This window comes from Sinohyriopsis cumingii, chromosome 1, assembly GCF_028554795.1.
Source record: "Sinohyriopsis cumingii isolate HCF-2022 chromosome 1, ASM2855479v2, whole genome shotgun sequence".
Taxonomy (NCBI): Eukaryota; Metazoa; Mollusca; class Bivalvia; order Unionida; family Unionidae; genus Sinohyriopsis; species Sinohyriopsis cumingii.
In genome coordinates, this window is record NC_142961.1 from 175,107,236 (window position 1) to 175,251,414 (window position 144,179).

Consider the following 144,179-nt stretch of genomic DNA (forward strand, 5'->3'; position numbering starts at 1 on the left):
ACGTCTCTCTTCCTCAAGGGACTGGACAACGCAATAAGGTGTTATTGGTGAACGAACTTCGCAGTACCAAAAAGAGCCGCGTCCAAATTCACAACCCTCAAGACCAGATGTGTTTAGCCCGTGCCATCGTGGTGGGACGAACCTATGCCAACAAGAACGACACGGTAGAATGGAAAAGAACCTGGAAAACTATTCAACAATCCGACCGAGCCAAACAACGAAACGAAGCAGAACTCCTGTTGCAACAAGCTGGCCTGTCCAAAGACACACCCTGTGGCATTCCTGAAATGCGAAAATTGCAAGATGTCCTAGCTCCACGCTACACCTTGAAAGTGCACCCTCAAGAAGTGCGCGGACCTCTGTTGTTTCGAGGCCAAGATTTTAAGGATGGAAAATACATTCACCTTTATCATCACGATGAACATTTCGATACCATTACCAGTATCACTGGATTCCTGGGATATGTTTATTATTGTGAGAAATGTGACCATGGTTATCGAGAGCAACATAAGCATTGTGGATCGAAATGCCCAGGATGTTTGGCCTCTTCACCCTGTCTGAGCGAAGAACCAGTGCCTTGTTCAACTTGTCTGCGCACGTTTGTCAGCCCTACCTGTTACCAACAACATTTGAAGACGCAAGGTTCACAGAAGAAATGTGCTTGTCAACTCCTGAGATTGTGCCCTACGTGTGAACAAGTCATACGTACCAATAATACCAAGACACACGTATGTTCAGGAAAGAAAAAATGTCACATTTGTCACCACATCGTGGACTTGGAACACCAATGTTACATGCAAAAATACCAACCCCCACCAGAGAAAGAGGACGGTCACAAGAAGAAAGGCAATTTCATCTTTTTCGATTTCGAATGCATGCAAGAGACTGGCATTCACATTCCTAATTTCTGCGTGGCTCATCGAGCGTGCGAGAAGTGTATTCAAGAACCTATCTTCAGTCATTGCCCTCATTGCAGCAAGATTCCTGGAGGGCGTGAAAAAATCTTTCGGGGACCGAACACGTTAGCCGATTTTGCCCAATGGGTCTTAGACCCCGTCGACAAGACGTGGAACAAAGAGGACATCGAACGTTACCGAGATTGTCATCGCCATGCCACGGTGATGGCTCACAATTTCTCCGGATACGATGGACAGTTTCTTTTGAGGTACTATACGGAACAAGGCACCGAGTGTCCTAAAGTGACTTTGAACGGAGCCAAAATCATTTTCATGCAAGTGGGACAAGTACAGTTTAAAGATTCGATGAGTTACTTGGCCATGCCTTTGAGTCGAATGCCTAAAACGTTTGGAATGACAGAAATGGCTAAAGGGTACTTTCCACACTTTTTCAATACGGAAGCCAACCAACATGCTGTTCTACCCCATTTACCCGAGGCTCACTATTACGACCCCGACAGCATGCGTACCGAACAACGAGAAGCTTTCTACGCTTGGCACCAGGCTCACGCCTCGGACCCCTTCAACTTTCAGGAAGAAATGCTAAAGTATTGTCGTTCCGACGTGGACATTTTACGGCGTTGCTGTGGAAAATTTCGAGAACTGTTCATGGAACACGGAGGGGTCGATCCTTTGAAAGAAGCTTGCACCATTGCCAAAGCGTGTTCCTTAGTGTACCGCCAACGATTCATGCCTGAAAAGACCGTGGCTGTCATCAGTCCTCAAACGACCCACTATGTCAAACGTCAATACTCGGTCAAAGCCCTACGTTGGTTACATTACTTGTGCGACAAGGAAGACAAGTGGATTCAGCATGCCCGCAACGGAGGGGGCGAAAAGACCATCGGAACGTATTCGGTCGATGGCTGGGACTTAGAAAACCCCAAGATCGTGTACGAGTTTAACGGTTGCTTATTTCACGGATGTCACGTCTGTTACCCTGACCGTGACACTAAAAATCAGTTTTTACAACGGACCATGGAAGACTTGTACCAGGACACTTGTCAACGACACTTGAAGTTAGAACAGCAAGGATACCAAGTGGTGGAAATGTGGGAACACGAATACGATCACCGTATGAAAACCGATCCCGAGTTTAAACGTGCCGTGGAAAGTTACAAGCTGATGGACCCCCTAAACCCGAGGGATAGTTTGTACGGAGGAAGGACCAATGCCACCTGTTTGCTGTACCAAGCCGACGAAGAGAAAGGAGAAGAAATCAAATACTTGGACGTGTGTTCGCTCTATCCCTACGTGTGCAAATATTGTCGCTTTCCTGTAGGGCACCCGCAATTGCTGACGGAACACATCGACCTGAAAAACATTCGACAATACGAAGGCTTGATCAAGTGTAAAGTTTTGCCTCCCACGAACCTATACCATCCCGTCTTACCTCACCATTGTCAAGGCAAACTGATGTTTCCATTGTACCGTACTTGTGCCGAAACGTGCAACCAGGACCAACCTTGCCATCACAGCCAGGAAGAACGGGCTTTGACGGGAACCTGGGTCAGCGTAGAATTGTTCAAAGCTCTGGACATGGGATACCAACTGTTAGAAGTGTACGAAATTTGCCACTTTCCCAAGACACAACAATACCGCAAAGGTGACCCTACTCAGAAAGGCATTTTCGCTGACTACGTGGATGCCTTTTTGAAACTGAAACAAGAAGCCAGCGGCTATCCGTCCTGGTGTCACACTCCCGAAGACCAAATACAATTCAAAGAGAAATACTATGAACAAGAAGGCATCTCTTTAGACCACATCGAGAAAAACGAAGGCAGGCGATCGTTTGCCAAAGTGATGTTAAATTGCTTGTGGGGTAAAATGGCACAACGACCGTGTTTACCCAAGACGGAATATTTGACAGAACCTTCCCGCTACTTCCAGATGATTCACGACAAAACCAAATACATGATCTTGGTCAATTACGAAGAAGATCTGGACTTTGTACAAGACGACCCTTTTGGAAATGTCATCATTGCGGCTTACGTGACAGCCCATGCTCGCTTAAAATTGTACGAAGCTTTAGAACTGTTAGGGGAACGCGTCCTGTACTTTGACACGGACAGTTGCATTTACATCCATCACCCGAGTCAACAGCACCCTGACATCGAAGGAGACCGTTTAGGAGCCTGGACAGACGAGCATCCCGACGACAAGATTCTAAGTTTCGTCAGTGGCGGTCCCAAAAATTACGGCTACGAATACCGGGACAAACAAGGAGAAGTGCACACGACGTGCAAAGTGAAAGGACTGACTTTGAATCATCGTACCAGTCGTGTGGTCAACTTTGACGTATTGAAAGAAGCCTTGCAATCGGGAGAGGATGGAAACTTTAAAGTGACCACTCACCAACCGAACAAGATTGTACGTTTACCCACTCACCACATCGTCAGTCGACCTTTGGAAAAAGTTTATCAAATCGTGTACCAGAAGCGAGTTCGACTTCCCAATCATTTTACCTTACCGTATGGACACGTTGGTATAAAACATTGGTTGTAAGAGGATAGTCACCCACCAGAAAGATGACTTCGCCACAGCAAGAATCGAGTGAGAAACCCGATGAGAACTCCAAGTTCAAACCCTACCATTTTCCAGTCTTCTTACCTGACTATTGTGATTGTGCCCGTCGATTGGACACGTTTCAGAAATGGCCTACGGATAGGGAAGGATTACCTTCTTCGCATGTTTTAGCTAGAACAGGATTTGTCTACTTGGGACCTGAGTCAGGATTGGGATACAAGGTACAGTGTTTCGCTTGCGGACTGAAGTTACGAATGGATCTATGTATCTATAAAGATTCAGCTATTCTGGAACATACTCGATGGTCTCCGCACTGCCCTTACCTTTCTATGGCCTTTCCACACATCACACTACGGTACAATGTTGACGGTACCTTAGAGACGGTACCTTCCAGAACGGGACATAAAAAACGTAAAAAAGGAAAGATGTACAAGCTGGAGACTGCATTGCGACTAGTATAAAAAGGGGGCGATGGTCAAGATCGATAGTTCATTGTGACTACCAAGACCGAACGAGCAAGATGAGTACTTTCAGAGAAACACAGAACAAGTTGTTTAGAAGGGCACAATTCAAGTGTGAGGCTTCGGAAGTGGAATGCGATTGTGAGCCTTGCGATGGGTACGATGCTGTACGTTGTGATCTGAGCGATGCCGTAAAGCATCATGGGAACTTTAGTGTCCCTACACCTATCATGGAAAGTGATGCTGTGCGTGTCAAACCTGTGGGATGCGAAAGTGATGCCGCTCGTCCTCTTGGACATTTTACTGGGTTTCGTTTTAAAGGGGAATGTTCACCTTCACGTCTACCCCCCTACGGATGTCATCCAGCCCTGAGCAAACTCCTACCCATGTCACTCAACCCTCATCGAAACGAACCTGTGAAAGACGAATATTCGTTCCCTGTGCGTTTGTCGGAATACTGCGACTTTGAAAATCGTCTTCAATCGTTCAAAGGAAAATGGCCAAAGTATCTGGGAGGACCGACCCCCGAAGAATTAGCCAGAGCCGGATTTTTCTACTTGGGCGAAGGAGATAAAGTCAAGTGCTTCAGTTGCGGTGTGTCACTTCACCACTGGGAACCGCAAGATTCGGCCTACGTAGAACATGCTCGATGGTCACCGAATTGTCATTACTTACCCTTAGTGGGACCGAGACATTGAAGTAACTTACCATGTCGTTGACGAAGAAGAAACCAGATTGGCTAGGAGTCAAATGTTGGACATCACCGAGACCAGTATTTAAACTTCATTTCAAAAACGATATTGAATCATTACCTAAAGAACTACAAGAGAAGATTTACAAGGAAGTTTGGCAGTGGTTTGCCAGAGTGAAATCTCAATGGGTCACTGTAGAACTTTTGTGTCGAGAAATTCATAAGAGGAAAGTGAAAAAAGTCAACCAGTGTGTTAGATTTCTTTGGGTCAAGGGTGCATTCCTCCTATTGTATCGCTTTAGACCGTTTGCATCAAAAGAGTTCAGTGACTTTCTTGGACGTTACCCTGAATGGCAGTGGTCAGAAATTACTCACTATGTGGATTACTTTTGTGAATTGTACGGACTGATATTCATGAATACTTTACAAGAGAACATTCGTGCTTTGCCTGTAGAGTTGAGAGAAAGGATTTACCGAGAGCTGGTCAAAATACAAGTGAAACGTAAAGAACAATTGCATCCGTTACGTCACCGGTGTTTGAACCACTGGTACCTGAAGGCTATACAAGGATTGATTCAATTGAAAGTGTTCCATCGGACAGACATTGATCAACGATCCTCTAGTTTTAAAAAGGATTGGTTTGGTATGGACGATTCTACCTACATCATTGTAAACGTACTGCATCGAATTCCAGAGGAAGAGTTAACGAATTACCAACATCTTGAACACAATGTCAACTTGGTGAAAGAGGAAACTTCTGAACGAATTGTAATGTGTAGATTAGTGACTCAACGATTTAAATTCGACACTGAAGTAAAACCATGTTTGTGCAAACAGTACGTTTCTTGTGTCAGACCAAAGAGGATTTAGTATGACCTATTCATGGATACTTTGCTAGAGAACATTCGTGCTTTGCCTGTGGAGTTGAGAGAACGCATTTACCGAGAGCTGGTGAAAATACAAGTGAAACGTAAAGAACAACTGCATCCGTTACGTCACCAGATCTTTAACCACTGGTACCTGAATGGTATAAGAGAACTGATTCGTCAGAAATTGTTTCAGTGGTCAGACCTTGTTCAATACTTCCAGGCCCCCGATGATTCACGTGTTGATCATTTTGGTTACTTCGAGATTCACCTAGAGCAACCCATTGAGGAAGACAAGGTAAAGGATTACCAACATTTGTTACGTGGAATCTACTTAGCGGAAGAGGAAACACCTAAACGAACTCTGACGTTTCGGTTACAGTATGCAAGATTTACATTCCCAACTGGAAAACGAAGATCTCTGGCTAGAAAGTATGTGTATTCTTTTCGAAACAAAGAGACTATAAAAACAGGCTGTTATGCCACGACTTATGTCGTATGTAATCCAACAGATTCCGTGGAAGGAACTCAATGACCATATTCAAACCGTGGATCATTATCATCAATTATTACAAGAATTTTATCCATTCAATTTGGGACAAGTGGTGTGTGTCTTAGTGACTTGTTTTTTGGGGTTTCGTTTACCAGCCGATTCTTTGTGGACTCTTTACGATCAGTACTTACCACCTCAATGGCCTTAAATGGTCACGAAAAACTCCTTTTGCTCAAAGCCTTGCGTTTTCATCTGGATACTTCTCGACCTCAACAGGAAAAAAAGATTCGTCAACTTTTAGCTACCCAAGACGTGTATGACGATGTGTGTGTAGCTTGTGACTTACATCCCCATTGGACAGATGTCCGTGCTTGGAAAGAATGGGGTTTTGAGGCTTGGACCCAAGAAGTGGCCCAGTATGCACGAGAGTTGTTCAAGGAAAAAAGTTACTTTTCAACCCGTGTTAGTGACGGTGCCAGAAGAACCCGTCACCCAGGACAGGACTGTCGTGGACAGGCCTGAAAGACCCTTTCGGGAGGACACTTGTGTGACCTTACCCCCTACTATAGAACTGGTTAGAACATTACCCAAAACATGTCGTACAGACACTTGTGTTTATTCCACGTTCATCGTTATCATGTGCCTTTTATTGTTGTACTTAAGCCTTTGGCTTTTATGTATTTTTGTCTTTCGTATTCATGTTTGAAAAAAAACATTCAATAAACGTGTTCTGAAAAAGTATATAAACTCTTGTCTTGTTTGTTTTTCGTGTCACAAGTGACATTTCTCACACCATGACTACCTCTACTGTCTCTGCTCCCTCTTCCTTCACTGTCAAAGTCATCGACGAACACTTAGATCGTGCCAGTTGGGAGGCTTAGTATCTTCGCCATCCCTTTAACATGCTCATTGCTGGACCTAGCGGTTCAGGCAAAACCGAATTCGTCAAACGTTTGATCGAACATAAACATCATTTGATCGATCGACCCCCTCAACGGATCGTGTGGTGTTACAAAGAGTGGCAATCGGCGTACAGCCTCTTGCGAGAAAGTCAAGGCGATTCCATCGTGTTTGTGGAAGGCATTCCTAAAGAAGACGACGGCATCGTCTCTGACTCCCGTCAAACCCATTTGGTCATTTTCGACGACATGTTAGGAGAAGACGAAGAAGAAATTAAATTGTGGTTCACGCGCAAAGGGCATCACCGTAATGCCAGTGTCGTTTACATCACTCAAAATTTGTTTCAACAAAGTAAAGCCCATCGCACCATCAGTCTCAATGCGCATTACGTGGTCTTGTTTAAAAGCCCTCGAGATAAATCGCAAGTGCAAGTCTTAGCCAAACAGTTAGGAACGCCTTGGCTGACTCAGGCGTACGACGATGCCACTCAAACGCCACACGCCTATTTACTCGTCGATTTGAAACCTACGACCCCCGAGGATTTGCGATTTCGTACCCACTTGTTTCACCACTGGTGCCAAGATGGAGGGCCTGTCCTGTACACGTCTCCGTCCTCGACTTCATTTCACTCCCCATGAAAAAATCTATAAAAACCTCAGACCCTTTTTCGTCTGTCTCACACAGTGTGAACATGACGTCCCTTCAGTCGCATCTTCCCGTCAAATTGATTCGTGCCTTGTATGGCATCAGTCGAGAAAAAAATCCACAAACACGAGCTCGTGTCTTAGAAGCTAGTCTCAAAGAAGTCTTACGATGGTTCACGGTGACGGCACGTCAAATACTCCAAGGAATCATTCAGATTCCTCATCAAACCCAACGCTTTTTCGATCGAAACAAAGTCGCTTTGGTCCAACTGGCCGATCCCCGCATCGACACTCAAACCAAAAAACAAATCATTTTGAAACCTGGAGGGAGCGGTACTCTAGGAGGGGTCATCATTCGCTCACTCTTAAGATGGGATGCTAATGCCCCCAAAGTTGTCCCCAAGACAAAAGTCCAACGAAGCCCCAAGAAGAAAAAGAAAAAGACCAGGTCCCCAAAGAGAAGAACTTCTCTAGTGGCGGGACCCTCCTCTTACCAGACACCACCCCGGAAAAAGAAAAGAAGCCCCCAGAAAAAGAAAAGTCCACAGAAGAAAACTAGTCGCAAGAGAGGCACTTCGGCCAGGACGCAACCTTACACTCGCAAACCACGACCTGCCACAGCGGTGACTGCGTCTCCGGCAGCCTCACGTTTATCCACTTCTCCGTTGATGTCACCAGGAACTGAAGAGTACTTGGAGACGTTGATCACACCAAGAACTTCTCCGTTGATGACCCCCAAAAGAACTTCCCCAGTGGCAGGACCTTCCAATTTAGCGGCAGTGGCTGCTGCTCACAAAGTACCTTCTCCCAAAATCAAAGTCCATGAAAGATCGGGCATGTTACAAAGTTTACTGGATTTGTCCAAGCAAGAACTGGCTCGATTTAGTCCGTTACGTACCCCTGCACGACGTGTCATGCCTGTCCTCAAACTAATACGACGTAAAGACAATCAGTGGCGACGCGTTTCAGTATAAAAAAGGCCTGTGACGAAGTCGGGTATCAGTGTTTTTTGGTGCTCCTGAAGACTCAAAGATGTCGCCCTCCAGAAAACCCCAAGGAAAGAAAAGGAAAGGACTGCCACCACGTTTAGCCAAACATGGGGACATGTTATCTCTCCTGTCCAAAGCTTCTCCACCCCTACGAAAAAAACTCATTCAAACAGCCTCCAAAGAGGTCATCGATACCGTGTGCGAATGTTGTTTGAACGTTTTGAAAGGCACGATCCCTTTGTCCAAACACCAGAAACAATGCTTAGGCAAACATCGTCACGTTCTTCGCCAAATGGTTCAAAAGAAAATTCCCATTCGTCAAAAAAAGAAGATGTTAGTGCAACGTGGAGGTATTTTACCTCTCTTGTTAGGCCCCATACTGAAAGGAGTCTTGGAAACCATGTTGGGAGGACTGGTGGGAGCAAGATAAAAAGGCCTCGGAAGTTCCAAGATCTCAGAATCGACCCCTGACAACCCCATGGAAGGACGAAAACTAGCTTTAGTGCCTTACAAACGATGGATGGAATACCATCGGTGGCAAGAACAACACACCCCGCATTTACCTCCCAATCCCCATTTGAGCGAGATGTCCCAGTTACAACACGAATTGCAGTCCTTGATGGATCGCCAAGATTTGTCCGAAACAGAAAAATCGCAAAAGTACGGTCAACTCTTGCAACGACTGCAACTCTTTCACCAGAAAGCTTTAGACGAAACAGCTCTACCCACTCTGAAAGATTTTAAGACCTTGATGAAAAGTCCAGCACCAGTACCAGTACCGGTACCGGTACCAGTGGTCAAGACAGAAAAAGGAAAAGAAGAAGAAGAAGAAGGGTTTCAAACTCCACCAGAAAAAGTACGCAAGTTAACAACACCACCTACCTCCAGAATTGGATGGATTAGAAAGATGATGGCCACCCCTTCTTCCTCACAAGAGAAAAAGAAAGTGAAGACAGAAGTGAAGACAGAAGTGAAACAAGAACCGATATCCCCCGCTCAGACATCCTTCTCCTCTTCGACACCTATTGCTGGCCGCACACGCAAAGCATTCCAATCCAAGAAAGTACCCCAAGAGAAAAAGAGTAGCATCCTCCAAGAGTGGGTGTCTTATTAACACACCAACCAACACAAAAAAAATGGAAAAAGTCTTAGCCAGCATTTACTACGATCCCTCCCATCCTGCAGGTTACGCAGGAGTTCAAAAATTGTATCGTGCTGCCAAAACGCGACTGAAAAGTCTCCGTTTACCTCAAGTGCAACGATGGTTACAAGAACAAGCTACCTACACTTTACACAAACCCATTCGACGCAAGTTTGCCAGAAGTCGCACCCGAGTGGAAGGCATCGATCATCAATGGCAAGCCGATTTAGCCGATGTCTCTCATTTGGCCAGCTACAATCGTGGCTACAAATATTTGTTTTGTGTCATCGACGTCTTTTCCAAATTTGCTTGGGTCGTGTCCTTGACTTCCAAATCGAGCAGCGAGTTAGTGCGAGCCCTGCAACGGGTGTTGTAACAAAGCGGTCGTCACCCTCTTCGATGGCAAACGGACAAAGGCACCGAATTTCTGAACCAAGCTTTCCAAAAAGAATTAAAGAAACGTGACATTCATTTTTTTACCACCGAGAATCCCGAAACCAAAGCCAGCATCGTGGAACGTTTTCAACGTACTTTGAAAGAACGCATGTGGAAATATTTTACGCATCACCACACTCTGAAGTACATCGACATCTTACCGCACCTGGTGCAAGCGTACAACCAATCTTACCATCGAAGCATCGGACGTGCTCCGCAAGACGTGACTCCCGACAACGAAGTGCTGGTGTTCGAGCGCCTGTTCGGTACGTCCCCGACGAGGGCTGTCCCCAAGAAAAGTGGAGAGTTGGCCGTAGGAGATTGGGTGCGCATTGGCAAAACCAAACGCACTTTCGACAAAGGTTACTTACCTAACTGGACGACCGAATTGTTTCGCGTCACTGGACGAGTACATGGCCGTCATCCTGCCGTCTATAAATTGGAAGACATGAACGGAGAAGTGCTCAAAGGAACGTTTTATTTACCCGAGTTACAACGTGTCACCAAAAAAGAAGACGACGTATACGACATCGAAAGCATTCTCGAACGCAGAACCCGTAAAGTGGGCAAACGACGTGTCAAAGAAGTCAAAGTACGTTGGAAAGGATATCCACCCAGTTTCGATTCTTGGATCGACGCTTCGCAAGTCATCGACTATAAAAAGAAGAAGTGACCATCATGCCCTTTCACACAGCAGCAGACGCAGCTACGTCGACCAGTCCTTCTTCCCCTAGTTCTTCTGTGCAAGATTTACAAAAACAACCCTTGTGGGTGTGGTGTGGAGAACGTGTGCCTAAAACGCAAATCGTCTTTTTCTGCCAAATCTTCGTGGTGTATTGTGTCATCGGGGCAGCCATCGCCAATCTGAGTTTGCAACAAGGAGACAAACAATTGTGGACCATTTTATTGAGCAGTTGCATCGGTTACCTGCTTCCCAATCCCTCCCTGAAATTCTCCTCGAACGGGAACCTTGTGTCCAGTGCCAGTGCCAGTCACCACTCCAACAACATCAACCACAACCAGAACCCCATTTTGGGCGGAGACACGCCTCTGACGTCCACTAACCCCGCGGACAGCCACAGAACTCTGGAATTATGAGTCACCAAAACCAATTTTACTTAACCTTACCCAGTGACAGTTCCATGGAGGTGTTTCCCAACAACACGTTGTGCTGTTACACGGCCAAATTACCTCAAGCCATCCCCTTAGATCACGAAGCCCATTGGGAAGTGGCTTTAGTGGAAATGTTTCACCCGACCCAAGTCCGCAATGTCATTCCCCAGCAAAATTGTTTTACGGTGGAAGTTCATGACTCACATTTGCAACAAGAGCTGGATAAGACTAGTAGCACATATACCAATAAAACCTATAATGACAAAACTAAAACGTACACCTACAACTTGGTGATTCCCCCAGGCTATTATTTCAGTGGTCAACATTTGGTCAACACCATAGCTACCAAGTTTAATGGTGTGTTTGGGGAAGCTTTTAAGAGTTCCAATGTCAATGTCAAGAACAAAAGTGTCACCATGGAGTACCACAAAGTAGCTCGTCGCTTCTTGATGAAATTTGAACGGCCTAAAATCGTCTCCATTGTATTTTGTCGTGGATTGTTTGACATGTTGGGCGGTGACATGGAGATGAGGGAGAAAGTACAAAAAGAAAAAAACGAATTACCAATCATTTACGACAACACGACTTTTGCCCAGTATTTTCATACCCCGGTAGAACTGAACCAAGGACTGAATTTGATCTTCGTGTACTCCGATGTGGTGGAATACAACGTGGTGGGACACACCTCCGTACCATTACTGCGTGTCATTCCTTTCAAAGTGGATTCTGCCACGAACGCTGACGAGGAAGGTGCAAACACTTATCACGTCCACCGCGAATTTGTCCATCCTCACTATTTGCCAGTCAGCAAGTCGTATTTGGACACGGTCAACATTACTATAAAAGGAGATTTGGGACAAGATATTCCATTCACCAAAGGAAAAGTCACGGTGAAACTCCATTTTCGAAAACGGTTCTCTCACGACTCTTAAGTCATGTATCCAGTGTACCGAGGGGTTGCTCGACAGCGAGGACACGGTTTAGGAGACATGTTAAAATCGGCCTTTCGTTCGGTGGCCCCGGTGTTGAAACCGATGGTGACACGCGGATTGCACGCCTTGAAAGATGCGGCACTGACGCAAGGCAAAGAATTTCTCCAAAATGTCATCATCGACAAACAAAACCCTAAAGAAGCCTTCATGAGGGCTGGCAAAAATGTCTTGTTACAAACGGGCAAAGACATTTTAGGCCGACGAGACACACCTATAAATGCCCTTCACGCTACCGAGTCAGGCATTCAGCAAGGACAAGGCAGAAAGAGACGACGAAGAAGAAAACACCCTTTCACCAGACTTCAAGCGAGAAAGACCAAGAAAAGAAGAACCGTTCGAGACTTAGACGTTTTCGATTATTGAGAGAGAACAGAACAAAAATGATGCACCGAGAGTCTTGCGCTTGTTCCAAGACGGAACTGGATCTGTTTGCCATGCCCCCTACCATGATGACGATGCAAGAATCTCAGTGGGTGGAATTTCATCCCGTCTCCTCTTTGACGGAATCAGCTCCCATCGAGTTTGAAATCAAAGGACAGCCCGAAGATTACATCGATCTGAATAGCAGTTACTTGTACTTGAAAGTCCAAGTTCTAGAAAAAGATGATAGTGGAGTAGAAGACACTGACGAAATAGCTCCCGTCAACAATTTCATGCATTCCTTGTTCAGCTCATTGGATTTGTACTTGAATAACAAACTAGTCAGCAGCAGCATGGATACTTACCCTTACCGTGCCTACCTGGAAAATCTCTTGACGTACGGAACAGATGCCAAGGATAGTCATCTCAATGCCTGTGTGCTGTGGGTAGCTGACACAGCGGGCAAGTTCGACACAACAGATGGAAGCAATTCCGGCTTTGAGGCAAGAGAAGACAAAATCTTAAACAAGAAAAGTTTAGAACTGATGGATCGTTTGCATTTGGACATGTGGTTGCAAGAGAAATATTTGCTGAACGCAGTCAATGTCCGCTTGAGACTGAATCGCAGCAGTACCGCTTTCCATTTGCAGGCTGCTGATCCTGCTAAGGCTCCTAAAAGCATAATCCATGAGGCCAAACTCTACGTACGACGCGTAGAAGTGTTACCCAAAGTGGGTAACGACATCAGTCAGACGTTGAGCAGAACGACCGCCAAGTATCCCATCCGCCGTGTGGAAGTGAAAACGTTCACCATTCCTGCTGGACAGCATTCCATGATCGAAGATCATCTGTTTCAAGGACAGTTACCCAAGCGTTTAATCCTTGGTATGGTCCTGAATTCAGCCTTCAACGGAGCCTTCAAAGAAAATCCTTTCAACTTTCAACACTTCAACGTGAAGAAAATCGAAGTCAGTCGTGATGGCAAGACCTTGTGTACCCGACCTTTCGAACCTGACTTTGATCCCAAAAAAATGAATTACTTGAGATCGTACTTGTCCCTGTACGAAGCCACCGGCCAGTTAGGAACCAACACCAGTCACGGCATTGAGTACGAGGATTATGCAGGAGGCTATGCTTTGTGGGCTTTCGATTTCACTCCAGACCAAGGCAGCGACGAGGGACATTTCCACCCTATAAAATCCGGCCAGATTCGTGTGGAACTTCAGTTTGCAAAAGAACTACCAGCAACAGTGAACGTCATCCTGTATGCCGAATTCGATAATACCATAGAAATCAACAGTTTGAGAGAAGTCATTCTAGATTATTAGAAAGCCATGGAAGACTGTTATCCCTCTTTACCTAGTGGAGAAACTTTGGAGATGGAATGTGAGAAGACCGTAGAAAAAGAAGAAGAAGTGATCATGATGAAATCGAGATGGCCAGAACAAGAAGCCCATTTAGTCTCCTGTTTTGCCAAACACTTGGTCGACAAAATGACGGAATTGATCAAGAAAAATTGCTATGGATGTCAAAACGATCATCCCAGTCAAATTCAACACGATAAATGCCTGATGTTAAGTCAAGAAGAAAAATTGGACGAGTATCTGGACGAAGCTTGGAGTCTCATCTCGAACAAAGACGTGTTGCACCAGTGGTATAAAGACTTGCGTGAACATTCTTGTCCACCATTAACCACTCAAGAGATCCATCGTATCGAAGCTCTCCTGAATCAGAGTGAGGAAACAGAACGAATAACCGTTTATTCGTCAGACATTTTCAAGCAAAAAGTCAGGATCGAATTGACGACTTATTATTACCTGTGAAGAAGAAAAAACCACACAAATGGATACCTGGGAACTTTATTACCTTTTGAACCACAGTTCGTATACGGCTTCTTGGAATCCTGTCGTCTGTGCTAAAGATGAATTCCCTCATCGCAAACCTAAAGACCATCAAGCTTACGTGATCAACACGGACGACAGTCATCTCCCAGGAACCCACTGGGTAGCCGTCTACTTTCCTCAAGAAGGATGTGTGGAATATTTCGATTCGTACGGATTGCCCCCTTTGGAAGACGATATCATCGACTTTATGAGAAGAAATGCTCAAACCACCCGATTCAATAATGTGAAATTACAAGGCACAGATTCCTTGGTGTGTGGACAGTACTGTGTGTATTTTCTGCATCATCGCAGCCTGGGCTATTCCTTAGAACATTTAGTGACTCATTTCGATCCTCGTTCTTCTGCTAGAAACGATGTGAAAGTAGATCGATGGTTTTGTGACCATTATGCTTATCTTTTGTCTCAAGCTAGGAAACGTAGTGTCCATCAATGGCCTAATGATTTCCAACAGTGGAAATCACAATTTCATTCACAACGTTGTCAACCCTGTTCAAAGTAGACTGTCTATTGAGAAAAAATGTTTGTGATTTGAAAAAAAATTGTTTGATGTTATAGTGTTGGATTATTGTTAAAAAATGTTAGAGTTGTTGTTTAGTGTTAAGTGATTTTTGAATAAAAAATGTTGTGTTTTGAAAAAATGTCTTTGTCTTTTGTTTAGCTAGAAGAATGTTGGATTGATGCTCTTTGATTTCTTACTATCCCTCTCATGACACTCACTAAACGTTGCGGCTCGAAAACCGTGTGGGGGATGTTTTCCTTCACGTCCGCGCTTTGACTTTAAGAACCGGGGTTGTTTCCAGTCTAACCATCCATTGTCGACTCATCCTCCTACGAAGATGTGTTCCAAACTAGCTAAGCTCAACGAAGCCTACGTGAATTTGCATAGGGTCAGACACAGTCTGATACCGAAGCCAGAAGAAATAGAGAATGTGAGAATGTTAAAAATCACTGAAGACCTGATAGAAGAGCTCTTCAGAGAAGAAATGAACAGGGAAAAAGAAGAATGGACAGAGAAGTACAGACTTCAGAGACAGCAGCAACAGCAGCAACAACAGCAACAGCAGCAGCAGCAGCAACCTGAACCTGACAGAGGCTTTGTCGATTGTCGTATCGACACCAAAGAGTTCTTCTTCTCTTTCCGAAGAAGCAGATCTATCGCCAGAAAGTCTATCCTCAGAGGACATCGCATTCTTAGAAACTAAAAAAAGAATGCCATAGCAAAACAAAAAAACAGCCCTTTTGAGGGCTACCCAATACTCTAGAAAAGAAATAACGATCGATTTGCCAATGTGTGTAGGTAGAGTAGTGTGAAAATAAACACTAACTCTTTATTAAAAAAATGTGAGGGTATGTGTTTGTGTGTTTGTGTTTGTAAGTGATAAAGTAGGTTGGTGTGGATAGTAGATTAAAATGATGTTTTTTTTTTTTGGGGCTGTTTGAGGTGTATATTTGAGGTTAGATTGGATTGCTTTGCGTATGTGGATAGTCTATTGAAGTGATTTATAAAAAAATTTTAAAATAGTGATGGGTAGCATAAAAAGTGAGTGAGTGTTTCTTTTAGGTCCGCGCGTTGTTGTTGTTGTTTTTTGGTCACGATCTAGGTAAGATCAATTTTATGTTATTAGGGGGATGTTTTCCATCACGTCCGCGCTTTCACTATAAATTGAAACTCGCTTGGCAGTCTAGCTACCCTTGTTGATTGATCAACACAGCCAGAAGAATGAATAGCAGAATAGTGAAACTGTTAGAACTCCAGATGCACCTGGAATATGCCAGGCGCATAGTAAACGAACTATCAGCGGAGGCTATAGTAGAAGAAGCAAGAGTAAAGAAGGAAGAGGAGGAGAGAAGAGAGAGGGAAGAAGAGGAAAAGAAAAGAGAAGAGAGGATGTCGTTCAATATTCCCGAGACAGAGGATTGGGGTGTTGAAGCGAATCATCCTCCCTCTGCGCTCCCCAGAAGAAAGGTGAAAGAAGACTGGGGAAGAAGATGCGTGTGTGGCGCCAGGCCAGGAAGGTGCAACCATTAGATAGGTGCATCAGGAGTTCAAAAAAACAGCCCTTTTCAGGGCTACCCAATACTCTAGAAAAGAAATAACTATTAATTTGCCAATGCGTGTAGGTAAAGTAGTGTGAATATAAACACTAACTCTTTTTTAAAAAATTGTGAGGGTATGTGTTAGTGTGTTTGTGTTTGTAAGAGTAAAGGTATGTTTGTGAGAATAGTAGATTATGGGTTTCTTTATTGTTTCTTAGCAAATGTGGAGAGTATAGTTTGGGTTATATTATATGAAATGAAAAAAGTTGGGGGATGTTTTCCTTCACGTCCGCGCGTTGTTTGGTCATGATCTAGGTAAGATAGATTTTATGTTTTTTAGGGGGATGTTTTCCTTCACGTACGCGCTTTAAGTATAAGAACCGACAGTATTCGTCGTTCAAACCATTCTACATAGAAGATGGCTTCAAACCACCTGGATAAATTTCAATCATTGCAAGACGTCCTTGACAATTTGGGCATGATAGAACAAATGCTCGTACGACTCGTTGAAGACCACTATTCTTATAGTCCGCATAGAGTAAAAAATGGAAATTAACAACTTAAGAAAAGCAAAGGACATGATCAGTGGTGTGATGAAGGAAATAAAGGAGGAGAAGGAGGATGAAGAGGAAAAGATAAGAATAAGAACATGGAACGAAAAAGTTGAAAAAGAAGAAGAAAATTAGAAGAGGAAGAAAGAAGAGGAGGAAGAGAAGAAAGAAGAGGAGGAGAAAAAAAAGAAGAGAAAGAGTGTTGGAGATAAAATAAGAAGTTGGTGGAGGAAAAGAAGAACTTAGAAGCAGAAGAAGAAAACCCAAAGGCCCTTTTCAGGGCCAGCCATATATCTCGAAAAGAGATAGCCTTTCAATTGCCTACCCCTTTTTTTTTAAAAAAAAAAAAAATCCCATGTTCAATTTCCCTTGACGCTAAACCGACCCACGATTTTTTCCCCATGTTAATTTCCCTTGACGCTAATCCTACCCACGATTTTTCTCCATTTTAAATTTCCCTTGACGCTAAAGTGACCCAAGGGTGTTTTTAATGCTAATTCCCATTGACGCTAATCCTACCCCCCTTACTACTCACAGCCAACATGAACTCGTGGTGACTTAAGTGTAAAACCAGAACGGAGAGTGTCGATTCCGTCGAGGTAGTCACGAAGAATCATCGATTCATGATCAAATCGAGGTGTGCCGTATGTGGTTTTAAAAAAATCACACATCGTCACATGTAAAGCGACGCCAACAGCATCGATGTCACCTGCGGAGACCACAAAAATGTAGACTATGTGCAACTATGCTGCCGACAGCAGAGTTGTGTGCGACTTAGTATCATGGCTCTTTACACAAAAAAATGTACCATGGTATGAACTGTGAGATCGACACGAGTTGCGATGACTTTCGCGTGGAAAAAAAATCTGTGTGTGGGAGACTGTAAACTCTGCGGAGAGAAACAAATTCTTAGTGGCACCGTGAACGTGCATGCTCTGTTCGGAAAACTCCCAAGACGTCGAGGCGGATGGATGTTGCCTGGACCGTGGAATCCCTTAGAATAGCAACTGGATAAAAACGATCGGCCGTTTCCCGGTCAAGAGCCCTACAATACCGCGGATGCCATCGCGATGCAACACGATATATGTTACAGAGATCATCCCGACGAATAAGCGGGACGCGATTGAATCATGCTGAGGAACTTAAAATCACTCAAAGCTAATAAAATTCAGAGAACGGTTAGACCGATTTCATATGTGTGTCATCATGGGCAACAAATATAAGCTGGGCATCGGAATTCCAGGTAAAATGAAAACGTCAGCCGTGGTAGAAGATCTTTCGATGCTCGAAGATGAACTGCATAAACCTGCATTCAATCATTTTTCACGACAAAGTCATCGTGGTCGCGGCAGACGATATATGGTCGGCAGATCTCGTCGACATGAAAGATGACAGCTGGTACAGTTTCTGAATATTTGTCGATAAGCTTCAGGGGCTAACTCATAATCCCTTAGGATGCATTCTTTAACCACATCATAGTTACCACTTGGGTGAACTGACAGTGAATTGTAATTATCACTAGCCTTACGATTGAGTACACATTGTAATAACTGAGTCCAATGCTTCCTTGTCCACTTCAAATTTTCACCAACTTTTTCAAAACAAGTAAATTATTTTTCTCTGAAAGGGGTTAATAACCTAATATTTTTTGCAAGGTCAAAACTTAAATTTGTAATTGAAGTATGAATGTGCTTTTCACTTGCCAGTTCCAATTATTTCATTTTACATTGACATTCTCTCTCTCTCTCTCTTTCTCTCTTTCTTCCATATCTATTTGTTTTTCTTGTAACAGCATTTGCATATATTTTTCCTGTGACTGCATTTGTATCTGTTTTTCTTTCTCTCTTTCCTGTCTCTTTCTCCTCTTTCTCAAATTGTAACTTTACTTGTTCTTTTTGTAATAACATTTGTTCTTTTCTTTTCCAATTGCAACTGCATTTGCATTTGTTTTTCTCTTTCTTCTTTCTGAAGCTCCAGCTTCTTCAACTCCAATTCCATCTAGTATTTTAATCCTAATTCCTTCATTTTTATGTCAGAGTCTGTTACAGACTTACTGATCGAAACCAAAGCACTTTTATCCAAAACATAATTTTCTACCAAATACTGAACCAAAATATTTCTTATTTCCTGTTTCGTTAATGAAGCCTTTACCTCAGAAAGATCGTCTTTTTTGACAAGTTGAATCAATTAATCTTTTTTGAAAAGACCTCATTGTTCCTTGGTAGGATTTGAATGAAAGATTCCCACTTTTGATGACATTTTAGAAAAAGACTGCAGATTTCAATTTTTTCTTCTAAAAAACTAGGAGAATTCAAATTTCTAAAAAAAAAACAAAATTTTCTGAAATATTCTAGCCAAAATTGTAAATTACCTCGGTCGAGCCTCCAATTCTTATGTTACGTGTTTAAGCAGTAACACAACAAAGAGTGATAACAACAAGCTTGGAAAATACAATAATTTATGTCCCTGGAAAAATTGTGTAAAAATGAAAAAAATATGAACTTACGGGTTTTAAGAATCAAATCCAAAAATAATCCAAGAATAATCCACGAATACAATTTTAGTAGTCCTAATAATAGTATGTTTTAATGATTTCAAGTTCGAGTCCCGACGACGAATCCAAGATGGAAGGCGATGACGTATGCTGTAATCTTTATTGTTGTAGTCTACAGTTCCTTGTAAAAAAAAAAAAAAGAAATTTCACTCCGGTTTTGGAAATCTGAATAAATTTTTTAAAGAGCTGTCTTTGTTCAAGAATCTCACATGAGCACACATATTTTCCAGGGAAACGTTTTAATCCTTTTGAATCCATGTTATTTGAAATAACTCCAAACGACACAACAACTTCCTGAGTAAAGAAAATACCCAACTGTGTTTACTTCTCTAATACTATGGCTTAAAACTTGAATTTTACGCCCCGGATAAGGGTCACGTGGTCATGTTTACATATTTTTAAAAAAAATCACGTATCCCATTGTATGTCCTACAGAAGACCCAATCATTTTACGCTAAAATATAAAATTTTTAAAAAAAATTGTTTTCATCTTAAATTAATAGTCCCATCATGACCTCGACAACAACCAATCATTTTAAAATAAAAATAGAACTGATTTACGTGGTTGCTACTAATTTTGAATAAAAGTCAGGATCTAGGTCAACACCTAGTGTTTACTAAAACGAGTCAAAGTCAAACTATTTTCGGGAAAAAGTATCATCTACTGCGGATAAATTTACATTACAATAGCATGTAATGAAAAACTGAAAAACAATTAAATTGAAATAAATATATATTAAATTAGATATAATTAAATCAAATATACATAACACAATTCTGAGTTTTTTTTAATTGTAATTCATGGATACGTGTATTTATTAACTTATTCAAAATGTCATTGAGAATTAAATTGAAATAATGGTGTGATAAGTTCTTTGCTTTGTTTGTTTCAAGAAAACACAAAAATTAATAAAATAATTGTCTATAATGTCAATTTGATATCATCCTTTATAATGTAATACAATCTGCAGACAGTGTGGTTGAAACGACCCGGTACGAATCCACTCCGTAAAAATAGAAGACCGAAACGATCCTGTCCGAAATAACTCGGGCCCGAATCGCCTCAAGTCCCAAACTATTCCGGGCAGAATCGATCCGTTCACGTTTCTTTGGTGGAGCTCATCAGCTTCGTATTTTGCATAGAGTTTTAAAGAAAAAGAATTTTCCCGGGTGTCCACACTGGTTGTACTAGCTATTCGGAGAAAAACATTGTCTGTCTTAGGTGTTGTTTATAAAACCTTTCATTCCCTTTGTTTTGGTGTATGATTGATGGTGTAATATGGGTTCTAGAGTATGTAGCTTGGCCTTACTCCTCAAGTGCATTTATTTTTTTTTAAACTGCTAGCTCCACTGGGTCATTTTCACTTCCTGGACATTAGAGGCAAATTGTTTAAAAAAATAAATAAAAAAAATAAAAAAGAGCCTGACAATTTTTTTTTACATGTTATGTATTTGGTAATTCATCCATTGCAATTTCATAAGCTGGTATTGTCTTTAGCTGGGCAAAATTAATTTTCCCTAATTTAATAGGTGCAAGATATATTGTACTTTAGACTTATTCTGATTTATATTTTTAGCACAAGGGAGAAGTCATTATAGTTAGCTACTTACTTAGCTCATATACAATTTCCATAAGTACATTATTCAAAAGAAATGTCAGCCACATTACATCTAAGTAGTATAGCGGTATGCCAAAATTCTCTCCATTGTGCATTTTTCAAATGCAACAACTTCACCTTACATACCTTATAATCTCAAAAAGTACATAATAACTGGTGAGCGCCCACTATATGCGTTCCGGGAACCAGGCTACTTTAAGTCTGTTACCCACAACAGCAGAAATTATATCAACAGCCAGAAAAAGAGTTATTGACACAGATAATAGTTTGTAGAATTTTACTTTATTTAAGTTTAGCGGGTTATATCTGGAACTTGGTTGTGCTGTAATTAAAAAGCAAGCTTGTACCATTGTTTACAATTGGCCAGCAAGTCCTGCATGTGTAAGCAACGGTACACAGGGGTTCGATATAGTCCTACATGTAAGATATAACACATGTTGATTTTGTTTAGGTGACACCCAAAACGTAAATATCATTGTCAGATCTTACATGTAGGACAAGGGTTCATTACAAAGAAAATTTGGAGTATCCGTCTATGAATCAAGGGATTGGGCTTCTAACCTGTAACAATATAACAGGTTAGAACCCTCATCCCTTGATTCATGAACGGATACTCCAGATTTTCTTTGTAACGAACCCCTGTGAACGGTACGAGTCCCTGTGGTCAGAATGTCGGCAGGCTTTTCGCACCACAGGTGCTAATCCTACAACGTAAGACACATTGCCCGTTATTTTTGTTCCGGGGGGAGATAGTACTAAATCAAAAACAGCATGTGCTATGTCTTACATTGTTGGACTACACAGGCACTCAACTCCCCAAAAAACCGACACTGAAAGAAACTGTGTACTGTTTTTATTTAGCTTTGTTTTTTTGTGTTGTTCGTCATAAGTAATACACATGTGCAAAGAAACGCTGTGATGTGACGTACACATCCATATGCCTAGTATGTATTGCTTATGCGGAGTAAAAACATTGACGTATTGGTCATTGACATGAAGATGTATAAACGTATTGTGTTTGGTTTTCCACAGTGAGTTCAGTATGTTACTAAACTGAAAATTGGATCCAACAAAATCATAAACAAGAGAGAAAGCACACTGATTGCTTCAAGACACCAGTAATTCATGCATGACACGGTGTATAATGAAAAATAAGTATTAATATATTAGGTGAACAATATTTCCAAAATATATATATAAATATATATATATTCACTCTAAATGACAATATTTTTCTACCTTTCACTGCCAGCATATTCGTAAAGACAATCTTATGTATGCTATTGTATCTGCAGACATAAATAATGTTTGTACCAATTATGATAACAAGGTGGCATTAATTACTTGGGTGGTGGCTAAACATACATGGCAGAGAGAGTTTAAATCTTTGTTTCAGTTTGCACTATCACATACAAACATTTTATTTACAAAGCAAGCCAACCCTCGAAAAGCCGACTTGGCATTCTTTTAAGGATGCGCTGGCAGTTAAATTAGGAAATATTTATTGGGAACAAGATCTGGCTAATGAAAAAGGCAGATATAAATCAAATCAAAATTTGTACTGCATCAGACATAGTGTACAGCAAAGGCACAGAATGTAATACAAATTCAAATTGTTCAGACTAGCTCAAAATGGAAGTAATATATACTACTTGTAAACACCCAAGGGTAGATAACATTGATGGACACTTCAGTCTGTGGCAAGTAATTTTTAATTTAATATTTTATATTATTATAATCCAACAAACATAGATATTAGTATCATATAATGAGTAATATTATAAAACAAATAAATGCAGTGCATACCAAAGTCTGTATGCAATTCATGATGAGAATTGTGGCATGATAATGTAAAATTATATGAATTTAAAGTTTGTACTTAGGAAGAAAGGTGTGAAACATATCTACTGGTTTTGACTTTTTTTTTATAAATAAAATTTAAGTTTGAGAGTATTTTTGTACAGTCAAGTATAGAATGATTTCATTTTTAGATACTACATTTGATACACTTATTAATCATTTTACCATATCAGCATCAGTGTTGTCACTGGAAAGGTGACCCAAAACTTACGACTCAAAAACAAAGATTTGTCCCAGAACAAATGGCACAACAAAATACTTCAGAAATTACTTTATGTCGTCTCAGTATATATGGTAAATACCTGGAAAGAGTGTGCTTGTGCAGGAAAAGTTAAGTAGCCACTTGAATATGATACTACTTCCCTTTATATTGGTAATAAATGAATAATTATTTATCATTTACCAAGTAATATATATATACAACTGGGCATCAGCATTACATTCATTTGAACATTGTAAAACCCAAGCTGCCAAAGAGGTATTTTATGACCTTTGCTCAGAAGAGGGTGTGTAAATATCTGTGAGTAAAATAATGTTTTGAAGAATCTGGAGAAGTATATATTGTCCACCTTGGATGCGGGAGGTTGTGGGTTCGAATCCCTGCTGAGTCATACCAAATACTAACAAAAGTGGTACTAAAAGCTGCCTTGCTAGGTGTTCGGCATTAAGAGGCTAGTGTTAAGGCCTGGTTGGCCAGGTATCAGGATCGTGTGACATGGTTGGACATGGTGCTAGATTACTGGCATGATGCCTCAGTACTGGACATCACCATAAACTGTCACACTGTAGAATCACACACGATATTGTGTATTAGACTGCTGGCTTACTGAAATTTATTGTATGATAAACCAGATACAGAATTCTATTCATCTCTTGGCTCTGCAATGCAAAATTTGGATTTTGTTTATACTGTATACATTTCCCCAAGGGTAAATAGAGAAGTTCTCAAACAGCAGCTGCAAGTCGTTCTCTTAAATAGTGCAAATTTATATTTATCATCGGTTTCAGTAAAAGCCACTAACCAACTTTTACAAGCAAGCATCATTGCAAAGACCAACTACATAAACCCATGCAGGAATGTTGGTCATTGACCAGAGTCCACTCATTCATACATAGAGACCTCCAATTTTTCCCCACCCACCATGTTATTCAGTGCAACAAATGGTAATTATGTGCATATAGCATAGAGATTTGGAATCATTCTCCCCTGAATTACAAGTGTTGTGATGTAGGTATAGGTATTGAGGTGTAGGTATCGGTATTGGAATGCAGGTATAGGTATTAGGATATAGGTATCTGTATTGGGATGTAGGTGTTACCTTTTCACTGGTGAAGGAAGCTTCAGCATCAAGATTGTAGCAAGTTTTTGCAAGTTGTCTATAATAACGTTTTCAGGAGAGCCATATTATTCCATAGAACTTGTCTTTCATGTACCAGTGCTATGTAGACTTTTGGCTCTGAAAGTTGAAAGCCCTGCACACTTTCCCTTTATCTTCTAACACAGCTTGAATATGATGGGAATATTTTTGTTCATTTGATTACCTTTCTTACTACAAGTGCTTTATTTTTACGACCTGTTGTTTAATATATAAAAATAAAATTCAATGTCCAAGAAAACTAAGGGTTGGGGTTAGTTGTTGGGGGTCTGTATGATGTACAGTCTTTGAACATAGGTATCTAAACCAACATTTAAAGGTCGAGAATGGACAAGAAATACTTTCAGAGAGCTCTTATGTACAGGTCCATGCAAGCCCCACAATTATTATTATTGAATAAAGTTTTATTATCATACAAACCTATACAGGAAACAGATGCAGGTGTGAGGATCATAATGGATCAAGAAAAGAAACCAGCACAAGAAGAAGGAGAGGGGAACAGCAGTTCATCCAGTAATGAGGCAGGAGCTGTTGGAACTAATGTAGAAGAAAAGACCAAGGCAAGTTCCAGAAGAAAGCATTAAGGCTTCCAGAAGTTATATTCTGTTGTCTCTCTCACCCCTTCTCCTCTCCTACTATCCATCCATGAATACTGTTTAGAACTGAGATAGTTTGACTGCAATTGGAGTGATATGTATGGCAAATATTCACCATAAATGAAAGTTTAACCTGCCTGACATTGAGCAGTTACCTGCAGTGATCACTGTTAAGGACAGAATTTTAATGATTATGAATTTGTTTTGGATATTATGGACTTTCATGAAGACAATAATATCTGCCAAAGTTTTGTTCCCATTAATACATTATGAACAAAGCCATATATTGCACTCATAGCTAATGAGCAAAGTTGAAAAAATATATGCCAAAAAAATTAAATCCTGTCCAGATGTGATCCAGTCATTGTTCTTATTATACAATAAAAATCAGTCTATAGGATTACTATTGAATATAATCGTTAACAAAAATATACCCATGGCAAGAAAATATTTCACTGAGAAAGAAGATAAGGCCTATTTGGGACAGTTCAAGCCAACTTTTGTTTATTCTTATTTTGGTTAGTATTTAAATACGACAATGGATAGCATGATTTGTGGAATGTCCATTTGTAATTTTTTGAGCCTTGGATATTGCAATGGATAGCATGATTTGTGGAATGTTCAGTTATAATGGTTTGAGCCTTGGATATTGTCAGTGTTTAAGCACATCTGAATATTTACATTTATGAAGAAAAAAGAAAGAAATGCGCAAGCCACATTATTTTGGCCAAACAGTGTGAGCCCTGACTCTTGTTCAGAGTATTGTACGTCATCAATACTGCTTTTTAATTTGCTTTGAAATTTAGTGCTTCCAACAAATGACAAGAAAAAATAAAATAGGTAATTGCTGTTCTTTGGGTGCTTATTCTTGATTCTTTAAAAAAATATGCACTGCTTTTTCACTGATAAATGTTTGAGAAATATTTGTTGTTTGATCATAAGGTGAGACTTTCTTTTTATCTTCCCTGATTAACATTACAAGATAAGGTAAGATAAGTTGGTTATTTTTGTTTATGAAAAGTTTAGTTTATGACAAAATGAGAAATAACTCGTGACTTTTAATTTTCTTGTAGCCCCAGTCCAGTGAAACACATTCCAATCAATCAACATGTAAGTGCACAATCAGAAAGCAACATTTTACGATGAAAATAAAATTTAGACTAATTCAGGTCAAACCACAAACAACACAAATTTACTGTTCTGGCAGATCTAGGTATATGCAGTATGTTAGGAGTAATCAGTAGGACAAACAACATGGACCATGATCTGTCAGTGCATTTTGTCTGTGTTGTTTGCAGTTTGACCCCATATATAAAGTAAATGCATGCAGTACATTTGGACCCTAATGATGTCTGTACAGACTGTAAACTGACAAGACCTAAATATGCCTTTGTATAATATTCTGACAGATCTGAGTAAGCACAGTTTGTCAGGTGCAATCAGTTTAACAAACAGGATAGACTCTGATCTGCAGGTGCATTGTACAATAGCAGATCAAACTGTGCCGTTGAATTCACCTTATAAGCTAGGATATATAGTACATTTGGACTGATGATGTCTGAACCATGCTTAACAAAGTATCAAGAACTTGTCAGCATTACAACTCTACCACTGTGTGATCTCTATTTCTGTGTCATTGTAAATGTTTTTCACATCAGTTAAGGTCTGGCAGTAATACTGGTGAAATGTTTCAACTGCTGTCCTGGAATTTTGAAGAGGGGGGAGACATTACTATGCAGACAGACAGGATTTAAAAAATAAGTTCTTAATTTTTGTGTGAAAATAAAGGAATATTTAATATATTATTTTCAAGATGTAATAAGATAAAACATCCGATTTGCATATCTTGGCTAACTTCATGTATTGAATAGAAGCTAATCCATGATTCGCCATACAACTACGATTTTGCTTTGAAATACAAATTTAGGATATTTTGCTTTATCACTTTATTTTCTCATTTACTGACTCGTTTATTCTTCATGATTTCAGCTGAATGGCTTGCAGAGTACATGGCACATTCTATGGGTATCTCAAAACCTCCAGAGAAAGTACTGGAAGAATTTACACTAGAAGGCATTGTGAAATACATCAAGAGTGAAAAGTGTCATAACATCATCACAATGGCAGGAGCTGGCATTTCCACATGTATGTCATAGTCATACAGATGATAAATTAGTAGAAAGGCAGATTGCTGTGTACAATTTATTTGCATGTTCATTTTGTATTATTAAGCTTTTAAATATGAAATTGAGTCCATTTTAGATTGCCTCACTGTAAGCTAATTTCTAAAAATTGATCAAATTTGGACCAATAGCTTACAGGATATTGGAATTAGAAATTATTTATTAAATTAGAAACCACTGAATTGTACTTACTGTTCTGCCTGATGTTCATTAGCTTTAGTGGAGCCAATTATTGATCCCATTTTTTGATTGGTTAATTGCTGGTTTATATGAGTGGGTACAGATCAGAAAAGTCATTTGCATAGCAGTCACCTTATTAAATTAAAAGTCACAAATGAAATGTTGTCATTTTCAAAAAGTTTTCACAGGCATCACATTTTCACAACTAAAACAACTTTTAAAATAAATATTACAATAAAACATGATTTCAGTGAACTCTGCACCCACCTGTTATTTAACACCCCAGATATTCCTTCACAGAATGATTTTGCCTTATAACTGCATTGTTCTGAGTGACCAGCTTCTGCATGTGACAGTGAACCATAATATTTGGCAAAATTTGTGTTTGAGCTTTGCTAAGAACAACCATTTATCAAAACCATATGTTACGGACCTCTGTTTAATAGTTTGTAACTGATTCCTGAGCCCACAGGTGTAGTGCTTATCTGAACTAAGATCTAAAAAATGATGGAAAATATAAAGTCTGAGGAATGGGTTTCTTCAGTCTTGAACATAAAGTTTTATGCTTCAGACTTGAGTACATCTAACATTGATTAAGTTATCTAAATCCTTGTTACAATAAATCATAGATTGTTTGAAGGAAGAAATGATGGATACACATAGCCTGTTTAAACATTCATATTTGTTGGTTTAATAGTTGTGAAAATCTGCACTACACTGACAATTGTGCCCAGCATTTTTGGGGGTTGTCCAGTAAATTACTGCATTTACCCCAAAGATTCCCATAATCAAAGTTATTCAACAACTTTTGACATATATAGTTAGTTCTGATTGCACACTGTTCTGGTAAATCGCCATAAATCCTGTTGATGGAAAAGTATCATAAGTTTATACACTTGTTTAATACATTTAAGGGGGCCCCGAGTGGCTGAGTGGTCTAAAGCGCTCTCTGTTATAAATCACTGCCATCTCACCTCTGTCTGTGTGGGTTCAAGTCTCGGATTCGGCTAATGTGGGTATGTGAGAAAGTTTGCCAGTAGCTTCTCGTGGGTCAGTGGTTCTTTCCGGGGTTTTCCCGGGTTCTTCCTCCACCATTAATACTGGCCGCCATTATAGCCTATTGTGTGCTGAAAAATGGCGTTAAACCCTACAACAACAACAACAACAATACATTTAAGATCATCTAATGAAAGATGATCAAAAAATTTCTTTTTTTGACTCAGTATCATTGTCTGTCAGCTTTCTACAAGTTGGCCACTGTTGATCACAACCTTAACCATGCTTTATCTTTATCTGATTCATTTCATTGTTAATCTGAGTCTAGTAACAATTCTTTATCTAAAAAATGTCAGAGACTGTAAATGATCCACATCTGACTTTTGTTTAGCCATGACCCAGGAAGGTAATATAATGTGCGGCAACATTAGGATGCAGATTCAGGATTGTCTTTAGAATTTCTAGTGGAGAAAGAGTTGTAAGAAAAAGTTCCTTTTCTCAGTACAGGAGAATTTAATCTTAGGTCATGTTTTTTTTTTTTTTTTGTTGGATGTTTCTTTTGCACAACCATGACAATTGAAACCCAAATTCACAATATCTATTAAAATTAATTATTGTTAGAATATTTCTAGTCTTGCCAATTTACACCCAAATGCAAACTGCATATACCCAGACATAGCATGAGATAATACAATATTATAGTTGCTTTGTTGCTTTAGATCAAACAGGGAAGACCCTGCCTGTAGATTAGATGTATAGTGGTCTGTTTATATTTGGCTGTAATTCATCATTGAGATAATATTGGCTGTAATTCATCATTGAGATAATATTGGCTGTAATTCATCATTGAGATAATATTGGCTGTAATTCATCATTGAGATAATATTGACTGTAATTCATCATTGAGATAACATTGGCTGTAATTCATCATTGAGATACTATTGGCTGTAATTCATCATTGAGATAATATTGGCTGTAATTCATCATTGAGATAATATTGGCTGTTATTCATCATTGAGATAATATTGACTGTACTTTTCATTGAGATAATATTAAATATAATTCATGTTTTAGATAATAAGTTAATGAGATTCACAGCATTCTGACTATATATTATTCCAGCTTCATATATCAGTACATTAAAACTCATAAAATATAGCATGATAATTCCAATTAATTTCGATGTAATGTATAAAGCTATATGAAGTACATTAAATAATCTAGTCTTTCTTTCTTTCTTTTTTCAGCTGCTGGCATCCCAGACTTTAGATCACCAGGCACTGGGTTATACGACAATCTTCAGGCATACAACTTGCCAAGTCCACAATCTGTCTTTGAAATAAATTATTTTCAGGTATAAGTCTATCAGACATTTTTTAAATCAGAAACAGGAAATTTGAAATTGCCATATCCAAAACTTTTCGTTAGTACCATATTTCAGTCTTTTCACTTGGAGTATTGATGCTTTAAGTATTTAAGTTTGAATAATTTCAGGCCAATGTTATTGTTAAATTCATGCTTTGGTCAAGCTTTTCAAAGTTTATGTTCATTACATTTTGGTGTTTAAGAGTAAGGAAATATTAAAAAAGAAAATAAATTCTCATCATGTCAGAAAGAATTTAATGTTATGGAAACATTTCTGAATGAGGAAAGTTTTTCATGATAATAATCTGTTGATCTTGTCCATCTCAATTTTTGTGCTCATATGTCATTAAAATGCTACATACATATGCACATGTACACCTGCTGATGCAACCACCACCACAGTAGGGATAAATATCTGCTTAAATTTAAAACACTCTTCACAGTTAATTATACATGTATGTATATTTTCATTTATTGAAGGAGCATCCTGAGCCTTTCTTCATGTTAGCCAGAGAATTGTGGCCTGGTCATTTCAAGGTATTTTTCTTACATGCTTCCTTTTCTTTGTAGCTCTACTCTTGTTATGCAGCTTATGGAGTGGTCTGTTGAATGTCATCCCTCTGTCCATTGGCACAAATTTGTTATCATTATAGAATGGTCTGTTGAATGTCATCCCTCTGTCCATTGGCACAAATTTGTTATCATTATAGAATGGTCTGTTGAATGTCATCCCTCTGTCCATTGGCATAAATTTGTTATCATTATAGAATGGTCTGTTGAATGTCATCCCTCTGTCCATTGGCACAAATTTGTTATCACTGCTCCTCCTAAATTACTTGGAGGATTGCCATAAAACTTTACAGACACATTCATCCAGTGGTCAGGTTGGTCCTAAATGAAAATGATGCAAGTCACACACCCAGGACGTTGAAAATGTTGTTATTGCTACTCCTCAGTGAAGGGTCATATCAACATGGGGGTTTCATGAAAAGAATTTTTGTGATGTCTAGTTGATCTTTATTGAAAATGGTGCCGATCTGACATCCACTATGGCCATAGAACTATTCATCTTTAAACATTTTTGTATTGCTACTGGTCCTGAAAGGAAAAACATTGACAGAGGGTATTCACCATGAGTCTTGTGATGTCGTGTTGGTCCTTAATGTAAATGGTGCCAGTCTGTTAGCCAGTATGGCTGCAGCAGTAGCTGTCTTGAAAATCTTATTGCTGCTCATCTTGAACAGAAAGATAAGACTAATTACAATGTCTAGTTCATCCAGAATAACAATGGTACTTTTAAGCTGTTCATTTTGGCCACAACAGTGCCCATTTTGAAAATATTTTTATTGCTACTCCTGAATGGAAAGTCAGATTGTAATTTTGTTTTCACCAGAAGACTTCCTATGATGTCCAGATCATCCTGAAGATGATGCAGATGTGATATTGAGTATGGTGGTTTTCTTGAAGATTTATTTTTGCTTCTGAACGAATGGTGGTACCAATAAGGTTTTCACTAAATGACTTTTTATGATGTCGTGTTGGTCCTGAATGAAAACGGTGCTGATCTGATGGCCAATATGGCCACCACAATGGCCATTTTTATATTTGCATCTGCTGAATTAAAGTAGAATATTGCCACGGAGTTTTCACTAGAAGACTTCTTATGTCTAGTTGGCCCAAGATCTAAATGGTGCTAATCTGATGAACCATTATTGCCACCACAGAAGCAATCTTCAAAATGTTTTTATCACATATCCTTCTGAATGGATGGTCATATCAAAATGGGGTGCTGAAAGTCTTCTTATGTTGTCTAGTTCTTTACCATTCTAATGCTGACTGTGAGAGATTGTTCAGTATTGTTTTCAAAAATAAAACTGAATTCAGATCCAGGCTCTGTAACCCATCACTTAGTGCTCTACTGGTGTGCAAAACATTCATAGTCTCAGCTGGTACAAAGTGTTTTGAAATGCAGTATGAGAGTCTGTTGCTTTTTAAAGCCCAAAGTGTTATATATGAAAACTTGAAGCAGTAATTGATGTTAAAAGTACATATCAGTGACTTTTGCGCAAGGTTTCTCTGTTGCTTTGCTTCTGCTTCCTGTTTGTCATGCAGGGAATAAGCTACAATAATTCCTGATTGATAGTTATTTAACCAGGACTGGAACAGGCAATAACCATAAATGAGATCTGAATGTAACATATTTCACTGTGTGACACACTGGTAGTGTAGCTTTCTAAATCAACCAAATTAGACAAGTTAAAATTCAATGTAGAACTTTGCATAAAAGTGATTATTAAATGATGATTAAAGTACTTCATTATACAAGTAGAACATGTTTGGAATGTATCTCGTATGCTGAACGTGCTGCTGGGTTAAGATAATAAACATGGAATGGGGGGGTCAGATTACGAACCATGTCACTTTGTTTTAATTTGCAGACAGCAAGCGTGTATTCTCAATAGTCTGTTTCATTTTTACTAATAAAAATGCGTGCCTAGTACTGCGAATGCTGTTTCAGATGAATTGTATATTTAAAAGATAACGAGAACTAATAATAATTATTCATGACTACTGAAGACTAAAATAACTTATGGTAAGTATTTTCTTGTGTCAGTTCTCCATCTTTTCTATCGATATGTGCATCGTACAGCAAAAGTATTGATACATCAACATATTGAAGAATTATTTTATCCCTAATGGTCACCATATTGCCTTGTGTCTGGTCCAGACATTGTGAAACATAGTAGTCACAGTGTTTGTTTGTGTCTGGTCTCAACATGGTGAGACATAGTCATTGTAACATTGCCTTGTGTCTGTTCACAACCAGGTGAGACCTAGTGGTCATAGTATTGCCTTGTATCTGGTCTCAACATAGTGGTCATAATATTGTTTTGTGCCTGTCTCATCATGGTGAGACATAGTCATTGTAACATTGCCTTGTATCTGGTCTCAACAAGGTGAGACCAAGTGGTCATAGTATTGCCTTGTGTCTGGTCTCAGCATGGTGAGACAGTGATCATAGTATTGCCTTGTGCATTGTCTCAGCATGGTGAGACATAGTGATCATAACATTGCCTTGTGTCTGGTCTCAACAAGGTACAACATGGTGATTATACCATTTTTGTGTGTCTGGTCTAAACATTTTGAGAAATAGCAGTCACAGTATTGCCTTGTGTCTGGTCTCAACATTTGGAGACATAGTGGTCAAAGCATTGCCTAGTGTCTGTTCAAACATGGTTAGACATATTGGTTATAATAGTGTTTTGGCTTCAGCATTATAAAACTTTGTGGTCACATAATTGTCTTGTGCCAGGTGTCATAATTGTTGGTGAGCTGTTTTTAAATAATTGTATCTGCTGTTCTCAAAATTTGAATGTCATTGTCATGCATTTCTTCTAATAAATACTCATTCCCTAATAAATATCCCTCTCTTTATTTTACACAGCATATATAAAACTGAATACAGTGGGACCTCGCTATAACACGGTAGTTGGGAGCCATAGAATCTGACCGTGTTATGAACCGAACCGTGTTATATGCAACCAAGTCAGTTAGCTGAAGAAAATGTACCCTTCCCCCCAAAAAAAAAATTGTGTGGGGGGGAGTAATAAATGCGGGCGGTAAAATACGTGCTTCGTCGGCACATTTGCTATCTTGAATTAATGCATATTAAATGAGAAAACACCTGTAGTGAAAAGAGAGAAGACATCATATAATAGTTTACTTTATTTAGAGAACCATGAATTGGTACATATACGTGAATACTGTTCATATATAAAATGTCTAATGTATAGCATGATCAGAGTATCAACGCAGTGTACTCACCTGCGAACCTCATCATATACATTGAATCCACAATACAAGTGATTCCATCGAAAATATGCATACACAGCTTTAAAATATTCACTAATTTTGCAACAGGTCATATTGGTCTGAATTCAGTGGAAAAACATAGCACAATCACGTAACGAATGACGAAGCACATTTACTTTGAAGTACGTTCGAAGTCGGTAAAAGTTAGCCGTTGGCATAAACTTTTTCCCTACAAAAGGTAAACTTTCACAGCACAGTTAAAGTGTTCCAGTCACGTTGGAAAATGCAAAAATCCATCAGATTCCATCACTTTTATTTCAGTTTAGTACTGACTTCCTTTGAAGAAAACTTCTTTGCTGTTATTGAAAGATTGTAGTCGGCTTTCTTTGATGAAGGGTGCATGCGCTTTTGAAGTCGCCGCTAAAGAACAGCTTTGGAGAACCAAACCAATGCCCATATCTTACTGTGGCGGCAACATCAAATAATTGTATTGCATGAAAGAGACAGGGAATTTTTCCATTTGCTGAGTGCGTTTTCATAACAGTCGGTGCTTCAAAGGTAATCTGTTTCCTTTGAAATTTCAGCAAACTGTTTTATCTGGATACATTTTTAAAAGGAATTGGCCGTCGTTTAGACTATTCTAGTTACTGTCCCTCCATGCCTGCTGAATAAACCCATTTTTTTAATATTTTTGTTGTTGATACATTTGTGGTAGCAGCGTGATGCTGCCTTCTACGCATGCGTCTGAAAATTAACAAAGGGTCAACGGACGATAGAGACGCAGGTGTTCTGATGACATAGATTATTACAGAAAACGTGAGTGTTCTGAAGGATTTAATTCAGAGTGAAAAGAAAAGGAATTTTACTTACCATCCACACACAAATGCCAGTCTTTGTAAATATATTAATTACTAGCGAGTGGCCGAAAATCCAATGAAAGACAGATTACGATAGAATGCCTCGTCCAGTTGATCTCCATTACCAGAAATGTCAACAACAAAAAAGCGGATATTTCACAACATACAGAACTCATGCTAGATGTCAGGATAAGCGGATTATGATATAACAATGCACTGTTTAGATGGCTTGTCAGTATAGACAAAGACTTTGTTTATGTAACAATAGACAAATTTCAGTACATTTTATATCCAGTTTGCGGCTTCTTTTCAGGGGCATCTGAATTTCTGCACTCCAAAACCAGTGGTTGTATATAAAAGTTTAAACAGCCAACAATATCGCCAACAAATAAAAAAGACACATGGTATGTTTTGCAGCCAGTAAGGAAAAATAATCCAAGTTTGCGACATTGGCGAAGACCTACGCAATCCCGGAATAAACGTTTTATGCATTTTTTTCTTCTTCTTACTTTTAAGAAGAAAGAAAAAGTACCTTTTTGTGTACAAGAAAAATACTTTTTCGTGTACGAGAAAAATACATATAAAATTTCAGGAGCCAAGCCACGATCGTCGTGCATATTTTATTCATACGCGATCTCTGTCCCAAAATGATAAGCAACTTTTTTACGTTTTTTTCGTACTTTTTTAAGAAATTTTTTTGTGCACAAGAAAAATACATGTATATGAAATTTCGGGAGCCACGCCTCAACCACATTATATCCGAATTCGCGTTATAACGGAGCGCGTTATAGCGGGGTCACACTGTATGTGCAGATGTGAGAAAGGCTTATGTGTATTTTCACTGCATTTTTCACAAAGTAAATAAAGCTGAATGAGATAAAGTCATTATGACTGGTCCATTTTCCCATTTGTAGACTGCTGTTGATAAATGGTCTACTGAGTAGAAATGTGGAAAGGGAAGAAAATCATGGGCAAATGAAGCGAGCATACAATTTTGGTGAAATAGAAAGGGCTGTTTTCAAAAAGTTGTAAAAATGAACGTATGTGAAGAAGAGTTCACCTGCAGTTCCTAAGCTTAAGGTCAGTTCAGTTCCAGTATTCTAACTTGATGCCCTTTTAGAAAAATGCAACACCCCCAATATACTTATAAGAAGAAATTACAGGTAATTCATGTTATTGCCAGTAACACAGAACATTCCAAGTGATTAGGATGTTTACGAGTAAAGTTCATGTTCTTCATGCTTTAAACCAATAGGTTATTTTTCATCCTTTCTGCTATTTTTTCTTCTGACCAAAGTCCTAATATTTTCAGAATAATGATGAGCAAAATGGTTTAAAGTGTAAATTTGAGGTGGAATTTTGATGTAATGAGATGGGAGCCAGCATCACATTACTTTGAACCAATACAATGAATCTTTACATGTATATTTCCTTACTCCTTTGTGTTTAACAGGCAATACAGTTATATAGGCATACATTTATTTGGCCATATCAGATATTACAGCCATATTTAAAAGTATATGTACCACCTTGAAGAGAAAAACAAATTTCATATCTTTTTGAATTTCTTTTCTACATGTAACACCTTGCAAAACCTTAAATATGACATCCCATTAATATCCCAGATCTTAGAGGAATATGACTTGATATGAAATGGAAAAAAATATTTAGTACTGTTTGGATGTCTGGTCACATTGGTATTAAGTGTAATGCAAAGAGAAATAATGCAGACAAGCTGCTTTGCAATCACCTATTTCAAAATGGAAGATTGTATATACTTTTATAAAAAATATTTATAAATCACCTTGTTCAGTATACTTGGCAAAATATATGGAATGAAACCTCCACAGACAGTCTTCGTAGCATCAACACCTTAATGGAGAGTGGCATCCCTTGTAAAGAACAAATTGCAGAGATGTGGAGGTTTTGTGTTGATTGCATATAGGGCACACCTGATACATAAGTACCTCCAGTAAGGTGAACTTCAATCGGAGTGCATACTTTGACAGGGAACATATTTTTCTTGAGTGTGTCAGCTTTGACTGTGGGACCAAAGCATTTCATGTGAACTCAATTATGGAACTCTGTAGGACCAAAGCATTTCATGTGAACTCAATTATGGAACATTAGGATGATGTAGCACTAGAGAAAATCAGACTTTTTGAGGGAATGCAGTTTATTTAAGATGTTATTATCCAGTATTTTAAAGATTACATATTGTTTTGCCTTTTTTTGTTTATTTTCTGTACCGTATACAGACTTTTAGTATCAGTTACTTTTATCTTGTACTACTTCATGTTTGCATTTATTTGGAATGGTTTATCTTAAGTTTTTGTGCACTTTTTCATATTAGTGTTTGTATAACTTTACTTTTAATTTGCAGCATATAGCAATTATTGTACTGACATGCCATTAAACTCGAATGCATATATTGTATATATATATATATATATATATATATATATATATATATATATATATATATATACACTGATTATGGTTATTTGCATGTGAAAATGTGTTGAGTCTTTAGTTTCACAATTCATGTACACTGACCAGCTTTAGTTGATTTTAGCACCATCAAGTACATAGAGAATCTTGTGCAGGTGTTCATTTTGATATGAAATCAGGGGGAAAAGTTGAATAATATTGTACAATTACAATGAAGTTTTCTGATCCATTCAACCACTTATTCACTGATGCAAAGTGGAGGTCAAAATGAAGTTTTATGATTTCTTTCAAAAATAACATGACTTTGAGGAGGTCAGTATCAATTTTTTAAATTTCTGTTTTGAATAAACGTGAATTTGAAGAGGTCAGTATAAAGTTTTATGATTTCTATTTCAAATAAATGTGAATTAGAGGAGGTCAGTATCAATTTTTTAAATTTCTGTTTCAAATAAACATGAATTTGAAGAGGTCAGTATAAAGTTTTATGATTTCTATTTCAAATAAATGTGAATTAGAGGAGGTCAGTATCAATTTTTTAAATTTCTGTTTCGAATAAACGTGAATTTGAAGAGGTCAGTATAAAGTTTTATGATTTCTATTTCAAATAAATGTGAATTAGAGGAGGTCAGTATTAATTTTTTAAATTTCTGTTTCGAATAAACGTGAATTTGAAGAGGTCAGTATAAAGTTTTATGATTTCTATTTGAAATAAATGTGAATTAGAGGAGGTCAGTATCAATTTTTTAAATTTCTGTTTCGAATAAACGTGAATTTGAAGAGGTCAGTATAAAGTTTTATGATTTCTGTTTCAAATAAATGTGAATTAGAGGAGGTCAGTATCAATTTTTTAAATTTCTGTTTCGAATAAACGTGAATTTGAAGAGGTCAGTATAAAGTTTTATGATTTCTGTTTCAAATAAATGTGAATTAGAGGAGGTCAGTATGAAGTTTGATGATTTCTGTTTATGATTTCTTTTTGTGATTTCTGTTTCAAATAAAGATGAATTTGAGATTTTATTTATCAAATAATGCTTTGAGCTTTGCATTACCCAATGAAGTTACTTTGTGGCATTGTGTTTTGAACAATTTTTATGATATAAAATTATGATGATAATAAAAATGTTTATTATGTGAGAAGTATTTGTTTGGTTGATTATGTATTAAAAGTTTTATGTCTAACCAAAGTTGTAATGTACTGTATTGCAACATACAGTAACCAAGTCTATGTGTTATATAAGAGTTATATATGGGTCTCTTGTTGCAGAGACGTACAGTAACCAAGTCTGTTTGGTATATAATAGTTACATAAGGTCTCTTGTTGCAGAGACATACAGTAACTGAGTATGTGTGGTATATACTAGTTAGATAAGGTCTCTTGTTGCAGAGACATACAGTAACTGAGTATGTGTGGTATATACTAGTTAGATAAGGTCTCTTGTTGCAGAAACAATCAGTAACCGAGTCTTTGTGACACATGACTACATATATATTTCATATTGCAGTGACATACAGTAACTGAGTCTATTTGGTTCATAATAGTTACATACAGATTTTTTGTTGAGGAGACAAACAGTAACTGAGTCTGTGTGGTATATAATAGTTACATTAGGTCCCAAGTTGCAGAGACATACAGTAACTGTGTGTGGTATATAATAGTTATATATAGGTCTCATTTGCAGAGCCATACAGTGACTGTGTGTGGTATATAATAGTTTTATATAGGTCTCATTTGCAGAGCCATACAGTGACTGTGTGTGGTATATGATAGTTATATATAGGTCTCATTTGCAGAGACATACAGTGACTGTGTGTGTGGTATCATTACATATAGGTCTGATGTTGCATACAGTGTGTGCATTATATAATAGTTACATATAGGTCTGATGGCATACAGTGTGTGCATTATATAATAGTTACATATAGGTCTGATGGCATACAGTGTGTGCATTATATAATAATTACATATAGGTCTGATGGCATACAGTGTGTGCATTATATAATAGTTACATACAGGTCTGATGGCATAATGTAACTGTGTGTGCATTATATAATAGTTACTTATAGGTCTGATGGCATACAGTAACAGTGTGTGCATTATATAATAGTTACATACAGGTCTGATGGCATAATGTAACTGTGTGCATTATATAATAGTTACATACAGGTCTGATGGCATAATGTAACTGTGTGTGCATTATATAATAGTTACTTATAGGTCTGATGGCATACAGTAACTGTGTGTGCATTATATAATAGTTACTTATAGGTCTGATGGCATACAGTGTGTGCATTATATAATAATTACATATAGGTATGATGGCATACAGTGTGTGCATTATATAATAGTTACTTATAGGTCTGATGGCATACAGTGTGTGCATTATATAATAATTACATGTAGGTCTGATGGCATACAGTAACTGTGTGTGCATTATATAATAGTTACTTATAGGTCTGATGGCATACAGTGTGTGCATTATATAATAGTTACTTATAGGTCTGATGGCATACAGTGTGTGCATTATATAATAATTACATGTAGGTCTGATGGCATACATTAACTGTGTGTGCATTATATAATAGTTACTTATAGGTCTGATGGCATACAGTAACTGTGTGTGCATTATATAATAGTTACTTATAGGTCTGATGGCATACAGTGTGTGCATTATATAATAATTACATATAGGTCTGATGGCATACAGTGTGTGCATTATATAATAGTTACTTATAGGTCTGATGACATACAGTGTGTGCATTATATAATAGTTACTTATAGGTCTGATGGCATACAGTGTGTGCATTATATAATAATTACATATAGGTCTGATGGCATACAGTGTGTGCATTATATAATAGTTACTTATAGGTCTGATGGCATACAGTGTGTGCATTATATAATAATTACATGTAGGTCTGATGGCATACAGTAACTGTGTGTGCATTATATAATAGTTACTTATAGGTCTGATGGCATACAGTGTGTGCATTATATAATAATTACATGTAGGTCTGATGGCATACAGTAACTGTGTGTGCATTATATAATAGTTACTTATAGGTCTGATGGCATACAGTGTGTGCATTATATAATAATTACATGTAGGTCTGATGACATACAGTAACTGTGTGTGTGATATAATAGTTACATATAGGTCTGATGGCATACAGTGTGTGCATTATATAATAATTACATGTAGGTCTGATGGCATACAGCAACTGTGTGTGCATTATATAATAATTACATGTAGGTCTGATGGCATACAGTGTGTGCATTATATAATAATTACATGTAGGTCTGATGACATACAGTAACTGTGTGTGTGATATAATAGTTACATATAGGTCTGATGGCATACAGTGTGTGCATTATATAATAATTACATGTAGGTCTGATGGCATACAGTAACTGTGTGTGCATTATATAATAATTACATGTAGGTCTGATGACATACAGTAACTGTGTGTGTGATATAATAGTTACATATAGGTCTGATGGCATACAGTGTGTGCATTATATAATAATTACATGTAGGTCTGATGGCATACAGTAACTGTGTGTGCATTATATAATAATTACATGTAGGTCTGATGGCATACAGTGTGTGCATTATATAATAATTACATGTAGGTCTGATGACATACAGTAACTGTGAGTGTGATATAATAGTTACATATAGGTCTGATGGCATACAGTGTGTGCATTATATAATAATTACATGTAGGTCTGATGGCATAATGTAACTGTGTGTGTGATATAATAGTTACATATAGGTCTGATGGCATACAGTGTGTGCATTATATAATAATTACATGTAGGTCTGATGGCATACTGTGTGTGCATTATATAATAGTTACATACAGGTCTGATGGCATACAGTGTGTGCATTATATAATAATTACATGTAGGTCTGATGGCATACAGTGTGTGCATTATATAATAATTACATGTAGGTCTGATGGCATACAGTAACTGTGTGTGTGATATAATAAAAGTTACATGTAAGTCTTATGTTGCAGAGGCATTCAGTATGTGTGTGTGTGGTATTTAATAGTAACATGTAAGTCTTATGTTGCAGAGGCATTCAGTATTTGTGTGTGTGGTATTTAATAGTAACATGTAGGTCTCTCCTGGCAGACATATATTTCTAATACATATTTTCTTTGTTTCAGCCAACACCAACACATTACTTTATAAAAATGTTGGCAGATAAAGGACTTCTTTTGCGCCATTATACGCAGGTAATCAACAATGTTCCATTTTACTGATTTATGTGATTATTTCCAAGTTGAAATATCTTCCTGTAAAGTACCTAAATAGATCTGGACACCATGTATACAGTTGACTTTTATCTGTTAGTTTTAATTTGCAGTTTCTTTTACACATGCACACACACATTGGATGTATGTTATATATTTTTAAAGTATTCTTTTTTATAATTAAAATGGTTAGTTAGAGAAAATGTTTAAATTATGTTCTGAATTTTGTCAGTGGAATAAATACCTTTGTGATGATTATGGAAATTTAGGTCAGCTTTCCCCCACTTTTTCATTATTTGTTCTTAACTCTACTGGTCATTAATCAGAAGAACTTATGGGATGATGTACACTTTATTGTATTTCCATGGGATGGTGTACTCTCTATTGTATTTCCATGGGATGGTGTACTCTATTGTATTTCCATGGGATGGTGTACTCTCTATTGTATTTCCATGGGATGGCATACTCTCTGTTGTATTTCCATGGGATGGTGTACTCTCTATTGTATTTCCATGGGATGATGTACTCTCTATTGTATTTCCACGGGATGATGTACACTTTATTGTATTTCCATGGGATGGTGTATTCTCTATTGTATTTCCATGGGATGGGGTACTCTCTGTTGTATTTCCATGGGATGGCGTACTCTCTATTTTATTTCCATGGGATGGTGTACTCTCTATTGTATTTCCATGGGATGGTGTACTCTCTATTGTATTTCCATGGGATGGTATACTCTCTGTTGTATTTCTGTGGGATGGTGTGCTCTCTATTGTATTTCTGCGCATTACCTCAAGTTTCACTACTCCTCTTAAACAACTTGAAGTATTGCCATGAAACTTTACACATTCATCACAGGGTCTGGTTGGTCCTAAATGAAATGGTGTTGGATATAAATGAAATGGTGTTGGACCTAATTGAAATGGTGTTGGTCCTAAATGAAATGGTGTTGGACCTAATTGAAATGGTGTTGGACCTAACTGAAATGGTGTTGGTCCTAAATGAAATGGTATTGGACCTAAATGAAATGGTGGTGGACCTAAATGAAATGGTGTTGGTCCTAAATTCAGTGGTGCTGCTGAGATGCCCAGTATGGGTGCTATAGTGGCAGTCTTGAAAATCTTGTTATTGTTACTCTATCTGAAAGGATGGCTATATCAACATAGGGTTTTCACTTAGAGACTTTTGATGCTATCTGATTGGTCCAAAATGAAAATATTGGTGACCTGACATCCGATACGGCCACCATTTTAATTATATTGCTGATGCTGCTATTCCTGAATGGAAAGTCATAGTGTCGTGAGGATTTATCTCAGAAGACTTCTTATAGTGTCTAGTTGAATCTAAATGAAAATTATGATGATCCACCATGATGGCCATCTTGACAGTCTTGTTATTGTTATTCCTCATGAATGGATAGTCATATTGACAAAGAGTTTTCACCAAAAGATTTTTTTAATAATATCTGGTTGGTCCTAAATGAAAAAATCGTGCTGATATTATAGTGAACTTTGCCACCACTATGGGCACATTGAAAATCTTGTTATTATGCAAGAATACCATAGATGATTTCAACACTGAGTAGTTTAATAAAGAAATTGTCTTATTGAGAATTCCTGGATATATATATATATTGGCCTATCTTTTCAAGGTATTCTTGTGTTATTGTTATGTTTACCGTTATATGGCAGACCCAGTGAGCACAAGACACCAACCACCACCCTTCCAGAATGAACGTTCTTTTTTTCTTAAACTTACAATTTCTTTAAACATTTCATAAATGATTTACTGAATAGTGGAGCATGGTGCAATTACTTATCTTGTTATTGTGTTGTTGTGTCAGAAAAGTTAACTCAAATTATAACATCCAATAATTGATATGAACAGAATATATACTTCTAAATCATGCATGCATAAGAATATATGGATTTTTTTGCCAGCGAATAGCAAAACTTGCTTTTCTGTCACTGACAGCAATGTGGCAGTTTCAACTATGTTTGGATCATATGCAGCTGTATTCAGTTAAAACTTTTGTTAGCTTTGTCATTATGTTTCTCATGGGAGACAACTCATTCCATGGAACATTTGTTATGCCTAGTTACTAGGTGCTAAGGGCAGTATCCTTTATGAAACAAAATAATCTTCCAGCCCCAAAGTGTTTCTCTCTATGCCTCCATATGATTAGTCTGTATGGATAATATTTTTGTTTTAAATTGATGTAGTCAAAGATTTTATATTAACATTTCAAATAAATTTTCTAAATAGTTTTCTGCATTTCTGTTGGTCATTACTTTGAGAGGGAGTGGGAGAATCATACATCAAATTTTACAGATTAACATCTTGTCCTTTTTGCAGTGAAAATTATTACAACATAGATGACACCTTGTGTTTATCCTCCTCCCACCATAGTCTCTTCCCATCCAGCAATTCTTGTTCAGTTATGTCTTTGACAATTTTCATTTCTGCTGAATAGCTTTAGAATGATTTCATGGATTGGAACTAAATTTATTATGAGGATTTATGTTAGGAATTTCTAATTAAGATCATGTTTGCAACATTTTCTGACAAAGTTATTGCTCCAATTTAACTTAGAACTTTGCTGTTGCATATTAACCATCTTGTTTTCTCATTGTTTCTTTTTCAGAATATTGATACACTTGAGAGGTTGACTGGGATGGATCCAGACAAGATTGTTGAAGCTCATGGAACGTTTCACACCTCACATTGCTTGAAGTGTCGAGCTGTGTACAGCCTGGAGTGGATGAAGGGTTAGAAATATAAAAAGTGATTGTATTCCAATGTTGCTAGGTCTATATTTTACAGATTGGCTGCCTGTTTAATCTGGGAACAGATTTGATTTACCTCATTAATTAAGACCTGCAATCTGTCCCAATTTATCTGGTAACATCCTGAATTTGCATAGCAAAATAAAATAAAAATAAAAAAAAGTATTTTTCACAGTTTATGTAGATGAGTAATTTTTGATCATTTTCAATCAGATTATGTTTTTTGGTCAAATCCAATATATGTTTTTCATTTCGGTCAAATTTGATATATATTTTTCATTTCGGTCAAATCCAATAGATATTTTTCATTTCAGTCAAATCCGATACATATTTTTCATTTCGGTCAAATCTGATAGATATTTTTTATTTACAGTATCAGCAGCCACCATTGTGAAGTTGATTTGAAACATGTTTGGTTTTCCTCTGTTTTCGGTTATTATAATGGATACATTTTCGAATAAGAAATGCAATTTGGACCAAAAAAAATGTGCCTGAGAAACAGGTGAAACATAAAGGCCCATCACAAAGGAACACACTGAGGAATTTCCATTCATTTGGTCCATTTTCAAAGACAATACCTACATTGTCATTTTCCAACTCAAAACCACCCCCTGAACCCTGTTTCTGATTCAGCTTTCATTTATTTGGCGGATCTTTAATGTAATCTTAGTGAAAGTAAGTAAATTTATATTTTAGATCAGCCCTTGAATTTAGTATGTTAATTTCAGACCATTTTACTATATTGTGTGAATTTACTAGAGTCAGCAACCTGTATAAAAAGACATACAAATATTTTTTTTATCTTTTCAGAACAATTAAAACAATGTTCTTCACTAAAATATGTTTAAATCTGCTGTAGATGACACCTGTGTGCAAAGGATACCAAAATAGTTACGCTTTTTTAATCTAGAACTTTGTATTGGATGCATATTTGATATAGAGAGTCAGAAGAAATCTATTATTTAAGAGCAGTATTACCTGGTAAAAACCAAGAACCTAAAATCTATAGCCTTCTTTGGCTATTTACTTTTTCACTTTCTAGATAGGTAAATGTCCTTAATAAAAGAAAGCATATGAAAATGACAATTAAGCTCATTGCTCTTAATCATGAATGCATAGATGGAAAGTCAACCTCCAAGAACAAAAATAACATAACCTATCTAACTCAGAATTCCATGTTTCTATTACAACATAGATTCTATCCATACCATATGAAAATTGCAGGGTACTGTTGTTTACCTTTCTCAAGGTGGTCAGTGGATGGGTGGGCATATGTGTGTTCATTTTGGTTTAATGAGAATGACTCAAGTTATAATGAACAGATTTCAGTGTAACTGGTAACTATATTCCCTTTATGAATCCAAAGGAAGAAGTCTATTGCTAAAAATAGATTTTGCCTGTGCATTTCATTTCACGATGATGATTTAAATTTTTACAGAATTCAGTGAAATTCAAATAGCTGTTCCTTTTAACCCTGGAAAGAAATGAACTGATTTATGATGAGTAGCTTCATGGATAAGGTTGCTATTGTTAAAAATATATTGGGTCATTGTTTTGTGTATATTTAAATTGTATTGTTTGTTGTCTTTTTTCTCCATGATTATGTGTTATGTATAATTGTATTTTGTACTTGACCTAAGTTCAAAAACAAGTTCACTGTGTACCTGACTAGAGATATTGATTTTTTAAACAACATAATACATAGCTAACATTTTTGTGTGAGTATAGATTAAATATTAGGATCAATATCAATGGAGGTAAACATGTTCATTATAATCTTAGTCTAGGACATATGTATTCCCCCATGGACAACATGGTGTGCCTGATGTTTGCCATGTTCTTCATTATAATTTTAGTAGTAGACCTTGTTGACAACTTAGAATGTTCTAGAAATGATCCTTTGCCCCATACCCTGGTTCTATTTCTGTGTCTTAGCTATTTATATAGTGTTGTTAACTTGAGAAATTACTCATTCTTGCATTAACATCTTGAAGTAGAATCAGTCTGATTGTTGTATTCAGTTTTTCATTGGATGAAATTATTTATTCAAATTATTATTTACTGGAAATACAAAGTGCTTATTAATATTCTTGTTTAGAAACATTAATTTGGAATTATAATGAATTCAGACAAGAACATTTTTGGATTAAATTATCGTGAGATATCAAAAAACTTAGTATATGATCACACTCCAGGCCATTGGCACATTACTACATTCGATACTACAGGCACATCAACACATTCAGTATTGGAATATATTTGCAATACCACTGAAATTCAGTTGGAACTTTCATACATTTGGAATTATGATAAAACATTTATGACTATTTGGGATTTAATTCACAATACTGAAAGTTCTTTTAAATTTTTTGTTTTTGTTTTCTTGGGAAATAAATTATTTGTTGAATTTTACAAAACTTGTTGGTTTTCACTCATTTCTGTTACTTAGTTTATGAGTATAGATTTGTAACACATTGTATTTAATTTCCAAACAATAACTTAGCTCAGTCTACTTAAAGCATTTGTATGAAACATTGTACATATGTTCCTACTCCCCAAGAGACCTTTATTGATTGGGGGTTTTGCACCTTCATGGACAAAATAACTGTTACTAAAAATAGTTTAGCCATTGCATTTTATTCCTGGCTGGAACATAATTTTTCTTAAGGTGATTTCATCAAAACTCAAAATGTGTATTTTATATTCCTCTTTATCTAATAGAAAGTCTTATCGATTTGGGATTGGTTGTTTGAATTTTCACCTCCCAAATGTGTGAAGATGGCTACTTTTGGAGCCATGTCTCAATATGTCTTTTCATTTATACTCAATGCATGCAGTAAAAAATACATTCAGGCAACCCCGATTGGTCAAGTGAACGAAGGTGCTCACCTTTACAGGTCACTTGCATCTTACTGCTGTCTGCTTGAGTTCGAGTTTTTATCTCTGCCAACAGGGGTTAGTGAGAAAGCTTGCCAGTAGCTTCCCATCGGTCAGTGGTTCTTCAGTGGGTGTTCCCTTATTCTGCCTACACCAAATATACTGGCTGCCATGTATAGCCTATTGTGTTCTGAAAAATGGCATGAAACTCAACAACAACTTCAGCTACAAGAGGCCATATATTACTTGGGTGAAAGTCAAAAGTTTTTAGGAACCCTGGAGTGAGTGCCAGCAGTACATAGTTCATGCATCACAAATGAACATGATCATCCAATGATGAAGGTCTAACATGAATAGCATGCCATATGCAGTCCACTTACCTAATTCCTTCCTATACCCATTCACATGTACAATGCACAATTAATCTGATGAGGGGAACTTATCACAATATAAAATGCATCATCATTAACTGGAAAAGATTTCTTTTGAATAAACATATTTATTTTAACTTCAGAGTGCATTGGTCACAAAAGGCTTTTTGAGTTGTATAGGATGTTTATAGGTATGGCATAGATGAATAAGTGTGATCATCCTTAAATCATGATAGTAAAGCATAGAATATAGGTCATGGTGACCTTTTTATTTTTAAAGGCATTGTACTTATAGAGATTCATATAATTATTAAGTTTCAAGACTGGTTGGGTATCCCATATGCTGTACTCTTGTTTCGTATGGGAAATTAACATGCGTTCATCATTTAAGAATAAAAGAAATTAATCACCAACAGTTTTTCTTTTAAGTAACTTCTACGCTGTTAATATGTTGCAAACAGCAATTATGTCCAATCAAAAACATTGTACCAGTAGTCTTTGGCGTGTTAGTCTTAGTTTATTACCATTGGACAGCAATCATGTCCAATCAAAAACATTGTACCAGTAGTCTTTGGGGTGTTAGGCATAGTTTATTACCATTGGACAGCAATCATGTCCAATCAAAAACATTGGACCAGTAGTCTTTGGAGTGTTATCCATACCAGTTTATTACAGTAGTACAGTTTTGCATCTTTCATTTTGACTCATTTTTTGGTGATGACAGTTTTTTCATGGATTAAGTGCATTTTGAAAATGTTTAATTACAAATGCTTTTGGTTAACTTTAAATTCATTTAAGTATTGAAAAATCTAATAAAAAAAATTTGAAATCCTATAATGAATTATGGCAGAATTTTGTTATTGTTACCATAAGGTAAACTTCATTTTCCATTCCTTCTCTGTCTTTCTTTACAGAAATTATACTGTCTCAAAAAAGTTCAATTCCCAAATGTGAGGCAAAAGGCTGTGATGGAATCGTGAAACCAGGTAGATTTCTTTTGTAGCCAGTTTGATTTTGGTATTTTGTTTGTTAGACAGTTCTGGTTGTATATGAAGACTTCATGTTCTGTTTCAGTCTAACAGAAATGCAGAAAACACTTTGAACATTTATTTTCTAAATGACTTCAACACTCATTATCTGATAATTGTTTAAATGATGTGCTGCCAGGGTCAGGATTGCAAACAAATATTGATGGTAAGAAAATTTGCATAATTTGAAACCATTCCTGATGTTGTAGTAACAATTAATGAATTAACTAATACAAGAGAGTCATTTCACAACACTGGATTGAAATTCATTTATCTATTCAGTAATAATTCAGTTAGATTCAATAAATCCAGTGAAAAGGGAATTTTAATGATGAAGAGAATGTGGTCTTGGTTGAGTAGTTGGATAGTGTGTTGAGAATGTGGTCTTGGTTGAGTAGTTGGATAGTGTGTAGATAATGTGGTCTTGGTTGAGTATTTGGATAGTGTGTTGAGAATGTGGTCATGGTTGAGTATTTGGATAGTGTGCAGAGAATGTGGTCTTGGTTGAGTAGTTGGATAGTGTGTTGAGAATGTGGTCTTGGTTGAGTATTTGGATAGTGTGTTGAGAATATGGTCATGGTTGAGTAGTTGGATAGTGTGTTGAGAATGTGGTCATGGTTGAGTAGTTGGATAGTGTGTTGAGAATGTGGTCTTGGTTGAGTATTTGGATAGTGTGTTGAGAATGTGGTCATGGTTGAGTAGTTCGATAGTGTGTTGAGAATGTGGTCATGGTTGAGTATTTGGATAGTGTGTTGAGAATGTGGTCATGGTTGAGTAGTTGGATAGTGTGTTGAGAATGTGGTCATGGTTGAGTAGTTGGATAGTGTGTTGAGAATGTGGTCTTGGTTGAGTATTTGGATAGTGTGTTGAGAATATGGTCATGGTTGAGTATTTGGATAGTGTGTTGAGAATGTGGTCATGGTTGACAAGTTGGATAGTGTGTTGAGAATGTGGTCTTGGTTGAGTAGTTGGATAGTGTGTTGAGAATGTGGTCTTGGTTGAGTAGTTGGATAGTGTGTTGAGAATGTGGTCTTGGTTGAGTATTTGGATAGTGTGTTGAGAATGTGGTCATGGTTGAGTAGTTGGATAGTGTGTTGAGAATGTGGTCATGGTTGAGTAGTTGGATAGTGTGTTGAGAATGTGGTCATGGTTGAGTAGTTGGATAGTGTGTAGATAATGTGGTCTTGGTTGAGTAGTTGGATAGTGTGTTGAGAATGTGGTTATGGTTGAGTAGTTGGATAGTGTGTTGAGAATGTGGTCATGGTTGAGTAGTTGGATAGTGTGTTGAGAATGTGGTCTTGGTTGAGTATTTGGATAGTGTGTTGAGAATATGGTCATGGTTGAGTAGTTGGATAGTGTGTTGAGAATGTGGTCATGGTTGAGTATTTGGATAGTGTGTTGAGAATATGGTCATGGTTGAGTAGTTGGATAGTGTGTTGAGAATGTGGTCTTGGTTGAGTAGTTGGATAGTGTGTTGAGAATGTGGTCTTGGTTGAGTAGTTGGATAGTGTGTTGAGAATGTGGTCTTGGTTGAGTATTTGGATAGTGTGTTGAGAATGTGGTCATGGTTGAGTAGTTCGATAGTGTGTTGAGAATGTGGTTATGGTTGAGTAGTTGGATAGTGTGTAGATAATGTGGTCTTGGTTGAGTAGTTGGATAGTGTGTTGAGAATGTGGTTATGGTTGAGTAGTTGGATAGTGTGTTGAGAATGTGGTCATGGTTGAGTAGTTGGATAGTGTGTTGAGAATGTGGTCATGGTTGAGTATTTGGATAGTGTGTTGAGAATGTGGTCATGGTTGAGTAGTTGGATAGTGTGTTGAGAATGTGGTTATGGTTGAGTATTTGGATAGTGTGTTGAGAATGTGGTCATGGTTGAGTAGTTGGATAGTGTGTTGAGAATGTGGTCATGGTTGAGTAGTTGGATAGTGTGTTGAGAATGTGGTCTTGGTTGAGTATTTGGATAGTGTGTTGAGAATGTGGTCATGGTTGAGTAGTTGGATAGTGTGTTGAGAATGTGGTCATGTTGAGCATTTGGATAGTGTGTTGAGAATGTGGTCATGGTTGAGTAGTTGGATAGTGTGTTGAGAATGTGGTCTTGGTTGAGTATTTGGATAGTGTGTTGAGAATGGTCATGGTTGAGTATTTGGATAGTGTGTTGAGAATGTGGTCATGGTTGGGTAGTTGGATAGTGTGTTGAGAATGTGATCTTGGTTGAGTATTTGGATAGTGTGTTGAGAATATGGTCATGGTTGAGTAGTTGGATAGTGTGTTGAGAATGTGGTCTTGGTTGAGTATTTGGATAGTGTGTTGAGAATGTGGTCATGGTTGAGTAGTTGGATAGTGTGTTGAGAATGTGGTCTTGGTTGAGTATTTGGATAGTGTGTTGAGAATGTGGTCATGGTTGAGTAGTTGGATAGTGTGTTGAGAATGTGGTCTTGGTTGAGTATTTGGATAGTGTGTTGAGAATGTGGTCATGGTTGAGTAGTTGGATTGTGTGTAGATAATGTGGTCTTGGTTGAGTAGTTGGATAGTGTGTTGAGAATGTGGTTATGGTTGAGTAGTTGGATTGTGTGTAGATAATGTGGTCTTGGTTGAGTAGTTGGATAGTGTGTTGAGAATGTGGTTATGGTTGAGTAGTTGGATAGTGTGTTGAGAATGTGGTCATGGTTGAGTAGTTGGATAGTGTGTTGAGAATGTGGTCTTGGTTGAGTATTTGGATAGTGTGTTGAGAATATGGTCATGGTTGAGTAGTTGGATAGTGTGTTGAGAATGTGGTCATGGTTGAGTAGTTGGATAGTGTGTTGAGAATGTGGTCTTGGTTGAGTAGTTGGATAGTGTGTTGAGAATGTGGTCTTGGTTGAGTAGTTGGATAGTGTGTTGAGAATGTGGTCTTGGTTGAGTATTTGGATAGTGTGTTGAGAATGTGGTCATCGTTGAGTAGTTGGATAGTGTGTTGAGAATGTGGTTATGGTTGAGTAGTTGGATAGTGTGTAGATAATATGGTCTTGGTTGAGTAGTTGGATAGTGTGTTGAGAATGTGGTTATGGTTGAGTAGTTGGATAGTGTGTTGAGAATGTGGTCATGGTTGAGTAGTTGGATAGTGTGTTGAGAATGTGGTCATGGTTGAGTATTTGGATAGTGTGTTGAGAATGTGGTCTTGGTTGAGTAGTTAGATAGTGTGTTGAGAATGTGGTCTTGGTTGAGTAGTTAAGTGTGTTGAGAATGTGGTCTTGGTTGAGTAGTTGGATAGTGTGTTGAGAATGTGGTCATGGTTGAGCAGTTGGATAGTGTGTTGAAATCTAAATGTTATCTTGCAAACAACTTTATTGACTCTTGTATTTGTCAGTGTACTGTGATATAAACTTTTGTACATATGTGTAATTGAAAACTCAATAATCATTGGATAATACAAAAACCAACTAAAATGTTAGGCATCTATTTTGTGACATTATATCTTAGGCTGAACTAAGCCAATATTTGTTTAAGAATTTTTATGATGACACAAAGAAACGGACATATTTTGGGCTACTTGATGTCAGAGGGATGCAACTATGGATTTTATATATCAATTAAGACACAAGCACACCACAACTCTGCTTTGCAAATTTCTTCTTTGTGAACATGTTTATTTTAATGTTGAATACAGTTGAACTTTATGTCAGTCAATTCTGATGGGGGAAGGGGATACTAAAAGAACACTCACCATTGTTCATACTATTCAAACATACAATAGTAATAATATGAAACTAAGTTTTCAGTTGATAATTTAAAAAAATAAATATATTCATTCTTTAACTTTTCATTTAAAAGAAAATTTAAGTATTCAGAACATTCAAATTTAGTAGGCTTGCCATAGCTTCAGTTATATGTTTACAGAATCTCTCCTGTAATTATAGGTTACTGCATTTGTGTGGGAAAATATGAACGAGTTTTTCGGATGTAATACTGCACAACCTTGAGGGTGCATTATATCAAGCCGACAAAACTAGTTCATATTTTCCCATACAAGTGCAGTAACCTTTTTTAACATGCTCATTTTCTTATTCTACCTAAGGCTTAATTATATAAACAAAATATACTACAAGAAACAAAGTAAATGAATGTATGCCATATTCCAAACTAAATACAAGAGCGCAGATTCATCATTACACAACAACCACATTATTAATATGCACATAACTCCGCCCAGACAAATTTGAACTTTGTCGCATGCTAGACATCAGTTTCGAAAAAAATGGCGTCTTTGTCTACTTAAAATTGAAATTTGGAGTCATATTGTGAATGAATGTGCACTGCAACAAGTTTTCCATTTGATCTGGAAAGAATAGATTTTGGTATTTTTGTCAATTCTACGTAATTGCGTGATTATGGACTGGATTTATTTGACAATTCCACATGAAATACATCAGATTGAAGAAGCGAGGGATAAGCGTGTTGACATCTGCAAATGTTTTTCGGTTTATGTCATTGAATGTTTGAAATCATAATGTGGGAAAAATATGAAGTCTTTCAATTGCAATTGTCAAAAAGATGCTATGGAATTTAATGCTTATTTCATTTTGAGTACAGTAAGGAGGATGTAATAGAACTTAACAAAATTACAGTACAATTTCAAAATGTGTAATCAAGATTGAGAACCTATGACATGGCTCATGTACTTCAAATTTGCAAAACTAAGAAAGTACACTTTGAGGAAATTAGGATGTAAAACTGTAAGTATATTTTTTTGCCATTCTTACTACCAGCTAAAGAAGACAGTTTATGCCTTGTCAATTGTATGTAAGGACCCTTTCTCTACTGTATAGCTAGCATAAATCCGAAACAATGTGCCAAAGCAGCTGGTATGTGGCAGTCCACAAAACATTCGCTTTACTTCATTCAGAAACAAATTTAATCAACCAAAACATAAAGCACCTACTACGCAAGTGTACATGATATTTTTACAAATCAAAAGTGCTGGCGTCTGCGTCCACTGTTTGTTTACAATAGAAAGTAGTTCCTTTATGCATGTGAATGCAATATGAAGGTGTGCAGTATTGTAAAATAATGAATGATTCTGACAGTGTAAAGATAACGGAGAAAAAAATGAGCATATAATAACTGATATTATTCTTTTTATTTTACTTTATAGTAGTAATAATAATAATAATAATAGAAAACCTTTCAATGATCTTGGATAGAACACTAAACAGAATAATGACAGAAAGCATACTGACATAAAAGCTGTTCAAATGATGCCAGTCTGACATCAAATATGGCCACCGTTATAAAACATAGGAAATGTTAAATGACTTCTCAACAACTGCTGAACAGAATTTTACTAAATTTGACAAGCGTTTTGTCAGGAAGTGCTTTCCAAAATTTGTTCAATATGATGCTATTCCACTATCAAATATTGCTACTATTACTGGTTGCATTGATTTCTTCGCATAAACCACCAAACAAAATTTGACCAAATTTAACACAAAAGCATTGTTGCATAAGGGCTTTCAGTTTTATACAAATGATGACAATCTGACATTAAGTATAGGTAAACTATTAAATGACTTATTCTTAAAACCCATTGAACAGAATTTGTACAATTTTTTTTACAGAAAACATTGTGGCATGAAGAATTTTCAAAGTAATTTGAAAGATTTTAATTAGGCATCAGAAATGGTCACCATTAAAAAACAAAAGCATTAATGACTTCTTAAATGCTGCTAAACAAAATTGGACCAAATGTATAGGAAAGTATTCTGAAATAAAGGGCTTTCAGATTTTACATTATGATGACAAGTCACTATTTCTTAAAATAGAAACTTTATTTGATTTCATCTCAGAGATCACTCAACAGAAAGTAACCAAATCTGATTTAACAGTATCCTGTCATAAAAGACTTTTAGCTTTATCCTGGCATAAAGGACTTTTAGCTTTATCCTGGCATAAAAGACTTTTAGCTTTATTCTATCATTTTCATCCATTGTACAAATAGTTGTCATTACTAAAACTAGACAAACTTTTAAATGACTTTTCACAAATTACAGAACAGAATTTGAGCAGATTTGACAGAAAACATTTTGGCATGGCTTTCGAATTGATACAAATGATTTCAGTTTGCAACCAGATATGGCCACCATTAGAAGGAAAATAGTAAAACTTTAATAAAAGTCACTCAACAGAATTGGACCAAATCTGACAAAGTATTCTGGTGTGAAGGGTCTCATGTTTGTACAAATGATGCTGTCAAATATTGCCACTGTTGCTAAATATAGAAAAACCTTTAAATGACTTCATAAAATAACATTGATGAACAGAATTGGACCAAAAAGTGTCCAGGCTCAAAGATTTTTCACCTTTATGCAAAGATGTCAATCTGCCCATCAAATACAGCTACCATTACTAAAAATAAAAGAAAAAAATTTGGAAAATTGTAATTTTTAAAACAAATACTTCACAGAATTTGATCAAATTTGAAAGAAAACATTCTGTCTTAGGGGCCTTTCAATATCGGAGAAATAATGCTGATATGCCATTAGATAAAGATGAGGATACAGAAATTATAGACATTTCAAAACACTTGTTATCTGAACATATGAAGCTAACAGCAGTGGAAGAAATTTAAACAGAAAGCATCCAACTGACCCAGATATATTAGCCATCTGTTCTTGTTTATGGTGATTAGGCTGATGTATGCCAGGTGAGCAATTTCAGTTTTTATTCTCTTTTAAATTAAAAGTTCAATTTTGTTGTTGTACCAATGAATATTTATGAACAAATCCATTGCACTGACTCCAGTTTAATTATACAGCACTTGTGTAAACTGCATATTTATTAATATTTTACAGATATCGTATTCTTTGGAGAATCACTGCCAGAAAAGTTTTTTAAGTGTGTGACTCAGGTGAGGTCAGGCTATTTACTACAGCCCCAACCCCTTTTTACATGTCATATTGCATACAATCCCAACCCTTTCTTACACACCATATTGCATATAATCCCAACTCCTTCTTACACACCATACTGCATACAATCTCAACCCTTCTTACACACCATATTGCATATAATCCCAACCCCTTCTTATACAACATATTGCATATAATCCCAACTCCTTCTTACACACCATATTGCATACAATCTCAACCCTTTCTTACACACCATATTGCATATAATCCCAACCCCTTCTTATACAACATATTGCATATAATCCCAACTCCTTCTTACACACCATATTGCATACAATCTCAACCCTTTCTTACACACCATATTGCATATAATCCCAACTCCTTATTACACACCATATTGCATATAATCCCAACCCATTCTTACACACCATATTGCATATTGCATACAATCCTATCCCTTTCTTACAGCATATTGCATATAATCCCAACCCTTTCTTACACACCATATTGCATATAATTCCATCCCTTTCTTACACACCATATTGCATACAATCCTATCCCTTTCTTACAGCATATTGCATACAATCCCAACCCTTTCTTACACACCATATTGCATACAATCCCAACCCTTTCTTACAGCTTATTGCATACAATCCCAACCCTGTCTTACACACGATTATTGTATACAATCCCAACCCTTTCTTACACACCATATTTCATACAATCCCAACCCTTTCTTACACACCATATTGCATACAATCCCAACCCTTTCTTACACACGATTATTGCTTACAATCCCATCCCTTTCTTACACACCATATTGCATACAATCCTATCCCATTCTTGCATATTGCATGAAATCCCAACCCTTTCTTACACACCATATTGCATATAATTCCATCCCTTTCTTACACACCATGTTGCATACAATCCTATCCCTTTCTTACAGCATATTGCATACAATCCCAACGCTTTCTTACACATTATTATTGCTTACAATCCCATCCCTTTCTTACACACCATATTGCATATAGTCCCAAACCTTCATACAATCCCATCCCTTTCTTACACACCATATTGTATACAATTCCAACCCTGTCTTACACACCATATTGCATACAATCCCACCCCTTTCTTACATGCCATATTGCATACAATTCCAACCCATTTCTTACATGTCATATTGCATACAATCCCATCCATTTTTACATGCCATATTGCATACAATCCCATCCCTTTCTTACATGTCATATTGCATACAATCTCATCCCTTTCTTACATGCCATATTGCATACATTCCAACCCTTTTTTATGCACGATACATTCCCAACCCTTTCTTACACACCATATTGCATACAATCCCATCCCTTTCTTACATGCCGTATTGCACACAGTCCCAACCCGTTCTTATGTGCCATATTGCATACAATCCCACCCTTTCTTACATGCCAAATTGCATACAATCCCAACCCTTTCTTACACACCATATTGAATACAATCCCAACCTTTTCTTACACACCATATTGCATATAATCCCATCCCTTTCTTACACACCATATTGCATACAATCCTATCCCTTTCTTACAGCATATTGCATACAATCCCAACCCTTTCTTACACACGATTATTGCATACAATCCCATCCCTTTCTTACACACCATACTGCATACAATCTCAACCCTTCATACAATCCCATCTCTTTCTTACACACCATATTGTATACAATTCCAACCCTGTCTTACACACCATATTGCATATAATCCCATCTCTTTTTTACATGCCATATTGCATAATCCCAACCCTTTCTTACATGTCATATTGCATACAATCCCATCCATTTTTACATGCCATATTGCATACAATCCCATCCCTTTCTTACATGTCATATTGCATACAATTCCAACTCTTTCTTACATGCCATATTGCATACAATCCCATCCTTTTTTTTACATGCCATATTGCATACAATCCCATCCCTTTCTTACATGCCATATTGCATACAATTCCAACCCTTTCTTATATACAATATTGCATAAATTCCTAACCCTTTCTTACACACCATATTGCATACAATCCCATCCCAATCTTACACGCCATGTTGCACACAGTCCCAACCCTTTCTTACTTTCTTACATGCCATATTGCATACAATCCCAACCCTTTCTTACTTTCTTACATGCCATATTGCATACAATCCTATTCCTTTCTTACATGCCATATTGCATACAATCCCAACCCTTTCTTATGCTATTTACTACAGTCCCAACCCCTTTTTACATGTCATATTGCATACAGTCCCAACCCTTTCTTACATGCCATATTGCATATAATCACAACCCTTTCTTACAGCATCTTGCATACAATCCCAACCCTTTCTTATATGCCATATTGCACACAGTCCACAGTCCCAACCCTTTCTTACATGCCATATTGCATACAATCCCATCCCTTTTTTACATGCCATATTGCATACAATCCCATCCCTTTCTTACATGCCATATTGCATACAATTCCAACTCTTTCTTACATGCCATATTGCATACAATCCCATCCCTTTCTTAGAAAAAAGCAAAAACAAAAAGGAACACATACTTAATGCTTTAAAAAAAATATATTTCCTATTGCAAGGAAGAATGGGATAGGGGTGGGTCCATTTATCGCAAAATAAATGAAATAACTCAGTCACAAATTCCTGTCAGACAATCTAACATCTGTCTAATGTAGTTAATTTTTACCTTTGTCATTTCTTCTGTATTACCGCTCTGGTGGCCTAGTAGTTAGAGCGTCTGCCTCGGAAGCGGGAGGTCTTGGGTTTGAACCCCGGCCAAGTCATACCAAAGACTTACAAAAACAGTACTAACAGCTGCCTCGCTAGGTGCTCAGCATTAAGAGGTTAGTGTTAGGACTGGTCAGCCTGGTGTCAGGATAATGTGATCAGGTGGGACATCATGCTACAGTTCTGCGGCATGATGCCTAAGTGCTAGACATCAATTTAAACTGCCACACTGCAGACATCGTAGCGATATGACTGAAAAATTGTGAAAGCTACATTAAAAATGCTAATCACACACACTCTTGTGTATCCATTCCAAATAAACTTGTATTTGCATTATTTAACGACACCAGTATGTTTTACACTATGTACACAACAAGGACCCATTCTTTTCTCATTTTATTTTATCATATAATTTGCTCCACAATCATTACCCTAGCCACATCGTAAAGGACAGATCAGTATTTTTAAACCCAGTTCTAAAACTACCACTATCATTTTTCCATGGTTTAAAATCTTCATTGTATACATTAATGAAGGAGATATAGCAAGTAACATACACAGTGGACAGCATTACCTGTTATCTGTTTTTTTAGTGTATTGTTGTATAACCTTCTTTCCTTTATCACAGTTATTCAATCCATTTTTATGACAACATTTATTCAGAGCAGTTAATTTGACATCACATTTATGCAACACCATGAAATGACCAAAGTTACACCACATAATTTATCCAATTTCCATCTTTAAACAATCCACCTTATTACTATCTTGCCTCAAAATTCTCACTTTGTCCAATTCACCACTGCAGCCAAAAGGGTTTGGGTTAGGTTTAGATTGGTATTTTAAAAATATTATTAATAAACCAATCTCAGTTATATTCCATGTTTTACAATCCCAATGTTAATACACCTGTCCCTCGATAACTTGCATACAATGGGGTCCACAAACATAGACCACACTTTAAGCGAGGGCATGAATTACAGAGGGACCTCCAAAAATTGGAAAAAAATCGCTTTGACATCAAGAAGTACGTGGGGGCGAGGTGTTAGGGAACTGGGCTGTTTGATGACTGAATCCTCATTTTACAATCATGTAAATAATAATTTTTAATAACACTCTTTTTCTAATAAAGTTGTTCGTTATTCTGTTTAAATAACATTTATTTTCAAAAATGTCCAACATGTAAAAGATAGTTCCAACTGGTTTCAACAACCATCACGTGTTCACAAAAAATCTGTGTAACACATCACTGCTTTTTGTTTTCTTCATTAGTGTGGTTCCCATAGTAGTGTTTAATAGTATCCTGCCAGATGTGGAGTCCACAGAGCAGGGAACTAGACTAAATGTTGTTACACCACCAAACAAGATTCCTTTTTTTAAAACAAACACAACATTTATTTCATGAGACAGTTGTCTACGTCGAAACTCAGTTATCTGTATTGTTCAATTAGTACAATATTGATGTTCTGATTTCACCAGAAGTAATAATGAAACTTGTTATTCTTGAGGATATCTCTAAGTGCCAGTTCAAGAATTCTCTGAAAATCGTTTGCCCACAGTGGTCTGTATCCGTGAAATCAAGCTCTTTATTTTACGAAGTATTCATTTCGCTAAACTGTCTTGTTATCTTTGACCACAGTTATGAAAGAGTCTGTTAATTTCAGGTAGTTTATGTTACATACACAATAACATTTATAGCAGTGTTTGATTGATTAAATGAAGTGAGTTCACTCGACATACGACTGGGGCAGCTAGATTTTAAGTTTGTAAGATTTTCTTGCCTTTTAACTTTTCTTTTATTCCACCTCCTTTATTTGATTCAATAGACATAATTAACATGATAATATAATGGGATCCTTGCCTGATCCTGCATTATAAGCGGGTTTACGAGTTATCAGGGCATGAGTTATCGAGGGAGTGGTGTAGTTACAGATAAAAAGAAGTCCAAATTCTGCATCTATTTTGAATTTGCACCTAATTTTTTCTTTGTAAAAAAGAGACTATTGCTTGTAAACGTAATGTTGATGTCAACTTAATATAGATAAATAATGTATATAGCAAACATGGAAAAAGCTGGAGATGCTTCAAGTTTCTTGAGTATTGTTAGTCATTCATGCTAATTTACTTTCAGGATTTTGACAAGTGTGACCTTCTCATAATTCTTGGAACATCTCTAGTGGTACAACCATTTGCCTCCTTAACTAGCAGGTATGTTGTCAAGAAAGCGCATTGTACACACTTTTTTTTATATAAAAAAGGTACGGGTTCAAATCCTACCATTGGATAAGCACAGGCTGGCTACTCTTTTATGTCTGGGCTAGATACTGCTCTAATTTCTTCGGCGCAAAATAACTTAACCTGTGTTGCTGTGTCATACAGTAGCAAAACAAACCAAAAGGAAAGATTTGGATCCTTTTGGGAACCTGGTGATGTGGTCTTTGACTCCTTTTTTAGCAGCTGAATTTAATTATTAAAGTTCATTGATTTATTGAAATCTATGCTTTGAAAAATTATCATTCAGAAGCTGCTGAAGTCAAAAAATTTCACAAGAAGAACTTATTGATAGTTACTCAGGGTTGCAAATTTGCATCCTGGCCTGGTTGTTGTGTTAATTGCATAGGCAAGATTAATGCAGTCCAGCCAACTATGAAAACCTTGAATGTGAAATGTTTGATGTTCGGGATTGAGAAATATTATTAATAAGGCTTTCTAAGTAATAATGATATTTGATTCATGATTTTTATTGCAATCATTAGGGTCCCACTTGACAAAGTCAGCAGAGCCTTACAGTAATTACATTGATCTGTAAATCACTCCAGTGGGGTTGATATGTAGAATAAGCCCAGTGTTTCTCCAGCATGTTATAAAAGGCAACTAATGGAAGCACACTTGTTGCCCTGGGTTGGATCACAAGACAGTTCTAGCTGAGGTTTTAGAAATTTAAAAAAAAAAGTATGAGTACATAAATGGTTTTACTTTGAATTTTAAAGACTCTACTCCTTTTTTAGCTGTCCTCCTGATTTTGCTTTCTACAGGATTACTGCTTAACCGGATTTGTTGGTTTACAGCAAAATTTGAGGTATATGGCTCTATATTAACTAAAGCTTGAATATTGGATTTAAACTAAATTTATCATGCACCTTGACATTGATGAGACTTTGAAAAAGTTGGATTGTCAGCATTCTAGGTCATCATTTTGATGAGTTAAGTTCCTTTTTTGCGTTTTCTCCCAACTTTAATATCTCTGCACCAGTTGTTCAGTTTAAGGCCCAGGGAGTAAATTGTAGTGAGTTGGACCCTTTGCATTGCATCTAGTGGTATTAGCTTTTGTTGTAAATTGCAGATTGTAGTGAGTCGGACCATTTGCACTGCATCAAGTGGTCATAGCTCTTTTCAAAATCTTTTCAGAGTTAAATTCTGTTTCCTAAATCCACCTTTGACAACTCTGAGTAAATTTTTAGGACCAATCATTCTCCTATAAGAATATCAAGCAGTAAGCAGTGAAGTTATAATACAGCTATAAAATTTTTAAAATTGATGAAATAAATTCCGAAGATGCAACATGTTTATCATGTATGTCAACAATAAAAGATGAAATTAAACAAAAATTAAATGCAAAAAAGAAACAATAATTAATCACAAACAGTGATGCGTGAATCTCAAAACGATGATAAGGTTTCACTAAAATAATGATAACTGGTTTGATATAAATAATGAGAAGTTTTCAATCAGATAGTAAATACTGATTTCATATAAACAATGACAAATTATCACACAGATAGTGATACACGATTTCATATAATTTGGAACATATATCTTGCGGCATCCAATTCACAACCACAAGGTATTTTCAGCCCCACCACTCTGATGGATGGTCAAAGAGCCAACATGAATGGTCCACCCGTCTTAGTCTGTCTAAGGATCTGTAGAACCCCTTTTGTTCCCTTCAGACCTGTTGGTCCGTAAGCTTTGGTCTGTCACCATGAGATAACCACTATCTTCCTTCTTGCCGACGTCAGCAACGACAGCAGAACACTGGGTATATACCAACCCAAATCAGCACTGTGGCTAAAACAACACCTTCTATATGGTGCAAACACAGCAGAAATACAGCATCGCTCTGTCACTGTCATTCTACTACTCCATCACCCCCTCAGCCCTCCATGATGCCCCAGTGCTAGACATCACTATAAACTACCACACTGCAGACATCATAGCGATATGACTGAAAAATTGTTAAAGCTACGTTAAAAATCCAAATCACACACATCACATCAGCCCTCCACTCCTTCCAGCCCTTCACCCTTATCTGCTCTACAGCTGGAGATAATGCAATGTGAAGTGGATTGCTCACTGACAAGACTTTTCATAACATGAAGTTAGAATCTACCATCAGCCTATAAGTACACTGGCTGTGTTGCAATGCATGGCCTGTGTGTTCAAGGTGCATTAGTTTGTCAGCATTTTGCTTGTGCAGCATGGCATGAACCAAACTCGCTACATTGAATGTGGACGGATTTTAATATCTGATTGTGTCGCTATTGCATGAGGCTGTCTCACAATCTGATACACTTCAACTGTGAGACCTAATAACACAAGTAAATCTGCTTTTCCGGCACATCTTGGTATTTTTATGTTATGTGCATGTGCAGATTGTTTAAGTCGTTCTGCTGTTGATATTACTGTTGTAACCTGCCGTGGTTCAACGAGCCGTGGTTCCTTCACGAGTCCTGATAATGCAAGCATACTAGACTTTTACCCCTTGGAATCCTTATCTTATGCTCTGACACGAGTTGCCCGAGTTCATTCAGAGTGTGCATACTGGTTTATATGTGAAAATCATTGTCTCTGGCTAATTTCATCACTAAAATTTTTTAATATATTTTTTACTTTACCAGGATCAGAAACTGCTTTAATCCTGGCTATTATTTCATTGATTTCTGTATCTTTTTCAATAGTGTCAATTTTATTAGCTTTTTCTGTAATGATGGTTTCATATTTATGTTGGTGAGTCTTTGCCAGTGTGCATGATGATGGTTTCCTATTTATGTTGGCGAGTCTTTGCCAGTGTGCATGATGATGGTTTCATATTTATGTTGGCAAGTCTTTGCCAGTGTGCATGATGATGGTTTCATATTTATGTTGGCAAGTCTTTGCCGGTGTGCATGATGATGGTTTCATATTTATGTTGGCAAGTCTTTGCCGGTGTGCATGATGATGATTTCATATTTATGTTGGCGAGTCTTTGCCAGTGTGCATGATGATGGTTTCATATTTATGTTGGCGAGTCTTTGCCAGTGTACATGATGATGGTTTCATATTTATGTTGGTGAGTCTTTGCCAGTGTGCATGATGATGGTTTCATATTTATGTTGGCGAGTCTTTGCCGGTGTGCATGATGATGGTTTCATATTTATGTTGGCGAGTCTTTGCCAGTGTGCATGATGATGGTTTCATATTTATGTTGGCGAGTCTTTGCCAGTGTACATGATGATGGTTTCATATTTATGTTGGCGAGTCTTTGCCAGTGTGCATGATGATGGTTTCATATTTATGTTGGCGAGTCTTTGCCAGTGTGCATGCTGATGGTTTCATATTTATGTTGGCGAGTCGTTGCCGGTGTGCATGATGATGAACAGATCCACATGGATGACAAAGCTGATTACTCGATTTTCACATTTAAGACAATCTGTCACATAGGCTAACACATATTGCAAATGTGATTTACAGTATTCTTAATGGCATGTTCTGCTGCAGAGTTCATCTTTTCCAAGACATATACCTTTGTATTGATTGCTTTCTTGCGTCATTGAACATCTAAAATATGTGGATTGTATTCTCTAATAAAACAATAATTTATGTTCGTGATTTAAGTTATTTTAATATAGTTATGGCCCAGATTGCATATCTTATTTTAATACGATTATGGCCTAGATTACCCATCTTATTTTAATACGATTATGGCCTAGATTACCGATCTTACTTTAATATGGTTATGGCCTAGATTACCCATCTTATTTTAATAGGATTATGGCCCTGATTACCCATCTTATTCTAATACAATTATCGCCTAGATTACCCATCTTACTTTAACATGATTATGGCCCTGATTACCTATCTTACTTTAATATGGTTATGGCCCAGATTGCATATCTTATTTTAATACGGTTATGGCCTAGATTACCCATCTTACTTTAATATAGTTATGGCCCAGATTGCATATCTTATTTTAATACGATTATGGCCTAGATTTACCATCTTATTTTAATAAGATTATGGCTCTGATTAACCATCTTATTTTAATAAGATTATGGCCCTGATTACCCATCTTATTTTAGTATGATTTTGGCCTAGATTACCCATCATACTTTAATATGGTTATGACCTAGATTACCCATGTTATTTTAATACAGTTATGGCCTAGATTACCCATCTTATTTTAATAGGATTATGGCCTAGATTACCCATCTTATTTTAAGATGGTTATGGCCCTGATTACCCATCTTATTTTAGTACGATTATGGCCTAGATTACCCATCTTACTTTAATATGGTTATGACCTAGATTACCCATCTTATTTTAATACGATTATGGCCTAGATTACCCATCTTACTTTAATATGGTTATGGCCTAGATTACCCATCTTATTTTAATATGATTATGGCCTAGATTATCCATCTTATTTTAATACGGTTATGGCCTAGATTACCCATCTTATTTTAATATGGTTATGGCCTTGATTACCCATCTTACTTTAATACAGTTATGACCTAGATTACCCATCTTATTTTAATACAGTTATGGCCTAGATTACCCATCTTATTTTTAATATAGTTATGGCCTAGATTACAGATCTTACTTTAATAGGATTATGGCCCCAATTGCATGTATGTGACTTCAGACATATCCAATCCATTGTTTCATTGAACAAGAAGGATGTAGAGTATACTTCTCTGGATTAGATTATATGATCATTTGCTGTAAAATACATTTCATCCATTATAATAATCTCCAAACTCTGTGATGTAACTAGTAAACAAACTTTTTCACCATGCTGCAGAAACAGAGGATTACCGTCAAAACTTTTCCTGCTTAAATATAATTTTTTCAAGCCAGCATTTGGCCAAATTACTGCATGCTGGCCAGGATAGAGTAGCATACCAACTTGTAAATGACCGACCTGTGTACAGTCACATCCAGTGATTTCAAATGTTTTGTACTACTTCTGTAATATATGTTTATTTTCTGTATCTCTTCACTTGAATCTCTTTTCATATAACTTTTGACATTCCATGTGCCACTTGTGCTCTGCAGTTTGTAAATATTTTTCATACTTAGATGTAAGTGCGATTGGAGTTTCCATATATTATAATGCTTAAACCATCTCTCTGGTTAATTTTCTCATTTTAATCTTGACTGTCTTCATTGTCGTCACTAGTTATTTCAATGTCATTGCTGTCTTCACTGGTCATTTCAGTGTTTTTGTTGAGTGGTTTAGTCAGTGTCAGTGACTTTAAGTTTTTTTGCACAGTATCATACAATTCTTTTAATGCTTTTTGTCCTAGGCTTCACTGACTTTACACCATAGTTGTTCCAATATAATTCCTAACTCAATTAATTTAACAGGAAGCTCTGGATATGTATTTGAACAATCATGAACATCATAAACATCATAAAAAGCACCTCATGGGAACTTCACTTAGAGGGATGCAACATGGGTTACAGTAACACACACTCATTTGCAAAACTTCTCAATATGGAAAAATAATGGAGGCATTAGAAGGATTTTAGGATTGGGACTGTGATAGGCAGGCTCAGTCCAAAAGACCCATAATGATACTACTGGCCTAGTAGAAACCTAGGAAAAATCTGAATCATCCAATGCAACAAACACAGATGATAGAAAAAAATGAAGAACATATGCAGTTGATACATACTCTGTAGCAAGTATTCTGAAACAGGCATCTGTATTATAACTAAAACATTTGAGCTCAGTATGTAGCAGGAATCATGCACAGAACACATGAGACAAGTTAATTCTTCCTAATGCCAACACATTGCATAGGCAACAGTCACTCAGTATGTAGCAGGAATCATGCACAGAACATATGAGACAAGATAATTCTTCTTAATGCTAAAACATTGAATAGGCAACAGTCACTCAGTATGTAGCAGGAATCATGCATAGAAAACATGAGACAAGTTAATTCTTCCTAATGCCAACACATTGCATGGGCAACACTCATTCAGTATGTAGCAGGAATCATACACAGAACACATGAGACAAGTTAATTCTTCTTAATGCCAAAACATTGCATAGGCAACAGTCACTCAGTATGTAGCAGAAATCATACACAGAACACATGAGACAAGTTAATTCTTCTTAATGCCAACACATTGCATAAGCAACACTCATTCAGCCAAGTGAGTGTAACTTAAGTTTTCTCACTAAGAAAATAGATAATGGGTACTACTGTCCACAGCACCAGGACCCATACATTATTTGCATTAAAATACAATCCATTTGCATGGTGGCCCAGGTGGCAGATTGGTATAAGGCACATTCCTTTACAAATCACTTACATGTCACCCCTGTCTGCTAAGGTTGGTTGGGTACGTGAGAAAAGCTTGCCTGTAGCTTCCTGTGGTTTGGTGGTTCTTCCCGAGTTTCTACTGGGTTCTTCCTCCACCTGATACACTGGCTGCTATGTAAAGCATATCATGTGCTGAAAAATGGCATTAAACCCATAACGATAACACTTCCATGACAGTAAAAACAATGTTATTTATTAAAAAAATCTTTGAGCAAAATCAAAATGAGATAGTCAAGAAAATAAATTTAAATTTTTTTATTTTAAAATCATCCTGACTAGCCTTTGTCCGTAAATTTATAAATTTTATTTTAAATTTATTGTCTTTAAATGTATGAATTCATTTATTTACAGGGTTCCACTTACATGTCCACGTCTTTACATCAATATGGAGAAGACAGGAGCAGAGGTATGACACATTTACATGACCATTTTGTTGAAGATAAAAATGACCCTTTGTGATCTCAGCTTATAATAATAATGGAATTTGGAAATCAGTTATAAGATCTTGAAGTTCATTTTAAATCCAGAAATCTTGTTGTGACTATCACTCATAGGTGTCTCCTTTTTTTCAGCAAATCTTGAAGTCTAATTATGAATTATATAAATATAATATATAAATGAATTATTATAAAGTTGTGTCTCCTTTGTTGCATGAAATCTAGAAGACTAGATATGAATATCACCAATATGACTTCTTTGTTTCATCGAATCTAGAAGTCTCTTTTTTTCAGTCTGCAATCAGTGGCTTCTGTATTTCATCAAAACTTGAAGCCTCTTTTCAGTCTGCAATCAGTGGCTTCTGTAGTTCATCAAAACTTGAAGTCTCTATTTCAGTCTGCAATCAGTGACTTATGTATTTCATCAAAACTTGAAGTCTCTATTTCAGTCTGTAATCAGTGACTTCTGTATTTCATCAAAACTTGAAGTCTTATTTCAGTCTGTAATCAGTGGCTTCTGTATTTCATCAAAACTTGAAGTCTCATTTCAGTCTGCAATCAGTGGCTTCTGTGTTTCATCAAAACTTGAAGTCTCTTTTCAGTCTGCAATCAGTGACTTCTGTATTTCATCAAAACTTGAAGTCTCTTTTCAGTCTGTAATCAGTGGCTTCTGTGTTTCATCAAAACTTGAAGTCTAGTTATAAATCTCTTGTTGGTGTCTCATGTTTCTCCATTGAATACATTCCTTGATCACATTAACATTAGGAAAGAAAGTGTTACCTCACAAATCCAGACTTCCCAGAAAACAAAAACTCATCTTTTCTGTCTATATATCAAGTAGCCAAAGGCAAGAAACTCTTTGCCATTACCTACTCTTGACCACTGCTAGGTGGTGCCAGATATAGGTTTCACTTAATTGTATCAAGATTATTCCAAAAATCCTTTAAAAATCTTGATGTAAATAAACCATCCAAGCTTGTATTTTTTTGGTGTAATAATTTTGCTACATGTGGTAAACATACTTTTTAATTTTGATCAATCCTTATGTGAATTTGTTTATGCAGCATGGATATCTTTTATTCTGAACTTGTGCTCCAACACAGCTTTACTGGTACAAGTTGTTATTTATGACCACTGCTTTTATATTTTTAGCTTGCTCTACTACCGAGTGTTCTCATTGTGAGTTTGGGTACTCTTTGGTCTGTTAATTTCCTAATTTTTCTTCTCTTTCATTATTCTTATCATTCCATTTAAACATGATGAAATGCAAGAAGTTCAAAATGAACAAAGACTAAATGTTCTTTGTCCTTTATATTTAATGTATGCAGTCATTGGTCAGAAAATGTCCGGTCCACATTGTTACAAAAATACAATAAAAATGAAGAAAACATGTAAAGTCTCATCCAGAGGAATGTGACATTTTGAGCCTTTGCTGTTAGACAGCATCGATCACAAGCATATTGGGGGGAAGTCGTGATGGTCCTACCTCTTTCCAAAATTAGGTGTATGATTCCGACAGTGACGAATGCATCAGCAGATTTGGAGGAACAAGGGACTGTGGTGTTACTGTCCCCAAATTCATCCCATAATCTGCTAGAGCTACAAATGCATGTTAATTTACATCATTCATACTCTGTAGATAACTTGGACCTCTCTTGTCTGTCTAAGCCTTTGGGCCTGTATGTGTTCATCCAAGCATGGCCTTTGGGCCAGTACATGTCCATCCCGGCATGGCCTTTGGGCCTGTATGTGTTCATCCAGGCATGGCCTTTGGGCCTGTATGTGTTCATCCAAGCAAGGCCTTTGGGCCTGTATGTGTTCATCCAAGCATGGCCTTTGGGCCAGTACATGTCCATCCTGGCATGGCCTTTGGGCCTGTATGTGTTCATCCAGGCATGGCCTTTGGGCCTGTATGTGTTCATCCAAGCAAGGCCTTTGGGCCTGTATGTGTTCATCCAAGCATGGCCTTTGGGCCAGTATACGTCCATCCGGGCATGGCCTTTGGGCCTGTATGTGTTCATCCAAGCATGGCCTTTGGGCCAGTATATGTCCATCCCGGCATGGCCTTTGGGCCTGTATGTGTTCATCCAGGCATGGCCTTTGGGCCTGTATGTGTTCATCCAAGCATGGCCTTTGGGCCAGTATATGTCCATCCTGGAATGGCCTTTGGGCCTGTATGTTCAAATTCATGGGTTTTTTTTATTGGATCTTGGTGATCCATTTAGGCATCCTTTCATACTGTATGACGCTGTTCTGGCTGCTGACCAGTCAGTCCAGCTAACCAGCTGCCCATACCCTTTGTTTAGTGACTATAGATCCATTGCCTTTGAGCTGTACCACCTATCGACTGGAGCATTGATTTATGTGGAACCATATGGGAATCAAACTTTCTGATCATCTGTTTCGCTGCACCTTCTGAATGGATGGTTCCAAGACCATGCCATCCATCCAACAGCCAGGAATACCATCCAAAGAGCAACTGGGTCAACCATCAAGCCAGCAACTGAGCAGATTGTCCATCGATCCATTCATAAAACACTTTGACCATCCATACCGGCAAAACTTGCTCCATTTTTTCAAAAGGTGAGTCATTTATTTATGGCTTATCCTTTGGAGTAATACTATAATACATTTAGGGATGGTGGCAGTGCCTTGTCTATATTACCAGGGATATTTTACATGGACATGTATGTACTAGGCCCTGGTGAGGATGACTTGCACAATAAATGTGGTTGTACCCTTGATGTCTTAACAAACTCAGATCCAACAATAGAATTGACTTGGATTAGTTTCAGAATGGCTGTTGAAAAAATATGTTGGGTGTTACTGGCTTCGGAATGTCTGCCAGCACCAAATGCAAGCCAGTCCTACAAGGTCATTGTGTCAGTAGACCTGGAAGACATGGAGGAACATCACTTCTTACAGTAGGTGGAAATAAGGGAAATTGCAGACCATCTCTCAGAACAAAATCCATGACCCAGGGAATTCTAAAGCATTTTTCTGAGAAAGTTAACTACCAGTGACCTTTTTTCACCCTGGTATAGAATGCACCAAGATGCTTTGATCATGCTTCCAACAATAGATCATAGTGTCATCAGTGAATATGACCATCCCACTGGTCTCCTTGGTGGACAAGAGTCTTTCACACTACTGCAAAGCTCATTCAATCATACTAGTTGTTTAGTGGTAGGTTAGACGAGACAGGCAGCATAGGAACTGCCCCTCCGTCTGGTCATGCCTACTGCTTGGATGTTCAGGCCAAATCAGTCTTAGCCTCAAAAGATCATCGGCAAAGAGACAAGAAATTGAATACTGCCGGCAACAGTTTGACCTGAATAAAATTTCAGGAGACGACAAGCTCCTCAGTATAGGAGGCAGTTTAATAAAGGTGATAAGAAACAAGGTTTCTCTTTCCCCAAGACTTCTGACAACCACTGTTGACTCATCACTTTGTTGAAAACCTTCTGGTTGGCACCAGACTCCGTCATTTCTCTATCAGATACATTACCTGATTGCATCCCATTAGGATAACTGTTACCTCTGAATTCAGGTCTCCTGGAAAGCTGAAAAATATCTTTCTGCCTGTATATTATTATACAGACAAAAATGGAAGCAACTCTCCTTGGTTGACATGCCTTTTAACCTGCTAGGTGGTTACCATTATACCTGGATGTACCAGTTTTCACTTGATATGTACTATTTCAAAATGGCCATATAATCCATTGAATTGTATATTTCAGCTTCATCATCTGTCATTTAATATTAAATAGTCTAGATTATTGTTTTATATCATACATACAAACTATGTGAATTCTGGTGAATTTATTTGTGCAATTGTCATATTGATCAGGCAGTGTACTTATCAGCTATTACCCTTTTAAGTCATTATGCAGTTGGTATTATTTCAGTTTATTCATATTTGCTGTATGCATTTTTTTGTTCCATTCCTTGGTTACAGAGATGATAACAACAAAGTGCAAATGATTTAAGGTCACACACTTATTATGGGTGTGCACCTTGGTCAGAAATAAATGGTTCATTGTTTTGAAAAAGCGTCTTTATGGCAACAGAAATGAGCAAACTCCGATACATCATATCAAGACTTCTAACATGCATCTCACATCCAAATACTTAATTATTTTCATGTGGGATATCGAGATGCCCTCTCCACCCCCTCTATGTAGACACAGAATCAGTGCCAGAACATACTGTATATGTGACTACAGTAGAAACCACAGGCAGTTACTATTAAGTATTGAAATTACATGATCAGTATGACTCAAAAGGCATTGTTGTTGATATGTCAGTGAGTAGAGATGGTATTTCCATATTGTAATCCCACTGGGAATAAGCCTAGCACCCTGCCAATGAGGTGAGAGGTCTCAAACAAATAGGACCATGCCAATGAGGTGTGAGGGTTTGCAATCAGTATCACCCCACCTATGAGGTATGAGGGTTTACAGTCATTCTTGTCCCCAGTATGCAAGGCATTATTGTGTTCAAGTATCATTTACCCTGTCTGTGCGTGAAAATATTAAGGAAACAAGGAAGACTTGCAATTTGACTAATTCATTATGGTAGGGATGGTTTATACCAGCTGGAGCGAAAGGCGTATTTCATCTTTGGTATGCCATTCCGATTGCCAACGAACCAGTCCTGCCATATGAAAGAGCTATGTTTGATTACAGTGGTCAGAAATGTGCTATCTTCAACTGGCAATTTGGCCATCAAGACTATTGACCAACCAGCCATACGAGCAAACTATGTAAATTTACAGTGGTCAGGAGTGTTATCTCTGACTGGCAGTTTGGCCATCAAGACTATTGTCCAACCAGCCATACGAACAAACTATGTAAATTTAAGTGGTCAAGAGTCTTATCTCTGGCAATCTGGCCCTCTGATTCCTATAAAACTCATAGTGAAGTGGAATTACTTATGGAGCCATCTGACGAAGCCAAACCAGCTGTGCAGGACTGGCATTCCATAATGTGATGACTTATCCAATTGGCAAAATGATAATGAGTGCTGATGATACTTATCCTCATTTCCCTTTAATCGTGATGAAAAGGAAATGTTGGAACATGTGGATCCAGCAATGGAATGGATGAAATTTAGTTCATTTCAGTAGTATGATTTTGTCTCCATCAGAATGCCCTCCACTTTATATCAGTTCGACCTACAAGGTCAGTGCCTTGGTGAATGTAGATGGACAACAGTTCATAATTCAGAATCTCACCACAGTTGTTAAAGATTTATAAATTACTGCTTGTTACTTGGACCATTCTTGATCCTGGCAATGCAAGAATTATTTTATGTTGAGTCAGTTGCATGCAACTTTCTCACCCCACTGACTATTCTAGGAGACAACATTGGCCCCAGTTACTAACAAGGCTACTTCTTCATGATTTTTGACACTATTGGTCATAATAAAAATATGTCAGACCTGCTTGCCAAGTTTGACTTGAATAGACCAAAGTCCCTCAGCCTTTATCTGAAATGGAATCTCAAGTACAGATCAGATGGTTCCATGGTCCAGATGGTGCAACCAGGCATTGTAGCCATCAGTGGGCAGTCTAGAGAATTGTCATATACTCCCTCTTTTTGATATAATGAGATTGGTGACCATGCAAGATTATATCCATGCCTACAAGGATTGCTTGAAGCACACAAAGAAAAAGTGGTAGAAGAAGAAAGTTACATTTTCTTCCAGTGAAGGTCACCTTCAAGCCCTATCATCATGGCTGAAGTGGGTTATGAAGATTTCAGCTCATGAAATTACAGTGATCTCTGTGAACCTCCCTTGTGAACATAACTTTTCAATCTGACACAATAGGAGCTGTTCATTGGCTTGCTCAGTCAACCATCTCAAGTTTTTATCTTTAGGATTTAGCTCCACAGAGACAAGATTTAAATCCAGTGGGTCCAGTGGTAAATTTCTGCTTGATGTCAGAATCTGACTCTTTGACATTATTAGTTTAGCACTTTCGCTTGATTTTCCCCATAAGATTTATTTGAAAAAAGAGTTCAGTAATTATATTCTTGGTCAGTATATATCACATGACCATTGCTTGCAATGCTGCCAAGTTAAGAGAATAAGCTATTCTTTATATAGGGAATCACATGCTTGTTCCCATAAATGGTTCCTGTGGTACATTTGATATGCTCAGCATTCACTCCTCCTACTACCTATTCTGCTGCAATTAATGTGATTCATGAATGTATTCAGAGGAGAATGCAATTCTGTTTAGGAAATTAATTTTCTTTGAGAATACATCACCTGGTCACATTACAGTAAAACTTCTGACCTAACTGAAATGTAAGCAGACTATTTGATGTTTCATTCAGATTTGGACTGGTGCCACCTATTGGTGGTCAGAGGGAGGTAATAGGTTAGAGTTTCTTCCCTTTGTCTATATGCTGTATAGACCGAGAAGACAAATTTTGTCTTTTTGGGAAGAATCAATTTAGGAGGCAGCATGCTTGTTTTCCAATAGCTATGATATCATTGCCTTGATATGGTTGATGATACAAAGTTATCTTGTGCTTTGCATCGAAGCAGTAAAACTATTGCCACAGATAAAAGGATGACTTGAGTTAAAATCTATTTATATGCCATGTGTTTTGGGAAGTTTGGAAACTGATAAAGTTATTAAGCCTATATCAGTCAAATTATATTATCTGCCATGACAGACAACACAAATTTATTGTGGTCATTAAATTTCCAACTAAGTCTTCCAATAACATAGTTGGATATTCAATTGTACATCATTCAGCACATGCCATATTTACTACAATCTGTCTGTGTTTAATTTGTATGTAATGTTCTCATATGGCTCATGAAAAAATGAGGCTGAAAATGGAAGTAGTTATTACATGAACTAATTTTGCAGATGATTGAAAAAAAATATTGGATGAACTAGGTTAATGTTATTTTACACAGTTCTAAAATGCAATTCACCAATTCTGGTATATTTAATTTCTCTCTGTATATGTATGGAATATCTTGAAACATTTTGACAGTACACTGAAAACACTTTGAGTAAATCACACCCGGCTTCTCCATTGATACATATAGGCTTATGTTAGTATCCCATCCTTGAAGTAGAGTTACTAATATGTAGGATGGGCCCCAAGTGGCCAAGTGGTTTAAAGCGCTCAACATCATGGATCATTGCCATCTCACCTCTGTCTGTGTGGGTTCGAGTCTTGGGTTCTGCCAATGTGGATATGTGAGAAAGCTTGCCAGTAGCTTCTCGTGGGTCATTGGTTCTTTCTGGGGCTTTTCTGGGTTTGTCCTCCACCATTTATACTAGCAGCCATGTATAGCCAATCTTGTGCTGAAAAATGTTGTTCAACCCTACAACAACAACAACAACAACAGCTAATTTGTTGTAGTAGCTTTCCAAATGTTAATGTGATCTGAAAAGTATTCTCAGAAATATAATATAAAAAATAATTTGCTTGCATCAAACATACTGGTCATTTTAATTAAGTTGACCACTAAATTTTCTTAGAACTCATTTAGTCATTGTTATTAAAAGCTTTATGCAAAAACCAAAAATATAAGGGAACAAATGAAAAAAAGCAAATTTCCCTAAATCAGATATAAAAAAGATTTTATCATACTGTAGAAACCATACTAGCTTGAGTACAGTTATAAATAGGTAAATTTGTGATAAAGTAAGAAATCTGTAAATAAGTATATATAACATTTATACAATCTGACTGGATATAATGAAGATAGAAAAAATATATGAGCATAATTGGTGGCAAATATCTGCAATTCTGTAAAAATTCAGTAATTTTGATTAAGACTATATCAATACTTCATACAAATAAATGAAAAGAAAATATGGTAGAATCTTATTTGTTATAACCTTGTTCATCTGGATAATCATTGTCTCAGAACTACATGTATGTCCCCCAAACTCTGAACTACATGTATGTCCCCCAAACTCTGAACTACATGTATGTCCCCCAAACTCAGAACAACATGTATGTCTCTCAAACTCAGAACTACATGCATGTCCCCCAGACGCAGAACTACATGTATGTCCCCCAAACTCAGAACTACAATGTATGTCCCCCAAACTCAGAACTACCTGTATGCCACCCAAACTCAGAACTACATGTCCCCCAAACTCAGAACTTGATGTATGTCCCCCAAACTCAAACTACATGTATGTCCCCCAAACTCAGAACTACATGCCCCCCAAAGTCAGAACTACATGTATGTCCCCCAAATTATGAATTACATGTCCCCCAAACTCTGAACTACATGTTCCCCAACTTCTGTGCATGTTCCCCCAACTCTGAACTACATGCATGTCCCTCAAACTATGAATTACATGCATGACCCCAAACATACAGATCCAGTGTAACCCAAACTCGTTCAGTCAACTCCTTATACCCAACTTGGACTACCTTGTAAAGGTTGAACCTCAACCAGATTGCACACTCTGCCAGTGTCCATCAACAGTAGAATGCATTCTTGTTGAGTGTAGAAACTTCCACTCATGAGACAAGTAGTTTGATGTGAACTCAGTTAAGATACTTCTACCCTGTGAGACAAGTATTTTAATGCTAGTTCACTTAAGATACTTAAGCCCTGTGAGACAAGTATTTTAATGCTAGTTCACTTAAGAAACTTCTACCCCAAGTTTTACTTGGCACCATGTATCCAGTATTAGACTAAAATAAATGTACCATTAAATCTTATTCATACCTACCTACCTACCCCAACATACCTACCTACCTACCTACCCCTACATACCTACCTACCTACCTTTATACCCAGACATATAGCATTAAGCCCAATGCATACATACATATCAAACATCTGTATATCAAGTGTTAAACTGATGTGCCATTAAATACTGTGTATGCATACATACCAAACATCCACATTTAGCATTGTATTGCTCCACTACAAGAGTGGGTGGTAGGGAATGTCTGTCTGTCCATCCATCATGCCTTGGTTAAGTTTTTTGCTAATGTCATTTCAGGCACTGTGGTGGGGCATCCATATTCTATGAACACATTTCCAGTTGTAGTTGGGGTTTTTCTATCAGAATTTGGTTAACTAAGATTGCAAGGTATCAATATTCTCAGCCTTTCACTGGTATAATCTTTGTGAATTATTTTCCAATAATTCTTGATTTTGTTTCTCACTTTCAGTCCTCACACCCCATAACTGTGCTAATGTTTGGAGGAGGTTTCCAGTTTGACTCAAAAGACAACTACAGGTGGGCACATACTGTTAATTCACATGTTTTTGTGTTGTACACATTTTTATGGTTTTGCAGATGTTTCAAACCACCAATTTAAAGACCCAGAGAAGAAAAAAAACAGCCTTTCAGAGGATACTTCAGGACCCTTTTCTGAATAAATTAATGTAACTACTGTACTGATGACATTGTCACTTTGTATAGAAACATGAGAAAACATTAATGAATTTAGAGCATTTAAAAGTAATTGTATGACCCTTTGTAATTTCCTAATTGCAAAACACTAGGAATTTAAGTTGTTTTCGTTGTTATTCTTGCCTTTCTCAGTGTTTCTGTATGGCATTATTTTAAGTGTTATTTCACGTATTATTGTAAATTCACATAATTTCAAGGGATATTTATAGTTGGCCTTGGACAGTTATGGATGGTGGAGTTGACTTGAGCTGTAAAATATAATGATATGTATTAGAAACATCAATATTTTTGTGGCAATACAGTGTATCATGGTGGTACCCATACCTTGAGATGCATGATACAATATTAAAACTAAAATGCAGATTATGTAATTTTGTACGATCTTTTACACTTGCAGGATGTAGTTATTATCTGGACTACTAATCGTAGCTGAGAAATGTGTTACACTTTTTAAACAGGTATTATTAACATTTGCATCATTGATAGTGGTGGCCTAGGCATTGATGACCCATCCTGTGTTTAATTCCTGTAAGGTTAAGTTATGACCCATCCTGTATTTAATCCATGTAAGGTTAAGTTATGACCCATCCTGTATTTAATCCATGTAAGGTTAAGTAATGGCCCCTCCTGTATTTAATCCATGTAAGGTTAAGTAATGGCCCCTCCTGTATTTAATCCCTGTAAGGTTAAGTTATGACCCATCATGTGTTTAATCCATGTATGGTTAAGTTAAGACCCATCCAGTGTTTAATCCATGTAAGGTTAAGTAATGGCCCATCCTGTACTTAATCCATGTAAGGTTAAGTTATGACCCATCCTGTATTTAATCCATGTAAGGTTAAGTAATGGCCCCTCCTGTATTTAATCCATGTAAGGTTAAGTAATGGCCCCTCCTGTATTTAATCCCTGTAAGGTTAAGTTATGACCCATCCTGTGTTTAATCCCTGTATGGTTAAGTTAAGACCCATCCAGTGTTTAATCCATGTAAGGTTAAGTTATGAGCGATCCTGTGTTTAATCCCTGTAAGGTTAAGTTATGACCCATCCTTTATTTAATCCCAGTAAGGTTAAGTTACAACCCATCCTGTATTTAATCCCTGTAAGGTTAAGTAGTGGCCCATCCTGTATTTAATCCCTGTAAGGTTAAGTTATGACCCATCCTGTGTTTAATCCCTCTAAGGTTAAGTTATAACCCATCCTGTGTTTAATCCCTGTAAGGTTAAGTTAAGACCCATCCTGTGTTTAATCCCTGTAAGGTTAAGTTATGACCCATCCTGTGTTTAATCCCTGCAAGGTTAAGTAGTGGTCCCTCCTGTATTTAATCCCTGTAAGGTTAAGTAGTGGCCCCTCCTGTATTTAATCCATGTAAGGTTAAGTTATGACCCATCCTGTGTTTAATCCCTGCAAGGTTAAGTAGTGGTCCCTCCTGTATTTAATCCCTGTAAGGTTAAGTAGTGGCCCCTCCTGTATTTAATCCATGTAAGGTTAAGTTATGACCCATCCTGTGTTTAATCCCTGTAAGGTTAAGTTATGACCCATCCTGTGTTTAATCCCTGTAAGGTTAAGTTATGATCCATCCTATGTTTAATGCCAGTATAGGTGTAGATGTGGCCCATTCAAGGTTAGTAGTTTTCTGTTCTTTCTCCAGATTCTCCCACTTAAAGGCTACACCTAACTGTTAAGAGCACATGACATAAATTGTAAGCTTTTATTATCCCTATGCCATTACACAAGCATGGAAAATATTGTGATACACCTTGTTTGTCATTTACCACATCTCCTTAGCTGCTGTTTGGAAATTGATGGAAATTCATAGGTATGTTGCCCCTGTAGTAGCCATCTACTGGAGGGGTTGTCATTGTTGGCTACCACCCCAGGGATCCCTAGGAGGAGGTGGCATTCAAATGTATTAAACATTTGTTCCATTTTCAAATATTTTATGACCAAACTTCATAAATGCAGCCATGGTGTGAAGACATATCATATATGTGGCAGATTTTATGTTATTACCCCTAAATCACTGTCTGAGAGATGGGGAGGTGGGTGACTAACACAAGGGAGGGAGGATATGTAGGTGGGGTAAATATGCAGTGACAAGTGGGGGAAATGTGATGGCATTCCATTGCAGTTGTTTGAGTTTTACAATAATTGCAGTATGATAAATAATGGTTGTGTTTTGTTTTGTAGGGATGTATTTTGGCAAGGATCCTGTGATGATGGTGTTTATGCCATGTCTGATTTACTGGGCTGGAAGGTCAGTAGAAATACATTTTCTAAATAATTAAGGCTAGTAGAAATACATTTGCTAAAGAATTAAGGTTGTAGAATTGCATTATGCTAATGAATGAAGGTCAGTAGGAATGCATTTGATAAAGAGTTAAGATCAGTAGAATTGCATTTGTTAAAAAGTTATGGTCAATAGAAATGCATTTGCTACAGGATTCAGCACTTTTTTCATTCAAAGGAATATTGAAATGTTATAACCAGTTTTAGCCCCATCCATTTTCTGATGGATGATGGATAGATGGATGCACACATATGCACAAACAAATGCACACATTACAGGACTTGACATTATTACATTACACAGTTTTTATGTCAATTATATACTGGAACTTTCCTCTTTGTTATCTGTAAAGTTTGACAAATTCACAAGATAATTGGGTTTTATGGTTCATTTCAAATAACATATTTTAATTTGATGATATCTAATAATTGTGTAGGAATAGTTGATTATATATTGGAAGGATGTTAGATTGAATACTTTGGTTATTATGTGCAGTTTTATTATTTTACTTCTTTATACTTTTGGTACACTGAAACCATAAATAGAGGAGGGGCACAATTCTGATTAAACTTTTGGCCAAACAAGGTTGATACAGGAAAAATGGTCTTCAAATTTGAAATCCTGATTGTCTAAAACCTGGACTACTCGTGAAATTTGCTTGCCAGACAAACTTTTTTAGCTCACCTGGTCGTAAAGTCAGGTGAACTTATGGTGTTTTACCTCATCCATTGAACAATGTCTGGTTTCTGGCATCCATCAGGTGACCATCTGCAATTACTATTTTTAACTTCTTAAAACCCTTTCAATTTTTTCTTAATACTGTTTTTGACGATGTTTGACAGAAAGCACCCAGGTGTGAAAACCATTCAGATTTTTATAAATGATGCCAATGTGCCATCAAATATGGCCACCTTTACCAAAAGTTGAAACTTTCTCCATCTTGATTTAACAATTACTAATTTCAACTAGTTCTCAGAAACTTTGTGACCAGTTTGAACCAAATTTGGCACAGAGCAGCCATGCATAAAGGTCTGTCATGTTTATGCATTGAATGTGCCCACAGTTATGGCCACCATTACTAAAAATAAATTTTTTTAAAATGGCTTCTTCTTTAAAATGTCTGAACAGAGTTTTATCAAATTTGACACTAATCATCCTAGCTTGAAGACATTTCAAATTGATCCAAAATGATAATCTGCCATCAATTATGGCAACCATTACAAAACTAGAAAAATCTTTAAATGACCTTAAAAAACCACGAAACTAAATTTGACCAAACTTGACAGGAGGCATCCTGCCATAAAAAAGTCTTTTCAGTTTTGTACAAATGAGGCCAATCTGCCATCAGACATGGCTGTTGGTACTAAGATTATAAAAACCTTCAATAACTTCTAATAAATAATTAATTAACAGAATTGGACCGAAGTAAACAGAAAGTGTATGTTCCTGAATACCTTTAAACTCATTGAATATGGCTGACATTACTAAAAGTCGATAAATGGTTACAAATTTTATCATTAACAGAAATGCTGGAAAATTTTGATAGACTCTGACACAAAGCATTGTGGTATCAAGGTCTTTTAGTATTTGACAAATGATGCTAATGTGTGATCAAATATGGATGAAGGTATTAAAAAATAGAGACCTGGAAACACTTGTTTTCATGACAGATGGGGCCAGCCATTTAGTACATATAAAAAATCCTTTACATATTCTGGCTCAGGAATGCTAAGACCAGCTGCAGAATGTGTCATTGTGTCAGTACGACAAGTCCAGACAGGAATCATTCAGGAGCTGGATTCATCGCATTTAATGATCCGCAGAAAATATTGCCTTTGCCTGACATGATGCGCGAACCATTTGACTTCTAGTTCACTGGGTGATTCATGCTCTACTAGGTCAGTATATTCTGCATGGACATCATGCTTATCAAATACGACTGCAGACCATACTTCTACCAGTGTTTTTCCTGCTTTCTCAAAGTTCTGCTTTTCCAACTCTGCATCGATTGTTTTTCCTGATGCATTGAGATGTGACCCATAGTGATCATGAGGTAGCACTAGTCTGGCTATCTCTCGGCTCAGTGGAGCCATCCAGCGCTCAGCTCTGTTGTAGGCTGAATAATGAGGTGTGTGAGTGCCCGACAAATATACATCCAGATCCCAGTCAACAAATCTAGCATCTGCAACCCGTAGAGATTTGGGAAATCTTGGATTCTCGTCTGGTCCTCCATCACTCACCATGACCACTATTGGTTTCACATGACCATCAGCTGTGTACATCACTGGCTGAAATGTGGAATTGAGCACAGACGTTCCAAGTCATGACCATGTGTAAAAGCTGTACTGCTTCCATGTTTCATTGAGTGCACTGCAATATACATAGGACTGGAGTATGTTACAGCATTGACCAACTTTCCTGGAGTCAAGACACAGGCAGCATAGACAGATGGGATCAGTTTATGGTGAGACACAACAGCAAAGTCGTGATCTAGCAAACACACCGTATACTCGAGATGCATCAGTATAGGTGACTGCTTCATTGCTGCTGAGATTCCAAGTGACACTTTAGCCTTGTCATTTTTGCTGAGGTAGAAGCACATGTCTACTCCAAACAAAGAAAAGATTTCATCTAGGTATGACATAGATGCAGTTGCAGATGCTGCATCTTTATGGTGGTCATGAGTGATATTGGCAGCTCTTGTCAGTTTCACAGGTACAGTCTTTATGTGACGTTTGCCTTCCATTGAGCTGGATCATCTTGGAAGAAGCTGCAGATATGTCGCCAACCTTGACAGATGATAGCCTTGTTTCAATAAGGTTTTATGTAGGTCATCTAGTGTCTTACACGATTGCAATTTCAGCAATCGGTGCCGGTCACTGGGAACAGCACCAATCAATGCAATATCAGTAATTGCTTCAAGAAGATCCAGATTGCCGTCTGTGATGGCCGGTCTACCACCTCTATCCCTTGTAAACTTTTGTAGTTTTTGCACCAGATTTGGATGTTCTTCCACTATATCTTTGAGAGTTCATTTGAGTTTGAGAAAGCACTCATGCTGCCTTATGGCCTCCAGGCGCATCTGCTTCAATTTCAGTTTCTTTTGCTTAGATTCAATTCAACGGACTTCATTTTCTCCTTTAGTTTCTTGGTCATGAGACCTGCATCTCTTAATGTAGTAAAGCTAATAGCTGTTCTTGGACTTCAGAGATGTCACGTTGAACACTGGTCTGTTGTGAAGTTTCTGATGTTTTCGTGATCCTGGCGGTAGGTTTAGACTTGGCTGAAGTTGATGGACTTCATGGCGTGTCGCCAACCGATATAGGTGGCAACACATCAGGTGCAGCTGAAATCATGATAGTAGGTACTAAAGCATCAACATCAACAGAAGAGGATATCTCAGGCACTTCAGGCTTTGATACAGTTGCCGCTGGTGCTGGTGCTTGTGCGCGTGACCAGAAAGATAGAAGATTGCTTCTGCTCGCCAATGCTTTACTTGCTAGATCAGTGGTAACATATTCCTATATAGTTTCATCACTCTTTATTTTATCCCATAACCAATTAGTTTCTTTTTGTTGTTCTTGTTTACTAGCTTGTGGCTTAGTTTTACACACAGCTTTGTACAAACAGATATACTTGACCGCATTATCCATCCTAACTGAATATTCAAAAACACTTTTATTATGATCTTAAAACACAATTATTAAACTCTGTGAACTAGTCTCTATATAATAAGTGCGTTGAATGAACATCTGTTGTACAAATAGTAGACCGATGTACAGACCAGTGTTAGTACTAAAATCTGGGCAGTAGCAGCATGAACAGAGTACTGTGGCAGCTAAAATCTTGAGTCAGCGGCAGTCCTCAGTGAGGTCAGATTGAAGGATGTGTAATCCATGGGGCAGGCCGCCATATTGTCAGACTCGCTGCTGAGCTGCATGATAGCTAGCAATCAGGGGTACGGTGGCATAAAAGTGACACCTCTCCCACAGTCCTACTTCTCCCGGTAGCTGTGGCTCATTTGAAGGCCAATGTAGACAAATTATGATCAAGGTTTCACCCCCCACCCTGTTTCTTATGCGTACGTACATTATCAGTAGATTCCCCACATATACGCAAGTTTATGCATTTGGGTTAACCCCCCCTCTCCCCTCCATGCATACATACTAAATGGATGGCCCCCATAGAGTCAAAAGTGCACATTTTCAGCATTTGAATATTTTTATAGAAAACGTGTGGTCCATGTTTAGATACACTGTCTGATTCACTTTGTCTTTCATTTTCAACTGTTGCTAATCAGTGATGTCACAACAGGAATGAATTATTTCAGGTTATTCAAAATGTCATCTTTATATAACACAAATTAAAGTAATCCATCAATTTTAATAGATAAAAGAATAATTTGGGTTCATTATGCCTGCAGTTTGATAGCAGAAAGGGCATATTGTTTTGTTGTCTATCCATCCACTCATTTGTCCATCCCATGTTCATTTTAGTACAATAGCACAAAATCTATTTATCTTAGAGCCATGAAATTGTGTACAGTATGTCATAGATATAAGTCATTACCTAGTTTTTCTTTCAGACCATTACAGCAATTTTTAATTTTTTTAAAATTTATTTGATTTTGTTGAACTTGGATTATGCAAATTCTGCTTTGAAGTAGACAGGTGAAATTTGGTAGCCTTATATTGATGACCTGATCAAAGTTTCAGGTAATTAACTGTTTCAATTTTTGTGTACATATTATTGATTTATTTCAACTAGCACTATATTTTACAAAATCTGTTTAGCATGATTAAATGAAAAGCACTTGAGGTCTCTGCATTTTTGTATTGACCATTGTAAAATATAGTAAAACACAGGTATTAATTACTTTTTTGGTTGCTTTCTTTAACACAGTTACAATTTGCTCTGAAGGATTGATGCTGACAATTTTGAAATCCATGTAAAGAGTGCATTTTATCCAGGTTGTAAGCAAGTCCTCTGTTTTGTGCAATCAGTGTTCTTGTTAAAATAAATATATTCTGTACTTATTTATACCTAATGTCTCTCACAGGAAGAACTTGCAAAGGTAGTGAGCAGTGAACATGTCAGGATTGATGCAGAAATTAAAAACGTATCAGCATCTGGGAAAGGAATTGCATCAAAACCCACACCTAAAACATCAGCATCAACTGAGGATCCCGAAATTTCCCCTAAAATGGAAACCCTGTCCCTTGGAGAGAAATCGAAGTCATCACCAACAAAAGCCAAAGGTTCACCAGGTGCAAGTCAGAATACTGAAGAGGCAGCCAGTAATAAATCCCCTTCACTAAAGAAACCTTCTTGCAACATTTAGGTGATGCTTTAAGAACAATACCATCTATTCATACCACAGTGGATGGGATAAATAAATGAGTATTGCATTGAAGGGATAGAGAGAAAAGAGATTTCATTTTTTGCTCTCATTTGTGATATATTGCAATTTCCAGTTACTTATTATTGTGAATTATTTGTTTTCATTAATTATTAACTAATAAGTTGGTAATTTTTATTTAGAAAATTAAACTGGGTTACAAAGGTTTTATTTCAGGAATTTGTCTGAAACCTTTAGTATTTGTCAGTTCATCAAACTATCTGTTCTTGTGTCAACAGTTTGATTTTAGTGTGATATCTTAAGTGGGCATTCATGGATTTTAGTGGGAATTCATGGATTTTAGCCAAATTTATATTGATTTTTATGTTGATGAAACCTTAGAAATTCTGATTTCCAACCATCTCCACTATACTTTGAGCAGTTATAGCCCCTGATTGACTAACCGTCAGTTCTGTTTTAGAGACTTTCTAATGGGTTGTTGGACTTTAACAAACTTTTTGGCATGCATTTCTACACTGATGAGAGCAAAACTGGGTTCATTTTCCAGTATTCCACAACATTTACAGATGTTGTGTACCCTGATTGGTCATCATCCTGACTTTGATTTCCCCAGCATAACCTTTCCATTGTTTGTTGGATTTATATTGACAAAACCTTGAATGGTTCAGTATAGGAGTGATGCCCACAAATGTGTCCTTCCTCATTACTTTGGTTTCTACAGCATAGCTTTACCAAGGTTTGCTGGTTTTCAGATTTACTAAGTTTATTCATGTGACCTTGAATGAATTTGATTTCATTGGTTCTGTGGCAGCATTTATAGATTTGGTGCCCACTAATTGTTGTTCATTCTGCCTTTGGTTTCTGCAACATAACCTTAACTTTTCAGCACTCCATAACAACATTTACACAAGTGATTCCCCATTATTACCTGCCTCATGACCTTGGTTTTCCATGCCATAACTTAACCATTGTTCTTTGTTTATATCGATGAATGAATTTAATTTCCAGGATTCCACATTATTCTTTAGAAGAATTATGTGTCCAGATTGATTGCCTTTAATTGGTTTCTGCAGCCTAACTTCGCTAAGGAATCTTGGATTTCAACCAATTTGTATCATGCACCTTTATTTAAGGCCAATAGAAACTTGTGTTTTTATTGACATTTTTCTTCTTTTTATATGAGATATACATTTGTATTCAAATTTATACCACATGGGCACTAATAGCAGTTAATATTTAATTTGTAGAAAGTGTGTTTAATTTTTGATATTATAAAAACTTGTGCTGCATTGCTTCCAAGCATGTTTTTGTGTGAAGCTTGAAGAAGCATCATGTAATGCTCATCAATCTATCCATCATAAACTTTGTGTTGTCTTTGAAGCTATTATTGTGCTGACATACAGGTAAATCTTATAGATACATACTCTATCCAAATCTCTAGAAACTGCTTTTGTACAAAAGTAAAACAAAGTTGCCTGTCCTTAATCAATAGGCTATCTGCAAATTGTAAGCCAACAAGATAGTATGAATGAAGCCAACAAGATAGTATGAATGTAGCCAATAAGATAGTATGAATGTAGCCAACAAGATAGTATGAATGTAAGCCAACAAGATAGTATGAATGTAGCCAACAAGATAGTATGAATGTAGCCAACAAGATAGTATGAATGTAAGCCAACAAGATAGTATGAATGTAGCCAACAAGATAGTATGAATGTAAGCCAACAAGATAGTATGAATGTAGATAAAAGGTTGGACCTCATACAGACTAGATGTGATAAAATTAATCATTCATATGGTTATACAAAAGAATTTTAAGTATAACAAGAATGATAAGCTAGATATTTATCATTTGAGTACAATTTTAAAATAAAGGAGAATTTTCAAAAATATTTTGCATGTAAAACTGTAGCGGACTAATAAAAGTAATGAAAATGCATTCAAGCATGCCTGACTTAAGAGATAGAAATTTGTTTTAGAAATTAAATTACTGATTAGCAATCATTTGTTGGCTTTATTTACTATATTATCTGCATATTTCATGTGCACAAAATATTTTGAGTTATAAAAAACGATTGGTATAAGATTACTTGACTTGATGTCACTAAAATCAATTCGTAAATATAGTGTGATTACAGTAGGAATATTAAAATGCCTTGACTCGCATTGAAACAGAGACTCTGATTACTATCTAAATTGACTCACAAGCCCTGTTATTGGTGTATCCAAAAATATTCTCAATTTGTAAGCTCAATATTGCCACTAAAATATCTTAGTCAGTCAATATAATTTCTTTAATCTGATTATTGAATGTTCTTTTGAAAATGAGATATCCTCTATTTTTATGGATGTTCTTGATGTGTTCTATTTGCACTTGTAATTCCCTTTTGGTTTCACTTACATATTTTTTTTGCTGCATATTTAGAAGGGGAGTAAATAAACAGTGTTGTACATGTTACAGTGACCTCATCTGATTTACAATAGGAACCTTATAATGTGCTTGTACAAAATCGTTTTCTACACTTTACACAAGGGTAGTAGAGTTGAAACCATACTTCCAATGCCATTGTCATTTTTACTCTGAGAAGTATTTTTAACTCACATGGCCATAAGACCAAGAGAAGTTATGGTATGACACTGTATCTGTCATTTGACATCTATCAACATGTATGAATGAGTTATCTTGTGTCAGATTGGCTGAAACTGACCATTTCTAGATACGCTTTGTGTCTTAATATTAAATCAGGAGAAAATACATCATAATTGTTAAACACAGACATGTCATTATTAAAAGTGTTATATGCAAAATATTACAGATACTTAAATCAATTACAATACTGTGGATTCTAATTTTGCTGGTTTTGTATAATGTATAGGTTAATAATGCCTAATATAATTCCTTCTGTCAGGGACAATTTCTATTGGCTAACAGAAAGCAATCAGAAATTCTCAAGTTTAAATTTGGATGTCTCCATAGGTGCATGTTGGTCAGATTATGAATTGATTATTTTCTTTTACCAGTGTAGGAACAAAAACAGTCCCAAAGTTTCAAGTAATTGGGAATGAAAAATGCTCTCCACTGTTTTGGGAAGGGAAGGGTTGATTTTTTTCCCAGTCCATCAGCATGTAATGAGTGTCTGAATCCCAGCTTTCATTAATTAATTTGTACAAAAGAGAGAATAGTTCTGAGGCAAATATTGGTCGTGCCCTTATCAGCATGATGAGATAAATGTAGCACTTTTATGGCAGTCACTTTGTGGTGTAAGTGTTAAGATTTTACATTAAAGTTTTGTGTTCAAGTTTTAGGAAGTCACATAAAAGGTGATATTGCTGTAGGTGAGACCATATTCTGTGTAGCTCTTCCTCTGGAGTGATACATTCTTACACTTTTAAATGTATTTAAATGTATTTTTGTCTTTTCTCTTGTCCTAAATTTGTGTGCATTCATTTGATATGTGAGTATTCTTGTTTGTCCTTTGTACCTTGCCCAATGAAATGGAGGGAAGTTACTTATTGTACAAACCTTCATGTTATGTTTGACATCAGTATCTGCCCATATAAAACGTATGAAAATGTATGGCCTTACTGCACTGGTGGTTAAGTTTTTACTTGTAACTTATGTTTTATGCACCTCGTATACATACTATTATATACATACTATTATACCAGGAATTACAAAACAGGGTGAAGGAGTCCATCTTAATGAGCATTTTTGCAGAAATAGGTCATTATGGCTGATGGTTATTGCATCACTGATCTTGGTTAAAGTTTTGATGTTCATTTTTTAGGTACAGTTTATGCCAGAGTAATTTAAATTGATAATGATATGCATCTCTTACTACCACACAACAGTAGAATTTTCTTATGACTTTTTTCTTCTTTTTCTGAACCTGGTTGCATTTAGCTCATGACTGCATGAGTTTTTGGCATGCTTTATGCTCACTGTTCTACCGTAAACCATCAGACTTGATATGGGAATGCATCTTGATAAGTACTACACCCTTATTTTAGAAAAGAGGTCCATGTGACCTATATTTCATGCTTCTGTGACTTCGCTGAAATGTTCTGTTTAAAGTTCATTTATTGGCTGCTGTTTATGTTAAAATCATAAAACTTGATATTAAACTGAGTTCATCTCTCTACTAGTATTACCCTCTTACAGTACATCCTGCACTACATAGAAGACTATTTGTCATTACCAGTAAAGTTAGAAGTAGGATTAAATATGTTTATTCAGTGGAAGACTTTACATGGTTTGGTTTGGTGGAGTAAAGTACCCTACCCAAGGACACATTAAATGGTCAAGTCTAAGCCAGTTGTAGGATTCAAACTTCAACCTTTTGGTCATGAGTCTGGGATGACAACCACTTAGACTTTACATATTAATGACTGTGGATTGTATATTGTGATAGGTCACCCTAAAGAGGTTAAAACTGTATATTGTACAAGTGAACAATTATAGAAATTTGACGTTTGGGCTGCCTGTTTTTTATATGAGGCTTCAGCTTTTGTGGCTAAATCAATGTAATGACTCCTACATTATAAATTTAGTTTTTATTTTCTGATCAGTTTGTCAGTCAAAACCAATGTCTTTCATCCAGTTATATCTGGCATCTAGGGAGTGATGATTACATTAGCTTTTGGAACAGATTTTAAGAGTAATGATTTAAAAAAAAAAACAAAAACAAAATTAATTTGTTTTTATTAACTCGTCATAGTACCTCAACTTTAACATGATTGAAAAGAATGTTCTTATTGTTTTATGTCTTTAATGTCCTTTCATAGTATTTATATTTGAATATGCATTATCTGCATGTCAGCACAGTACTGGCTATATAATGCCATTTTACAGTGAAGTCCTAAAAATAGCCTTATATAGAAAAGGGGCCATCATTTAGTAGCCAAGATAACTTTAGAACTTTTTTTGTAAGATAATTAATGTTTATGATGGCTTCTGGAGACTACTAAAAGCTTTGTAGAAGCAAGCTATGTATTTGTGTCAACCCAGCCACATTGACCATCTGCATATAGGGTTAATTTGTGTATTAGGGCCAAGTTGAAAAGGACCCTTTTATACTAAAACCAATTTGAAATTTAACTTCTATTTCATATAAACTGATAATCTGCTGATAAAGAACACTTCTGGATTGTCCCTTTTGATCATTATCCACAAGTTTGACTGTTGTTAAGCTTTTAAAATTATTTTTATGTTTGCAACTAAATTATTAAAACAAAACTTTAGTTGTATAGATGGTTTCTTTCATTGTTTACAGAATTCTACATTTTTAGAAGCTTTCCATCATGTTGCAATACATTTTCATAATATTTTATCTTTATTGTTTACAAGTAATGTGTTATGTTTTGGACCTAACTTTTTGATAGGTTAATGTGCAATTTGGCTTTATTTATAAATTAATTCAAATACAATAAATTTGTTCTTTTTTTTTAGATATTTGCTTGAAGCCCCACCCATGCTTATTCTGCATTAAAAAAACAATAATCCTAATGTTTCATAAATTATGAATTTTTAAAAACTTGCTATTCTAACTTGGTAAATGAAAACCTTTCAAATTTGAGCAAAATCAAAGTGATATAGTCTTAAGTAAATTTCAGCCTGAAATTACTGTTTAGTCCAGTTTATGGTAAAATTTCCAATTATTTGGCAGTACCTAGCACATCAGACCTCAGTCCATAGCCTTCCCTTGTGTTGTAGTCCTGAGAAAAATCAGTGCTTAGAAAGGTTGATCAGCATATTGGAATAACTGAATTTTGTTTTATGTTCAAACATGTTAGGATAGCTCATTTTTGTTAGGTATTCAGACATGTTGGGATAGCTCATTTTTGTTAAGTACTCAGACACGTTGAAATAGTTTATTTTTGTTAGGTATTCAGACATTTTGGAATAGTTTATTTTTGTTAGGTATTCAGACATGTTGGAATAGTTTATTTTTGTTAGGTATTCAGACAATTTGGAATAGTTGATTTTTGTTAGGCATTTTCCTTATGTGAATGACATGCCTCTATTCTTTATGTAGATCATTTTTAGCTGCATCTGTCTATCCATGCATCTGTACATCCATCTGTCCATTCTAAGAAGCTTTTTAGCAGGATTATACAAAAACTGATTTATTTAGACAACTGAAATTTGGTAGGCATGTTTACAGGCATGCCCTGGTTAGATTTCAGTGCCACTGAAACAAAGAAACAACTGTTCTGTCTTTGTAAAGCTCTTTTCTTGCTTGTGAAAACATTGTTAATATGACTGCATAAAAGATACACTTGACAGAGATAAAGTGTGGTAGACATGTTTTTTTGTAAATGACCTGATTAGGCCACTAAAGACATTTGCACATTTTGAGTCTTTTGATGAAAAAGTTGTTAGCAGGATTGCACAAAAATCACTTGGCATACACAAAGGGAAGTTAATAACCATGTATTCATTTGTAGATGATTTGATTAGATTTTGAAGACAATGATACATTTTTTCCAAATTTGATCAATTTTTGAACATAGACTTTTGGGGATCAAAATTTTATTAGCTGTATTGTACACTTGACAGAGACAAGTGAAATTTAATGGGCATGTTTGTATGCCTATTTAGATGACCAGATCCAAATTTCTCCAATTAAGCCTTTAAACTGAGACTTCAGAAACTAGATTGTTCAATTTTAAGTTGGACTTCAATTTTAGCCAATCATATTGCTGAATTCCAGACTTAAGTTCTGTTGATTAAATCTTAGCCTCTTTTTATTTTGATGTCAAAAAGGCAGTTTTTCCCATTTTTAAAAATAAATATTCACGTCATTCAACTTTATTTTAGCTGCAGTGGAGGAATAGGTGTTGTAAAAGTACAAACCTAGTTTAAAATTTGTTTTTATCACATTCTAAGCATGCTAATTATGTTATCTTGTCCCAATTTGTTGTTTGAAAAAAACAGACCAAGATAACTTGAGCATGAAGTATCAGCTGAACAATTCAAAATTAACAAGGAAACATTTTTTTTGTTTTATTTTAGTTTTCATCATGATTTGTCAAAATCACAGAACTTATACTATGCTACCATTGTCTTCATTTTTATTTCATTAAAAATGTGTATTCATGTCTTATCATTTTCTTTGGAGAGTATATAATAAAACAATTGTCATCAGATCAACTTCAACATACACAGAGTAATTAGTTGACAAGGAAAGATTTTTCTTGTGTGCTGGTCAGTTCTAGTCTAAAGCTTCTGGCATATTCTGTGATTCTGATACTGTCATTGTTAATTTTTTTGTTGTTTTCCTTTTAGGTTTTGGACAGGACTTTGTAAATTGCTAAAAGAATTGGTTTTTATCCAACCTTAAGCAAAGAATCATACACTTAGTCAATCAGTAATTTGTTTTAAAAAGTCAGGAATATGCTGCATTAAAAAAATCAAAAATTAATGCAAACTTGTTAAAAAATGATGTATTTACCAGATCAAAATGACAGGTATTGTTTACCAGACTTACACCGTTAATGTCAGTTTACTTGTTCTGGTAATTCTACCAAACTTGCACTGTTAATATCAGTTACTTGCACTGGTAAGTTTAGTTTTATTACTTTTAGTTATAATCTTAATTTACATTTTACTTTAATTGATAAGTATGTAGATATTGAAACATTGCACTTACAAAAATTGACTTTGTTGCTTGCATTTTAAGTTTGTATTTTAAGTTTTTCTATGCTATTGTGATATTTTAGATTATTCAGAATACCGTGCATTCAATTCAGTTTTCATGACTTGTGATTTGCTACAATTCATATGCTCAGGACATGAACAGGAATTTCCAAAACCCACAAATTTTAGTATTTGAGAAATTTTCTCCTTTTGGCAAATCCATGAAAATCAATGCCAACTATGAGACAGGTTTGATACTGGGGCATGAGTCCCAAGAAGGTACTGATGCTCTACTGGCCAAAAGACTGTGCATATTTTCCAGATAAGATAATTTCTTCTTTCAATTGCTGAGTGTTTAATATATCTCTTCTTCTTACAAAAAAAAATAATTTAAAATTAGTTGCTTTGGAGACCATATTGGATATCAGTCTCGCACCATTTTCATTTAAGACCAGATAGACATCATTAAAAGTCTTTTGTTCAAAACCTTATTCAGTATGACCATCAATTCAAGGGGAGTTTTGACAACAGGACTGTCAAGATGGCTATTCTGGCAGCCATATTGGATGTAGGAATGGCACCATTTTCATTTAGGACCAGTTAGGTATCCTAGAAGTCTATTGGTGAAAACTTGCGATGTTGATATGGCCATCAGTTACAGAAGAGTACAAGAATATTTTCAAGATGACCACCATGGTGGCCATATTGAGGGTCCGTTTACATCATTTTCATTTAGGACCATCTAGTGACCATAAGAACTCTTTTGGTAAAAACCTCTTGTCAAAATGACATTCTGTTTAAGAGGAGTATGGATAACAAGATTTTCAAGATGACCACCATGATGGCCATATTTTGGACATCAGATTGGCATCATTTTAATTTATGACCAACAATACATCTTAAAATGTCTTCTGGTGAAAACACCATGCTGATATGACTTTCCATTCAGGAGAAGTAACGATGACAGGATTTTCAGGATGGCCATTATAGATTGGATGTCTGAGCAGCACCTTTATTATTCAGAACCAAGCAGACCATGGGATGAATGTGTGTGCTAAACTTTCATGGCAATCCTTCAAGTAATTTAGAAGGAGTAACGATAACAAAATTGTGCTTAAGGATGGATGGCAACAGACTGTTTTTTAAGCCTGAAAATTGGAAATGAGTGGCCAGGGAGGCCTCATTCAGATGTGGTCTGAGGGGGTAACCCCTTGACAGAAGTTGTTTCTTATGTTTGTAGAAGGAATAAAAGCAACTGATTCCAACTACCTTTGGGCACAAATTAGTGCTATAACATATTTAGTTGACATCAGCTATTTACTCACTGTACTCTATTTGCAACCCAACAGAGGTGTGCTAGGCGGCCAAGTGGTTTAAACCACTCACCTTAACTGATCACTGCCATCTCACCTCTGTCTTCATGGGTTTGAGTCTTGAGGTTGGCATTTGTTGGTATGCGAGAAAGGTTGCCAGTAGCTTCCCATGGGTCAGTGGTTCTTACTGGGGTTTTCTTGGTTTCTTCCTCCACCAGTTATACTGGTTGGCATGTATAGACTATCATGTACCAAAAAATGACATTAAACCCAACAATCAACAATAAAACAAGCCAAGAGCACACTGGCAAAATGAAATGACCAGCACACATCCACCTACACAATTTTCTCTGATCAGAACGAAAGCAGGTATCTTCCAATAAAATGGAAAAGACAAATAAGTTCTTAGTATTAGATGGCAGTAGTGTTTCAAAGTATGATGATTAAAATGACATAAAAGCCCGTTCAGATGTCATAATTTTATATTATATGAAATGCAATAATTATTAGCTGTAATATTTTTTGTTGCGTATTGTATATACTATTCTTATATTTTTGCATATTGTTCACACTATTCCTATATTTCTTTTACCTTTATATGAAGAGTTACTGTATGAATTTAGTTCTTGAGGAGTAAAAATAAATATTACTTTACTCTTAAATCTTATCTTTATTTTTTACCTCACCGGGCTATAAGGCCAAATGAACTTATTGCCCTGCATCAATAATTTGTTGTGCATTGTCCAGCCATTGTCCATCAGCAAACAATTGCTTGTTACCACTCTTGACTCCATATCTCTGATCAGATTCAAATGAAATTTGGAATATGAGTTTGTAACATCAAAATCTATGACCAGTTTGATAATGAGCAAAATCTGTTTATATTATGTGATCCTCTATTTGATTGGCTATCCATTTTTCCACTCTGAGGGTCATTATATTGGATGATTTTGATCAGATATGGAAAATCATTCAGATCATAAATGAGTTTGATAATGAGCAAAACCCAATTGTAGTCAGATGAGGTGATCTTGCATTTTTAATTGACATATTTTTACCACTCTAGACGATGCATTTCTGATCCAAGATCTTGGTCATGTTTTATAGTGAGTGAGACCTATGCATATTGTTACATGTTTAGGCTCTTACAAAAAGTAACAGAAAAGAGTGAAGACAACAAGCTTTGTAAAATTTAACAAACAATTTATTTCCCTAGAAAAATAAGATAAAAATGAGAAAAAGAACTTGCGATTTTACGAATCAAATCCAAAATTAATCCAAGAATTGAAAAATAGATGTCCTATTATTAAAAAGTCCTAAGTGAATCTGAGTTCAAGTCCCGATGAAATCCAAAATAGAAGGCGATGACAACTGTTGCAACCTTCAAAGTGCTGTTGTGTCAACAATTCCTTGCTGAATCATAAAAAAATTAATCCAGTTTTAAATTCCAAATAAATTCCAATGAATGTCTGTTCAAGATTTCTGTATGAGCACTTATATATTTCCAGGAAAAAGGATCACTTGTATTCTATAAAATTTCAACTCAAACTGGTCACAACAAAACACCTTTATGTGTCAACAATGGTTTAGAGTCCAAATGCCCAAATTCTCTCCAGAAACAGTTATACACTAATGTAAGATGCAAAACATATTCCCAGATGAGGGTCACATGGTCACCTTTGCAGAACAAAGTAGAAGCCTTTTACATGCCTAACAATCATGTACTCCAAGTATGAACTTAACTGAAATCAATGGTTCTTACTCTGGGAAAGAATTTTTAAAAAGTTGTTTACTAGAACTGCCACTGTTTCTGAATCAAGGTCAGGAACTAGGTCAGCATTAGCTGTTTACATCAAAAATATATTTTAAAAAACGGTCAGAACTGAACTCTAATTTAGACAATATCAAATCCAGTAAACAAAGTTAACTTATAATAGCATGTAATGGAATTTAAGCAAAAATGGAAACAAACAAACAAATAATTAAATTATATATACATAACAATATTCAAAAAGTGATTTTGCTTCATATTGACTGAGTTTGTTGCTACTTTGGAGGGCATGTTTCTGATCTGATATTGATCAAGCATAAAACTGAGTGATGTCGCACACATACTATTGATGTAACAAGCTTTTTACCACTCTCAAAACCATGTTTTTCAGCTGGATTGATCAAACTTGAAATGCAGGGTTATATAATCAAGATCTCAGTTTTATAATGTGCAGGACCCATGCTTATAAATGAAGTGATCTTGCAGGTGGTTGGCTGAGCTTGTAACCACTCTCTCAAGACTGTATTCCTGATTACATTTTAATCAGAGTTGGTAATTGGGCTAAAATAGTTATTAGCTCTTAAAAGAGTACAATTATAAGCAATATCTATACACATAAATGGGGTGATCTTGCATTTTGATATTTTACCAACTCAATTTCTGATATTTTAATCAAACTTGGTAAATAGGCTAATAGTGACAAGATGGTGCATGATATTTATATTAGGAGTGAGACATTTGCATATTTGAGATGATTGTGCATCACATAAATAAACTCACAAATTTTTTGTTGATAGTTTGATCAGACTTGTTAGATACGCCTATGGCATTAAGTTCGTTGTTGAGTGTGAGTGAAATTGATGCATGTTAATGATGTGACATTGCATCTGATTGGCTGGGTTTGTCAAAAATCTAAGTATATTTCTGATCCAAATTTGATCAAATGTTAAATAGCACTATAAACAGCCACATTGCAGACATTGTAGCGATATGATTGAAAAATTGTTAAAGCTACGTTAAAAAATTCAAATCACATCACATCACATCACATAACACTTCTCTATACTTAGAGACAATATTTCTCATACAATTTCTATAAAACTTAAGACTGTGGATTGCTTCAATTATCAGCCAGAGATCCTGCATGTTAATTATCAAAATTCAACATGATATTAAGTTTGGGAGAGAATTACATAGCAAGTGTTCTTACAATATTGCATAAGCCTACCTAGTGAAATGGTCAAGTTATGAGAGCCAGGTGAGTGATTTCAGGCCCATGTTTGGCCTCTTGTTCATTACATGCAAACTAAATTATGGTAGAAATCTTTAATTAAATATAATAAGGGGAATCTGTAGTTATTGTGATGGCAAATACCATCCAGTGACATAGAATTTCTAGCAGATCATACATTTATGAACACAAAGGAGAATTTAAACTAGCCATTATCATGCAAAATTGTTGTGTTTTCCCTTGTATCAATAAAGAAAAATTTCAAAGACTGGGTTATCACAATGAACGTTGAATAAAATAGCAATACCCATCCCTCATCATTAAGCAAAATTTATTCCACACAAAAAATTACCACATAATTTAGAATTGGATTTAAAGCTGTAGGAGTTTAGGTTTATTGCTGAAACTTGCAATGTGAGTAAGCAGTTATTAAAAAAATCTAATAGTTTACTGAGATAATTTTTTATTTACAGAGAATAAGTCTCTAAAGTGGTAGTTAAATCATTGAGACACAGCATTGTTGTTTTATTTAATAAATTTAGTTTTCATTCCCATTTAATTAAATTTATGGACTTAAAAATAGGATTCTATTGATTCCTCAGAATCATTAATTGATGGATTTAAAAATAGGGTTTTGTTGTTACCTCAGAATGATCATTCATTGCTGAATTTTTAAACTTGTAGTTTGTTGTAACCATGAAAGCCACAAACAATTGGCAGTCCACCAAGAAACAAGCTAAAAAACATCAACAACACAAAATGAGTTTACTGTATTTTGAACCTGGCATATGTTTCTTGGGCTTACTTCCCATTGTCTGTTTGTGTTATACTGAACCAAGCTTATTTACACTAAACCAAGCATATGTTTCTGGGCTTACTTACCATGATCCATTATGTTATGTATTTTTAATTGGTTTTGTTTGTTAGTTCAATTTTAATTTTTTATTTCATTACATGCTATGGTAATGTAACATTGTATGTGGGACTTGACCTTGTCCAAAACTGAGTTCATTTCTGTTTGACCCAATTGAGTTTTCTTAATTTTATTCTGTGTAAACAACTAATACATAGCTAAATTATTCTCTCTGTGCATGGGCTTAATATCAGGATCATTATTAATAGAAGAAGTAAATATGTTTATTTGCGTCTAGGTTTTGGAATTTCTTGAGTGTAATCCAGGTTACGGTTTTTATTTTGTAAACATTAGGATCATTCTTGAAGGTTTTTTTCCATTAGGTATTTTTTTTATAGAAAATGCTAATTGTGACCTGAGGTCAAGTACAGAATTATATAATCTTGTAACTAAGAGGATTATTTCATTTGTGCTTTAGGTCATAGCACAGTCAAGTTGTATTATATGTTGTGACCAGTAACTTTGGACTGAAATTTATTTCTTCAAAGTATTGAATTCAAGAGATTATTTTCCCTGGAAATACAAAAGTGCTCTGTTAAATTCTTGGATAGATATATTTACTGGAATTTATATTGAATTCAGCAAAAGACTGTTGAGACATCAACACTTTATAAGCTACCACAAACACATCATCGTCTTTTGTTTTGGGATTTATTCTGGACTTTTACTGAATTTTATTCAAGACTTTAAATTACTAGGACTTGTGTCTGTAATTCTTGGATTATTTTGGGATTTAATTCGCAATACCATAAGTTCTTTTTTCTCATTTTTACTTTGTATTCTAGGGAAAAAGATTATTTGTTATACTTTACAAAGCTTATTGTCTTTCACTCTTTTCTTTTACTTATTTTAAGAGCATAGACTCATAATACATTAGTGTGTTATACTGAACAAAGCTGACATTTTTTGTTTTTAGCATGGTCTATTTATGATACACTATAATCAGCTTATGTGATTGTATGTTAGACTATAATCAGCTTATGTGATTGTATGTTAGACTATAATCAGCTTATGGGATTGTGTGTTACACTATAATCAGCTTATGGGATTGTGTGTTACACTATAATCAGCTTATGGGATTGTGTATTACACTATAATCAGTTTATGTGATTGTATGTTAAACTATAATCAGCTTATGTGATTATGTGTTACACTATAATCAGCTTATGTGATTATATGTTAGACTATAATCAACTTATGGGATTATGTGTTACACTATAATCAGCTTATGGGATTGTGTGTTACATTATAATCAGCTTATGGGATTGTGTGTTACACTATAATCAGCTTATGTGATTATGTGTTACACTAATCAGCTTACGTGATTATGTGTTACACTATAATCAGCTTATGTGATTATACGTTAGACTATAATCAGCTTATGGGATTGTGTGTTACACTATAATCAGCTTATGGGATTGTGTGTTACACTATAATCAGCTTATGTGATTATGTGTTACACTATAATCAGCTTATGGGATTGTGTGTTACACTATAATCAGCTTATGGGATTGTGTGTTACACTATAATCAGCTTATGGGATTGTGTGTTACACTATAATCAGCTTATGGGATTGTGTGTTACACTATAATCAGTTTATGTGATTGTGTGTTACACTATAATCAGCTTATGGGATTTTGTGTTACACTATAATCAGCTTATGTGTTTGTGTGTTACACTATAATCAGCTTATGTGATTGTATGTTAAACTATAATCAGCTTATGTGATTGTGTGTTACACTATAATCAGCTTATGTGATTGTGTGTTACACTATAATCAGCTTAAGTGATTGTATGTTAAAACTATAATCAGCTTATGTGATTATGTGGTACACTATAATCAGCTTATGTGTTTGTGTGCTACACTATAATCAGCTTATGGGATTGTGTGTTACACTATAATCAGCTTATGTGATTATGTGTTACACTTTCAGTAGGTATAACTGTATTTTGAACCAGACTTAATCTGTATTGGGCTTACTTACCATATTCTGTGTGTTACACCATCACTGTACTTCACAGTATATTAAACCAAGCTTATGTCTGGCGTTCATGTACCAATGACTTCTTTGTGTGTTACACTGTTACTTTGCTTCACCAGTTAATTACTGGTAATTTTGTGCAGTCAATGAGATCTATTTATTTTGACTCCAGACAGTCTATGGTCTGGTTGTGGCAAGTTGCCTAGGTACTTAGGTGTTTCTCTATTTCATAAGAAATAGGTTGCTATGACCTTCTTTATCCCAAATAAATCAGACTCAGAATCAGACATACTCTATCTCATCCCTGGCAATGTTTCTACATTTGAAACTAACCTTAAACACAACTTGTCAAAGGACAGAAATATCCACAGAAAATACAGTCATGAGAAGTGTTCAGTCTGGTTTACTTTGATTTGATAATCTGGTTTTAGCAGCTTACTTATTAATCTGCTGTCAGTCCTGATTTGGTGATCTGGTTTTGGTCTCTTATTTGATGATCTAGTTTTGGTTTCTTATTTGATGATCTGGTTTAGGACTCTTATTTGATGATCTGGTTTTGGTCTCTTATTTGATCTGGTTTTGGTCTCTTATGTGATGATCTGGTTTAGGACTCTTATTTGATGATCTGGTTTAGTCTCTTATTTGATGATCTGGTTTAGGACTCTTATTTGATGATCTGGTTTAGGACTCTTATTTGATGATCTGGCTTAGTCTCTTATCTGATGATCTGATTTTGGTCTTATATTTGAGCTGGGTTTTGGTGTCTTTTTGATGATCTGGTTTAGACTCTTACTTGATAAACTAGATTTAGTCTTTCATTTGATGGTCTGGTTTTAGTCTCTTATTTGATGATCTGGTTTTAGACCCTCATTTGATGATCTGGTTTTGGTCTCTTATTTGATGATCTGGTTTAGTCTCTTATTTGATGATCTGGTTTTGGTCTCTTATTTGATCTGGTTTTAGTCTCCTATTTGATGATCTCGTTTTGGTCTCTTATTTGATGATCTGGTTTTGGTCTCTTATTTGATAATCTGGTTTTTGTCTCTTATTTGATGATCTGGTTTGGGACTTATGTGATGATCTGGTTTAGGACTCTTATATAATGATCTGGTTTGGTTTCTTATTTGATGATCTGGTTTTGGAGTCTTATTTGAAGATTTGGTTTTGGAGTCTTATTTGATGATCTGGTTTTGGAGTCTGATTTGATGATTTGGTTTTGGTCTCTTATTTGATCTGGTTTTAGTCTCCTATTTGATGATCTGGTTTAGTTTCTTATCTGATGATCTAATTTTGGTCTCTTATTTAAACTGGTTTTGGTCTCTTATTTGATGTTCTGGTTTTGGTCTCTTATTTGATGATCTGGTTTTGGACTCTTATGTGATGATCTGGTTTAGGACTCTTATGTGATGATCTGGTTTGGTCTCTTATTTGATAATCTGGTTTTGGAGTCTTATTTGATGATCTGGTTTTGGAGTCTTCTTGGAGTCTTATTTGATGATCTGGTTTAGTTTCTTATCTGATGATCTAATTTTGGTCTCTTATTTAAGCTGGTTTTGGTCTCTTATTTGATGATTTGGTTTCGTCTCTTATTTGATAATCTAGATTTAGTCTTTCATTTGATGATCTGGTTTTGGTCTCTTATTTCATTTGGTTTTGGCTTCTTATTTGATGATCTGGTTTAGTCTCTTATTTGATCTGGTTTAGTCTCTTATTTGATGATCTGGTTTAGTCTTTTATTTGATGATCTAGACTTAGTCCTTTATTTTATGATCTGGTTTTAGACTCTGAATTGATGATCTTATTTATTCTGATTTGATGATCTAGTTTTTAAGTCAGTGATTTATTGATCTGGTATTAGTCTGATTTGTTGATGTGGTTTTAGTCTCTGATTTGATGGTCTGATTTTGATCTGATTTGATTATCTGATTTTGATCTGATTTGATTATCTCGTATAAGTCTTACGCAATGATCTGCTTTTAGCCTCATTTGCTTATCTGGTTTTAGTTTCTAAATTGATGATCTGGTTTAAGTCAATGATTTATTGATCTGGTATTAGTCTCATTTGATGATCTGGTATTAGTCTCTGATTTGATGATCTGGTTTTAACCTCTGATTTTGATATGGTTTTAATTTGATTTGATAATCTGGATTTAGTTTCTGGCTGGATGCTTTGGTTATAGTCTCTGGTTTGAGTCTGTGAAGCAGTATTTACTTGAATGGTTTAAATATTGTGGATTAGATCTATGTAGATTCATATGGATTGTTAAATACATGCCCTAGTTTAGGGTAAATTGTTGAAGATAAGTTAAGTTCTTCACATCAGTCCTGTCTTTGTCAGATTCTTCTCGTGTGTGCTAGGAGTTCTGTACCTTTTCTTGGGTTGAGACTTTGTTTTTGTTGCAGCGATTACTAACATTGTTTCTTTATCTTGCACAATAAATGCATGCACATGTAAATTTCAATGCAAAGAGCTTTAGACAGAACTATTTATTCGTTTTAGAATGATGGTTATGTATGTTAGAAACTGACAGCAAATTTTTAAGTAAATTGTTTTCTCTGAGAATACTTATCCAATCATATTAATGTTAAGGATATAAGTCTGCTAAATCCAGCCTACTAAAAGATGAAAATCGTCTTTACCTGTCTTTCTTGCACAAGGGGCAATAACTCTTGCCCGTTACCTCCCCTGCAACCACCATGTGTAACTAGTTTTTAAGCTGAGTGATATATCTATTAAGGATGCTCCCATGACAGGGTGGTTGGGAGCGTTTAAGTAATGTGATTCTAGGTGAAACACAATTTACATAAAGATTTGCTTTCTGCTTCAAATACGTTCCGCAGTCACTAGGGGAATAGGTAATAGGAAGAGGAAATGCTGAGCACCCAACCTCTGTCTCAGGTATCCTTCTAGGGCATGATGGCTGGATTCCTCATGCTAGCTCTCCTAGTTCATTCTCCTAATTACATAAGCAACACAGCCTAGGTTCGCTTGATCTGAAACCCATACAAATGGGTAAGAAGATAATTATTGAATTGTTCTCAATTACAAAATTTCACTGGCAAATCCTGTGTTGATTGTTTTAATTGGGTCCATCTGGGCTGCTGGCACTGGACCTACCATGTTTGCCTCTGTGAAGCTAAATCTCTGATAAAATAAACTTGAGAAGGTTGACTGCATGCCAGCCAACACCTTCTACTATAGCTCAGATTGAAACGTTACATTTGAACATGACGCTCGCAGAGATCACTCTAATCTCATGAATGCTAATCTTCCAGAAGAGACATTGATTTTGTGAGACCTCCGAGCTTAACAAGCGAATAACCCCTTTTAGCCATGAAGCATGGGTTTGAGGGGTGATATCCTGCTTCCTGGATTTCACTGGGAGAAAGAGGCGCTTGTGTGTGCCATGATTTGTCTGTGTATTTCAAATAGTGCTTGAGTGCGCAAACAGGATCTTGCATGGCCACTCTTCATGACCTGTCTATGGAAGTGAGTGAGCAAATGACTCTTTGTTACCAGCAGATGGTAACCTTTACTTTGCTACAAAGCTTGGTTGTGTCAAGAGGACACTGAACCATCCGATCTGAGCTGAAGATAGTTTGGGTCTACAGAAAGGGCATGTAGCATTCTCACCCTGTATGATGAAGCTAAAGCTATCAAGAAACATGTTTTGTATGATAGTAACTTTAGCAAAGTGTGGGCTCAAGGTTCAAATTTATTTCAATTGAGCCATATTAAAAGCCAGGACAGATTTCAGGACAGATTCCATTTTGAAACAGTGAATAATATTGGCTGATTGAGATCAAAGAACCGATTCATCTTTATCATGACCAATATCATGCCTACAATGATGTCCAAATGTGTCTGATATCATGGAGTGGCAACCTATGATGATAATTGTGGCCAACTGTTTCTCCTTGAAGAGCCAGAGGAAAAATTCAAGCCAGTTGAGGGACTGAGGCACTCAGAGGGACAATGTGATTGATATGGCACCAGTCCCTGAAAACATGCCCCTTTCCCTCATAAGCATTCAGAGCGGAGGGCCTCCTTAATCTTGAGATTCTCTCCACAATTGAAGGTTTATATTGTTTGTCTAGCAAGGCTGTCTTGACAAGAGCCAAGCGTGAAGAAGACAGTATGGGCAGGTATGGAACACCCATGACCATGGTTATTCGAGAAGATTTGGGTTGACCAGAATCTTCACTGGCAGATCTATTGCTGGTCTGAATAGATCGGTAACCCAGGACTTGTCTCATTTGCGAGGGGCTATTAGAATCATCTCGCATTTCTGACCCCATAACTTCTGGATTCTTTTTCGTACCAAGGCTGCGGAAGGATAGTCTAATGCCCACAATACCTTCCAACTAATTGACAGAGCATGCATGGCCCAACCTTCTGCATCTAGAACTGGAGAGACAACAGTGGGTAAATTGTGATTCCACCTTGTCGCAAAAAGATCATCAGACACCCCACAAAGTGCACAGATCTGAATAAAGACCGATTGAGAGAGAGAACATTCCATCTGAAGGACTTGACCTTTCCTGAATACATCTGATTGGAATGTGCCTGATCTGTATGTTGATATTTAGCTTTTTGGGGGTAAAACTAATTTTAATTACACAATACTTACCTGTCGCTATTGCTTAGCTAATCTATTTTCATGCCGTATGATGTCAATGCATCTTCCCAGAGTGAAGAAAAAGTCAGGATGATCCTTTGACCTTTTGCACACCACTCTGTTGCATGGTCATGCGCAGAAGGTAGATGTATCTATATGTCATCTTTTTATAGACGACAATTACGCAAGATACCAAAGCGGGGTGGGAAGAGGGTATTCGGCAATAGAGACAGGTAAATATTAGTTTGACCATCTCCCCTCCCCCCCAAAATAACTACATTTTAATATCAGCAATTACTTATCCAGTCGCTATTGCTTAGCTGAATTTGTCAGTAGGTGGGTAGGCTAATGTCAACCTGATCAAAAACAGAGAAATTAAATGTACTCACCGTGGAGGTATACTTCTATAACAATGGGACACAGAGAAACAATGTCTGTGCTTTGTTGTGTCTAATGAACGGAGATAAAAAGAGGAAAATGTATAATGGAAGAGCCTAAAAGCTGCTTTCATAATATCCTCCGGAGAGGAATGATTAAAGTAGTCCCATGAGATACCAACTGCTCGAACCTCATAGGCTTTAAGTTTCATAAAGATGAGGTCTCAGTTGGTAAGAGACTTAAAGTCTCGTTTGATTGTAATGACAATCCACCAGAAGATCATGGAAGCTGAAATGTCTACAGAGCCCTTAATAGGGAGAAGAGACGTTTCCTACCTTATCTTTTATACCTTGATGACACTAAGATAGACGCTAAGAGCACGCACAGGGCATAAGAGTCTATCTTGATCATCATCTGCGTATAAACTGAGACTGGGTATCTCTTTGGGTATGGGGATAAGACAGCCAGACTTAATTTGACAAGGTATGAATTCACTTCTTCGTCTCGCCGATGCAAGAGTGAGAAGGAATACTGTTCTGAGTGTGAGATCCAAAAAGGAAGAAACTTCACTCAATGTTTCATAAGGTGCTGTGGTTAATGACCAAAACACACAGGAAAGATTCCATCTGGGCACAAGGGAGCGAGAGACAGGTTTCTGAAGCTCTAAAAACATTACAAGAACAGCAAAATGTGCATCTGAACCGCTGTCCGTGCCCTGCAAGAATTAAAATCACCTTGTGTCAGTTGTAGGTGATAGCTCGATAGCCTTCGATAGTGGATTCTGAACATCTTTTGGTCTCAAAGAGGAACAAAAGGAAATCAGCAATGGAAGTTACAGAAGGGCAGATAGGATCAATGTATTTCCTACTGAATCAATCACAGAAGATTCTTCACCTGACATCCATAAACTTTGGACGTAGAAGCTCTCCTGGCTAGAATGGTGCAGCTGGTGAATATCTCCGAAAACTTGTTTTAGCGGAGAGATCGCTATCAGATGAACCAGGCATGAAGGTGGAGAATGTCTGGGCTGTTGTGGAGAAGGGATCCCTCCTGTGTGGTAGAGACCTGGGTCGATCTATCAAGAGGTCTAGGTGATTGATGAACCATGGGTGTTGGGGCCACAATGGGGCAATGAGAATGATCCGAGCAGTGGAAGTTCGAACTCTTTGCAGAACTTGTGCTAGCAGTCGGAAAGGTGAGAAGACATAAGCGAATAGGAAATCCCACTGGGAGATGAATGCATCGATTGCCCATGCTTCCTGATCCGAGACAGGAGACACGTACAAGGGAAGTTTGTTGTTGAGCTTGGTCGCAAACAGGTCAAATAGAGGTCTTCCCCAAAGGTAAAACAGGGACTCTGTTACTGAGTGGTGAAGAGACCATTCTGTGAGGACAGGTCGGTCTGTTCAAGACAGGCTGTGCGTTAAAACGTTCATCTTGCCCGGAATGTGGCAAACTCAGATTGTGACATTCTCTGAGTCTGCCCAGAGGAAAAAGTTCTTGACCTCCTTGACATTGTAGGTAGACTATGACGTGTTGTCTGAGGAGACCATGACACATTGGCCCCTTATTAAGTCGATGCACCCTTGCAATGCTAGAAATACTGCTTTCCTTTCTAGGTTGTTAATGTGGAAGGACAATTTGGCCTAAGTCCAGGAACTATGTAGAATTATGCCCTCCGGCTCTAAATGGGCTTCGCAGCCTGAATCTGATGCATCTGTGAACAGATAGGATTGGGGATCGGGTACATGCATGTGGACCCCCATCAGGAATCTGGCTCCATTCAACCATAAAAGCAAATGGTGGAGAAAACCTGGTCCTAGAGGGATCGGGTTGATTGAAAATCTCTGAGGTTTCCACCTTCCAAAAAGAAGGAACTGTAGAGGATGGTTGTGAAGACGTCCTAAAGGAAACAATTTCGGCAGAGCTGGGACAGATAAAGGCGAGCAGATACAACGGTTTTCGCTCGAATGTTTCTAGGAGAGCCAGGATTCGATCTACTCGATCCAAGGGAACCCAGAATGAGTTGCAAATTCTTGAGGTTGTGTAGGAGACCCAATTTAGATATGGTGGACCAGGAGCGGTACAGATCCTGATGATGGGACTGAACATGAAAATGGTGAATCAGCCAGTCGTCGAAATACTGGAGAATCAATGTCCCCTGTATTCAAGGTAGGCAGCCACTACTCCCATAACCGTGGTGAAGCCTTTGGGTGCGAAAGAGATACCGAACAGCAGAACACAAAATTGAAAAACTTCCTGGTCTAAGCAAAACTGAAGATATTGTGGTGCGAAGGAAAATGGGGACATGTAAATAAGCATCCTGAAGGTCCATCGAGCCGGCCCAATCAGACAGACGAAGAGTGTTCCGGATTGAGGAGTTGTCTCCATCTTGAAGGTTTCCTCCAACAGAAACTGGTTGAGCGGGAAGAGATAATGATTCGAAAATTTTCCGCTTTTCTTGGTGACCAGGAATAACCGGGAGTAGAAGGCGTAAGACTGATCGTTTAAAACCCGCTCAACTGCCCCTTTCTGCAAAAGGGTGTGCACCTCTTCCCATAATTCCAACAGATTGGACTGGGGAAAGAAAATGGGGGTCCTTGATAGTGGGGGTTGTTCCCGAACTTGGGATAAGCCTTGTTTACAATGGATAGGACCCAACCATCGTCCGTGATGACCAAACAAGCCTCTGAGAATCGGCCTAGGAGAGCACCTATATGAACGTCTGGGTAGGGGATGCACGGCAGGAGATGGGGTAATTTGCTCGGGCTGCTCCCCCTTCCTGCCCTGTTTTAGGAAACGAAAGTGGGTTAGAAAATTTCCATTTGGATCTGCGGTGATATGGACGCCGTGGACCTGACGAGGGAGGAGGTGGTCTAGCAAGAATTTGTGAATTTAACTGAGGTTGTTCCTGCTTGAAACATCTGGCAGATGGTCCCCGATGAAGATTTGCTTGACCTTGTTTCCTGGTCAATTGCGATGGACCAGGAGTGGGGCAAAATATCGATGTTGGTGATCGAGTAAGCCTTGAGAAGCCACGGTAAGAATGATGACCCCAAGAGGGTCTCCGCTACTAGAGGAGCAGACCTTAGAAGGTTTTAACTGTCATTAAACAAGACCTTCTACGAGTCCAATGCAGCATCATGGCAGATGTGCCACAATTCCACCGATAATGCCATGGCAACATATAGGACATGCCAGTATGTTTTGGCCACAGCCTCCAACACACGTAATGCGGCTTGATTCAGGGAGGCCTCTCTCATCATACTAAAGGAAGTAGCTGAGAAAAGGTCGGCATGCGAGGCTATAGTTACAAATAACCATTTTTTCTGTTCCATGGCATCAATTGTTTTGGAAGGAAGGCGTGCCCAGGATCCCGAAGAAATACCCACTTTGGCCGCATCAGCGTCCAAATGAGGAGATTTACCTGGCCACTTCGGGTAATGCACCATGTAGCTTGAGGAAAAGATAAGGAGCCCCAGCGAAGAGGATTACCACCCTCTACGTTGTCGAGCAATATTTTTTTTTGCCTTGTGAAAACCTCCCCGATATTCACTCAATCGTAGATGAATATGGGAGAAGTAAGAGGCCTGGTTGAGATGCTGCCCCGGAGATCTTTTCCAACTGGAAATTATCTTTAAGGACTGTGTGCCGAATGGTTTGGGGCACAAGTTGGGTGGTAACAAACGGTAAACCACGTTTACTGCTTTATCATTTTCCCATTTCACTACAAAGCCTAGTTGACCTAAAAGTGGGAGATCATTTCTGCCTTGGAGTAGAATATGTTTCTGGAGGATATCGTCCATCATTGTAGATGAAGGTGATTGAAACAGGGTGATGACGCAATCCATAACCTTGACAAAAACTCAAGGGCTGATGTTGAGACCAAAAGGTAGGACTTTGAACTGATAAACTATGTCTCAGTAAGCAAAACTGAAATATGTGACGGGGATGGATAGGGTGAAAATGTGCTTCAGTCAGATCGAGAATGACGGCATACTCATCCTGTCGGATGGAGTAATAGATTGATCTCACCATCTCCATCTGGAATTGCGGTGGTGAAATGAATTGGTTGATTGGCCTCAACCTGCTGTTCACCTTCTGAATAAGAAACTGCCTAGAATAAAACCCAGGCGACTGTGGTTTTAGCTCCATCTCCACCACCTATTTTTTAATTAGTGGCCGTATCTCCTGTTGTGGAAAGGCATCCTTCTGCCGATCTTAGGGTATGTCTAAGAAGAGGGGAGAGGAGGAAAGGGGAAGGGGTTGGACAAATGAAATGTGAAGCCCCTCTGAAATGACCTCGATCACCCAATTGTTCTGAGGGAATAGGGTGATCCAGGAAGGCTGAAACTGCAGGAATCGACCACCCACAGGTAGGTTGTCTGCAGGCAGTGGGGAGGGTAGGTCAAGGTTTAGAGTTCAGAGGCTTGAAGGTGGAAAAACTTACCTTTGTATGGTTCCTTCCTAGTTTGGTTAGATGGTTGTCTCCTTGCACTGGGTTGGGATCTATATTACACATTTGACTTAAATGATCCCATGTCCCTAGTCCGCATATCGTCCCTCCTCATTGGCGGAGGCTGATTGTTTCGAAATGCCAGTGTGGGTTCAGCAATGAGTTGGAAGGGCAGTTTATGAGCTGCCTGCTGCCAAACTTCTTCAATTTTTCCTCCAAAAAGCAACAGTAACCAAAATGTTGTCATCAAAAAAGCCAGTGTATGATGAAATTTGAGTAATGTGGAGTGTAGACATATGTCATGATGTATCAGGTCTAAGGTGGTCGTAGTAGTCAAAGCACTGGCCATGGCATGTTGAGCTGCTCAGTTAATGACTCTAGTAATCCTGGCCATCACCTCCCAAATGTGGTTATTGCTGAATTTCTCAGCAAGTCAGAAAATAGCCAATGAGGCCAAATCTAATATTGAAGACACAGCAACCAGAGGTCTCACTAGGATTTTTAAACTAGGAGTCCAGGACTCCTAATTTGATAAAAATAGGAGTCCCACCAGCAAAAGTTGCAGTCCCTTCCCAGAAGCATGTTGCAGTGGCTAAATGTCCATTAAAATGCCAGGAATAAACATTCACAAAACTTTGTCAGTTTTATTTATTTGTACTTATTTATTATTCTTTAAAAAATTATGTATTAAAATTTATATCATGTACAAATATCATGTTCTTTAACTACAACATAGTTCATTTTCGTCTATGTTGCATTTCACAAATTTTTCTGCTGCTTTTCTTTGAATCACATTCCTCCACACTAGGTCCCTCTTCTTTGACTCGCATCAATTGTGTTAAGGTCTCGTGTTTTATTCTGGACCTTCTCTTTGTTTTGGTTTTGTCTGCACACTAAAGCCTCTCTCATATGCAACGGATGTCACTGGTGACACCAACACAATTGCAGCTAGGACTGCAAAGTCTGGAAATACATCTCTGTACTCTTGAAGCAGAGTAGTACAGGCTTCTGTCAATGTGGAGTTCAATGATTTTATGACTACCAAGCAAGTAGGTGGTCTCATGTCTCATGGCAAGAAAATGTGGAACTTTGCAGAACCCGTAGTTGCCATGGAGCTTAATTTCCACATTTTTTACACCAGTGGCATATAGCTCTTTTTGTCCATCAGAATGAATTTTATAAATCTAAGTTTTTATTCCAAACTCTAAGCCAGGCATCACACGCTTTATTACACTTGGCTACTGTCCCATCTGAACTATCAGTTCTAGAACCTTTAGCACAGTTCTGAATCTCATTAAAATCTTCATCAACCCCAAAATACTTACCCAAATTTGCAAACAGCATTTTGTCTAAGTCTTGACATGTCTTGATTTCGAGATCGCATGCAATATTTATACGGCTACAATCAGAAATGAGCACAATAACAGGGATCATGCTGGGCTTCGCCAATGTCGCAAATTGTAATAAAAAAATTCCTTGTTAGCAAAAAAAATATACAATCTGGTGATATTTTTGGTGACAACATCTTTGGCTGATAAAAACTGTATATACAGTCTTGAGTTTGGAGTGGAGCAATTCAAAGGCACCATGACTAGAAGCTGCAAATGTAGATATAAAAATGCACTGGTCTATTGTTGCATAAATAAATCCTTGTTTCATATTGATGAACCACCCTAACAGTGCATTGTTATATCATAATCCGCTTATGCTGATGTCTGTATGCTGTAATATAATGAAGATAGCCATGCTACTAGCTACATCAACTACATCTGAAGGCAGGAACAGGAAAATGACTACAGTCAACCAGATGATGGCATCTTTTTCTTTAAATGTACCAGAAAAACTTCAAAGAAAACTGCTTACCTTTGAAGCACCGATATATACTAAGCAAATTAAACAAATTCTGTTCTACAATTATTTGATATTGCCGCAACAATAACAAAAGGGTATTGGTTTGGTTGTTCAAAGAGAGCATTTAGCGGCGCCTTCAATAACACATGTACCTTCATCAAAAAAAGCTGACACCCTTTGGTCAAAGGAAGTCGTTGTTGTTGTTGTAGTGTTTAACACCATTTTTCAGCACACCATAGGCTATACATAGCGGCCAGTATTAATGGTGGAGGAAGAAGCCTGAAAAACCCAGGGAAGAACCACCGACCCACGAGAAGCTACTGTCAGGCTTTCCCACGTACCCATGCTAGCCAAGCCTTGGACTCGAACCCACGCAGACAGAGGTGAGATGGCAGTGATCCGTAACAGAGAGCACTTTAGACCACTCTGCCACTCGGGGCTCCTTCAAAGGAAGTCAGCAATAAACTTAAAAACATTGTTTAATTTTTCATAGTGATTAGAATATATTTATTGTGTCATGAAAGTTTTCTATTTGCAACAAAAAAGTAAGTACAGAGGACTCCTGCATGGGTGACTTTCTGCGTCCCAGATCAAACTTGCATCCAAATACACGTAATTATGCATTTCCAAGATCCCTGGCAACTATGTTCCATACTAACTTTGTTTTGTCTTGGAATACATTTTTGTCCACTTTATAAAACAGTGCAGTGGACATGTGAGCTGCTCCAAGGTTTTCTGTCAAGGGTGTGAAGATCTGTACTGAAAGCATCTGAGTGAGTTCTATACCGGTGAGACAAGAATGTTGATGGTAACTGGCTTTTGGAAAAGAAAGCCTTAGAATTCCCTGGTCTCCAATTCAACCTGAAAGATGGTCACTGACCTCTTTAAAGTTAGCATGGTTGATTATTGTAAGCAACAAACTTTAGTTGGGGGACACCATGCGTCCCCCACAAGACTTGCAATGTAGGTTGATTTTAGATGTTAACTGAGGATGTCACCATTATCCTTCTTTGACTTATTCCATCTTTCCTTCTCTTTTGATGCCTTCTGGACTACTGTAGCCCAGACTTAGCATACATGTACATATGATATAAGAATCATGGTTGTCTTCCATTGCCTTGAACTTTTTGCATTACATGCATTTAGTTGACATTTCTACTGAAATAACATGAGATGAGAAAAAAAAAAAGAATAAAGTCAGCATGTTACAAACTCACTAATGCCACCCCCATTACTAACAGAGTAAGCAAAAATAGATAGACTCACATTAACTCGTAAATGACAACACGAGTTCAATGATAGCATTTTGTAACATGGTCTTAAATAGATTAATTTTGTAACATGGTCTAAAATAGATTAAGTCCATAAAGGTCACAAAGTCACTAAAATTTGGAAAATACTGTAAAAGTAATGTATACAACCTGTAGAAGAATGATTGTCCAACACAATAAAAACAAATTTAAAATTGGATGGTCCAATTTTAAGATTTAGATGGTTTGGATTGTTGGAGGTAAAATGTACCATGTTATCAATGCAGCAATGAAGCTTTGGCGGCAAGTGATAGTTTCATAAATTGGCCCTTGTCAAATTTCTTAACTTAAGGTGTGACTTGTTTACTAATTAAAGGTAAGGATATATTTGTGAACTAGGTGTTTCAAGCTCATGTTGTTCTTGAAATTGTTTTGAGGCACATACACCTCCCATAGTTACTCTGCATTGTGTAGATAGTGAAATACCAATAGCTGGCTTGGAAGAAGAGTTTGCCATCAATAGCAGTAAACATGTTGGTTCAGGACAAGTAGAATATCTCAAAAATGGCTTGGATGGCAACTATTTTCAACTGCATCAGCCTCTTTAGTACACAATATTTTGCAGAATTATCACCTAGAAAAAGGGCTTGTGTTTGCACTGTGAGCATCAAAATGACCTTCAGATGTGAAAAATGCAGGTATAAATTTGGGGTTCGGGTGCATAAACTTCTTTTGCTATGAATTGCCATCGACTTCTCTGGTCAAGTGAATATTCTTATCCCTTGTTTTAATATAGCTATCCAAAAATAAGGGTGTGTGTGTGTGTCATTATGATTTTTAATGTAGCTTTTAACATTTTTTCAGTTATATCACTACAATGTCTGTAGTGTGGCAGTTTATAGTGATGTCTAGCACTGGGGCATCATGCCACAGACATGTAGCATGATGTTCCACCCAGTCACATTATCCTCACACCAGGCCGACCAGTCCTAACAATAACCTCTTGATGCTGAGCGCCAAGCGAGGCAGCTGTTAGTATAAAATTTATAAGTCTTTGGTATGACTTGGCTGGGGTTCGAATTCATGACCTCCCACTTCCGAGGTGGACGCTCTAACCACTAGGTCACCGGAGTGGTCCAAAAATATGGACCATTTTTATCTCACTTGTAATTTTTATTTATATAATAGGCTGGTGAATGCGGCATTAAATTTGTACACAAAACCTGTCCCTTGCAACCTTAAACACTGGTGACACCTGGTGGTGGCATGGGGAGGTAATGGACAAGAGTTATTGCCCTTTGTCTATACCAGACAGGAAAAGACAATTTTTGTCTTTTAGTAGGGCTGGATTTGCAGGATAGGAGGCTTATATCCATATTGTTAATGTGATTGGGAAATATATTTGAATGAGAAGCAACTACTTGCAAAATTTACATGGTAATGAATTCACACTATTAAAATAATGGTATCTGAACATTGAGTTATAGGACTGATGATCACAAGGATGTTTGATAACAAGGACTGTTGATCCTAAGACATTTGATCATATCTCATTAACCCTTCTTTTAATTCCATACCCTTAATTTGATATTAAAGACATAATTAGTTTGATAATACAAAGCTGTTTTTTTTTTTTATGAGTATAACAATACAACAAATACTTCCATGATGCGGGGGGGTGGGGTGTCAAAATGCAGCCGATACTTAATTTGATTCTTAAGGAAATGTTTGTGGACATAGCTGTGATAGCAGAATTAAATTGTTCATGTTTATTTATTAAGTAGTTTTATAGTTTTAAAGCCAGTAGTATTTCACTCCAACTGTCCAACAAGACTATTAAGTCAAGTGTTGCTAAGCCCATGAATTATATTCACAACAGAAATAGGAGAAGAAAGAACAGTTTCAAAGCAAGGAAAGATGCACTGATACACAGAGGATTTGAATTCTGGATGCACCATCCCCATATAAAGGGACACACTGTATAGCATTGTAGTAAATATCACTCAATACATGCAGAGCTACTATCATACCTGATTGACAACTCCTTAAATAATACAACTCAGAGCATATCCACAAGAAAATGTTGCAACAGAACTTGTTGGATGGGCCATCAGAGAGATAAAGGAGAGATTAACCAACATGCTAGCTAGTCTGAGCAAAGCACAAGAATCACCTGCATTAACTCTTCTGGATATGTGCTGATGACACTCACAAAGAACATTGAAAAACATTGAGTTGTTATCAACAGAAACTTGCATCCATATCAGTTTATGGTAAAGTCAATGTCCAGCATATGTTTCAGGCAGTGCTTTTCTATCGCATACACAGAGTGATTGAACTATTAATTTTATTATCAAAAATGTCTAATTAACTGGTTATGCTAAATAGCATTTCTGACTAGTAAGCATACAAGTATTAGCAAATGGTTTGATGTTTATTAATTACCAATCATTCTGTGTGATCAACAGTTGTTTAATCAATTGTAACTATAATCAACAAGATCTGATCAACCGTTCTATGATCAACATTGTATGATCAATAGAGCTTATGATCAACTGTCCTATGATCAATGTTGTATGATCAATATAGCTTATGATCAACTGTCTTATGATCAGTGTTGTATGATCAATAGAACTTATGTTCAACCGTCCTATGATCAATGTTGTATGATCAATAGAACTTATGATCAACTGTCTTATGATCAATGTTGTATGATCAATAGAACATATGATCAACTGTCTTATGATCAATGTTGTATGATCAATAGAACTTATGTTCAACCGTCCTATGATCAATGTTGTATGATCAATAGAACTTATGATCAACCGTCCTATGATCAATGTTGTATGATCAATAGAACTTATGTTCAACCGTCCTATGATCAATGTTGTATGATCAATAGAACTTATGTTCAACCATCCTATGATCAATGTTGTATGATCAATAGAGCTTATCATCAACTGTCTTATGATCAATGTTGTATGATCAATAGAACTTATGATTAACCGTCCTATGATCAATGTTGTATGATCAATAGAGCTCATGATCAACCATCTTATGATCAATGTTGTATGATCAATAGAGCTTATGATCAACAGTTGTGTAATCAAAATAATCTCCTAAACTGCATTTTTAGAGACGAAACATGTATTATGGAAAAGGACACAGTGACCTACTTCAAGTATTGTGATGTACCCTGATGTAGAGAGTCTGATGGTGACTGCTAAAAGTGGGAAAGATTTGTGCTCAATAGGTTTTTCTAAATATGGATACAAACCTGCAACCAAATGGATCTCAGTGACTCTTTGAACACTGAAAATATGTGTAACAAAATTTTTGTTTCATTATCACTTATTCTGCTTTTAACAAATCCTGCAAATGTAAATAAAATAATGTAAAAAAACTGGTGCTGCTTTTCAAGTGTGGCATGTTTACCTAATACTTGGAGGCTTCTTGTGACTGCACTGGTGGCCTGGTGGTTAGAGCCTCTGCCTCAGATGTGGGAGGTCGCAGGTTCAATCCCTGGCCGAGTCATACCAAAGACTTACAAAATTGGTACTAACAGCTGCCTCACTTGGTGCTCAGCATTAAGAGGTTAGTGTTAGGTCTGGTTGGCCTGGTGTTAGGATAATATAACTGGGTGGGACATCATGATACATGTCTGAGGCATGATGCCCCAGTGCTAGACATCACTCTAAACTGCCACACTGCAGATATTGTAGTGATATGACTGAAAAATTGTTAAAGCTATGAAAAAAATCCAAATCACACACACAGACACAGACACACACATACATACAGACTGGAGGCTTCTTGCATTAGCTATAATTATCTACTCAGTAGATGCTGGGAACAAGGCAAAGGAAATGGGAAACAAAAATATATTATAAAAATATGAAATGCTTTATTTTTTTAAAAGGCATCAACATAAAAAATGTAGCTTAAGACAAGCAGCCATGGGATTGTTGTGATTGGTGGAAAGGAAGCCCTTGGGTATGAACAAAATGTTAATTTTAGTCAAACAAAATTTGCAATTGCCTTTTTATGTATAGGCTATTAATTACTTGTTTTCACCTGATCAACATCTAGCCATTTCTCACTTTCAAAATACTAACCTAAATCCAATAACAAGAAAATGAATTAGCTTGATTATTCCATATGAATCTGATCAAGAATCATGCATGTCAGTATCACAAAAAAAGCACAATAAACTATGAAAATCTTGAAGCAAGTTAGCAACAAAGAAAGACCAGAATTACTAAATGTCACAATTTAAAAACAAGCATAATAATATATACAGCTGTAGGACAATCCATGCAAAGAATTATATTATTGTAAATGAATTAGAGGTTTCACATAAAATCAGATAGAACCAAGTCATTCTGACTTTACAGTTCTTTCATCATAAGCTGAAACACATAACTCTTTTACTATGATATATACAAGATTGTCAAATGTCTATTTGCATTTACTGTATTTTACAAATATGTTCAGCTGTATAAAAAGCAACAGACACTGTACAATGAAGTTTAAGACAATGTGAAAATTATTTATCTGTGATGAAGAGAGCAAGACCTAAACAGATAAATCTGTAAAGTCAGATTATGAAATCATTGAGGAATTAGGCATCAAGCCACTGACCAATTGGGCATCAAAGCTAAGTCTCATCAACTATTATTAAATCACTGACCAATTAGGCATCAGAGCTGAGACTGACTGGCTATTATTAAATCACTTACCAATTAGGCATCAGAACTGAGACTGAATGGCTATTATTAAATCAATGACCAATCAGACATCAGAGCTGAGTTTAAGTGTGAAAATCATTTGTAATTTCAGTATCTGACATTACATTACACAATGGCACAGACTCTACACCTTTTCTTCTACAAATGAATACCAGGAATGCATTGCATGTCAGTTAAAACCCAACACTGCCAAAACCTAATGACCACTGCTCAATACTGTTACTAAAAAGAATGTGATCATGTGATTTACAGGCACAATGTAAGCGTATCAAAAATTTAGGCCTAAATATCCATCACCTAGCCAACTGCCAGTATACAAATATATAAAAATTCACACTATCACAACGTTTTCAACCATTTTTCATGAAATTATCAGATACACTAAAAATGTCACTAATTCATATGGGCTATGTGTCATGAAAAAATACATGGATTTTATATCATGCATTAAGCTAATGAGCAGGGCATGGCTATCTCTGACAGATTTTATAAGATATATTATGCTAATGAGCAGGGCATGGCTATCTCTGACAGATTTTATCAGATAAAATTATGCTAATGAGCAGGGCAGGGCTATCTCTGACAGATTTTATAAGATAAAGTATTCTAATGAGCAGGGCAGGGCTATTTCTGACAGATTTTATAAGATAAAGTATTCTAATGAGCAGGGCAGGGCTATCTCTGACAGATTTTATATGATAAATTATGCTAATGAGAAGACTTTGGCTATCTCTGCTTTGGCCAATAAAACAGTGCAGAATATGATTTACCAGCACGTAATGTTCACTGTTATGTGTGCATTATATCGGGATAAATGAAGAATCGATCCTTGCTGATAATGTAAGTGAGATTAATGTGGGCCATGTTTCTGAAAATTATATGTAGCTGTGTGGGACCTATGCTCTGAAAAATATGTGCCACTGTGTAAATGACACACTTCCTGTTAAAACTTTCTAAACAATGTTACCAATGTTGAAAAAAGATACAAATCAAGATCAAGTAGACAGTTTGATGTAGACATATGTAAGACAAATGTATAAATGCATAGCTTTTTTCTTTCTTGTTCACAACCAGAGTGAAGAGTTAGACTGGTGCCTGCAAAATGTCATGGTGAATGAATTCATTTCCTGTTTATTTTTGAGAATGGTCAAATAACATAACATTTCCAATGCATGAAATGTAAATCTGTACATTTTTGCATTCAAATATTAAAAACAAAATTGTGTCACAAAGCCACTAAAAATATGTCCTCCTGGATAAAGATTCATACAGATTTTTCTTATAAAATAAAAGTAATGATTGAGATTTTCATTTACTTAAATCAGCAGAGGTAAAAGTATTTGTACAGAATGTGAAAATTGGATTTAATAACTTTTTTGCAATCTTTATTTCAAACATTTGCATACTGTATCCATCATGTTTCATACTTATCTTTAAATTAATTAAACTATTTTTAAATCAAAAACAATTTTAATTGATCTTATTTGTGTACTAAATGTAGGACCTCTTCAGCTTTTCGAATTCCTTCTTTTAGAAACTTCCAGTAATTATGGCTTGATGGATTTTGAAATCTGGAAAAGAAAAAATACAATTGTTGTGGAGTTAACTTTTTGTTAACTATTCTGCATAAGAGCACATTTAAATGAAATTTGCAAGAACAACAAAAACTAAATTAAAAAAATGGCTTGCAATAACTGCTAAATACTCATGTTTTTGGACAAAAGTTATTTCACTTCTGAATTTTCTGATACAAATTACAGTGAATTATAATTGCTTTCTGAACATTGATGATTTCATTACTAGCTTACAAATTATTTTTAGATTACAGGCAAAGACTGATACTTAATGATACACGATAAACAGATATGACAAATGACACAAGACTGAATGACGGAAAACAAGACATTTGTTCATGGAACAGGAATGCTCTAACACAGTGATGTAATTGCAAAACTGGACCTGCAGAAGGTTTGACTGTGATACTTACCCTGACTCCAGCAGGTTGGTATCCATGTCAAGGAATTCATTTGCATTCACTTTATGAATAATAGTTCCATTTGGCAGAGACACCGTCATCATTACAGGGAAAGAATAATGATCCAGAAAATGCTTTGCTAGTTCAGCGTACCTTGGCTCGGTGGTCGAGTCATTCTTCAAAGACTGTAATTTTGATAAATTTATCATTAAAAGGCAAATTTTGGTTGAATTTTATCAAAAGAAAAAAAAAAAACTATAAAAAGACCCCTTAATTTAGCTACACTTTATGAATAAACTTTAGGAATGTAGCTAAACTTGTCACATTTTGAAACCTGCCCAACAATTCAGGTGGTTTCCCACAAAGGTTGTCTTAAATTAGACTTACACTATAGTATTTGTATCAATAAACATGTTATTATATTTTTAAACATTCTTACCTCAAGATCCACCACCAACGACCAGCTGCTGATGAATTGGCTCTCTAGAAGAGCGATCACGGGCGAACTCTCAAGAGCCTGCTCTCGCAGAGTCCGCCCCGAACCTCAGCAACTTTGGTCATCTAATGCTCCCCAAAGTAAAATGGAATGGAGGAGCTTACTTTCATCTCTGGCCTTATCTACAGCTGTTGTGAAATTATAGTATGGAACCTGTACAGAAGAGAAATGTATCACTCAAGTTAAATGATTCAATATCCAACCAAAATATCAGAGTCCAGCCTCTGTTTAATGATTTAGCATTCATAAACAACAAAATGAGAGGCATGCATGAATCTAACACCAGTTTAACTAAAGTAAAGGAATGGTGGGCAATATACCCTCATCTATCCAGCACCCAACCCCTATTCCAAGCTGCAATAGTTATATTTCACAAAATGCTGTCATACACTGCATCCTGCTGAAATGAAAATGGGCAATAACTCTTACAAAAATGAACGGACATGAAAGATTTGTCCATTTGTGCATCTTCAAGCTGTGACCATAATATCCACCATGTTTCACTGCAATTCATAAACAAGAGTCCCTTAAAGAGTCTGATGAAAAGAATTTCCAAGACTTAAAGGTACCACCAATCTTCCTTTTAACTGCTGAGTATTGAAATCACTTGTATTTTTTTAGTAGGGTGGGGTGGCATAGCAATTTTAACATATTAGTGGCTCTTCCATGCCATGTAGTGTGAGTTAAGTGCCATTCCCATGGACGCTATGAGGTAGCTAACCCAAGCTGGTCCAGGTGGGTATCAAAGCAGCAACCCCATAATTACAAGTTTGATGCACTACCAACTTAGCTTGCACATCTCCCAAACTCAGATATTCTTCAGAGATAACAAGATTTTTAAACTCGCTGCTGTGGTGCACATATTGGATGTTAAATTGACACTATTTTCATTTTTAGGATCAGCAAGACATAAGAAATTTTTCAATAAAATCCCATTTTGATATGACCACTCATTCAAAAGAAGCAGTGATAAAAAGAATTTCATGATGGTAACATACTGAAGTCAGATCAGCACCATTTTCATTTAAGACCAGCTAGATATCGTTATAAGTCTTTTATGAAAAATCCCCATCTTCATACAACCATCCATTCAGAAGGCATAGCAAAAACAAGATTTTTAAGATGGCCATTTTAGCAGCCATATTAAATGTGCAAGTGATACCATTTTCATTTAGGACCAACTAGACATTATAAGAAGTTTTCATGTGAAACCCTCATGGCAATATGACCCTTTGCTCAGAAAGAATAGAGATTACAAGATTTTTAAGAAGGTCACTGCAGTGGCCATATTGAAAATCAAACAGGCACCATTTTTCATTTAGGACCAATTTGATATTATAGGCAGTTGTTCATGAAAATCCCATGCTGATACAACCATCTATCCAGGAGAAGATGCAGTAGCAAGATTTTCAAGATGGCAACTGTGGTGGCCATACTGGACATCAGATTGGCACCAGTTACATACAGAACCAGCTAGATAAAATAAGAAGTCTTTTGGTGAAAGACCCATATCAAGCTGACTTTCTGAAAGGTGGATAAGCAAAAGCAAGATTTTCAAGATGGCTGCTGTGGAGCATCAGAACAGCACTACTTCCATTTAAAACTAACATGACATCCATTGAAGCCTTCTGTTGAAAATCCCATGTCAATCTGACTTTCCATTCAGGAGGAATAGAAATTACAAGATTTACAAGACAGCTACTTTGGCAGCCATAATGGATATTAGATTAACACCATTATCATATGACTTTCCATTTAGGAAGAATGGAGATTACAAGATTTTTAAGATGGCCTCTAGTACTTATTTAGGATGAATTGGATATAATAAGAAGTCTTTTAGTGAAAACTCCAAATAGATATGACTATCCATTTGGAAGGAGTAGCAATAACAAATGTTTCAATATGACTGTGGTGGCAATGATTGAAATTTTCATTTGCAACAAACTAGAGTTTTCGGACAAAACACGATGTCAATATGATTTTCTGTTCAGAAGGAGTATAGACTACAGGATTTTCAAGATGGTGCTGAGGTGGCTATACTGGACTAGTGTCAACTAGATTATATAAGAAAAATTTAATGAAAACCCCATGCTGATATGACCATCGATTTGGTGGGATTAGAGACAATAAGAGTTCAAGATGACTGCTGCCTTAATAGATGTCTGAGCAGCACCATTTTTATTCAGGACAAACTACAGCCATTGAGTAAATATGTATGTGAAAAGCTTCATAACAATCCTCCATGTAGTTCAGGAGATGGCAAACTTGTGCTAATGAATGGCTGAATGAATGACAGTGGACAAAACACTATCCCAAAAGCTCTCCTGATCTATGGCTAATAGAATTAGCAGTAACTGCAAAACAGGTTGTGGTCATGAAATTCTGTCTTATGCTGCAAGCTGCATGGGCACTAACTCCTAAACAACTGTGGCAGAAAACTCATCTGTCAATATTAGCATTTTCCTGTGATGACCATAATATTTACCAACTGTCACTGCAATCCATCAACAACTGCAGGACTAGTTGTTCTAGTGATATTGCCATGCATTGCATTAAGCTCCAATACAAAAAAGGCAGTAATTCTAACAAAAACTGTTAAAGTGATATTTCCTTATCTATACCTTCATATAATGTCCATAACATTTACGATGTTTCATAATATATACAATGTTTCATAATATATACAATGTTTCATGACATTTACAATGTTTCACAGCAATCAACCAACTGCAGGACTAGTTGCACTAACCAGATTGTGTCACACACTGTTATTAACCAATCCACCAAACATTGCAGGACTAGTTGTGCTAACCAGATTATGACACACAGTTATTAACCAATCCACCAAACATTGCAGGACTAGTTGTGCTAACCAGATTATGACACACAGTTATTAACCAATCCAACATACATTGCAGGACTAGTTGTGCTAACCAGATTATGACACACAGTTATTAACCAATCCAACAAACATTGTAGGACTAGTTGTGCTAACCAGATTATGTCACATGCTGTTATTAACCAATCCAACAAACATTGTAGGGCTAATTGTGCTAACCAGATTATATCACACACTGTTATTAACCAATCCAACATACATTGCAGGACTAGTTGTGCTAACCAGATTATGACACACAGTTATTAACCAATCCAACATACACTGCAGGACTAGTTGTGCTAACCAGATTATATCAAACACTGTTATTAACCAATCCAACAAACATTGTAGGACTAGTTGTGCTAACCAGATTATGTCACATGCTGTTATTAACCAATCCAACAAACATTGCAGGGCTAATTGTGCTAACCAGATTATATCACACACTGTTATTAACCAATCCAACATACATTGCAGGACTAGTTGTGCTAACCAGATTATGACACACAGTTATTAACCAATCCAACATACACTGCAGGACTAGTTGTGCTAACCAGATTATATCAAACACTGTTATTAACCAATCCAACAAACATTGTAGGACTAGTTGTGCTAACCAGATTATGTCACACACTGTTATTAACCAATCCACCAAACATTGCAAACCAGATTATGTCACACACTGTTATTAACCAATCCACCAAACATTGTAGGACTAGTTGTGCTAACCAGATTATGGCACACATTGCTATTAAGCAATCCACAAAACACTGCAGGTCTAGTTGTGTTAATCACATTATGGCACACACTGCTATTAAGTATCCACCAAACACTGCAGGACTAATTGTGCTGACCAGATTGTTTCACACACTACCAATAAGCAATTCACCAAACACCGCAGGATTAGTTGTGCTAGCCAGACTGTTTCACATACTACCAATAATCAATCCACCAAACACAGCAGGATTAGTTGTGTTAACCAGATTGCTTCACACACTACCAATTAGCAATCCACCAAACACTGCAGGACTAGTCCTAACCAGATTGTGTCACACTGTTATTAAGCAACCCACCAAACACTGCAGGTGTAGTTGTGCTAACCAGATTGTGTCACATACTGCTGTTAAGCAACAAAATGAAGCAAATTTGCTGACATATTCAGGAGATGTCCATAATATTTACTCACTTTCATAGTAATCCATCAAACAATGTGAGACCAGCTGTGAGAATGAGATCTGATACATACCCCTGCCCTTACAGATTGTGTGTGTGTGTGTGTGTGACAACAAAATGCTCCTCAAGAGGCTAGATCTCAGTGTAGGTTATTCATAACCATATTTTTACCTAACAACCAGTTAACAAGATTTTTGTAAGAGAATGGTTGTCATTATTATTTATCTAACAACCAATTAACATGATTTCTGCATGGAAATAGTTTTCATTATTATTTATCTAACAACTGTTTAACATCATTTTTGTATGGAAATGGTTTTCCTTAGTTTACTGAAATCAAGTTGTAGTCTTCTTATAATTGTTGTGATTCATATTAGTTGGTTTTGAATTACTGCAAAAGTGTCAAGGTTCTTTAAAATATAATCATTGTAGTTCCTGTTAGTTGGTCGTAAAGGACTGCAAAAGTATCATGGTACTTTTTAATGAACCACTAGTTATTTTTTCTGCCCTTTTTCCTTTTTCTTCTATATTCACAACAAAATTTCTGTTGGTGAATGTGAATTCTTATTGAAATTATATACTAAGTAATTCTGATGTAAATCAACCAGACATAGTTTTCCAGTTGAGGTAAAAATTGTATATCAGTACAAATGCCAATTGCCACATACAGGATATTGCTTCGTCATATAACTTGTTAATTGACTGGGTAAATAAATGGCCAACTTTATGACTGCAAAACCATTATGTACATATTATATACATTTAATGGATCACCACAAACATGTAGACATCTCTTTTTCTTGACTATCAATTTTATTTAATACATATGATAGTATTAATTTTGACATGTCAAATCAAAAATCAGTGGGATGGATTAAGTAATGTCTCTGTAAGCTAGATCAAATACTGATCATATCACTTTCTAGGCATACCTTTTTAAATGGATACAAATAAATTTCTAATTTTCTGTATGCTTCCTGCTGAGTTATCTCCTTTGACCATTTTATATCCTTAACCTTCTGTAGTAGGCGTGGATCTTGTGGAATTGGAATATCTCGGATGTGTTGGTTCTCTGGGCCTAATTTGATCGATACACCTGTTATATTCAGGGCCATCTCAGGCATGTATCCAATATCCACTTCCATGTTTTCAGACTCTTTAGGGCCATTCAACCATTCCATGTCTGTAATAACATCAAAATGGAAGTTTTGATATATAGCACAAACAATTAGTCTCATCAGTCTTACACACAAAACTCTTAAACCCCTTCAACAATTCTTCCATTATACTGACAAAAAACTCTTAAACCCATTCAACAATTCTTCCATAATACTGACAAAAAAACTCTTAAACCCATTCAACAATTCTTCTATTATACTGACAAAAAACATTATTATGTCAGGAACATCAACTTAATTAGTATAACAACCATCTATTAGGGAAATTTTTTATGTATATTCACAAAATGTTCATAACCTTCTTACAAACAAGTTCCATTCAGCCTATGGAAAAGTTGAATGTTTAATTAAACCAGTTTTAGTCCACATTGAGAACTTGAATAAATGTTTTAAGACAAAAGACAATCTGAACTGTGACAATCTTACACAATCATACAGTCAAATACTGTCTAAATAAAGTTCAAAGCAGTTTCTTCATCTTCAAATCTGCTAAAAAAACACAAATTCCCTGCCCACACCCTCTTCCAATCTAAGACTTCATTGCCAGTCTAACTTAACACAAAACTTAACCAAAATAATCAAATTCCAAAAATACAGGTCACAAAGATCTACCTTTTGATATTGGATTTTCAAAACCCATGCCCTTATAAACCCTGCTGCCAACAGTACACAGAATACCAACAATGCAAAAAAGTCAATTAATTGTAAACTACAGTCAAATTTACATGGACTTTGTACAGGTGGGTACTGCATTTAGCAAGATACACCCAAACACACAAAATTTGTTTGACCAGAAGCAAAATGTGCACAAGAAACACTTACACATACAATGCTGAGCCAATGTGTGATATAATGGTAAATGACACTCCAAAATATGGAAATTGTTCATTCATTTTTAAAAGTCAACCTCTTCATGAAGGTAATTATTGTTTGGTATCAAGTTTAAACATTTGGCCATCTCTCAAGCTGTTTCATCCAAAATGAAAGCTAGTTAAAAGAAGTGGTACTGTAATGATTTAGGGTTCAATGGAACACTTCCTCTCATATTCCTATACGTCAATGACACATTCTGTCAATGTAGGAAAGTCAAGCTGAATACACTTACTGCATGTCAGTTTACCTGATGACATAAATATGACACCTAGAATTTTACACCTGCAAAGTGCATGCTAGCCTCTGAACATCATTGCTCCTGTCTCCATTAGTTGCCTTTTATGACATGCACAAATGCACATCAAGCTGATTTTACATCCCTGAACCTGCACAGGGGATGTTGGTTATAGATAGGAAAATCTCACCCGTAAGTTAAAATTTATGGGCATGAACTATAGCAAGCCCCATTCCTGCCTGCAAATTGTAACCCTCTAATAGTATTATCCCAAACCAAGGCATTCTGGGAGGATTATCTTATCCCAAAACCAGACAATCTGGGAGGATTATCCTTTCCCAAAACCAAGGCATGCAAATTATTTTATCAGTATTGCCAGCTATTAAAGCAAGCAATATATTAATAGAAAAGCAGTGCCTTGGAGATAACTGTTGAAGCCATTTCTAATATTCTTCAGTGGTAACAAGATTTTCAAATTGTGCACATAAGAGAAATCAGATTGGCACTATTTTCATTTAGGACCAAACATACATCATTTAAAGTCTTTTGGTGAAAACTCCATGTTAATACGACTATTCATTCAGGGGGAATAGTGACAGCAAGATTTTCAAGATAGCCATCATGGATCCATAGTGGATGTACAATTCACACCATTTTCATTTTGAAACCAACTAGGCATCTTAAGAAGTTGATACAGTTACTAATTTTGAAGGAGTAGAGATATGCACTAATTGTAATTATGCAACACTTACTTGTTGTTATTGCAAAGGTGGTTCATTCCTGAAGCATAAGATGTGACGGTAGTGAGATTATTAAAATGCATCTTTTATAACATACACCAGAGATGAATGAGTTAGAAAGACCCACGAGGCAGCAATGACTCAAAACACCTATGCTTTAATTTTCATGAATAAAAGATCTCTTTTGGTAAAGGACTGATAAACTCTCTTGATGGTTATTACTATCCACCTTGAAATGTTGGAAGCTAAAGTAAGAGTGGATGGAAAATGCTTCATGCCACTTCCTCTCCCTTTAGAAGCTGCCAAATAAAAGTGTAAGGCCCTAATTGGACATAAAAGTCCATTTTGATCATCCCCAGTACAGATATGTCTGAGACTGGGAATCTCTATCAGAGTGAAGCAACCATTAGAAGCTGTTTTTTCGCTCAAAAACCTGGTTGGCAAGGAATGAAATCAATTCATAATTTCCACTGAACCTTATAAAGCCTGGTCTATGGACAGTGCATAAAGTTTGCTCCTTTGTCTCACAGATGTCAATGACAGGTGTTAATGACAGATGTTAATGACAGGTGTTAATGATGGCAAGAAAACAGTCTTCAGGTAAAGACTCAAAAAGTAAGCTTCATCCAATGGGCCATAGGGGGTTTTGGTTTGAGACCAAGAGATATTCCATCTAGACATTAGTGAGTGAGATTCTGGTCTTTGCAGTTTGAAATACCAGTTCAGGTCTGCTAAGTGAAAGTCCATTCCAATGGCCTGGCCTTTTGAAAATTGAGAATGCTGCCCCAAATACCCCTATGACCCTGGTCAATGCTTTAGGTGTAAAGGCTTTGCTGAATGGCAGAGCTCAAAAATGGAAAACCTCCTCTTCCAAGCAAAACCAGAGGTACGTCTTGTGTGCAGGAAAGATAGGGATGTGAAGGTAAGCACCCTGAAGATTGATGGAAACTGAGTCATTTGACGTTCTGACTGAGGTTGTAGTTTCCATCTTGAAAGGTTCCTCCTTCTGCACCCTTCTGATGAAGAGAGTGTACCTCATCCTTTAATCACACATACATGTGGTGGAAGAAAAAGGGGGACTTTACTAAAGGAGGGCGGTCACAAAACTGAATCTAGTATCAACCTTTTATGACAGAAAGGACACAGCTATCAACCATTACATCAGACTCTGCCTCTGAAAAGATATTTAGCCTGGCACTATGGGAAAAAACATAAGAGACACAATTTGCAGGACAGGGAGTGAGTCCCTAGGGCTGTCCACCCTTGTCATTAGAGGGCCCACAAATTCCTCCTTGGGCCTTTGTGGCAGACCCTTCTGGGGTCTGACTGCTAAGGAGGAGCTCTGAAATGTAATTGTTGATATGACTGGGACTGAGGGACTTTAAAGAACTTTGCCCATAGACCCTGTAGTCAATCAGGATGATTTTGCTTACTGACCGGTTTCAATGGGCTAAGAGTGGTTGCAAAGGATCAGTGTTGCTGGTCTCTGAGATCTGAGAAGCCATTGTCGGAATTAACCTTTTAAAGAGAGTCTCTGCCTTCAGGGGAACAGCCCTCAGAATGTTCTTACTGTTCCCTAGTAAAACCTTGGATGTTTCAAAAACAACATCACTGCTGAGGTGGAATAGGTCTGCTGAGAAGGCAGTGGACAAGGATAACACATGCCTAGATGTTTTTGGACTGCTTCCAAAAAATGATGAAGGCAGTGGACAAGGATAACACATGCCTAGATGTTTTTGCCACTGCTTCCAACAAATGATGAATGGTACTTAGTGACAGTGATTCCTCCCTCATGAGAAAGAACAAGGCTGCTGAAAAGAGTCTGGCATGTGCAGCTACAATAAGTAGTGACCTAGCCTTTAAGTCTAAAGTTCCCAATGTTTTAACTGTAAGGCAAGCAAAGGTCCCCATGTAAATATCCACTTGTGCTGCTTTGGCATCCAAAGTGGGAGGTTTCATGGGCCAGGGAGGTGTATAAAACATTATAGCTTGATGCAAGGGTCTCAATGCAGAGGATACCACCAATTATATTGTCTAGCAAAGTTAAGGCACTTACTAAACCTTTCGGATAGCTCCCTAGGCAGCACTCTACAGTCTCATATTTTGCAAAAGGTTAGAGTTTTAAAAAAAAGAATTTTGCTGGTTTTCTTCACTGGTTACACTGGCAATTTAAAAAAGACTTTGTATATCTTAGGTATTATTCAAAAAAGTTTTAATTGTCATTATTTTGTTGAATGATCGATGGGTGTAATATGGGTTACAGAGTATACAGTTTGACCTTACTTCAGATGCGCACCTATGAAAAAACTGCTAGCTCCACTTGGTCATTTTCACATCCTAGACTTCAAAAGTAAATTGTAAAACAAAACAACAGTTAATAACTTATTACATTTTATATATTTGGCAATCCTTTCATTGCACCTTCAGAAGCTGGTATTGTTTAGTCAGGCAATATTCATTTTAAATATTTTAATAACTGTTAAAGATAGTGTACTTAAGACTAATTCAGACTGATTTCTTTAGTACATGTGAGCAGTCATTTTGGTTAGGTGTGTGCTTAGATCATGTACAATTTCCACAAGTACAATATCCAAAGAAAGTTCAGTCAGAGTACCTGAAAGTAACAGATATGTATGCCAACATTCTCTCTACTGTGCATGTTGCAAACGTACACAACTTTACCTTACATCTGTCACTGTCTCAGAACTTCATTATAACTGTAGGGTGCCCCCTTAATTGTAACTGAGGAAGGAAGCAAAAAGAGATCTGGTTGAGAGTTAGCCCCAGAATGATTCTCAAAGCTGGAAAGAATTTTAGTGTCCCCATAGCCTGAAGGCTTGGACACAGATCAATGGGCAAAAGTTGGTAAGCCCTGTTTACACTTTATCAAAAGTGAGAAGGAAGGGGTGTGTTGTGTTCTGTATGATCTGTATGCAAATCAGTGAGGACTGAAAGGATATCTTCATCTTGCTCTCACTCCTGGAATGCAGGACTATGTGACCAAAATCTCTCTGCTGCAAGGGAGACTTGGGCATAAGACAGACATGGCCTCGTAACTCATGATGTTTAACTAACAGACTATCCATAGTAACATGTTCAACAGGTGGGTCAGAATGATTCTCTACCTTCCTGGAGCATTGGTGAAGAAGGCCCATCCCACTCCCTTGATTTTTACCCAGCTTCAGAACAGGAAGTAGGTACATGGCCCACAGCTTCAATGTCTTTTACCATGTGGCTATGGTCCTGAAATCAAAGGCTGCATGCATGGAAGAAGCCAATCAATTCTTGTGGTGGAAGGTCCCACATCATGTAGGGATTTAGTGGGACTAAAGGAAAATGGGGGGATACTGATCTAATCCCCATAGTCTGGCATCGCTATGCCAATTCCCAATCCTGAGTGGTATGAAACAGCAGTCTGGAGGGTGGGTGGTCATGACCTTATCCCTATCCCCATACCGTTGGTAACCAGTCACCAGTCAATTACAGGTCATATGACTCAGATCTAGAGGAAGACAATTCCTTTGATAGATTTTAATCAACACTCTTGATCCCATCACAAACAACAGACTATGGAGACTGTGCCACTCACCCTCTATCACCTGTAGATGATACCAGATGGCTTGATCCCATCACAAGCAACAGACTATGGGGACTGTGCCACTCCCCCTCTATCACCTGTAGATGATACCAGATGGCTTGATCCCATCACAAACAACAGACTATAGGGACTGAGCCACTCCCCCTCTATCACCTGTAGATGATACCAGATGGCTTGATCCCATGACAAACAACAGACTATGGGGACTGAGCCACTCCCCCTCTATCACCTGTAGATGATACCAGATGGCTTGATCCCATCACAAGCAACAGACTATGGGGACTGTGCCACTCCCCCTCTATCACCTGTAGATGATACCAGATGGCTTGATCCCATCACAAACAACAGACTATGGGGACTGTGCCGCTCCCCCTCTATCACCTGTAGATGATACCAGATGGCTTGATCCAATCACAAACAACAGACTATGAGGACTGGGGCACTCCCCCTCTATCACCTGTAGATGATACCAGATGGCTTGATCCCATCACAAAAAAACAGACTATGGGGACTGTGCCACTCCCCCTCTATCACCTGTAGATGATACCAGATGGCTTGATCCCATCACAAACAACAGACTATGGGGACTGTGCCACTCCACCTCTATCACCTGTTGATGATACCAGAAGGCTTGATCCCATCACAAAAAACAGACTATGGGGACTGTGCCACTCCACCTCTATCACCTGTAGATGATACCAGATGGCTTGATCCCATCACAAACAACAGACTATGGGGACTGTGCCACTCCCCGTCTATCACCTGTAGATGATACCAGATGGCTTGATCCTATCATAAACAACAGACTATGGGGACTGCAACAGTGCCGATACCCCTCTATCACGTGCAGATGATTAGAGGGTGTTGCTCATATCTCAAAGGGGAAGGGCATAAGTCACTCTCTGCCTTTCTCAATGGAACAGGGTGCTGCTTGCTCCCTAACAGGATAGCACAACACTCTGTCCTAGTGGCAAAATGAGGCTGCTGTTCCTTCCTTACTGAAGGGCACAAGTGGCCCTCACAGAATGAGCAGGTTACTTCTCCCCCATACTGAGAGGGTGCAAATCACCCTCCACGTTTATTACCTCCCAAGAGATGGGCCTACATTAGTGGCAAATGGGGCAACAATCTGTTTCTTGCAGCCTGAACAAGTGGGGCAAGTGGGGGGTGTGTCCCAGGAGGCTTTTCTGTTGGTTTGGTTTTGAGAAGTGGTTTACTGAGGTTTTTGCAGATGTAAAGAGAAAAAGGTCTGATCACTTACATGATGAGAGAGAAAGAGCAATGATGAAAGCACCAGTGTCAGCATTTGGAAAAGTGCACAAAATTAAGAAGTCTGTTATCTTTCATTTTATTTTAAATACTTGCATTTAATGAAAAATTTGCTGAAAAATATAGGTTTGTACCAAAACTAGTATCCTGTCACATGAATACCATTACTCTTCACAGAAATTAAGTCTTCATCAGAAGAAACATCTGAGGAATGAGATACAGTACTTTTATAACTTTACCAAAATTCTATTGGCATTATGAATGATACTCCGCAATGTTTAAATGTTCTGTATAATTCATAAAGTTCTCAGTTCAAGAGCCTGGCTTGAAGAAGATATGGAACATTGATTTATCCGTTGTTTCTTGCATCGTTTTTTACCTAATGTGTTAATGACTCCATTTCTTGTACAGCAGCCAAATAACGGTCATCCTTCGCAATCATGAAGTTTTTTAATCTCTTTATAAGATCTATCACTTCAGGTATTTCACTGCCTGGTGGCTCAGAACATACACTCTTGTCATCATATTCACTGCTTTCATCATTGGGATGACTGCTTTCACAAAACCATCACACAAATTCAGTTTCCCAGTCATCAGCATTATCCTCAACAGGAACATCATTGTCAATATTACATAGCCACTCAAGGTCAATGTCCAGTCATAATTCACAAGGTCACATCAAAGTCAATGTCCAGTTATAATTCACAAGCCAGTTGAGCCAAGGGAATATCATCCTCATTGATGTTATCATTGTCTGCAATAATAGGGAGGTCAGCAACTTCAATGCACTACTTGATTGTACCAGGCATTGTCTCGGACCAGGCCTTTCAAATCCAGTGGATAGCATCAAGCAGCTTGCTTAAAAAGTTCACTAAAACTGTCATGTCAGTGTTTTCCTTAACCCTCATTTGTGCTTCAGAGACCCCCAAATTTTTAATTTGACCCTCAGTTTTGATACCAAAGTTTGTTTTTTACTCAGTCTGACCCACAGTTTTGACACCAAGGAGATTTTTGACTCTCAGTCTTGCACCCCTAGGGTATACACTGCAGTGTCATCACGATCAGTCTTTACCACAAGACAACACAGCAGATGTTTTTGATATCTGACCTTGATTGCAAGAATTATGCCCTGGTCAAGGGGCTGCAAATGTAATGTTGTGTTCATGGTAGGAATTTCAAAGACACGTTACAAATGTAAATCAGGTCTGTGTGACACAACATTGTCCAAGAACATAATGATTCATCTCTCATGCTAACTCATCCGTTTGTTTACATTATTTATCAATTTAGTGAATCTGTCTTTTATAATACTGCTTTGTCTGTCTCAATCAGCACAGCATCAAAAGTGAGGCCTGTCGTGGTATTTAATTAAAAAGCAAGCAAACAATGTTCTATTGATCATGACACAAATGAATAGCATCAATCAGATAATCAGTAGATAAACACAGTCTTTCTTAAATGTCTTAACAACATGGATTAATTATTAATAATTCACCTTACATGCTGGCTCTTTTTTATGGTGCAGAGACTTCAGATTAGCCTATTGTCAGCCCTGATCTGTGTCAGCATGGGAATCAATTATTGTTGTAACCTTGCATGCCATTGGGACATTTTCCAGGTCTTTGTCTTGCAGATCAGACAACGGCAGCCTATGTTAACCATAATTAAACTGTTCCAGCAGGTGTCAGGAATTTAGCAACTAAAATATGTTTGAAAGTTTCAAATGAGTTTCAGTTTAATGGGAGTTTTTTAATTGTAAAAGTTGCGATCAAAATATGTTTCTATATTCAGAGCTTTAATACAAAATGTTTCCCAACCCTTGGCCAGAAACGCATATATCAGCCAACAGGGACTGAGAGAGTATAATTAGCAGCTTGTATATGTGTCTCCGGGAATAAAAGGCTATTTTTAGCATCGCATATATGCGTCAGCAGAAGGTAAAGAGTTAAAGAAAGAAAATTTGGGACACAACATTTTTTTGGTCCTTGAGGGGATTCTGGTATACTGAGGTTTCAGTTTAAGAGTTTCACTGCATAAAACAACCAAAAAATACCAAAGATAATTAAAAAAATGATGACAACCAGGCTCATTCAAGAACTAAAGACAATTAAATTAGCAAAAACAAAATTTGGTACAATTGCAAATAAAAATAAGGAATACTACTCAACACTAATTCCTAGAATGAACAGATGATCAATAGCTTTTTTGAGTCACGTTAAAAGAAAATGTGAATTATGATTTGTTGTTTAATAAACAATAAATAGAATCAAAATTAGTTCCCAAATCAAATTAGGAAAGAATGGGAATATTTACTAAATACCAAACAAGCCACAAATTAATTCTCAACAACAGTAGTTATGTTAAAATCCCTGTGGGGTAAGAACCTGAATGCAACGTTAAACCTAACATAACCAGAAAAATTGTGAACAACTTCAGATAGAGCACAATTAAAACAGAAAAATATTCCTGATTAAGGGAAATTTCACATTGATAAATAGATGCACATGCAGAAAAAAATAAGTCACTGTGTGACATATCAAGTAAAAGCAATTTCTCTATGATGTAAATTCAAGCAGCAGTAATGTCTGACCCAAAAAAGAATGAAGAACAGCAAACATGGGCAAGTTATTTGTGGGCTGGACCAGAGGCATTTGGGTATTTCAAAACCTTCTGGTTCACGCTATGGGAGGATAAATTCTCATCTTATGATTGGGGTATTTTGCATCTGGAAAAGAACCAGCTATGCAACAGCAACAGGTTATACAGTATATGTACTGATATTAAAAGCAATATTTGCAAGATGGCTACCATAGTAGCCATATTGAGGGTCAGTTTAAATAAATTTTGAGTAGAGCCAACTAGACATTATAAGAAGTCTTCTGGTGAAAACCCCATGTTAAAATGGCTTTCCATTGAAGAGATGTAGCAATAACACTGGACATCAGATCAACACCATTTTAATTTTATTTCAACACGATATTATAAGAAGTCTTCTGGTGAAAACAACATAATGATGTGACTTTCCATTTTAGAGAAGTAACAATAATAAAATTTTCAAGAAGGCTGCCAATGGTGACCATATTCAATAACAGATTTACACCATATCCTTCTAGGACCAACTAGATATCATAAGAAGACTTCTGGTGAAAGCATCGTGTTGATATAACCAGCCATCTAGGAGAAGTAGCCATCACAAGATTTTCAAGCTGGCCATTGCAGCAGCCATTTGGGCGGTCAAATTAGCACCATTTTCAATTCAGTTTGGTTTGTGGGATTTTTCAGTACATGAATGATATATCTCACAGCCTGTATATTTGGTTGAGGAAGAACCAGAGAAGACCAAAGGAAGATCCATAGAGCCATGGGTAGCCTCTGGCAAGCTTTCTGACATACCCACATTGGTCAAGCTGAGACTTGAACTCACATGGTCAGAGTTGAGATATGTATAGCTTGTAAAGGACAAGTCTCAGATCACTCTGCCACCTGAAGCCCCTTTATATTTAGGACCAACTAGACATCACAAGTCTTCTGGCAAAAACGCCACTTCAGGATATGTAGCAACAGCAAGATTTTCAAGATGGCTACTGGGGCAGACATACTGGCTGTCTGATTGGAACCAATTTAATTGAAGACCAACTAGACCATAGGATGAATGTGTGTGTGTGTGTAAAGTTTCATGGAAATCCTCCATGTAATCTAACAAACCTGTACTAATGGATGGCTGGATGATGGTGGCAGCTATATTTGACATCAGAACAGCCCTATTTTCATTTAGGTACAATGGTGAAAACCTTATACTGAAATCACCATCCATTCTATGGGATAATTAACAGCATGATTTTCAAGAGTCATGCAAAAACAATATTTTCAATCTTGGATGTGTGAGTGATATAATTCTCACTTAGGACCAACTAAATGATGGAATGAATCTATGTGCTAAATTTCATGGCAATCCTCCAAGTAGCTCATGTACAGCGGTAACAAAGTTGTACTAACAGATAGATGGACAAAAGCAGTTGAACAATGGATGACTATCTCATAAGCTGGTCTATGACAAGAAGAGCTAAAAAAAAATAAAAACTATAATCCAAATTAGAAAAACAAAAACATAAACAATGTAGGCCTCGGAAACTTTAAAACCTAACAGAAAACAACTAAATTGGTTGAAATTCAACCAACATGAAGTTTTATCAATTCAAATCCTTACCAACATTGAGTTTTCTGTCATTTGGAACATACATATTGAAGTATAGAATTTTTGTGTAGTCCCTTGAGATGATGAGGTTCCCTGTGAACTGTGCTGGAGTGAACCAGAATGGGTAACGAGGAGGCTCATTTAGCTGAAATTCTGCATGTAGTCTGAAACAGATCAATTTTTGGAAACTAGATGCCTGTAATGAATTTTGCAAGTGCTGTAGAAAAGAGCAACTAGAGCTCTCTTCTCTCTCAATGGCAAACTCCCATGCTTTTCATTACATAATTGCCACCCATCCCTAAAACTCTGAGCCAGGTATTATAACTCAAAACCTATTACATCATAGTGTGAAACCAAGACCATGGGGTAATAAGCCTTAACCTATTACATCATACTGTGAAACCCTGACCCAGGGGTTATAACCCAAAACATATTACATCATACTGTGAAACTCAGACCCAGGGGTTATAACCCAAAACCTATTACATCATAGTGTGAAACTCAGACCCAGGGGTTAAAAGCCTAAAACTATTACATCATACTGTGAAACTCTGACCCAGGGGTTATAACTCAAAACCTTTTACATCATAGTGTGAAACTCTGACCCAGGGGTTAAAAGCCTTAACCTATTACGTCATACTTTGAAACTCTGACCCTGGGGTTATAAGCCTAAAACTATTACATCATACTTTGAAATACTGACCCAGGGGTTCTAAGCCTTAACCTATTACATCATACTGTGAAACTCTGACCCAGGAGTTATAACTCAAAACCTTTTACATCATACTGTGAAACTCAGACCCAGGGGTTATAACCCAAAACCTATTACATCATACTGTGAAACTCTGACCCAGGGGTTATAACTCAAAACCTTTTACATCATACTGTGAAACTCAGACCCAGGGGTTATAACCCAAAACCTATTACATCATACTGTGAAACTCTGACCCAGGGGTTATAAGCCTTAACCTATTACATCATACTGTGAAACTCAGACCCAGGGGTTATAAGCCAAAACCTATTATATCATAGTGTGAAACTCTGACCCAGGGGTTAAAAGCCTTAACCTATTACATCATACTGTGAAACTCTGACTCTGGGGTTATAAGCCTTAACCTATTACATCATACTGTGAAACTCAGACCCAGGGGTTATAACCCAAAACCTATTATATCATAGTGTGAAACTCTGACCCAGGGGTTAAAAGCCTTAACCTATTACATCATACTGTGAAACTCAGACCCAGGGGTTATAACCCAAAACCTATTATATCATAGTCTGAAACTCTGACCCAGGGGTTATAAGCCTTAACCTATTACATCATACTGTGAAACTCAGACCCAGGGGTTATAACCCAAAACCTATTATATCATAGTGTGAAACTCTGACCCAGGGGTTAAAAGCCTTAACCTATTACATCATACTGTGAAACTCTGACCCTGGGGTTATAGCTCAAAACCTTTTACATCATACTGTGAAACTCAGACCCAGGGGTTATAGCTCAAAACCTATTACATCATACTTAAGTTCATGTTTAAAGTCTGATAAAAAATGTTATAAAAAGTCATCTAAATGTATATTTGACATCTGAACTCGTCACTGAAACCCCAGGGTAGAGACCCCATAACCATACCACTATTACAGATGGTTAATGCATAGTCAAACTATGTTGCAAGTTGTTGAATTTCCAGCATCTTAGGACAGATGAATGAATAGTATCACAATATCCCTCCAAAAGTTGGGGGATTATAACTACTGAAAATTAATGCATACATGAGCATGCAAAAGAGCATTTACAATAGATAAAAAGGAGGCACAATGAGAAAAAACTCATCAGAGTTCAATGACAGAACATGTTCACCTGCTGTCTATCACATCTGCCAGTTTCTGGGAAATTGACATAAAGCTGTGAACACACAAGTGATATCATTTACAGTATACACTTTTAACAAAAATGGTAGAATAACCCTGGTAAAAAAAATATTATACGCTTACCTCATTTCAATAGCTTCTACCAATTTTCAGAGCAATTCATCAAAAGCTTCACACAACAAGATGAATAACTCTGTATTTTAACACATTTTGTACCCATCAATATTCATGGCAGGGACATAAAAATAATACATTAATGATCATGTTATTTCAGTGGTTTTAAAATTAGAGTAATCAGTCATATCTGGATCTACCACAATATCAGGTCAATATAAATCATACACGAGCACCTTGCAATCTGCATTATGTATGTTTATTTGACAATTAACTTCAAACTGATTATAATAATTTCTATAAAAAGAAATTTCACATTTCCAATAAAATGAAGGAAATGATTTCAATTACAGGTTTCATTTGTTAACCAGATTCTTGACTTTCGTATGAAATTAACGTTAGACTAAGATTTTCAAGTACTTTATATCCATCCCATTTAACACTGTACCAAACACTTCAATTATATATTTGTTATTCAAACACTGTACCAAACAATTCAATTATGTGTCTGTTATTCAAACACTGTACCAAACACTTCAATTATGTATCTGTTATTCAAACACTGACCATCACTTCAATTATATATTTGTTATTCAAACACTGTACCAAACACTTCAATTATGTACCTGTTATTCAAACACTGTACCAAACACTTCAATTATATATCTGTATTCAAACACTGTACCAAAAACTTCAATTATGTATCTGTTATTCAAACACTATACCAAACAACTTCAATTATATATCTGTTATTCAAATACTGACCAAACACTTCAATTATATATTTGTTATTCAAACACTGACCAAACAATTCAATTATGTATCTGTTATTCAAACACTGTACCAAACACTTCAATTATGTATCTGTTATTCAAACACTGTACCAAACACTTCAATTATATATCTGTATTCAAACACTGTACCAAAAACTTCAATTATGTATCTGTTATTCAAACATTATACCAAACAACTTCAATTATATATCTGTTATTCAAATACTGACCAAACACTTCAATTATATATTTGTCATTCAAACACTGACCAACACTTCAATTATGTATCTGTTATTCAAACACTGTACCAAACACTTCAAGTATGTATCTGTTATTCAAACACTGTACCAAATACTTTAATTATGTATCTGTTATTCAAACACTGACCAACACTTCAATTATGTATCTGTTATTCAAATTCAAACCTGTACCAAACAACTTCAATTATGTATGTTATTTGAACACTGTATAAAACTCATCAATTATGTATCTGTTATTCAAACACTATACCAAAAACTTCAATTATGTATCTGTTATTCAAACACTGTACCAAACACTTCAATTATGTATTTGTTTAAACCCTTCTATATTTAGACTCCCACCACCAATTTTCAGAATAGATCCTGAACTTGGGCTGCATACTATTTCTAATATGACAATCATATGTATCACAATACAGAGGTCATAATATAAATACATACTGCTCTGATATACTCTGTGCTGACTGTTATACAAATACAAACTGCACTATATATACTGTGCTAATTTTTATATGCTCAAATACATACAGCACTCTGTGCTGACTGTTATACAAATACAAACTGCACTATATATACTGTGTTAATTTTTATATACTCAAATACATACAGCACTCTGTGCTGACTGTTATACAAATACAAACTGCACTATATATACTGTGTTAATTTTTATATACTCAAATACATACAGCACTCTGTGCTGACTGTTATACAAATACAAACTGCACTATATATACTGTGTTAATTTTTATATACTCAAATACATACAGCACTCTGTGCTGACTGTTATACAAATACAAACTGCACTATATATACTGTGTTAATTTTTATATACTCAAATACATACAGCACTCTGTGCTGACTGTTATACAAATACAAACTGCACTATATATACTGTGTTAATTTTTATATGCTCAAATACATACAGCACTCTGTGCTGACTGTTATACAAATACAAACTGCACTATATATACTGTGATAATTTTTATATACTCAAATACATACAGCACTCTGTGCTGACTGTTATACAAATACAAACTGCACTATATATACTGTGTTAATTTTTATATACTCAAATACATACAGCACTCTGTGCTGACTGTTATACAAATACAAACTGCACTATATATACTGTGTTAATTTTTATATGCTCAAATACATACAGCACTCTGTGCTGACTGTTATACAAATACAAACTGCACTATATATACTGTGATAATTTTTATATACTCAAATACATACAGCACTCTGTGCTGACTGTTATACAAATACAAACTGCACTATATATACTGTGTTAATTTTTATATGCTCAAATACATACAGCACTCTGTGCTGACTGTTATACAAATACAAACTGCACTATATATACTGTGTTAATTTTTATATGCTCAAATACATACAGCACTCTGTGCTGACTGTTATACAAATACAAACTGCACTATATATACTGTGATAATTTTTATATACTCAAATACATACAGCACTCTGTGCTGACTGTTATACAAATACAAACTGCACTATATATACTGTGTTAATTTTTATATGCTCAAATACATACAGCACTCTGTGCTGACTGTTATACAAATACAAACTGCACTATATATACTGTGATAATTTTTATATACTCAAATACATACTGCTCTATATATACTCTGTGCTATATTTTAGTCAAATACACACTATATATTTACCCTGTACTAATTTTTATGGTCAAATACTCTATATCTACCCTGTACTAATTTTTACAGTCAAATACACACTCTATTTATACCCTGTACTAATTTGTATAGTCAAATACTCTATATATACCCTGTGCTGATTTTTAAACAGTCAAATACATACTACTCTATAAGTAACCTGCTGCTTATTTTAAAACTTAACACAAATTTTTCCACTGGCCAGCATGAACAGCTCACCAGGAAATCAATTGGCCCTGCAGAAAATCAAATGACCCTCCCAATCAACTTGCCTATATTAATGCCCACATGCCAGTGGCTAAACTGACCCATGTATTCTGGATAAGTGTCAAATTATATATCGTTATGGCTCTAATATTATTTATATTTTACCTGAATACAATATCAATATAGTCTTGATTGTAATATCATTTATATTTTACCTGAATACAATATCAATATAGTCTTGATTGTAATATTATTTATATTTTACCTGAATACAATAAAAATATAGTCTTGATTGTAATATTATTTATATTTTACCTGAATACAATATCAATATAGTCTTGATTGTAATATTATTTATATTTTACCTGAATACAATATCAATATAGTCTTGATTGTAATATTATTTATATTTTACCTGAATACAATATCAATATAGTCTTGATTGTAAGCTCGTACACATGCGACGGCACCCTGTGGTGCAAACCTGTTGATGAGGAATGGACGTGGGTGAAACATGTTCAGCAGCCTATGTAGTATACGCTGATCCTCCTCCAGGTGTGGTGGGTAATATCGGTTATTTGAAATTGGCTTCACCATGTCTGCGAAGTTCTTTTCATATTTGACAATATGGTAAATGTTCTCTGGATTAGTAATGTATTTTTCACTTGGTGGTAAGAAAACTTTAAAATGCCTGACACCAAAGTTCATCCACTCAGCTGAAGCTGTCCTCCACTCTTTCAGACCAATGATGCTGTCCTCTTTTGTGAAACTAAACAGTGATCTCTGTAGAGATAGAACAAATATCATTCTTATATAGTTTGTAAAAAAAGACAATATGTCTTAAGTTCTGACTTGACTGCAATTATATATATATATATATATATATATATATATATATATATATATATATATATATATATATATATATATAATGGCCAGCATTAAATGATAAAACAATTGACATTATTGTATATGCACAGCTGAACTGATGATTTAATGATCGTTAACAGTTTATATATAAAAAAAACTGACAACCCATCCTCTTCCCTCTAACTCTTGCAAAAATGCCATCAATCTGATCCATCCATATTCTTTCTACTGCCATTAATGCTTAAATTTAAAGACATTACAACTTTATCCAAGAAATGAGAAGTTGGGGCATATCCAGTTGTTCATGAATGGTGCAGTAGCTAAGCTGGTCGAATGTTTGACTCATAATCCTCAAGCAGGGCCAAAAAGAGGGAAGGCAACTGGTGATATATCCCTAGAGCCTGGGCCCATAAGGGGCCTGGGCCAAACAACACTTCTTAATTTTATAAAAGAAAAATTGTGCTTGAACAAGAACTAGTAGAGACCTGGGTGTTTCTTACCACAGGGCCCGTGATTGCTATCTATGGCCCTGTCCTTAAGGATCATGGGTTCAATACCTGCCCAGGACAGCCCAGGCCTGCTGCCTTGGTGTGTCCTTAGGAAAAGCATTTCACTCTTATTTGCTTGGCAAGATATGCCAGTGATGTGCTGCAATGCCATTAAAAATCAACAAATAACATGTTCTTAGCTTCTTTGATTTCCATGGAGATACATAATTGATGTTATCTAACCTCTACAAGGCTTTTGTTAGATTATAGCAATCTGACACATGATTTCCATGGAGATACATAACTGATGTTATCTAACCTTTACAAGCCTTTTGTTAGATTATAGCAATCTGACACTTGATTTCCATGGAGATACATAACTGGTGTTATGTAACCTCTACAAGCCTTTTGTTAGATTATAGCAATCTGACACTTGATTTCCATGGAGATACATAATTGATGTTATCTAACCTCTACAAGGCTTTTGTTAGATTATAGCAATCTGACACATGATTTCCATGGAGATACATAACTGATGTTATCTAACCTTTACAAGCCTTTTGTTAGATTATAGCAATCTGACACTTGATTTCCATGGAGATACATAATTGATGTTATCTAACCTCTACAAGGCTTTTGTCAGATTATAGCAATCTGACACATGATTTCCATGGAGATACATAATTGATGTTATCTAACCTTTACAAGCCTTTTGTTAGATTATAGCAATCTGACACTTGATTTCCATGGAGATACATAATTGATGTTATCTAACCTCTACAAGGCTTTTGTTAGATTATAGCAATCTGACACATGATTTCCATGGAGATACATAACTGATGTTATCTAACCTTTACAAGCCTTTTGTTAGATTATAGCAATCTGACACTTGATTTCCATGGAGATACATAATTGATGTTATCTAACCTTTACAAGCCTTTTGTTAGATTATAGCAATCTGACACATGATTTCCATGGAGATACATAATTGATGTTATCTAACCTTTACAAGCCTTTTGTTAGATTATAGCAATCTGACACTTGATTTCCATGGAGATACATAACTGATGTTATCTAACCTTTACAAGCCTTTTGTTAGATTATAGCAATCTGACACTTGATTTCCATGGAGATACATAACTGATGTTATCTAACCTCTACAAGGCTTTTGTCAGATTATAGCAATCTGACACTTGTCAGACTATGCAACTTTTCCAAAGACCTTACCCAGGCTAGAAATATGTTTATATGCTATGAATTCCCATACAAATATCACAATAGTCAGGGATGAAATATAGGTCATGATGAGCTTCTTTTGTTGCAAGAGTGTGCCAGTAACAGTGATGCAAAACATTATCAATTTCATGATTACATCATGAACAATGCTGAGAAAATGAATATCAAACATAAAATTTAACCCAAGGCAGTGGAGCATAAAAATATGGTTGATACTGAACTCTTATTGATTGAAATGATTAGTGTTCATACAGATGCATTCCCAAAGTTTCATCATTTTATGAGGATAGTATGCACTGAGCATGCCAAACAGCTATGTGGTCTTGGGCAAGAACCTAAACAAAGCCTGTAAAATGTGAAATATTGATCACAGTGGTCATTTTGATATGGATTGTTGTACTAAGAGGTATGTATAAAATCACCTGCATTATGGAGTACAGTAATAACAGTACAATGTCAAATGTAAAACTGAACCAAAGTCACTGAAATTTCAAATATTGGTCACAGTGACCTACTTTCAAAATAAGGATTTAGTACTCATCAAGATGCACCCTCTTGCTGTGTGCCATGATTCCAGTTATAGCAGTATTATGCAGTAAACAGAACACCAATGTGGTCATGAGCTGACACAAAATATAAGCCAGGACCCCAAGTGGATGAGTGGTTGAAAGTGCTCACCTTTACTGACCACTGCCATCTCACCTCTGTCCACATGGCTTAAAGTCTCAGGTCAGCCAATGTGGGTATGTGAGAAAGATGCCAAGAGCTTCCTGTTGGTAAGTAGTTTTTACCTGGGTTTTCCCAGGTTCTTCCTTCACCTGTTATACTGGCTGCCATATATAGCCTCTCTTACACTGAGAAATGGCTTTAAATCCCAAAATAACAATAATGAAACATAAGTGAGTACAATGTTAAATGTAGGCCACAATGACCTTTTGTTGCAAGGGTGTGGAACTAACAGGATGCATACAATTACCTAGTCTGATGATTTTTGCATGAACAGTGCTTGAGACTGAAACCAAGGATGTGAAACAAACTATGGGTTACACTGACCTACTTATGTGATATGGGTGTAGAACTCATCCTGATACACTCCCTCACCAACTTTCATAAATCTTAGTATAACAGTATTTATACAGGGTGCTAAGAAAACCTATTTGGTTTTAATCTAAGTTCAACAAACATACATACTTACCTTAGTAAAATGTAAAATGTAGGTCTAAGTAACACATTTTTGTAGTAAGGGTGTGACACTAATAAACATTCATTCAATCATCAAGTTTAATGATTCTAGTATGAACAGAGTTCATGAATTAAACTTAAAACACAACAGTGAGGAGCCTGAAATTTATGGCATAGTGCAGTGTAAGTGTAGAACTCATAATTGCAATGTAAGTGTAGAGCTCATCATTGCAGTGTAAGTGTAGAACTCATAATTGCAATGTAAGTATATAACTCATCACTGCAGTGTAAGTGTAGAACTCATCATTATAGTGTAAGTATATAACTCATCACTGCAGTGTAAATGTAGAACTCATCATATAGTGTAAGTATATAACTCATCACTGCAGTGTAAATGTAGAACTCGTCATTACAGTGTAAGTGTATAACTCATCACTGCAGTGTAAGTGTAGAACTCATCATTGCAGTGTAAGTGTAGAACTCATCACTGCAGTGTAAGTGTAGAACTCATCATTATAGTGTAAGTATATAACTCATCACTGCAGTGTAAATGTAGAACTCATCATTATAGTGTAAGTATATAACTCATCACTGCAGTGTAAATGTAGAACTCATCATATAGTGTAAGTATATAACTCATCACTGCAGTGTAAATGTAGAACTCGTCATTACAGTGTAAGTGTATAACTCATCACTGCAGTGTAAGTGTAGAACTCATCATTGCAGTGTAAGT

General features: G+C 36.8%; 2 protein-coding genes and 1 non-coding gene across 4 annotated transcripts in view; 2 read left to right on the forward strand and 1 right to left on the reverse strand.

Annotated features, from left to right (window-relative positions):
- The first annotated feature begins 20,757 nt into the window (after window positions 1-20,757).
- LOC149808419 (NAD-dependent protein deacetylase sirtuin-2-like) lies at window positions 20,758-93,603 on the forward strand. Of its 2 annotated transcripts, none has more exons than XM_089976994.1 (15): window positions 20,758-20,835; window positions 24,897-25,028; window positions 26,138-26,174; window positions 27,054-27,209; window positions 29,671-29,777; window positions 30,269-30,325; window positions 41,083-41,151; window positions 43,814-43,937; window positions 48,118-48,189; window positions 55,059-55,114; window positions 60,023-60,099; window positions 66,837-66,891; window positions 76,100-76,167; window positions 78,531-78,597; window positions 83,690-93,603. In XM_089976994.1, the coding sequence occupies exons 2-15, from the start codon at window positions 24,924-24,926 to the stop codon at window positions 83,969-83,971; spliced, it is 1,332 nt and encodes a 443-aa protein (XP_089833120.1). In that variant the 5' UTR covers window positions 20,758-20,835; window positions 24,897-24,923; the 3' UTR covers window positions 83,972-93,603. The 2 variants fall into 2 exon arrangements, with proteins under 2 accessions (XP_089833120.1, XP_089833111.1); XM_089976985.1 differs by lacking the exon at window positions 20,758-20,835 and adding an exon at window positions 21,413-21,497.
- Window positions 45,365-45,441, forward strand: LOC149808420 (small nucleolar RNA SNORD36). Its single transcript, XR_016413465.1, has one exon. It is a non-coding gene; the product is annotated as a small nucleolar RNA SNORD36 (small nucleolar RNA).
- Window positions 93,604-115,274: 21,671 nt separating the features above from the next.
- LOC149808421 (selenoprotein N-like) overlaps window positions 115,275-144,179 on the reverse strand; it is a 40,495-nt gene continuing 11,590 nt past the window's right edge. Inside the window, exons 3-8 of the mRNA XM_089977008.1 lie at window positions 140,086-140,453; window positions 134,763-134,914; window positions 123,595-123,845; window positions 118,555-118,764; window positions 118,128-118,300; window positions 115,275-117,711 (exon numbers count right to left, since the gene is read on the reverse strand). Coding sequence (XP_089833134.1) covers window positions 117,621-117,711; window positions 118,128-118,300; window positions 118,555-118,764; window positions 123,595-123,845; window positions 134,763-134,914; window positions 140,086-140,453 — 1,245 coding nt within the window. The 3' untranslated portion in view covers window positions 115,275-117,620. The remainder of the gene's footprint in view (window positions 117,712-118,127; window positions 118,301-118,554; window positions 118,765-123,594; window positions 123,846-134,762; window positions 134,915-140,085; window positions 140,454-144,179) is intronic.

Excerpts from the sequence above, each read along its gene's own strand:
- LOC149808419 (XM_089976994.1), top strand. The coding sequence starts at position 24,924 with ATGGATCAAGAAAAGAAACCAGCACAAGAAGAAGGAGAGGGGAACAGC. Across the intron at positions 29,778-30,268 it reads TTGAAATAAATTATTTTCAG|GAGCATCCTGAGCCTTTCTT; the intron begins GTATAAGTCTAT and ends CATTTATTGAAG. Across the intron at positions 43,938-48,117 it reads CAGCCTGGAGTGGATGAAGG|AAATTATACTGTCTCAAAAA; the intron begins GTTAGAAATATA and ends CTTTCTTTACAG.